At 41.5% G+C, this 131,816-nt stretch overlaps 1 protein-coding gene across 2 annotated transcripts; it reads left to right on the top strand.

Moving 5' to 3' along the window:
• The first annotated feature begins 63,072 nt into the window (after positions 1–63,072).
• On the top strand, positions 63,073–123,777 carry KLHL14 (kelch like family member 14). Of its 2 annotated transcripts, none has more exons than XM_054647196.2 (9): positions 63,073–63,369; positions 64,339–65,321; positions 79,367–79,488; positions 106,475–106,564; positions 111,044–111,122; positions 117,223–117,413; positions 117,575–117,733; positions 120,452–120,609; positions 121,067–123,777. In XM_054647196.2, the coding sequence occupies exons 2-9, from the start codon at positions 64,384–64,386 to the stop codon at positions 121,205–121,207; spliced, it is 1,878 nt and encodes a 625-aa protein (XP_054503171.1). In that variant the 5' UTR covers positions 63,073–63,369; positions 64,339–64,383; the 3' UTR covers positions 121,208–123,777. The 2 variants fall into 2 exon arrangements, with proteins under 2 accessions (XP_054503171.1, XP_077041312.1); XM_077185197.1 differs by lacking the exon at positions 63,073–63,369 and adding an exon at positions 63,400–63,863.
• Positions 123,778–131,816: the final 8,039 nt, after the last annotated feature.

The following is a 131,816-nucleotide window of genomic DNA, read 5'->3' as shown; positions in this document are numbered from 1 at the left end:
CTTTCCGTTTTCATTTACATGCTTTTACCTCCAATGAAAAAATTTATATTATGTCTTACTGAAAACCCATTATATGGGTGTTTTCAACAATTTTAGCAATTAATTTTATGTATGTATATCTATGTATGCTGCAATTTCTAATGAATTATATTGGAACTTTATCAATCAGTGGCTTTTTTTTTTTCCATTTGATATTGTGGTCTCAATTTTGTAAAGGTAATCAATTTTAGAGCATGAAATGACTACTTTGTGCTCTTATATTTATGGATACTCCTTTAACAGTTTTTGGCTCAATGTTTTTTGCAAATATTCTTTATATTTTGTGATATATTGAAACAATATTCTGAAAAAAAGGCTTCCTAACTTCTGAAAATATATGATAGCTGCAATTCTTCGGGGATAAAACATGTGCATTAAGCTACTTTTTCGCTAGATATGGAAATAATTAACTAAAATCTTATGAGTTTTATTCAGTATACATCCTTTCTTAGGGCTGTTTACCATATATATGAATTTCTTACAGAATTTATTAAACAGCTAGAAGACTTGGGAACTTTGGCACCAGAGATGTGTGAAAATCAGTGAAGAAGCATTGGGAGAATATAAATACTTTCTGTCATCATGCTGGTTTTCCCTTTCAACCCTCAGGGTGCATTCAACCCTCAGGGTTTCCCACTACAGCGTGCCATGGTATCCATGAACATATTCATGTTTTCTCCTTCTAAAGGAGGTGAGGATATGGTGTGTCCAGCCCTTGGGGTGTGCTCTGACTTGAACATTTTTGGAGCCCTCCTCTGTACATCCTATGTGTCGGTCTGAGAAAACCCAGTGGAATGGCTTTTGAGTAGGGCTTTATACACCTGAGCACCACCTCAGCACTGGTGAGTTAAAAAGTCAAAAAGCTTCACTGCAAGGAATAAAGCCTGGAAAAGCCTGGAGTCAGTGCTTAGAGGAAAGAACCACTGCAGTGACTCACATGGACAGATTTTAGGCACTGTATCTTACCAGGACCTGTGAGATGAACTGCTTCATTGTCCGTCTTCCTCCTCATTCTGGATATGAATACTGCTGATCTGACCTGCCATGTTCATCCTAGCAAACTGCTGGCAAAGACTGAAGAAATAAGCAAGAGCTTTGAAAATGCAGGGAATTTCTTCCTTTGATATGACAGTTCATCAATGCAAGAAAGCTGGTTGTAATTTTGATCAAGTGTTCAGGCTTCATTGGTAAAGACCAAAGAAAAATGGACACAGCTTAATCCTAAAGGTTGATTTTAAATACAAAAAAAGATTGTCTCAATTCTCCATGGATTTCTGAGAAGCCTATGGCAGAATTTTAGATGGAGTAATTTTTTGTTGAAGTTACCAAGATGATAGCTATCCTCCGATAATGATTATTAATTTAAATTAATTTAGATCAGACCCCTCATGTAACTTTAGGAAATACAATTATCTCCCTTTATTTCACTGGGTGATCATTATTTAGGAAAGGACATAGTTATCACAAGATGAAAGAATTACTTACCAGTTTGACTCCCTGTTGCAGTCATGTGGATCTAAACTGTGTTATACAGGGATTTTTGACAGGGAGGAGAAGAAGGTAAGAGAGGACCCAGTGTGATTTATAGAAAATAAAAGGTTCACCCATTTCCTAGTTACGGTCATTAACAGTGGTATAATTGTGCATAAGCATTGGTCCCATTCCTGGTGTACATTGCTAGAGGCTAACTAAACTTTGCATCTGCATAGAAATTTAGATGCAAATATGAATTGTGTTCACTGGTATGACTAGTGTAAAGTAAACAAAGGGTATTTCTATTGTATTTTTAGGGTTGAGAAACCTATTTTGTGAACAGCATGCTATCAGCAAGGACTTCACAGTTATTAAGTAACAGCAAAAGGACATGGTCATGTCAATGATGGGTAAGGAAAAAGCCATATATAAAGAGCACAGCAGCACTGGGATATTGATAGGCACTTGTGGTTGTCCCCATCTGGGAAAACTGCAATAATTCTCTCTCTGTATCATGGTTTCTGTGTTTTAAAACAAAACAGAAAGAGTTGTGGAGAGAAGGAAAAAGGATCTGAATGCCAAGCAGTAATGTGAGGATGAAGAATACAGAAAGTTAGAGCAAAATGGATGGTTTAATTTCTCATAATTTTTCTACCAAAGAATTAAATTTGCGAGGTCATGTTGTGGGCTATTCAGTCAGAGGTATATCAGTGAGTGTAACTGGATTCATATGAGTTCCCATCCAAGAGATATTTAAAGCAGTGAGTTCCCTAAATATATGTACAAAAAAGTGTTGTCTAGACTCGTGTTGCTTATTAAATCTTGAATTCCAGGAGTTAAAGGACCTTATTTTAGGACCTTAACAAAAAATGTGACCTGAGCTCTGAGATCCACCTTCCCAGATTTACTTAATCAGATAACACTGTATTTCATTCCCTATGACTTCCATGTACTTTAATATATTTTTTTTGTTTCTGTTTGAAATTCTCCACCAATACTTGTAATAGCAGAAGTTTGCTTAATAAAACTGCCATGGCTCACTAGTACATAGTCATGGTAGAACAAACACAAAAAGTACTGGTTACCTGAAATCAGGACTGTGCATCTCCTGAACATATTAGATAAGGGCTCACTTTAATTCCTTTACATAAAAAAGCTGTATTTCAGGTGTACGTGAAATCAAATGTGGGAAAAAAAATTCAGAACATGGAAGATGAAGGAGAGTTTAATTACTGTAGAAAAGTCCTTCTAGGAAAATTTCTGAAAAATCTGTACTGTAAATTTTTTCAGTAATAAATTTTCCCTATTACCTGTTACTATTTTTATTTTACTAGTTCTTTTGACCCCTTCACTGCATGGCAGAGAAAACTATCATTTTAGATCTTTTAAACTGCTTTAGAAATGTCTGTCAGATGGTTTTGATTGAATTTGTTGTTAACAGCTCACAGCCTTAGCTTTAGGAATCCAACTGTGATATGTAAAAGTGGTATCTCAGAATCTTTCTCTTAGCCAAATGCCCAGTTTGCAAAGTCCTAAATGATTCAGTTCTTCTTTTTTATTTTCCCCAAAAACCTATCTAGAACTGTTGGTATAAGTGCAGCCCTGGACATGAGCAATGTGTATACAACACCCAGATTTTTATCTTTCAAATTCATATTAACCTCGGAATGGCAAGCAGAATTTATGTTACATTAAAGTGTTAGGTAGGAGGGGAAATATCCATCAGATTTATTACTCTGTAACAGCTCTTAATATGCCCTTGTATGGTTGAAACAATGTACAACTTCATCATAGTTCATGGAAAATAATGCACAAATAGACATGGCAGGGAAAATGTTATTATTTCTGCTAGGGGACAGAAAAGATCCCAGCTTTTCTTACCTAACACACCTGTGATTGAGCTATACAAATATTCATAACCTGAGTATTGATTGTTTGGGAGGCATCTGGGAAAAAAACTGCAGTCTTGAGCACAAACTTTCCCACCCCATAAGCTTCAAGATCTGAAATTTTTCTTTAGAATGGATAAAATTCTGCCCTACATAAATGTCTTCCCCCCAAACCTGTGCCACTATATCAACATATACAAATAGTTTGCTCCTTCTAGAGGAGGCCATTTGATCAAACAAATAATATGAAATATATACAGGAAACACCTTGGTTGATGCATCCAGCTTTTCAAATCTCCTTTTGTGAAACCAAGAGTTCCTCTCCTTTTTATTTAAAGCCGCTTCTTAAATCCCATGGGCCTTAATTCTGAGGATCCTTTGTGGCTCAGCTGGTCCATGTGTGTAGCATATTTCATCTACTGCATGTCTACACACTGATCTCTTTAGGACAGGGCCTCACTCATTTGTCATAGGCTCCCTTTGTACATTCTAGCACATGTGAAGGACATATTGTGAATAAAAATGTAAAAGGCACACTGGACAAAATTAAGACCCTCTGAAAGCCATAAACCATTTGGGTAGCTTATTATAAGCCAGTTCACTACCTAAAATGCAATTTTAATACAAAACCTTAAATGCCATCCTGGTGCTCCTTGTATCAATTGGATCCTTTTATTCTAAAAATATCACTTTTAGAAAATCAAGAGAAAACAGCTGGGGAAGATAAGTTCTCCTTTGGTGCATAGGCTGAATCCTGAGCATTGGAGCTCCTAGAAGAGGAGCAAAAATCTTTTTGTGTGTGAGGAAAGGCTGTCTGACAGCAGTATACCAGCTTCTAAAGGTTCAGAGCTTTGCCTTGTCAAGGTCAGACAAACATTTAGCAAATAGCTTTGAAAAATAAGCAGTTGTGAAGGACAAAAGAAACAGAATCATTACACTTCTTTAGACACCACGTGTGTTGTGAAATTTAGCTTGCAAATGATGAGGAGTCAATTTTATAGGACCACTTTGTGTAAAAATTTTAATCTTAAAAATGCTGTACCCATTTGGTCTTGTATATACAGCAATCCAGTTTTCCATTTCTTTTAAAGAAAAATGAAAACATTGAAGTAGGGTTATAACAGCTTCTTTAATTTTTTTCTTTATTTTAAATTATGCTTATTCACCCATACATTCTCTCTCTGAGTATTCATTTAGAAGGAAGATTTTGCAATAGTCACATTTAATTTATCAGGGTGCAATAATTTGTGTTTCCCAATCATCTTGCAGACTTTGGTTCATTATACTATTGTTTCACATGAGTAAGTTAGCAAAGTTTGGATTGATTGACTCTAATTAACTAAAACTGGTTCCAGGCTGTGCATCTATTGTCATGGTAGCTAGCCACAAAGCCCCAAACTGTTCAGTAATGGCAATATAACGTACTATCGATATGAAAACTCCAGCAAGTGTTTAATGTCGGGCTTGTCAGCAAATGAAAATAGCAATAGCGGAGGAGGGAGAAAAGGGACATTAGGACATGCATGTCTCAGAAGGTTTGGAGAAAATGCAGACTTTAAGAGATGCTGGTGCTCTGATCTTTTCACTTGTTGTCATATTGGCCTCCAATGTGGAAAGGAATGCAAACCAAACTTACACACTTTTCTGTAAAAGAAAACTCCACATATTTTTTCATTAAAAAATCCCCAAAATGAACTCGAAACTCTAGACTGAAATAGGACCTATTGAATAATGTATGTGAACTTCTCCCTTTGATTTTTTTATATGCAAATTTTCCCTTGCTTCTGTTAGTCCACTCGCATAAAGTCTGAATCTATTCTCTGCTTATTACCACCAAGGAGAATCTAAGCAATATTAATGGTTAATGCATTCTCTTACACATGACATGGTTGCATTGAAAGCTTAGGATAATAAGTAAATATTTTTTCTTTGCTTGGTCTTAAGAATCCATCTGAAATTTAGCAAAATTAATCAGGACCTCAAAGGATGACCTGCCACTGCTGGCAGAGGTGTACAGCACCTTGACATGTCCAGAAAGTGCAAGTCTGAAGTGTAGAACCTTTATTCCATCTTTGTAACATAGGCTGCCTGCTCTCCAGAGATCCTTCACCTGGAATACCAACCTCTGTATACTGCTACATGGAAAATGATACTGAGAAAAATGGTCTTGAAGAGCCAATGTCAAACACAGAAGCTTGGGAATTGCAGGACTGCTTTCCTTTTCCTCACCTACCTGCATGACTGCATTGCTGCAGCATCCACTGTCTTGCTTGGGAGCTATTTCTAAAAGGAGACCTGTGGCAGTCAGTGTTTACTACTCCCAAGGAGCAATTCCTCAGTGTGATATTAAGTCCTTACTGTGCTACATGGGCCTGTCTTCCCTATTTCCAAAGCATGTGATTCAAACCGTGATTCAGGAACAGATCAGCCATTAGTTTCTCATTATTCTATGTACAGTAATGGTAGAATGTGTCAGAACCTGTCTCTTTATCATAGGGGGTGCAATCTTCCTTTTACAGACTTCTTTGTCCCAGCCTTGCACATTTGCAGCAGCTGCCCCCTGTGCCCAGGTGGAGATGGCTCCCCCTGAGGTACCTGGGGGCTGGGCAGGAGGGTCATCACCTGCAGGTGCCAGCCCAGAGCCCCATCCCCAGCTGCTCTGAGGCTGAGCCCCCCTGAGCAGCCTGGCTGCCTCCCCTCTTCAATCCTTTCCCAGGCAAAAACCCTCTGCTTCTCCATTCGCCAAAACAAGGGCCTGCTTTTTATGGCATGACTAATTTTAACCTTTAACACACCAGGGTGAGAGGCACCTCCAATTTTTCCTAAGTGGCACAGCTCATCACAGGCTGTTTCCAAGAAGCTCTTTGCAGTTTAGTTTCATTTCTTCCCCAGCCTGGACTGAGGGGTTGAGAGCCAGGCTCGCAGGTGGGAGCTGTGAGAGGCCCTTTGGTCCCGTTGGGTGCGGGCACAGAGCTCCAATCAGCTCTGGCTGGATTTACAATCTGGGAGTGATGGAATTGGGTCCCGGAGCCTGGTGCTGCCCCGCTCTGACTCACTGAGCGCCTCCAGGCAATGCATTTAACACCAGGCTGTGATTCCTCTCATTGCACTGCACATTACACCAAAAAGGGTCTCGAGGAAGTCAATGGAGCTACTTGTGGAGCACTTGTACTTAGTAAGTGTGTCACAATCTGGCCTTCGCTTAAGTTTCCCCTTTTATAGGAAATTACAGACTCATTTCCAAGGTTGTGGGGCTTAATTAGTTTATGTTTGCAAAACACATCTTATTGCTGGTGAAAAGAAATAACCATTATGATGATGATGATGTGTGCAGTGCATGGCAAGGTCTTGGGTCTGTCTAGGTTTTGCTTCATTTATTCTGTATTAAAAAAAAAAAAAAAAAAACAACAAAAAAAAGTCCTTCCTTTGCAATTATTTGAAAACCTATTTCTAGCAATAGTGCACTCATTCTTCTGTCAAAACTGTTTGGGAAAAACACCCATTCCCCCAGCCCCCCAAACTTCTTATGCAAGGCTCCCCAGAGCCTGAGCCTATGGCACAAAGCCAGTTGCCACTGCAGGGTGATGGAGACTGACTAGCCACAGCAAAGCTGTGATGTGAGTGGGGTTCAGATGGACTTGTTGTCTGGCACTTGCCCAAACATAAATGCCTTTCCCTTTCCTGCACTCAGAATATATGCTTTTTTAACCCTAAGATGTATCATATCTTTAAAACTTGACATTAGCAAACAGGGGTTTTTTCATCTGCTGTAATAATTTTTTTTTAATTCTTTTTTTTGTTGGGGTTTTTTGTTTTTTTAATCCAAGTATGGTTCTCATGGTGTAGTAAATGACATTAGGCTTTTGTAAATTCTTGCAGAATATAACAGATCATTGATTTTATAACACAGTCACTGCTTTTGCATTCTGATGAGATTATTAGTAGCAGCCTAGAATACAACATCCCTGCATACTGTTAGTTAAAAAAAATAAAAGTTTACTAAATGGTCTCTTGTCAACTGTATCTGAAAATCATTATAGTTTCTCTGGTTTCCTTTACATGGAGGGTTTCTTCTGTGAGCTGTTGGGTTATATCAGTATGAAGTTATAGAATTATTGCAGGGATGCTGTTTATTTCTCTTTAGCTATTTGTTTTTCTTCAGAAAAACAGTTTTTTAAGTATTTATAAATCGGTTTAAAAAATTGTTCACACTCTCAAGACATGCAATATTGTATCTGAGCTCAGTAAACATATTTTTCCTTTCATACTTTAGCTGAAATTACATTCGACATTTTTATCTCATGTCAAAGTGAACATAAATCAAGCCATTTTCTAATCTTTTCACACATCCTGTGTTGTAGCCTTCATTTGCCAATGAAGACATGAACCACCTGATCTTTCCAGGCCAAATTCCCTCTCTTCCACCCTGCATTGCAGCTCCCTGTTGCACACCCAGTGTGTACCTGCCCCCAGCTGTGTGTGCTGGTGACCCACACGTAACACCAGCACAGGACTGAGCCTCAGACCCTGCTCACTGGCCACAGAGGAGGGAGGGTTTAAGCTTGGATATATTTTTAACAGACTAAAATGCTGGAATTAAAATCCAGCTACTGGCATGCAGCATTTCCTCTGCCTCCATACTGTTATTAACATACATCTGTATTAACACTATGACAGTCCACCCTACAAATTGATACAATACCAAATAAAGAGCCTGCACTGTGCACTGTAATGACTCTACAGGAGCCATTACATCTGATGTAGTCAATATTATACATTTTTTAAAAATGTATGAATGCATATTTAACTGAGAGATCTGATCTGCTCCAGCAGTTCTGGTCTATCAGAAACATAATATGCATTTTAAAAAACTGCTCGCATACATTTTAGGTTTTTACCTGAGAAGCTGAATGCAGGGAAATCTTTTCTGTGTCCACCCATGACATGATTGTTTCAAAACAAAACGAAAACAAGTAGAAAAGCTGATGAAGACCGGGCTCTGTTGCCTCATAGTGCCACCTCCAGTGTCCCATTCCCTTTGCATCTCTCTCCAGCAGCTTTTGCTCCATGTCCCTGTGGGTACATTTGCTGTTTGAACAGGTGTGAGGAGTGAGCATCTCAGCAGAGCATCACTGAGCCTCTGCTGTTTTGCACCACTGCAGCTGCTGGCTGCGGTATAAAATGTGCACATACATGTGCACTGAAAGCAGAGGGGGTTGAGATGCCACCAGCACTCACAGGCCACCTGAGCTGCACAGGGAGAAGGTCCTGGTGGATACATCTCTCTCTCTTGAATGAGATCATACCCATGGTTTTGCAAACAGAGCAAATGTTGCTGTGGCCCTGCATTCATGGGGTAGGAGCAAACTGACCTGGGGAGCTGATTTTAGGATGCCACAAGCATCAGCCCAGGCTGGGGTCTGGGTTTTAGCACAGGGCCACTGGAGGTTTCCCCTCAGTTTTGCAGACACGGCTTGTGGGAGGCACTGAACAGCCCCAGCTCTTCTGAACCTGCTGCAGTTCCCCCTGCAGCTGCTGGCCTGCCTGACCTGTTTTGTGTGCTGTGAGCAGAGGACACACAAGTTCAGCCCTCCTCACCACAAGACACAGACTGGAAAGAAGGCACACGGAGAAAAGACACCTACGCATTTCTATTTTTGAAAAGTGACCTTTGCTTTTATCACTATCATGCAAATATTTATGTTTTAAAAATACAAGCAAGCAGCCTTATTCCATTTCTACCTGTGTCTTCATGCATAGGTGTCCACATACTCTCACCAAGCTAATGCAGAACAGGACTTAAGTCTGAGAATTCCTGGGGACTTGCAGGCACTCTGTCCCCAGGAAGCATTCTCCCCTCTCACCCTTGCAGCCCTCTTTGGCTCCTTTACACCTTTACAGAGCTCTGACATTCACACACATGTACATGAAAGAACTAAAGAGTGCAATCTATAGAGGAGAATACCTTATTAATTACCCCTATTCATCCATGGTGGTGGATGAAGTTTTGAGGCTAAGTGCAGCTTACCCACATAGTGAGGATTTGGACTGCAATGTCACCAACCTTCCCAGCTCTGTGGCAAATCTTGCTTGTTGATCTTCCCTGAAAGCATTCATTTCTGGATTTGGGTGATGATGTGAGCAGTTTGGGCTTCTAAACATAAGCTGGTTTCTGTCACATGCATCTGTGGTTTGAAAACATGTAACTGAAAGGCTCTGGCATTGCAGTATTTAGAGTCAGATCTGCTTAGTTGTGTTTGTAGTTGTGGTTCTTTCATCTGGAGTCATGTGGAGGGGTGCAAGTGCACACTTTAAGGGGCACATGGAAGCCAAGTGTATGCAGTGAACAAAGCTAGCTGGTAAAGGCAGCTCTTCAAACACATACAAAGGTGTATTTCAGAACAGCCTGGAGAGCAATGGCAGCTCTAAGTGTTTCAGAGACTGTGGGTAAATGTGGATTTCAGAGAATCAATGAGTGACAGTAGGGGATTCAGGGCAGTCTTAAGTGGAAAGGCAGTTTCTTGTACCCTGCATTTCATTGCTTCTTGGGTGAGAGGATCTGGGTGTAGGATACTGTTAATAATGTCCTATGTTAATAATAAAATTAAAAAGGGCTGAGTGTTTGCTCAGTGCTGTTTAAGACCAAAATATGACTGCCCTTCACTGAGAGAGCTTCAACACAGAGATGGACACTAGATTAAACAAGCAAAAACTCAGGACAGCACAGAAGAAAATGTGTTTTACAAACAGTCCCTGACCTTAGAGTTATCTTCCTTTCTCTTATCAGAAGGGAAATTCAGTGTGCAAATATTATTAAAGAAGAAATGTATGAAATAATGAGGAATCATTTCTGTCAAATGGATATAAGATGCTAATTGGTGATATGCTGAATCCCAGAGATGCTTGACATTCAAAAAGTGAGTGAAGTACAGCAGAGCATTTGTATAGGCCATCTGGAGACGTACACCATACTCTACACTTGATGAGAAAGTGGCATCAAACTGAAATTGCTGATTCCAAAACCTAAATATGCATCAATCCAGGCTTCAAATTTCATAGATTGCTGGGAAGATCACAGATAAACAGCAATCTGGCACATTTCCGACTGGAGTGAGAAAAATGCTTTCTGCTTCCTTCCTTACAAAATTATTAAAGATTTGAAGACCATCCATAAACTTTTAGTTGCAAAAAGTTTGGAGATCACATTCCCATTTACACATATTTCTGTCTCCTGGGGTAATTTGACCATGAAATCTCCATGCAGACAGGGATATCCAAAATTCCATGTCAGCACACAGTGGCACTGTTACAGAAGAAATATCTTGCACAGCACAGTCAGAAACATCATACGAACCTGCATGGTGATGTCCTCAGCTCTTCCATGACTTCAGGATTTCTCTGGCAAGAGAACAAAACCAATGTAAAAGAAGGTAGTAGCAGTAGCTGTTGAACACCCCCTTCTCTGGTTTTGGTCCCTAACACAGGGCACTAAAGGCATTTTTGTTCTTGCTACAAGTAGATGTTACAAGGCACTTACAGAGCTTGTTAAACCTGAACAGGATCCAGATGGTAGTGTTGGAGACACAACTTTGCAGAAGCAGGCATTGCTACTTACTTCATACATTTCCACCAGATCTCAGCAGTGCTGGCAGCCCTACAGGCTAGATGTGTCCTGAACCCAGGGTGTTAGGTGCTGCCCCAACACAGAGCTACGAGTGCATCACAGCCCAAAGAGCCTGCAAGCCGAGAAGAGAGAGGCAGCACATGGCTGGAGGATGCCAAGAGGGGGTCTTTCAGATAGAGGCATGGCAGAGTGCTCAGCACAGCAGCTGTAGAACTGGTGCCAATTTTTATAGATACCTGAGAGGGAAAAAAAACCCCAGAACTAAAAGAAAACAAAGAAGCAAATCTGTTGATGTTGGTATAGCGTTTTTCCCACTTTTGAAAAATAGCAATGGAGAAAACGAGGTAGTGCTTGCTTGGATGTGGCAGCTGGGTGGGTGGAAGCTCCTTGAATGGGCCAGGGAACAGTCAACACCTCACAGGGCCAAGGACATATAGGACATCATGGCATTGTTTGGAAGGCAAAAATTTTGAGAAAATTACATGAACATGGCTTTAGATATGGCATTGTCACATATAAAAAGAGCTATGCCGGAGCTGACCCAGGCCACAGTGACCAACATCTGGGTGATGGTGTAGATAAAAAGCAGAGCAAGTTGGGAGACATTTGAAGGAAAAAACAAGATCTCTGTTTTTGTCATCTGAGCCTTGAACTGGTGGCTAGTTTTCCTTAAGAAGACATCTGAAAAGCAGACAGTATGAAGGATCTGGCATAGACGTGTGAAGGACTGAAAGACAAATTTGTTTGGCCAAGAAAGAGGAACAAGAGATCATCTAAGGGGGACAAGGAACTTCTAGATGATATCTGAAAGAAGAAGAAAGAGAGCAAAGGCAAAAAGGAGGCTGCAATGAAAGCAGAGGAGCTGCAGGAGATTTCGGGATAGTGCAGTTAAAACTGCTGCCTGAAAATGGGCTCCAAATCTCCTTACTTATTTATTATTTTGGTTGCACCTTAGCCAAAATACTCTTCTCTCCCTATCTCCAGAAGACTGTCATGCTGGCTGAGAAACAGTGTGGGCTTTCACCCTTTGTGCACTCTTGCTGCCCTCACCGTGGCACCCAGGTCAGGCCAGCTCACAAGGGTGAGGTGTGGGGCTAGAGAATAAAGGAGGGGGGAAAGAACAGACCTTAAGCAGCTTGATCAAGTTACTTCTTTCATCTATAAATAATAACTATAAGTAATATAGTATAAAGCATATATACTTTAATAGAGTAATAGACCACAGCTGTCAGCAAAACTAGATTGCACAAGGAAAGAGTAAACAATATAAACACACAGCAGACTGAATGTGCTACTTTCAGATTTATCTGAAGTTGCTCCACTGTGTTCCTGCTTAGCCAGCCACCCTTTCACTGTCCCCTCTCATTGTCTTGCAAGCTTCCTCAACAAGGTCCACCTCTTACATGCATTCTGCCTTATAGAATGCCTTTGCAAGGGATGAAGATACAGACAAAAAATAATTTGCACCATCTGCACTCATTCCCAGGGACAGAAATACAACAGCCCAGCAAAGTCTTATATAAATATATTAAAAACATGGCATGAGACTTTTGTTACTCCATGGAGATCTCTAGAAGCAATGTGTATTAAGGACAGTGTGTTTCTTTTCTAGCATAGTTGAAGGCCCAGGACAAAGTGCTCAGATCTTTTCACTTGTTCTGGATTTAGGCTTGTTGGGGATCTTTGCCTCACAGGCTAGAGGCACTTTTACTAGTATGTATTGAATAAATATATATCCTGGATATTTACTGGGCAAATACTGGATGATTGCTACATCAGCAGCAGAAGGCTGCCCATCCCCCTGAGGCTCCAGTGCTATCCATGTGTTGATGATGTCCAGCTCCCTCCCAATTTCCTAGATCAAGGTCCTTTTCTATATGCAGACCAGGTCTATAGGAGCACAGCTGCAGAGATCACCTTGTCTGCTTCTCTGTCACAAGACACAGGAGTAAAACCAGGAAAAAAAAAAAGGAAAATTTTCCCAACCTCTCCTTTAAAATTTCTCAGTGGTGGCAACTCCATAATTACTTGAAAAATGTGTGAGCACATTTCACTCCTCTTGGTTCCAGAAAGATTTTCCCCAACATTTAAATATAATTTTCACTAATACCTTTTGAATTTAGCACTTCCTGTCCTACCAATTAGGCTATATCCTTAGCATTAGGCTTTGATCATTTATTGTTAACAGAGATTTCAATGGATTTATAGAGTTGTCAGACATGGTATTCGTGAACAGCTTTCAATTGGGTAATTAATCATAGCCTCTGTTTTCTGTTATTGTGATTCCAATTCTGCATGTGTATACATGATTGATTTTTAGACACACAAATGGTGCCATTAAAGACAATGACACTTGTGGATTTACAGCTGAGCACGTACTTATAGTTTTGCAGAGTCAGGATATGGTAGTAACCATGTTGTTCCATAAAAATCCTCTAATTTCAGTCCTGGAAGTCAGTTATCTCAGGTCATAGGAAGTCCTTAAAACTAGAAGTGCTGAAAAGTCATTATTGACATTCACTGCCTTTAAAAGTCAGGAACTGGCTTATGGCTATGCCAAAATTATTATAGTGCTACTATTGTCATGACAGACCATATTGTTATATCCAGGATAGCATGTGCAAAAATAACTTACAAAGTATTTGCACCCCTAAAATATTTTTATAAATATTATCTAGTAGAGGTTTTAAATATTGTTTCATAGTAATTGAAAATTATAGTAAAAATTTTTTAAATAAATTAATAAATACTGGTTTGACTGAGACACACATAATAATAGGTTATAACCTCAAATTAGCACTTCAAAGTGTTTGAATTAGAAATATGCATAATTTTGCCTGTTCCATGTTTTTAATTAAGAAATATTCAGACTATTTAGGGCTGTTGCTGAGAGAAGTTATTATAAATCACTTCTATTGCTATTTGAGTGAAAACTACTCTTCTATAATGAAATTGCACTCACTGAATGATTTATTTATTGTCTTTTGTTAAAATCTGATCAGAAATTTTAAATTTCCTGAGAATCCTAGGTTCTTAATGCTGGTGAAATTTGTTCAATTTATAATTTTGTGACAGATGCTATGAATAGTTACAAGATTAGATGAGGGGCAGATCCCTTGCTCCTAACATGAGGATATAAGTGTTAAACTCTGCAGGGGAAAATAAAATCCTGGAGAACAGCAGGGATGTACCTGAAAAGAGCCCTGATTATCCTTGGAGTGGGCCCAATGACTCCTCAGAAAATGCAGGAGGAGGAGAGGAAAATTGCTGGAATGGTCAAAGAATTGTTGATCTAAAGGCTGGCTTATGCAGGGCTTGGGATGTAACTCAGAGGTTCTGCCCAGTGAAGGTGTTTGCCAGCACAGACAAGAAGCTGCAAGTGTTTGTGTTCCTGCTGCTTTTCACTTTTCTGGTTTCAAATGCCAACAAGGAGGGGCAACACCAACAGCATGCAGCAAAGTGCCAGATCTGTCCCAAACTCCTCAGGTTTGTGAGGTGAGAACACATAGTCAGTGCTGTTTTCTCCACTTTAAGGATGGGCAGCTGCAGCAGCTCTTGTGCTGAGGAGCTGCTCTGTTCTGCTCAGCCTCAGCTCCCAGACAGCCAAGGGCACCAGGCAAAAGGCAGTGTGCCTTTCCCTGAGTTTCAGGGTGTGTTTCTGGTGGTGCACTGAGATGTGTGTGCAGGTGTGCCTGTGCTGAGCTTGAGAAAGCTCATGAACAGATATGCTATTTGTCTCTCAGAGTCCCAGGGCACAGCAGCATCATGGCACAAATGCACCTTGCTACTCTCCTGCAGCTCCAGGGTGTTCCCATCAAGCAAAAATACTGCAGCCTTTATCAATGAATGGGGTTAAATGTATCACTGAGGCCAAGGAATTAGAAGGACTGACTACTGCCCTCCTCTTTGTGCAGCACTGATGGTGGCTGCAGGACACGCTGAATCCATTGCAGTGGAGCTTGGGCTGAGCTCTTCACTTTCCTGACAATTAGACTGGAAACCATACTGATCATCTGCTCTCCTGATTACCTCACTGCAGGAAAGAGCTGAGGTGTGAGGGAGAAAATGCCTTTTTTTGCAGCCCTTCTCTGCCCCAGAGGTACTCTGACTTTTCACCACTGTCAGGCAGGAGGGGATACTGCCCTGCCAAGTTGATCTACCCATGTAAAATACCAAACAAAGCCCATGTTTGCCTCTGCACCACCTCAGCAGTAAATGCCCTTGTTCTGGCCACAAATTACCTCACTCTTGTAAATCTCTCTTGCTGCTTGGAGATTGCAACATCTCAGGTTTCCCTCTGGGCTCTGTAGAACTACAGGCAAAGATCCTCCATGCACATACAAGGCTAAAAGAGTGAAATAACACAATGTGTTGTACAGGATTTGGTAGCCCCACGTCCTTCCACGGGCTGTGTTCCATGGGCCAGTGGGGAGTGGGTCTGCCAGCACCTCCCAGCTCACCAGCCTCTCTGCAGGACTCTGCCCTTCACCACAATCACGGCACAAAATCGCACGGAATGCACAAATGCCATGGGGGCCTCCAAGTACAGCAGAAGCCCCACCACTGTCCCCCCTGCAAGAAAGCACTGGAAGTACCTGCCTGTCCTGTCTGCTCTGCAACAATGCCAACCCCATGGGAATCTCCCTTGCTAGAGAGATGTCCCATCCCACTCTGACATTCACTGTCTCGCTTTTATCCATGGCTTTCAATGATGAGATGGCCATGACTGCTGCCTCCATCTCTCTCAGCAATATGACATCTTCGATTTACAGAGTCTGATGCTAAGCTAATGTCTCCTTGTGAAAAAGGGGTAAGGTTTGGGCAAAAAAAGCAGGCATGAAATGGAGAAGGATGACTGGTATGGCCTATTAAGAAGGATCACATGCAAAACTGCATGAATGTGACGCTGAAGGTGTGAATGCAAAAGGGCAGGTAATGCGGAAGTTAGACCCCTCACTTTTAAACAAGCAAAAATAATGAATTAAGTTGCAAAGTTGTGATACAAAATACTCTGTGTGACATGACCTCTGTTCATGGATTACTTTGGTATGCATAGTTGAGGCCAGAAAGAAAATCACTTGGAGATCTCTGTTAAAATTTCTTCTTCTTTCACCATTGCTTTATCTGCTTTTATTCTGATGTCATTTATCCTTGTTTTTTTCTGGGCAATAGTGATACATCATCCATACAAGGTGCAAAAGCAAAACATTCTCCCAACTTTAGACACCAATTCTCACTAATATACAACTGAGATTTTTCAATTGAGTTGCGCAGTGCTATGTGCTTCATTTGGGTATGTTGGATCCAACCTTGCTTTGGTTAAGGAGGTGTTTAATTAAAAGGACAAAATGTTAGCAATTCAGTAAATATCACATTAATTTAAAATCATGTCATAACTAAATGTGCATTAATGAAAGATTCATAAACTGCACTCATAGTTGTTACTTTAAAGATTGCCTAGCTCTTTTGAATGATTATGCAGTGGTTTCAGTTGGTCTTGTTTTGCAGAGGCTGTCCTGCTCATCAGCAGCCATCACATTGCAGCATCTGGGGTTCAGCAGCCCCTCTACTCTGGCTGCCATTTACACCTTGGCACTGCAATGCTGCCGTGTTGCCTGCAGCAATCCCCAGGCTGCCCGCAGGACCCTGCCGAGCGCTCCCGGTGCTCCCTGCAGTGCTGGGAGCAGTGGAAATGGCTGCTGGTGAGGAGAGGATCCTGAAGGTGCTAACAGTGGCATCATAATGAGTGTGAGGCACTTATGTATGGGTTTCTTAATGCCGCTCTCCTGGAAAAATCTGACACAGTGGTGCCTCTTTCCACAGGGAGTTTGCACCACCCAATGACATCCTAGAAGAAGTGTGAGCTATAAATGCTGCTTGGTTCAATAGGTTAGCTCTTCAGTTCTCCAAAATTTAAATAATTCTCTAGTAAATCCCATCTGTTATTCAGAGCAATTTCTTTGAATCCCATCGGTTTCACCCCTATTATTTCTCCAAGTTTCACTGCTCATGGTGAGTCAGCATGGTCTAAAAGGCTGAGTGCGAAGAGCCAGAAATGAGACATTTTTCCAGGAGGAAAAGTACATAAGCAGGATGTCCTTTCCAGATGCTGAGTTAGGGAATTTCATCTCGCTTAGCTAAATTCCCCTTGCAGTTTCTGGTAGGTGCAAAATTTTTCTTTATGTTCTGTCATAAACTCCTCTTCTGTTCTGCACTGCTGAGTACTTACCTCCAGCTCCAGGTTGCATTTCAGTGGTAAGAAGAGTCCTATTGGTTTGTGTTTCTTTGTGTTTGTAAATGCTTGGAGGTCCCTCTCTATAAAAGGTGCTGCATAAAGTGTAAACTATATTTTAGTATTATGAGCACCATCACTTGCATGGGAAGCTCTAAATATATTTTACACTCATTGTAGCCTATCAAATTAATGTAATGATGAACATTAAGGACTTTCAGCTGAAGGATGTAATTTTTTTTTTTCTCAAATTCTTAGAGAATGGAATAAATCCATATGTAGAGATAGTCCAAAAAGCCCCATTTTAGTCTCCCTAAGATCTCTCCCTCTAAGATATTTTTTGCTCTTGTTCTTTTTCTTAAAAAGTATGAAAAGACAGGTAGTGTATTAGATTTACACTGTGGCCAGGTTATGGCAGAAAAAGTCACCTCTGGAATTCCTCAGTACAATTTTCAAAGGTGGAGATGTGATGCTGGCCTTGGGGGAGGAGGGAGGTGTTTGTAAACTGGATATGTTCAAGTCTATATGATTTGGATAAAAAAAGACCTCATCATTCATTCATGAAGAAGATGGAGCTGGTCTCTTCTATCAGGGCATGGTGAGAGGCCAAGAGACAACAGGGACAAGTTGAAAATATGACATTTTCATATTGATACAAGGAGGAGAATTTCCCCACACTGAGGCAGTGCCACAGGCTGCCCAGGGAGCTTGTGCAGCACCCATCCTTGGAGCTTTGCAAGGCTTGACAAGAGAAATCCCCAAGCAGCTGATCTGACCTCATGGCTGAGCCTGCTTGAAGGTAGTTGGGTGAGGATCATGCTGAGGTCTCTTCTAACCTGAATTATGCTGTGACTCTGTAGAAAATCTCTGTAGAAATTTTCCAGGCAGAAGCAGTAACAACTGCATCAATAGTTATGGCTAAACAGACTGCCACATCATGTTTACAAAAAATATTTCCTGGGATTGGGAAGATTTCCGAATAATTTTCTTTCTAAAATCCCTTTTTGCAACTTGTCCAAACTTGCTAAGGAAAGAAAAGTTTTCCTATGGGCTGAAAAAGAAACTGTTAGGAAATTGGTTTGCATGGAAAGAGGGGGACAGCTAGAAGAAAATCAAACATCGGGTGCTCAGCAGGTACTAATTGGGTGGTTAGTTGTGAAGAAACTGTTTCCCTCAGGTACTGAGATAAGGCAGCACACAAATGACTTGAAATATGGATGTGACCCAATACCTCCCTTTTAATTCAATCTTTTTCCAGCCCATCGCTGGAATTTACACAACGTTTTATTGACTATGGTATCAGAAGCTATCAATTTGCTGCAGCCTCATAAAAATAAAATAGTGATACAGAAGAGAAACTGCTGTGTCAGACACACTTCAGCTATTCCCAGCTTTCCTCGCCCCTTCATCTACCCTCTCATCATAAACATCGCTATTCTGTTTGCCTCTTGCTTCTCCTAACCATTAAAACAGGGAACCAAAACCACAGCCCATAGGCTGTTAACATAAGATCCAGAAATGTGTCAAATATTTGGTGTTTGAAATATTTCTTGGCTCCAACTAGTAGAAAGGAACAAACAAGAAAGCAAATAGCATAAAATCAGGTGTGTCTGTGGGCAAGAGAGAGATAAAAGCAGGGCTATATATTTAAAATGGAGCAAGAGTGTTTTCTCACACCATGATTGCTATGGTAATCACCCATTTTAACGCATATTAGTGCAAACAGCTGTGCAAAATTCATATAAGTGGTGGAACATAAGCAATACTCTTTAATTAAAAAAAATTACAAGGGGTTGGGGTTTTTTTCAATGAGTTAAATGTATTTTGCTTATCATGCTTGATCCCTTTCGACATTTGTATCTCCCAGGGACCAGTAGCAGGATGCACAGCAATAATTTACCTCTTGGTTTAATTCCATGTGTATTAAAAACACCTTTTTTTGGTGAATTCAACAGTAATTTTTGGAATAATACATTTGATTTGGCCCTGAAAATCATATATTTTCAGCAGCACTGATGCTGTTTACTGCAAATCATGCATAGTCACACGTCAAAGACAGAGTATTTAACACAAAAAGTAAGATAGTTTGGGGTAGTTATAGTGCTTCTGTTGTGACTGTGCAAAGTGGTTCTAGTAAAATATATTTAGTAGTGGAAGCTGCAGGTATTTGGACAAAAATTGCCCTGTGTTGCTTGATGCCATGAGGAACCACAACATTTTTTTTTCATAAAGAGACAAAATGTTTAGGACAAAACACAAGATGAGATCCTAAAACTGCAACGTTCCCCAGGAAGTTTCAAGTCATTCACTATGGCATTTGCTGACAAGAATTGTTCCCATAAGTATATACCCAGAGATAAACTTTATGCTGTATGCCAACTTTATGATGTGATAAAAGTTTGTGTTTGAGGTACCTTACTGATTATCTATTAGGTGGAAGAAAAAGAATAAAACAACCAATTAAACAGTAGCTCTTGTATCTGTAACTTAGCTAACCTGGTAATTGAAAAATGGCCCCAATTTTTCCCTCCCCCACCCATTTCCATGTAGCATTTCAAGAACTCTGTCCAAGAATATCACTATATGAAAAAAACCCCATCATCTCAAAATTATTAAAATCTCTGTGGGAATTCATGATTAATTTTAAGGCCTGGCAGATTAAAATACATTATTATGTACACTCTAGTGCATCCTTTCAGATATTTTCAGAATCTGATTTTGCTCTCTTGATACACACCAATGATTCTACATGTATCTAGTAGATTGCAAGGAATAGATTAGCATTAAAGAGGCAGTATTGTGTTGTTAGGTTGTTATGTGTAACTTGTGCTCATACATTAAGAAAAATGTAGCTGGCATTCCCTTGGACATGACCAGACCCCTTAAAAAAGGAGAGAATTATTAGCAGTTGGTTGTAATGAATTTGTAGAGCACTTCTGAAATTCTGACCTTTAGTACATTAACTGGCTGTTTTTACCCAGCTCCCAGGTAGAGTAAGATCTACAGTACCCCGTTTAGGGAATGGAAATAATGAATTTATTAGTAGCATTTGTTAAACATTTGATTCCTGAACACTCTGCCTTTAGCTCTGGACCTAGCTTTCCAATGATTCTATTGCTCTAATCAGCAAAATCAACAGCATTCAACATCAAGAAGACCAAAAAAGGTGGGTTTTATTTGGGACAGACTGACCATTTGCTCGTTAGTGCAAAGTCTTTCATTCACAGTTCATGAATGGTAAGGTTCCCACTTCTGCCCCTGCAGCTGTTGTATTTCTGACTAGAAATCTGAAGACCCACTTAGCATCAAAGAAATACCTTTATCCTCCATCCTGACCGAGTGAGTAGAAGTTTTCTCATGTAATTGTAATGTAATTATGTTTGATGCTCTTCCATATTCCACCTACAGCTTGGCCTCAGCCTGTGTGAGTTGTGGGCACATAGGCAGGGCAAAGGACTCTGACAGCCCTATGGCTGACACTGCAGTCTCCTGTTTGTGTGCTCAGAAGTTACACAGGGTTCAGGATCAGATCCAGCTGACTTGTCATCACAAGTCCCATCTTTTTCCCTGGCTCTGTTAGGAAGATATTCCCTCCCTTTCAAGTATTTCCCCCCTAGGTACCGCATATATGGCTTTGTTGAAATTGCTGGTGTTTTGCACCCATTGTCCCATCAATCAGACCCTCCTGCAGCAGAGATCTCTGCAGGTCATTATTTAATATGGCCACAAATGTCATGCCATCTGCAAACTCTTTCGTAATGATTTTATCTTTTCTTCCATGTCACTGATAATGTTAAATGATAGACAGCCAAGAACCAATACCTGCAGAACCCCAGCAGCAACCACAAACACAGGCAGTGGTGATTGCTCCTTATAACTACACCTTGAGGCTTATCTTTTAACTAACTTTAATGCATTTAACATGAGCCACTCTGGTTTTCTGTTGCTGTACTATGTTAATCAAAATACTTTGAATAAACAAGTAGAATACTTTACAGAACTTCATCTATACTACCTCAATGTAATTATCAATTAAATTAGCAATCTCATAAACATCTTAGGAAGTTAGTTTTACAAGAACAGTTTTCTATAAAACCATGTTAATTGTCACTAGTTAAACTACATTATCTATCAATCAAATTCTCTGTCAATAGTCCCATTTCAGAGCTCAGGACTAACACCAGACTGAGGGGCCAGGAGCTAATGAGGCCATAGTATTTTCTCTTCTTTAAACACTGGCAAAATGCTGTCTTTCTGTTTCTCCTCTGCAACATCTGACTTGTTTCAAAAATTACTGAAAATCAACCTAAAGGAACTAATCTAAATAAAACATCTCTACATCTGATGATTTAAAATATTTAGCATTCAGAATGTCTGTCTATCTTCAGCATTACACATTGCTGGGAATGCTGAAAAACAGTTCAGCAACAGTTTCTTATTGCTTGGATATAGATCTATTTTTTTACCCTAAATGAAAAAGACACAATTTTTGAATGTTTGCACCATCTTGTATTATAAATGTTTATTCTAATAGCTTCATCTTCTTCATTATAAACCCCCTTCAAGTAAAATTTTTTATTCTTTTAAGTCTAAAAATATTCTTCTTTTATTTTTCTTTTAATTTTTTATCTGTAAATTTCCTCTTGCTCACTAACTTGGATTCTAGGGTTTTTCTCATTTTCTACTTAATGTGTATTCATTAATATTGGCATCTCATTTTATAACTTTTTTCCTTTTTGTTTCAGTGTTTATAGTGCCTTTATTTCCATGCTTTCTTAACTCATATAGCCTTTCTTTCTGGACTTATGTGAATTTGGTGAGATAATGATTTCTCAAATAGTTTGCAGCTACCATTCATATTTTCTGCTTAAATTACGCAGCTCAGATATTTTAGGCTGTGTAAAATACACCTTTCCTAAAGCAACAAACAGATGTACTGGGGGGTTAGGCTGTATTCTGTTTTCACATAACAAACACAGCCAATTTACAGTCCTGAGCAGTTGTCAGATTTTATTTCAGACATAAATTTCTCTTCTTCTATTAGATGAATTCCTGTATAGCTCTCACCATGTTGGATACAACCAACATGGGGTTTTTTGTTGTTCTGTAAGTTACAAAGCTGTCATCCATGCTTTTAAAAAATTCCAAGGACATTTTAGTTCTACCAGCCAGACACTTCCTACACATGTCAATCACACTGAAGTCTGTTCATGTAATATAGATTTTTTCCTCCTACATCTTAATATAAAGAAAGATGTATAAAGGAATGGCCATCCTGTTCTCTTGTGTGATTTGGAAACCCAGAGAAGTTGTCAATTGTGACTTCATCTTACTCTGTATCTGCTGTACTTTTGATCACAGCATTTGAGACCATTTCCTTCAGAGCTTCCCATGACTCAGAAGCAAGCAGTAGTGTAGTTGATGCAGAGTGCTTTTCTTCCTCTTCCTTTGCTCATCTGGCTCTTCCTAAAAAACAAACAAACCAAGAAAAAAACCCAACCAACCAACTGAAAACCCCACAAAAAACACCCCCAAAAATTTGAACAAAAAATCCAAAAACAAATGACCAAAAAAACCCCCCACGCAAACAAAAAAACAACGACAAGAAAAAACAATAAAACCTAAAAAAACCCTTATCAAACCAGGCATGAAATTATTTTTATTTCATAATAACCACCCAGTCAAATAAAGGAGTTATTTGGGTTTGAAAAATCACAGTTGCTTTATTGATTCACAGAAACATTTTCTACATAGCATTGCTTATAGACTCAGGACATTCCCAAGCCAGGGGGACTGTCCAACATGTGCTTCCATTTCATTGCAGAAATACATAAGCAATAGCAAAATACAACAGGCTAAAATGAGGGTAAATTTCACACCCTGTTGTTTTCAAAGGTGGTTCCCTCTCCAAGTGCCTCAGTCCCTGGCATCTGAGCAGCATGAGAACATCTGCACTATCAGAGGCACCACACTTCCCATTCCCATTGTAATTTACTAAGATCTCTTACTCTGGAGTTCATTCCCTCCTCTCTCAACCTTAGGTGCCTCTGAGGTAGAAGTCAAGCACTGGCCATGTGGGCTGCTCCTTCAATTCCTACTCATGAGCTCCAGACATTGTTTTTGCTGGTGTGGCTGTTTTCTTCCCTACACTTCAAGGCACCTGCTTCTATGAAGCAGAAATGGTGAGAATAGTGGGTGTGGAGAGAGAATTCTTTGAGGGACCTGACACCCTAAGGGATGTGAGCTGTAAAAATGTGATTATGGAACATGCTTCTGCAGGTCCAGTGGTACCTTCTGAAAAATGTATCATGTTGCCTTCTGTGAAAGTCAGGAGCACTGATGAAACTTTGCATCTTATAGGCACTGATCTATTGTCAAATATTACCTTTTGTTTCTTTTGCTCTTTGTTTGCTTCCCCTTACCTTGCAGAGGAGTTATATTTGTTTCTTAGTGCAGCTCTGAAGAAAACCTCTCTTTCCTCTGCCACAACTAGAAAGTTGCCTGAATCTTGGAGTTTGGTTGGGCAGCCTCAGGATTTCCAACCATCCCCACAGCTAAGCAGGTACAGCAGCTTTATGTCCTGTCACCCCCCTAATGACTGGGTTGGCTGCATGGGCAGACAGAAATAACATGATGCACCTCTTCAATCAGAGAAATAATGCATGTATCTTAAAATAAGGGTTGGAGAAACTACTCTGCAAGGCATCAGATATTGGGGTAGAACAAATTTGTGACTCTTGCTCACTGCCCAGATCTGAGACTTGCATCCCTACTACAGTTGTTACATGCAAAACCAACGAGTAGGTTGATGGGCTGGTGCAGTATCCTGCACCAGAGGCCTCACCTCACCAGCAACCATGGGAGAAATAGAGAATAATGATAGAGAATAAGGAAATAAGGAAATAATAGAGAGTAAGAAAAAGCAATGAAATTGCAGGGCAGTTGTATAAGATCAGTCTAGACACAGGAGAGAGAAAAAAATCAACAAACTGAGGTAGTGGTCACTTTTTGAGATGTATCTGAAGGTTTGTTTTGAAGGTACTTCAAACTAACTGAAAAGCTCTTCCATATATTTTTATTTTCTTGGTTATGTGGGTCAGAAACTGAAGAAATGTATGCAAGAAAGTAAGTCAAAACTGAATGCAATTAGTCACAAAATGGAAATGAAGATTTAGAAGAGAATCACATGAGAATCAACCAATAATATTTAAAATCACTTTCATTTCCTAGAAAAATAACTGGCATTGGTGCATATTTTACTGCCCTTGACACTCTTTTTAATTAAAAAACCCCAAACCTGCAAGAACTCAAGCAGTTTGCAGCGTGTGTTCTTTCCTTAACAATACAAATAGCAAACTTTTTTCCTATGTAGAAAAACCTAAACCATCTCACTGCATCATTTGTCCACTGGACCTCAACAGCAGGACTATCTCAACTTCAGAGAGACCTCCTCTTCCTGCCAAACATGTGAGACCACAGCTTCTCCACCAAGCTGTCCACACCTGGGTGGGAGGTACCATTATTTTGTGCTGCTGCTTTGCACCAAAACTGAACCCTTTTTGTCTGCCAGGTGGGAAGAAGATTAAATATACAGCATCTGCAGTGACTCAATAGGTACATTTAGTGCTTAGCAGCTTAAATATCTCCACAAGGAGTTTCAACCTGGCTACTTATCTGCTGGTGACCCAAATGGACTAAAGAGGAGGGACTTGGGCATGGAGGAGGTCAGGGTGTGGAAGTTACAGTACTCATGTCAGGAGGTGATCAGAAAGCTGATGCTGTGCACTTTCCTGCTCCTCAGTGAACTGATTCACTCTGAATGGTTCATTTATTTATGTGACCATCTAGGGGGAAAAAGTCTTTAATTGCAGGCTCCATAATGTGCTCTTCACATTAAATTCCAAAGTGCTGATTTCAGTGGATTCTGTTTAGAGGTCCATATAGTTTTGTTGGTGAACTGTGCTCATTCTTTAACTCTCTTGGTTTTGTTGACATTATATTTTTTATAACACTATAAATCACCTTTGGAAGGCAGCTAACTGTTACTAGCCCCTTTGTACAAAGGAAAAACAAATTATGACACTAAAAATAGTAATATACATTTGTCCCAGTGAAATCTATGTAGGGATAAAGTATAACTCAATATAGAAAAGAGAAGTGAATTCCATACTTTGAAGTGAAGATCATCTTCTTAAACCCTAGTGTTCATATTTTGGCAAAGGTAGATACATTTCTTTCTCTCATCTCTCTTTACACCTTTGAGCAAGTTGAGGTTTTTTGCCCCCAAAGACACTATCTTTCCATGTCTTCCAACTGCTTTTGTAGCTGTTCTTACAATAAACAGGAACAGTCAGAAAAGGCCACACAGAACTTCACTGTCTTTCAATGCACCCAGATCAGTCTCAAGAGTGCAGAAACCTTCATGAGGTCTAAAACAAAAAGACCAGTCTTGGAAGTCAGCTTTTCCAAATGTTAGAGATTAGTTCTTCAGGAAATGAAGTCCTGCCAAGCATTTCTCTGACACAAGCGTGTTTATTATGTGAGTAAATTTGCTCACATCTCTTTTCCAGAAACCCAGGTGTTGTGTATGACACACAACTCATCTTCTAGGTTTTGAACTACATTTTACCCCTCTTTCAGAGATGCTAAACCCATGGATGATGGTGAAAAGCAGTAAGGTGAACTTGCCTTGCAGCCCAGATTTTTAAAAGCATAATAACTCTACTTTTTAGATAGTCAGAACTTAGTGAACCATTGAAAATGACCCAGTTCATTGAGCACAGCCAAACAGATGGAATTCCAGCCTTGCCATGCTTGGGTAACTCTCCGAACAATACAAAATCTTCCTTCAAATCTGTGTCCACCGAACTTCCTGCCTCATGCACATAATATTTGGGTACATTTTGGTCACTTGTCAGTTCAGATCACCATGTCTTGGGATAGAGTAGGTGGCAAATTATTGGTCTATTGTTAGGGGTTTTTTTTTCCCTACAGCTTCTAAAACTTTGGTTGTTTTGCTTCAGGCTTAAAAAAAAAGAAAAAAAAAAAGAATCCTATAGTATGGTCTTTGTTGGAAAAAACTCTGGTCCCTCCCTGAAATTTAGTGGCTATTTTTCGTTTTTTTCATTTGACTTTCCTGCCACTGAATGCTGACAAAACATATTTACTGCACTTTTGTGATTTACAGCAAGCTCCCTGTTCAGCAGCTCTAAAGGACATGGTGGCCCTGTGGCCACCAAAGATAAACCTTCAGTAGCACTTGTGAGGTGCCTGCTGCAGCTGGGAAATGAGGAGAAGATAGAATAATTACGGCAAAAGTGAGCATAAATACAGTCAGAAGGCTGCAGCCACTTCCTGTGGGGCAAGAGCAGAGAAAGATGAAGGACAGAAGGCTTAGAGTAAGGCATTGTTTGCTAAATCAGTGCTGAGCATGGCAGAGACCTTCTCTTGGAGCCTGAGTACTGTATGTTTGCCTAAGAGCAAATTGTCCAGGGCTCTGGTGCTCATGGACTGGCAGCAGTGAGCAAGCCTGGTTGAGGTGGGCTTCAAGCTAAGTGCAGGAATCTGTGCTCAGAAGTACTGTAGGGTATAAATCTTCCACCATGCCTGAACACCTTGGAAAAAGATCTCCATTCCAAATTCATTTTTAAGTACCTTTAGCAAGCTCCCTATTCATCTTGCTCAAAAAAAGTAGTAGAATCTAAAAACTAGTAGAATCTCAGTGTTTTTTTCTGTTTTAGTGAACTGGGAGTTGATTGAATAGATACTGCTTGGTGTCCTGGTTTTTTCTGGGATAGAGTTTGTTTTTTCTCAGTAGCTGGTACAGTGCTCTGTTTTGAATTCAGTATGAGAATAATGCTGATAACACACTGATATTTTAGTTTTTGCTAAGTACTGCTTACCTTGAGCACTTATTTGCCAGCTGGGGTTAAAGAGTGACACTTGGGAAAAGAAGGACCCATACTAGTACATCAAAGGGTAACTCAGGAAAAACAACCTGCTGAAGCCATTCAGCCTGGGCAGTGTCAGATCACATAGCTGTGGCACGAAGAGGGAAATGCTCATCCACTGTGCAAGGACAAGGCATCATCTGAAATAGAGAGGTGACTGAAACACAAGAAAAGGAGCATGGTCTGGGCAGGCACAGACAAGGGCTGGAAGGCACAGGGGAATGAAGATCTTTTTGTATGTGAGACCATAGGGCATTTATTTGGTGTAAAAAACAAAGGCTCTGAAGAGATATTTCCCCTCTGGCTGTGTGCATCCATAAGGCAAGTAAAAGATAAACACAGGGATGGAGAAGAGTGTACAGGACAGTGTAGGCAGAGTGGGTATAGTCTGATTAGGAGGGCTTCTACTCAACTAGAAGGTGGCTCTGAAACACTTGAAGAAAGCTCACTGGCATCCTGCTAAACTGGGATAAGTAAGACCAAGCAGAGCTCAGTGGGTATATCTGGCATGGCCTCACGTTAAGGAGGGGTTCCCTGGCCCAGGGGTCATTTCTCAAGTAAAGATGCCTGCACCTGTAACTAATACTTGGTATTTGTCCTAGGAGAGACCTCTATCAGGTGTAAAGGCAAAATCTTTCCTCTTTTCCAGGTTGGTGTGATGACCTTCTCCCAGGGCAATGTAGCCAGGTTTGTCATCTACCTTTGCTATACCCATTTAACAAATGAAAGGCTGTTATTCAAATGCTTTCCACCTGCACTGTCTTTTCTTTAGGAACGCATTCCTGAAGCCTGTGTGGCAATGAGGGACAGTAGAAGTACCTGTAATCCATTAACCCCAGCACCAATAACAGTGATAACTGTGTCCTTGGCATGTGGGCAAGTCTCTATCTTCCTGGAAAGGTTTTAACCAATTTGTACAAGTGCCTCCCTCTTGTGTTCCTCTGTGTATGTACACCAGCTAGGTCACAGACAGCTCTGCTGCATGCAGACAGCTGCAGCCACACCTGTCATGGCCCTGTTCATCACAGCCTTGGTCAGCAGCCCCTCCTCAGACAGGCATCCAGTGCTGAGTCATGAGCACATCTGCTCCTTTCCAGGGAGCTGGCACAGATACCTGCTGCATTACCTCCTGGGTGAACCAAGAGGGGAAATAAAACGCAAAGAACTTACTGATCATCAAAAATAGTAACTCACATGAGAGGAGCTCTCCTCTGGTAGCTGTCAGCTCACACTATAAAACACCTGGGGATGCTCCAGTGGCTGGGTGAGGTTTATATCCATCCCCTGAATTCTCCAAGTACTCCTTTTTGGGGTACTCTGGGATTCACTAACACTAGGTAAGCCACACCATAGCCCTGTGGTAGGCAAAGTTCACACAGGTTTGTAACCATACACTGGCCAGATGGGAGGCTGGGGTAGCCTGACTACTGCCTCACAAAACCATTTTCTGTCCTGTCTCCACCAGGGCAATTGCCAGCAAGCTCTCCCAGCTCCATGCAGCCCCTGAACCTTGCAGCAGGCACCCTGGAGTCCAGGGCTGCCATCCCCTGGCCCCCACTATCAGCACAGATGGGGTTTGACTCGCTAGCTCCGAACCCCTTTGATGGGCTGCCCTCACTGGGCAGAGGGCAGGGCAGGCACTGCCAACCACCCTGGTCTGGAGCACCTTCCTCTCTTGGAAGGTTGCATATTCTCTGCTGAAGGCAAATAATCTTTGTTAAGCCTCTGCCCTAGCCACAGTGGCACCCATTTAACCAATAGAGAGAGGCAAAAAGCAATCATCTTGTGTGATCCAGCGGGAAGCTGGACAGGGAGAAACTATTCACAATATATTAATGCCTGGCTTGAGCCTAGTAAGTGTTATAATTAGGTGGCATTAATTAGTGCTGAAAAAGACTGTCATGTTTTATACCAAACCTTCAGCTAAAAGATAGGAGCAGAATACTTTTCTTGAAAAAAATGCCATGTATATTTTCTTGTTTTACTAGTAGGGATTTTTAATCAGTTGAATGAACTTGTATGTACTAGTTAACTTTGCTGGAGTTTAGTGGTTGTATTTAAAGCAGATTTTATCCTAGAATGATATTAATTTGATAGGATCCCTGATCTGTAAAACCATTGGTTATCTTGGTCTCTCCTGATAAGAAAAAAAAAGTGCCGAGGGTTTCCAGTTGGTGAGCACATTTGGGCAGAATCTTTCACACGTCACAAATTGCAGATGGGAGGCAGTGATCTCGAACATGCAGTCACATTGCGTGACCATCTGACACCTTCCATTTAGAAAAATAATACTTTCCTCACAGCATACGCTCCCTGCTGCAACCAGCACCAAAAATTATGCCTGGGAGAGCTGTTCCTCCTAGACTACGGTCTTAAATATTTCTTAGGCTGCTTTTAAAAGATTCATGCAGCAGCACCACCTCGCTCACATCCTGCTAAACCAGAGAAAATACTGAAATTCTTCCCCAGACGGTGTTAATCACAAAATAGCTGAAAAGAACAAAAGGGGGGAAAAGACAGCGGGAAAATTATATACTCACACTAGCAGAGTGAACAATGGAAGGCTCTTGTTGTATGTGTAATTCAAACATGTCCATGTAAAACACTGCATGGAGTTATTTCCTATTGCTATCAGTTTCTCAGCTGCATAAAATCCCATAACTATGTGGAAGTTCAGCTTTCAAATGCCTTGGTTTTGTGGATAATTCCTTTTGACAATGTGGTGTACTGATGTTCATTCATTTGAAATAGCAATGACCATTTCAGGGTGTCCTTTGCTATATATTGAGGTGTCAGTAGTGATAAAAAGAACCTTTACTGTTTAAGGACAAAGCCATGTGAATTTATAGGGTGACATCTCACACTAGCCTATTGTGTCCTCTTTGTTACCGGCTCCCAGAAAAAAAACAAGAATAAAAATTAACCAACACTCATTCTTTCTACCCAAATTACAAGGCTGACTAGGAACATACATATTAACCCATGTTATTATCAGCTGTAGCTTGGTGTGACCTGAACCAGGAGGCAGCTCCTTCTGTTCTGCCTGAAGAGTGTAATCTTAAAGACTTGACCATGCTTTCCTATTCATCTGCCTAGTTGATGTGCCCCACAGGCACACCAGCCAAGTATTAAATTTCTGCAGTGTCTTCCTTCCCTCATCACACCATCACCATTTCAGCCTCTGAGTGCCACTGAGATCTGTGAAGAGGAGGTGCCTGTTTACTGTTAAAATGTTGGTGTTTTCCTAGAGGGTGGGGTGCTGGCTGATTTTTGTACAGGTGACATTTACCAAATTGATGGGAGGGCAAACAGCTCACCTCATTTTGGACTCAGGCATATGCTGCTCTGGCTGCTGTGCATGTCACATGAGCCACAGAAAATCCCTGCAAGGACCTCTCACATATACCTAGCAGGCTGAGTCAGGACCTAGGACATCTCTCCTCCCAACACTCTAGCAGGGGCTCCTCCAGCCCCCAGCAGTTTTATTGGCAGCTTTATGTCACTGCAGATTTCCAACCATTTTGGCCATCCTGAACCCCCATGCAGAAATAGGGGTGTTGCAAACACCCATCATGCAGAAATAGCAATCAGTGTCTGCCACCATGGGCCAAGTGTGAGCTCATGGACCAGAGAAGAAAGGCTCTATCTTCTTTCCTGTCTTCCACATCCAGATGTGCCAGTAGCTCTGGTGAGGCCACACCTCAGCACTGGCGAGGCTGCACCACCAGTCCAGATCTGGGTGCTTACTACAGGAAAGACAGCATTGTGCATGTCCAGGGAAGGGCAGTGAAGCTGGTGAAGGGTCTAGAGAGCTTCATGTGAGAGAGATGGGGTTGTTTATCCTGGAGAAAAGGACTCTCAGGGGAGGCCTTATCACTCTCTAGCACTGCCTGAAAGGAGGTTGTGGCCAGGTGGAGGTCAGTCTCTTCCCACTGCAAGCAACAGGATGAGAGGATATAGCCTCACACTGGACCAGGGTGGGTACAGGTTCAACATCAGAAAAGGGTGGTTAAGCACTGGAATGGGCAGGGTAGAAGGTTGGACTCACCATCCCTGGAAACTGTCTAGAAATGACTGAATGTGGTGCTTAGCACTGTGGTTTAGTTGGCATGGTCATGTTCAATCAAAGGTTGGACTCAGCCTTGGAGATCTTTTCCAGCATTAATGGTTCTATGATTCTATGTTCTCAATGCCCCAAGCCCCAAACTGACCCTTTGAGACCCAGTTTGAGAGATTAAATTCTCCAAGCTCCTGTTTTGTACTTTCCAGCTCAGGCCTCTACATACTTCTTCCTTCCCACACCATCCTCTCCTTCAAGGTCTCCCTTGCTATGCTGCAGCTGCACCACTTTCACAAGGCACACATGACTTTTGTGCATGGTGTTACCCACTGCCTCTCTCCTGGTAGAAGAAGGTGAGCTCCCTCCCTGGCAGAGAGGTGTGTGCTGCACCTCTAGTGCTGGTGCTGCATGCAGTGTGCAGTTCATGGGTCTACACCAGGATCTACAGGCAGGGAAAGCACTGTGCATGGAAGCTGGGAGGATAAGGAAGCACTGGTTCATGGCAAAGAGCCAAGATGGGCATGAGGGAGATGTGCAGCTGCCTAATTCCTCCTCTAGCCCCCACTGTGGATTGCACACCATCGTGGTCAGCATCTCTGCTTCCTTCCAGGTGGGTGTCCCCTGTGTGGTGTTTGGCTACACAGAGGCCCTTCCTGCCCCTTCCACCAACAGCCTTGCTGGATTGTGCTGGTGCCTCCTGACCCCACAATCAGCTGCTCCATCTACCCGTGTGGTCACGGGCTGCCTTGCACAGCATTGTGGAGAGCAGGGGTTGCAGTTTTAGGGTGTTGCAGGACTGGTTCACTTTGGGCACTGAGACAAAATTTTTCCCCTTGGAGCTAAAATTATCTGATTCTGAAGTGTCTCCCTCCTGGGATTATTTAATCAGAATATGGACTCAAACCTTTCATTTTAACAGTTTATAGGCACCTATATAAATCACCACAGACTATGACTGTTGCCTTGTAAGGAACACAGGCCTCAGGTTTTCTTCCCAAAAGCAAAGACCAAATGGTGGTCCTAATGTACATCACAGAAATGAAAAAACTAATGATTTTCCAGAATAAGCTCTCCTCCCCAGTGGTGGTACTGCCTGCAGGATGAAGCATGGGGGTACTCAGAATGGGAGCCAAGTCCTCCCTGTGGCTCAGGACAGGCTACGTTATTTTGGGGCAGATGGTTGGACACCCAAACCCCAGATTTTCCCATCTTGAATCCCACTCTTCTGACCTATTATATTAAAAGTTGTGACCTGCTTCTTATATCTCATCCCTGTGCCTGCCAGGAGTCATCACTGTGTCTGGATCAGTAAGGCTGAGCCAACTGGTGAACTTGTCTCATTATCTCCTTGCCGAAAACTTACAAGCGTTACTTATTCTTGGATACTTGTAATTTTTATGCTTTTCCTACCCAGAAGATTAGCTCAGGCATAGCAGAGCTCAGAGCACAAACCCATCTTTTGGCATTAACTTATCCTGGGCTGGCTGTCATTTTACAGTACTTGCACAAAAAGAGTAACTAGCAACAGCACTTGCAAATCATAGATTATATTGTATTGGTTTAGCTCATATTGTTTGCCTTAAATTTATATTGTGCTTTAAATGTCAGCCATTAAAATTATTAGGGCAAGATTTGCCCTCAGTTTACAGCCCCTCTCCCCAGCATCTCATAAGAGAAGCTGCTGCACAGTTGTCCTCACCTCATTTTAGTTGTGCCGTAGAAGTCAGAGAGAGTGTCCAGAGAGTTGTAACACAGCCTTGAGCTGTTTCAATTCCAGAGATTTCTGTTTGTAAACCCAGGTACCAAACCAGGCAAAGTGCCTTAGAAAGAAGCATTTCCTTTCATTCACCCCCACCCTAAATTCTTGTCTTCTGTTTGGGTGCAATTATTCAAAAGTGAATAAGGGACCAAAAAGCCCCACCCTGCTTTTGGCAATAGGTTTTTCTGAGTTCCCATCTAAGCCTAAGGAAGGCCATTCCTTTTTTTAGGAGAGTACTTTAATTAATGTATTCCTTCTGACTGTTGTTATTCTGTCTCATGTGTTTCTCTGCATTTTTCTGTCTGTCCTCACATTTCCTCTACAACTCAGTTCTTAAATAGCTTCAGCCATGCATACAGAACTTTCCGTGGATGTTCTTAATCTGTGAAAACAAGATCTGCAGCAGAGACAGTAATGCAGCCTTAAGCACAGAGATGGCAGTGACACTTCTTTGGGGCCTTTAAACTGGTGAATGTGATCTTATTTTGGCTAGTGACAAATCCTGGTGATGAAATGTCAGCAGTCTTTACACAGAAGTCAGACAGTGAGAAATTAACCCTTTCCAGCCCTGCTCTCAGGGCAGAACAAAGCTGTTGTTTCCTTCTGTGAGGATGAGGATGGCAGAAAAGAAAGAAACTGGTATGGAAGAATTGCCAAAGGCCCATCTGGAGGGTCAGCAGAGACCACGTGAAGCTGGCCATGCTCTGTGTGACAAACTGAACAAGCCATGAGTTTCTTCTAAGTTGTCCTGAGCAGAGTTTTCCAGACACACCCGATGAGGGCAACATCACAATTTGAGCAGATTTCCTTGATGTGAGTTTGAACCAAAATCACAGCTATCTTCCAATGTCATCTTTGCCATAATATACATGACACCCTGGTCTCTCAGCTTCTGTAGAACAGTTTAGGTGTGATACAAAACTAGGCAAAGTTTAAGTGAGAAACTGGAAATATATTTTGCCACATAACCCTCTGACTGCTCATTAGCAGTGTGGGTAGAGCCTTGTGCAAACCTGATGTTTTATTTCTACTAACCAAAACAGCTGTAAACTGAACTGAAAGAATAGGTCAGCTTTGAGTTTATGTGCACAGCAATACACGAAGGATTATAGACTTTCTTGCTCTCTTGTTGGCTTTGTCTGGAGCAAAGAGAAGTGCTAGCTGTGTCTGAGAATCTGTAGGGTTCCCTGCACTGGTAAGGGAGGAAAGTGTAATGAGGAAAAATTTACTTAGTCAGAGCTATTAACCTGTCTCTTTCAGAGATTTTATTACAGCAGCAATACCTTTTTTTCTTCCAGATGTGCTGAGCAATTCTAGTTCCCCTGGAAGTTTAAGGTAGGTGTAGACATTTAGTTGCTTTGAAAATTGTGTTGTATCATACTCACCATGTGAGCTCAATCCTTAAAATGCTGCTTGGAAGCAACTGCCCTATAGCTCTTGATTCTGAAATGCAAGCTGAATTAAACATAACCACCAAAGACAGACTTAGTGTGGCCTGTGTCTCAGCTCATGCTTTGGCAAAATGCAGGTACCTTTTACACGCAGACAAGTAAGATAAGGCATAAAGCTCCACACCTGATGCAATACACACTGAAAAGCTAAAAAACAGTGATAAGAAAGAAAACTACGAGGAGAGGTCTGAATGTTTGCTTCCTGGTACAGTTTCTTTCAGGAATTCCTTTTAGGAATTTGATTTTAGGAATTTGATTTAGATTTCAAATGCCCCTTATAGAGAAAGAAATGGCAGCCTTGTTGCTGAGGCTTTAGAGTAGCCAAACTCCTCTCTCCTTGCTTTTTGGTCATTGGTTGTGCTCTTCAGAGGCCATTTCATCATGTTGTAAGGTAAGACAAGACTGTGACCCAGATTCTTTTCTCTTGGGTGCTGTGGCTCAGCTGTATATACTAATGTTGCTTGGGGTTTCACTGTTTCCACCCTTCCTACTGTTCAGTTAAATTTGATTTCCCAGTGCAACACATAAAGAGCAACAATACATGCTCCAAGGCATCATCTCACACTTCTTTGTCCTCAGCCATGAGAAAAAGTCCCTTTAAAAGGCACTTTGCTTGCATTCATCTGGCTTCTGCTCTTCTTTATATTATGTAATATTTTCATTGTGTTTTCCTGTGATTCTTTCCCCATGATCTTAGATAAACCACAGAACACTAAACAGACTTGCAGTTACTTCCCAGGGCAATAAAAGCTAAGGGTCAAATGAAGGAGAAAACATGACTTCAAGGTGGATGTATAAAACCTTGTTCATTTCAGGGGCAGCACGGGAGTGTGCAGTAGAAATGTCTGCCTAACAGCTGGTTGCCATGTCCTACAAACACTTTTCCTGCTGGAAGCATGTTGGAAGGCATTTTAAGGGCAGTGCCAGTTAAGGAGAGTCAGCCCAAAACTCAGCATGGAAAGACCATTGGAGTCCTGAATGCAGACTAATTCCCAAAGGATCCTTTTATATTTCACGTGACACAGTATTCTTCAGGGTTTCATAGTTCTTTAATCAAATATCTCATGTGCATGTGGTGGTGTACATTTTTCACTGGTCCCTCAGGGGTTCCTCTGTGTCCCTCTTGACTTGGCAAACTGGAATTACATATCCCTTACACTTGTCAGTTGAGAGAACACATTATTGACTGCACCTCTTGCTGGTTACTTATGGATTGGAGAGAGCAAAACAAGCATAGGGCCAGGCATGGCTTGAGAGGAAAATCCTCCTCTTTGGAGCCATGGCCAACTTACTTATTGTGATGAAAGACAATAATAATGCTAAAAATGAAACAGACAACATAGTGCTGACAATGTTCCTGAGAAAGGGATAAAGGATTTGAAAAGATTCTGAAGTATTTTTCAAAGAGGCCACTTTGCCTATGACAGAAAAGACAGAAATGTGGCAGCAGCGGTGGTAGCACGCTAGAGCTGGGGAATAACATCTCACTGCTTAATTCCAGGGTCTGAAAGGGTCATATCACCATCGATTCCATTTCAGCAAATCATCTTCTATGCAAAGCTTGTGCCTGTTTGTTGTTCCTTTCTTAGCAGCAGAAGAGATGCTTCTGAATGTGCACGTCTGCCCTACACTAATATTTTTTAAAGGCTTTAAGTTTTATGCTCGACATCTTCTCTGCGTGAAGTCCCTTTCTTCAGACAACTCAAGAATACTTTGCAAATATTTTTGTATTGTAATTCTGGTGGCCACAGCATAGGGAGCATTCAGAAGGATGCAGCTCACTGGACTGGAGCGACAGGGAGGGTGGAATTCAGCCCCCAGCATGCTTCACCAGGCTGTGCCCTGCCAAGCTCTCTCCTGCCTTGCCTCTTCGGAATTGCCCTGTGCTGGTGAGCTGAAAGAAAACTGCAGCCCTATCATGGGGGCCAACAACGTGGAGGGACAGTGTGAGAAGCACTTGTCACCATGAATAAACATTGAAATGTATTTTTTTTTAAAGTTGCTAATTCCACTTTGGCATTTCTGAGCCCGGCACTGGAAGCATCCATCTTGTTAAAAAGTGATGTCATTTGTGACAGTAGTAGTATTAGAAGAGACTGCAAACGAGTTTTCAACCTGCTTTAATAATGATTTAACAATGAGGAAAGTAATCAATATTTTAGGGAAAAATTTTCTACCATGCCTTCAGTAGAGTCCATTTTTGCCCACCCAGAACCGTGTCTACAGATCTGCTGGTGAAAATATCTCAGTGCATGTGTCAAAAATGTACATGGGCAATAATAAACTTGCAACACTTACAGCCCAGCACTGAGTTTATACTATGAATTCATGAAGTGAATGAAAAATCCCTTTGTCTTTATCCAGTGTTTGATAAAACCAATCCTATCTATCTCTCTGATGAATCAAGAAAATAAATATTATACCTCTTTTCTCTTACATATTCTTGTGTTTAAAAACAGCCCAAAAAAAGCTGAACAATTTTTGATATAGTGCAATATCTAGTACAAGGCACCAAAATGTCATTTACTGATAGAATTGGATGACATTTGAATTTCACATCCTGGTCACAAAATGAGATTATGGCATTCTAAAGTGCTTGGGTAATTGATGTGCAGATGCTTTTTTAAAAAAAAGTGGATTATCCAAACTGAATGGTTTACAAAGGAAAAAAAAAAGGAAAGCTCAGTTTTCTTTGTTTTTAATACTGCTTCATTCCATTGCTATGCCACTAAAACCAGAAGCATTTCAAATGGCTTTGGGGTCTTGTTTGTTTGCTTGTTTTGGCTGAGTGAATTGTTTTTACACCATTTCACTCCTACATAAGAAATATTCTTATAAGATTATTTAATCAGAGAGAAAGTTCCTGAAAAGGTAGGTGTGGAATCTATGTCCTCCCTTCTTGTGAGAAATAGACTAATATTTTCTGGACCGGGTAATAATTAGATTAGTCTTAAATTAGTCGATATTTTAACTGAAAAGTGCTCTGAAGTTTTTAAACCTGAGTCTCTCAAAATCATTATTCCCCTAAAAAATATTGGTCCTGCAGCAAAATTCTCTGTCTGGCCTCATTTTCCTGAGGTTCTTTTAATATATCCCCGAGATAGATAAATATTCACATTATTATTAAGCAAGTCATACTAATGCTAATAGTAGCATAATGAACTTCGGTTGGTTTATAAGAAGCTTAAAAAGAAGCTTAGATGATCTTTTAGATAATTAGAAAATAATTAGGCACAGAATATCCAAAGGGTTGATTTCTAAGGGCCTTGTTTCATGTATGTTCAATTCATTAAGTAACATTCCCACTTTGAAGTTAATGGGAGTCACTTTCCCTACAGCACCACAGGATTTGACCCAAGGTCGTGGATGCCACAATACCGATGAATAATTTTGCCATCTTTTTTTTTCACAAATAAAATCCTTGTGGATATTTGGCTAGTGAATGATTCATGGTGATAGTCTTAAAATCTTGTTTATGTTTAACAAGAATAATAGCTGCATTTTCATTTTAGAGCATATGTGATAAACACACCTTTGGAAACCGATGCTCAACTCACCTGGAGCTGGATTAGGGTCTATTTTTAGTGGCAAGGCAATTGGATTATTCCATGCAGGAGATGCTCTGAACTTGACATCATCATTAAAACTTAAAACTTGACATCATACACAATTTTACAAGTGTAAAAGAACCAAATGACTTCTCCCTTTTTCTTTTAATGAAGACATTTTCAATCTGGAGGTGGCCCAGCTGTCATAAAACACAGCGAGGGAAGTCAAGATGGCATGGATGGGTTTATGTTGTGGAGGCTGGGAGGGCAGGGACAGGGTGGGACAGGTGCTAGGGAGCTGCTGGAGTCCCCACCTGAGCAGAAAGGCTGGTCCAGAGACCAAGCTGCAGGTGTGCAGTCCTGAGTCAGGCGTGATGGAAAGTGCCACGTGTGACAGGAAAGGGATGAGGCTGTGGGTGGTGCTGTGCACCTCTGTCACTGTGCCCTGCTCAGCTCTGTGAGGGGATAAGGGGATCCCTCACCTGCAGGGCAGATGTCAGGTGGAGCAGCATTTCCTAGCAAGTGGCAGGAATTATTAGGCAGGTGGTGAACAGCTGTGGATGGAACACAGCATGAAATGGAGTCACATTGCAAGGGGCAAAAAGTGAAAATTGAGAAATCCCGACACTGGGACATTTTGCTTAAATGATATGCTACAGTAAAATCTTTCTCTGTTGGGGGATCTGAGATAGAAGTTGACAGTAAGGGTCCCAAAAAGATAAACATTTCCTTTCCTCTGGTCTTTACTTTAAATTTATCTCAGATTTGATTAGAAACCAGAGCTGCATTTTCTGACTACCATTCACCAATCCTCATACAATAGTGGCTGTGACCCTACCAGTCATTCCAGATGTTACTGACTTGGAATATCTGTGTCTCCACAAAAGCATGTGCACCTGTGTGGCAAGATATGTGAGAATCTGTACTCCCATGCCTAGCACAAAGCACCAGCCCAAGATTTCTTTGCTTACCAAATCTGAAATCTGTGAAGTAGAGGAAATATTTATTTTTAGAGTGCAGAGTGACCTTTCCGGGAAGTAGAGAGGTTTAGGCAGGATGTCACAGGTACGAAGGCAAATGTCTCAGTTCTCTTTATGAGCATGTTTCCAGTAACTTAAGTGAGTGTCTACATGTATTCTTGCAAAGTAAAGCCTTCACAGAAGCAGGCAATGCACCTTTCAGAGAGGATGATGCAACTGCTGGGAGGTGCAAATAATCCATGCAAGCTTCAGCGTGGTGTCTTTTTCTCCTGCCAATCAATCAGGCTCAGCAGCCAGGCAGGGTGTGCCACTGCATACCAGGGCATACAGGCTGGGAAGTGAGAAGATTTGGGAAGCTTTGGTCCTCTGTGATCCTGAGGAAGCTCCAGCTTCCCATTCAGCAGGAAAGCAATGCCAGGTATAAGGTGTTGCACTGGTGAGCTATTCAATACACACACAAAAAGAGAATGAAAATAAATCTTGGTTCTCCACATTGGGCCAGTGCAGATATCCAGCCAACTTAACACTGGAGAACAAGGTTCCAGTCAGCTGGAGTCTTATTCTTCCCCTGAAGAGCCCTGAAAAAAAGTTATATTGAAATAAACCTGACCAGAACATATGCCAGAAAGGTTTCCACTGGAATATATTACTTCCATGACTTGATATCTTCCTGCAAAAAATATCCCAGAGGTCTTCACTAGCTTTCCTACTTTATTTTCTGAATGTGTGAACCCAGATCCTCCCAAAGCTACCCATTTGCCCATGTTCTCTCAGTCTACCAAGCAAAACATTTGCAAAGCACTTTACTAAACCAGAATTTTTAACAAATTTCTCTTCCCTGTGGAATTAAACAACACAACCGTACACCCCAGCAAGCACCCTAGTTTGGAAATTTTCATTTTGAATAAGAAATATTTTAAATATGTAAGCAGGCAAACCATGATGTTTCTATTCTTAATATTTCTATAATGTATGTGTTCTTAGAAAGGAAGAGGAGTGGGTATGAGGAGGAGTATCATCACACAGATCTCGGGGTTCACTGAAAGGCAGAGAGCAGGGCAGGGAAGAGAGAGCCACAAGACTGTACAAGTATACACCATTAGTTACAGGCTGCAACATTCATGATGGGTTCCTGTTGTCTGATTTTGTTGAAGGTGTGCTCAGCCCTTGAAAGCCTGAAAAGTACAGGAGCAAGGCGTGACAAGTGGTTTAACGATTACAGGATGGTATAACCAGGTCACATGTTCTTGGTCCTTGGTCTGACCCATCTCCTGACCTGTTACACAACTGCAAGCAAATTCTTTAACTGTTCCAGTCCAAATCCTGCAGTCTGCATCCAGGTGAAACAGTTCTTGCAATAAAAGCCTGTCCTGCTGAATGTTTTATGGGTAACCACAACAACACTCTTTCCTTCCTCTTGCCCACGGCAAGATCTTCTGGTACCACAGTCCCCTGAGGGACAAGGCTAAATGTGCCACGATTTGGCAACAGGCTGTGATCAAAATCAAATCTAACACCAGTGTATAGCAGTGGTGACCCACTTTCACTCTTTATTTTCTCCTCTCCTCTGTGGTTCTCAAAAATCACTTGCCTCTAGCATTGTCACTTCTTTAACTCCCAGCCTAGGAGATCTGCTGTGCCAGAGCACCCCATGACTCAGAGAGATTCAAAAAGCCTGAGCTTAGCAGCATGCCTACTGAACTGAGACAAATAAGATGAGCAGGTCAGTCTGACGAGCTAATCAGAACTCTCCTCTAGGAAAGATTATGCTTCCAGGACATACTCCACATATTGCAGAAAGCATGTGGAATGGTGCCAAGGCAGAGATACCAACTCCAGCATAACCCACGTTCCCTCAGTCTTGCACATCCTCAAGGACAGTTTGTCTTTTGACCTAAAACTACAAACCTTTAGAAATATTAAATATCTTCTCTTCCTTCTCGGTGAGGGAGTGTTTCTCATCCCACCATTTTCTCTGGTCCAAACACTGGGGATTCTGCAGCTGCAAAAAAAAAAAAAAATATCTCCAAGTGCCCAAAACAGAGTAGGTACAAGACAGGCCCTCTGATATTCCTCAGTTCTCCATGTGAGCCCACAAGGCCTGCATTTGTGACCCCAGTGAGTCTTGGAAGGTTGCTTAGCTATGGCAATAGAACTGAAGTTATTACTTCCCTGTCTCAGGCAGGAAGAGCACATGCTGTGACAGAAGAGCTGCAGACGGCACCTATTGAGTCTATACAGCCTCATGAACATCATTCCAACTTCAATTCCAGTAACATTACCTAGACAAACATTCTGAAGCCTGAAACTCATCGTTCCTCTCTCTATTTTTTTCCTTAATCACCCTATGGTGCATTTCTCAGTCTTGAAAGCACAACAGATCTCTGTTGAAAGAGCAAATAAACTGCTGATTTACACTCCCATGTTTTTGAATCTGAGCTTGTCTTACCTAGACAACGATCCAATGCTTACTGTTTATCAGTAGTCCTGTTCAAATATAAAAACCACATCATATGGGCCAGATGGTGCTGTGGGACTGACCCACAGTTCAGATCTAGCTGTGGTCATATCCGTTCTGTGCATGGTCTGGCCTTGGGTGGCTTTGGGAAAATGGCACAGAACTGATGAAAAGCAGCCCCCCTCTGCTATGGTGCTTGGTGATCCACATACTACTGGCTAACACATGTGTGAACCCCTTTGGAAAAAATAAATTACACAGCAGCCCTTCTAAGAAGAGCGATTAAATGACATAGCAAGATTTTGTTTTTCTTTGCTTCCCTTATGTTTTGCTTAGGAGGACTAGTGCTAAGTCTCCATTTCAGAATTTTGGAGATTGCTATTTTGCTTTGGGCCACAAGTGAAACAGCCATTTTCAGTTCCACTCTTTATAATTTCTGCACTGGACAGAGCCAGTAAGACTTTGCATACTGATACCCACATGCTGAGGAGAGATCTGTAAGAATAATGCTGCTTTTATTTGTGATATGGCTTTTTAAAAAGACTCACCTACCACTGTTCTTTTGTTGTTGTTGCACCAAATTTACATGCAGGTCTAACACTGAAAATAAATAAGCTCGTGTGGCTTGTGTGTGCGTGTGGTGTGTGTAGTGTAGCAGATACTGGGGCAGATCGTCAGCTGGTGTAAATCAGCCTAGGTCCATTGACTTTAATGGAAACTTGCCAACTTACCCCAGCTGAGAATCTGATTATTGTTTTGCAAGTTCTTGCATTAAAGATAAGCATTCACACTCTGCTCTGTTACACTGGTGTAAATGGGAGTGACTTCACTGAAGACTGTGGAGTTTTGTTACGTGTACCTTACCTGAAAAGCAGAATTCGGTTCAAAATTTTAATGACAGTTAAAACAGTCTTTAGCTCTACTACATTTAATGTTTCCCCCTTTCCTTAAAAAAAAAAATAGAAACAAGGTAAGAAGGAAAAAATATCAGTCTGTCATGGAAAATCTCAACTAAATCTTATTTTTCTCTGACTCTCATTTCCGGGCTTTGTGCAAATAGTTTCTTTGATTTGACACCTACTGCACAAAAGGTTGCCCCTTCTGTTCTATCAAAGCTGGTATCAAGAAAAGAGAGAGAAAAATCGCACAGCTGGTAATACAGAGAACCCAAAAATATACAAAGACGTACCAGAGGGAATAGTCATCAACATAAAGTGAACAAGCACCCAGACTATTGATTACATGCTGCTCACAGAACACTAGGCATTTCTGCCAACTTCTTTCCACTCTTACGCTGAGCTGCAGACAGCATGTTGTACTTTGCATCATCAGTTTTGATGAATAATGCACTGATAAACACTGCAGCCAATATTCTGGAGGAGCTGAGAAGCCAGATGTCATCTGGACCTCCAATAGTTTTAACCCTGGGTCTCTGACAGATACTGAAATAAACACTAGACATGCACTGCAGAATGGGCGATGCCCAAATGTGAGGTTAGGCACAATATTACACTGGCAGGCGTAAGAAAAACGAAGGGACCTTGTAATCCTTTCAACTAACAACTTCCCGAGGCACTGAGATGGTGAGAAGGCAGCACCCTGGTGTGAGCTGCTCACTGGAAACACCTGCCAGGTGCAGCATCCCTGTGTGAGCAGGGGTGCCTGGACAAAAGGAATGCCATTATCTGTGTCAGCCTGGCCCTGCAAGACACTGCTGGCTCCCCATGGGAGGGACTGAGCAAGGGGCTCAGCAGATTTAGCCCCTTGAGGAAGCAGGATCCTTGTTTGAAACACGGATGAGCTCCTCCCGTGGCCGCGGGCTGGGTGTGTTTGGATGTCAGCACGGCAGTCAGTCGGGCACCTTAGTGATACACCGCAGTCTTTCTGCTCACAGGCAGCAACACCTAGCAAGGGCTCTCAGGCCCTTAAGCTTTATTTGGTATTTATTTTACCTGCATCCTTAACTGTTTTAAGCAACAGGCCCCTTAGCCCCCCCAGTAAAGCCAATGCTCAGGGGACCTTGAGACCTGTGAAGGTTTCGTTTCACTGAGTCTCAGCAGCACCAGGCTCCATTTAAAATCGCACACAGTTTAGCAATATCAGCAGTGAGATTATGCAGTTTTGGAAGTAAACTATTCTACCCACCCACCTCAATAATCCAAGATCTCAGCATGCCATGTAAGAGTAAAACTTTCTCTTTTTTAATAAATGAGGGGAAAGGCTCTCTCTTGCTCAGAATTACAGTGTAAAGGACTGATTGCTACCTTGAAATTCTGTTTAAGGAAGATCTGCTTATACAAAAAGCCAAATTAGGCTCTCAAAGGCTGAGTGTATGCCTAAGCAATGGAAGAGTGGTTTCTCTCTGCTGGCACTGCAGCACTGCTAGGGTCAGGAAGCCCCCTCATGGTTTGCTCACCAGGAGGAGGGTTGTATTATTTGAAGCATCCTAAATGTTCTGCTTTATTTTACCACCAGAATTTTCCAATAAAAATTGCCTGTCGAAAAGAATATATGTGGTTTAAATATGGAGGTGTTTTCCCTCTATTTACGTTCACCACTTTCTTTTGCACCTGAGTAACCATCATTGGCAAATTCTCTGAGACATGCCCACATTGAGGGGAAATCCAAAAATAGGTAAAGTGCTCCTTATAATGCTATTTCTTTTCCATTCAGCTTGTCAAATAATTGAAAAATGTGAAGCATGAATAAGGACCTCTTCAAGGTATGAAATAATCCAAAAAGGAAACTGACATGCATGTGAGAAGTGGTTAAAACAAAGTAGTAGATCAGGAAACACTTACATAGATAAGGGGTAAGCTGCAAAAAGGCAGAGGCAGTGACTACAGTGGAATTTCAATTATACTGACATTGATGGGCATAGCAGTAGTGGAGTCATTAAGGATGGATGCGTGCTTCTGAGTGCAGTACCAAAGAGGTTTTTTTTCGGTTTGAGGAGCAATCAACAAGACCAGGGGCTATTTTGGACTTAGTCCAAGGAAATGAGACTAGGTGAAATGAATAATGTGGAAGATAATAAACCCTTAGGGCTAGGTTATAATATCATCACATTGGAAGCACTTCTGAAAATATTTGTGAATGGTTATAAAAGTACAATAATTCTGAGGACAGAATGAGTTGTAGAAAGTTGATTGGAATCAACTGTTTGTGGACAATAATGGAAAAGCATGCAGTATTTAAGAAATGGAGAGACTGCTATTTCTATTCAGTTTATTAAAATCAAAGTCAAAATGATAGCAAAAACAAGCTAATGTGGCCTCAAAAAATGTAATAAAGGTATCAAAATGCTTTCCTTATTTAAAAGGCCAGGCATCCTTGAAAAATGGGAAGGTTTGGCAGTTTTAAAATGAATGAGAACAACATCAGGAGAATACCAACAATGAATAATATCCATTAAATATTTCAATCAAGACTGAAGCCAAGTTGTTCAACTGAATGCATGCAATGTAAATGGCAAAGAAGAAGAAGAAAAATAAGAAATAGGATAGTGAAACATGGAGCACTCATTTGTATCTATTTCCACAAATAAAACGACCAGGTCTCAGCCTTCCATTCTGAGAGTAACTGCCATGGCTGTGGCAGAGAGAGGACATGAGTTGGGGCTATTCAGGGAGTATATCCTTAATGAAGCTGCTGGCAGTGGGAAACCAGGTTTACTACTTCCATACAAAAGGGTCTGATCCCACTCTTGTGGTGCTCAAGACCACTTAAAAGTGGATGCATAAGAGTTGGCACAGGGTCTACCCTGGTGATAGGGTGGCTATTCTCACTTGCCGTGACAACGTGGAAGAGTCAAGAGGAAGAGGTGCATCTTGATCCATGAAAATTACTCCAAATGGTTAAATGGTCAGAGATGTGGTTCAAGCACACACATTTCATTTCACAGAGGTGCAGCCAGGTACTGTGCCTCTCCTCAGATGGCTGCTGCATCCAGGCGATGGGTGCTGTAACCTTTCCCAGTAAGCCAACTCAGCCCTTCCCAGTTTACCTAAGCTTTCAGCTGCCTTTTCTGAGCAAACTGAATCTTCTCCTGAACACCACAGTTTCTCACACCAGAGAGGTCCCTTTTCCTTCTGCTCAGCTAGTGGTAGGAGGGTCAGAGTCATATGAATAAGTGTTACTCTGGGAAGGAACAGGAAGATGTTGCCTTATAAGAGACCCAGCAAAGAAATGGACAGACAGCAGACGGATGTGAAAACAGGAGGCTGTGTGGTGGGTAAAGGGGAATGTGCTGAGGGGAATGTGCTGACTCTTCCTGAGCAGAAACAGGGTGCCCTTGGTGAGAGCATGCTGCAGTCAGCAGAGAGCGTGGCCAGGCAGAGCCCAGGCTGGTCGTGCCTGGCTAAGCAGCACTTTGTGCCCCTGTAGGGATGTGATGTTCAGCTGGCAGCATCTCCTGCTTCTGCACACAGCCTGTGACAGGGGCTGCTGCTTCTCCCTGGGAAGGAGGTACCAGAGCCTTCTGTCTTCCTTCCCCACAGTCATGTATTTCTCAGCCCACACCACCAGCCAGCCACACCCTGAAGTTAAACTCCAACCTTCTCCAGTATCCAGAAAGGCTGGAATTACTTCTTTCAGCTCAAACTTGCAAAGTGGAGAGCTCAAGACACCAAGGTGCATATTATATCCCAGATTTCAAAGCAGGCCTCATAGCTGGCACTCAAGCTCCAAGACAACTTTTCTGATTTTACAACATGCTTAAGCTGAGGACAAAATGGTGACTTTTCCTCTGCTGCACTTGTACCTATCAAATCAGAATCCAAAAAAACCAATTTAATTGTAGGGTTTTTCCATCACTTACAAATTCTGGCCTCCATGCTCTCCAAGTGACTTCAGAACAAAAGACTGCCATGTTGTTTCAAATATAAATATGAAAAGTAGTTGATTTTGTCCAGTTATACATTGTAGTAATGAACCAAGCACAAATTAAGCTTGCCAAGTCCCCAAGTAGATGGGGACCTTTTAGTTTTGTGTTGGGGTGTGAAATGTGTCCAGATATGAGCAAAGATCATTCCTTTGTGTGGTATCCTTCACCCATCTCCTTGGAGACAGAGGATGGCACAGTGTGGAACAAGAGTTTATTGCATGAATCCTCTCCCCCTAAGCCCTTTGGCACCTATCAAGCACTGAGCATCCCCCACCTTTCCCCACAGCCTCCTCTCCCTGCAGCTGCTGCACCACTGATTCAAATGCCTCACTGGAGCTTGCAGGACCCCTACTAGCCTCTACTGTAAGCTGGCCTGAGGAGATGGTTCACACTGTGCTCACAAAACCCACAAAACTCAGTGGAAATTTCAGCCCTGAGATAATGATCCAAATTTCCATGAGCCCATAAAGCAATCTAAAAAATTAGCAGGGAGAGTGCAAGATCATGCATACCTGTGCAGAATTACTTGTCACCTAGGCAGGGAAGCAGAGAGGAGGATGTAAAAGGAGGAGGTTAGTGCAACAGCAGGGCTACATTTCTCTCTCTAGAAAATTCAGAACCGTGGAGGTACAAACTACTGTTCCCAAAGAAAATGGATATCTTTGTTTATAAATCTGGAGAAAACAAGAAAGGCAGTGATCCACGAGACCCTGGAAAGCCCAAATCATGATGTCCTCCTTTTATCAAAGCATCCATATAAATTGAGAACAAAGAAAGGATTGCATAAGTGCAGAAACCAGACTGAATTATTATTTTAATTTTTGAAAAATTCTACCATACAGGCTGGCCATGAAGAAGAGCAAGCCCCAGCCTTTGTGGCAGTAGAACCTGCCACATATTTGCCCTGGGTAATGAGCTCAGAGGAGGAGATTTGAAAGAAGACTTTGCATTGTTCGAGGAGGCTCTGGAGCAGAGGGAGGGTGGAATTCCATCTGTTCACTTCCGTGCGGTTCAGTGAGCTGCTTCACTTTTAATGGTTCACTAGGCTGTGACACTTAGCAGAAATTACGGTAAATGTTTTTTAAAACCTTTACATTATCATTTAAGAAGCCGCATGACAAGATCACTGAAAAGCTAACCCTTTGATCTCTGTCTCTTGTGAGGTTTTTTTGTCTGATAATGGAGACAATGTACCATGTGCTATTGAGGCTGGATAATGTGTTGATGTGCATACGTTCACTTTGTCCCTTGTCCTAATGACATTCTCTATGGGGTTTTTTTTTATGCCATTGCAAAAATAAAAGCAGATTTTTTGCCCTTATAATCTATAGTCACCTCGGCAGTTCCCATATAGCTCTTGGCACGTTAGGAGAGCTGACAAAGAGCTCAACTTGCACTTATATGCACTCCAGCTCAGATGGGAAGTACCCCATGTTACTGATCAGGTGGAATTCCACTTTGCCTGCTTGAGTGACTCTGTGAACAATGTAAATCATTAAGTAAGTCTTTGAAACAGTGCAGAAAGGTGATGGGGGAAGGGAGCTCTGTATCTGGTGCTCGTTCAATGTAATTTCACAGGAGGACTGTTTATTTTTCATAAACCTTAGAAAAAGACCAAGTGGTAGCCAACAAACTCAGTTTGACTTGAACACTGGGACAGGAAATCATGGGAAATGCTTCTACTTTTCTGTGTTTAATCAGCATTTAGGACTTTTTTTTCTCTTTACATTTTATCCTCTCCATCAGAGTTTTCAGCACTTTATTGGTCTTTTCCATCTGGAGAAAAGTCTATGGAGTGCCTGGAAGACTTGGAACAGCCATTTGGATATCTTCACTGCTGTAGAAATTGGCTAGAAGTACCAACAGAAAATCTTTATCTTTTTGCAAAGAAGGGAAACAAGTAAAAAGGAAGTCAGGCTCCCCACAGATCCATGGCTCTCAAAGCTCTCTGCTGCCTTTGCCCTAGTCACAGGAAAAGGTTTGCAGCTTCTTTAGACAGACAACACTTCCCCATCAACTGCACTGCACAGGCAGCATGTCTCAGGCAGCCCAAAAAACAAATATAAGCTACAAATTCCAGACCTTAGAGATCATTCTTATGTTTTCAGACCTTTAAGCATTAAATTTTGACTGCTGTTTTGGTGTTGGGGACAGCTATGTGCAGATTCAGAAACACTTTTTTGCTTTTGTCAGTTTTGTCTGATCCAAGTCATGGGCACGAGTTCACAGCACAAGTTCAAGCCCTCCACTATGTGAAGATATTCCATAGGAAATAGATATCTCTGAGATATGGATTCTGAACTGGAATGGTGTCCACAACACTGGCTTCATTCTGTTCATTTTACCAAGGATCATGGTTGTCAACACACTTTGCAAGTAGGAATTTGGCCATCACAAGGGACAATTCTGCAGCAAAATATAGTTAAATGAACCCAGTGAACTCTTGCTATATCTCTGCTACTTTGTTGACCCTCTGGATTAAAAACAACCATTTTCCTCCTACAAGGGGAAATAGGCCAGAAAAGCAAAGGCTTCTCAGATCATTATTGAAAGGCCTGATAACTACTTGCTGAGAATAGACAAAGAGAGGTCACCAGAGAGGGAGAAGGAGAAAGAAGGAAGGACTGCAGCTGAATTTCAGGTGGAAGAGTATGACACTTTGGATAAGCCAGTAATAATGGAAGGGAAGGACGGAGACTGGCTGGTTGGGATTCCAGCTATGAGTATCTTAACATTGTCCCCTCTAGCTGTTGACTTGAGTAAGGTACTAGTGATCCTGAGAATTTGCCTAACATCTAAAAGAGCACAAACAGATTAAACAGAAGCAAGCAGCTAAATGTTGGCTGTTTTGTATTGCTCCCTGCATCACCTCCATGCTGTTCTCTGCCCCTGATCTGAGATCAAGCACACAGCTCAGGAGAATCCAGGCTGGGGAAGCCCCCACACAGCTCTGCTCATAACATGGTTGCTTCTGGCTGTCTCTGATTTGTCCCAAGAGGGCACAGAGGCAGCAAGACACCCCCATCTACTCTCCCTCAACTGTGCTGAAATGTAATTTCAAATATTTCTTTCCAAGAAGTTGCCAAATCTTTTTTTTTTCTTCCCCTCTTGGGGATTTGTAAAAGCTTATTTGAACTCCAGTGTCCCTGTGTTGGTGTAGTGGCCAGTGAATGCTTTTACAGAGGGACATGCTGCCTCAAACTAAACGTGGAATCCTTCCTGCAGAAATATCCCTGTCTCATGAAATTGGAAAAGCATGGCCAATATAGAGCAAATAAATCTATCTGCATGTGGACTTTGACTGGTATCAAACTGGCTCATTTATTGCCACAACTCTTTGCTGGGAGATTTTTGTTCTGCTGTAGAGCTGCTAAATTCCCCTTGAGTACTATTAGTGTTGCTGCTTTTTATGTCTCTCTCCATGACACTACTCAGTGCAAGTTATAATTAACTCAGAGAAAGTAGAAGGGGATGGACTCTGTCTGTTTAGGGGAAGATGGGTACAGATTGGGAAAAGATAATGCCAAATAACCTTTGAGCTTTCTAGTACCCCCTGAACCTCAATTATTTTTAGACCTCACCTTTCTACTGAAAGACAGCCAAAAAAAGCCTGTTGTCTGCTGCAAACTACAGCAATCAGCAACGATTTTCAGGGCTGAGGGAGGACTCGAATAACTTGACTTGTAAGACCTTTGTACTGGCCTTTTGCACAAGACTAGCTTTTAGCATTGGAGAAACACAGAAGCCACCCCTGGCTGGGATCTTAGTATCAAAGGTGAAAATGTTCCCATTTTCCAGCAATGCTGGACAGTCTGGAGAACAATTTACTGCTTAACTATTAAAGATATAAACACCAAATGCAGGAGCTACACTAGGCACACTCAAGCTGAAGGGCTTGTATGCAGCCCAGGGGTGCAAAAGCAGGCTGAGAGAGGGTAGCACAAGATTTCTGAAGGTGTATGCACATATAGAGGAGCCTAGCAAAGTTTCTTGCATTTCTTAAAGTAACGAATTGTGGAAGAAGAAAAGCACAGAAAAAATAGCATACTAGTGATCATATATGCTTTGGACACAGAAATATTTCACCGGGCAGCAAACAGTGAGTGCTAACATGGTCTTTGTGCTCAGCTCACAGAATCTTTGGAAGTTGACAAGGAAAAATAAAGTCTCCTTGCTGACTTTGATGTCTCTCCTGCAGGTAAATTCAGCCATAAGCAACATTATATAGCTGAGGAAACCTACTGAGTTCAGCAGGACCACTTTCATGTGCACATGACTCACATGGGCCCCAGGAATGCACACTCACAGTCGAAATAGCTGATACTTTTGAACTATTCAAAAAAGTGAATTTCTGAACCAAGAAGCAATTTGAATAACTAGTGTGCTATTTTGATCTGCATTCTAATTTGAAAGCTCATCATTATTTACATGATAAATATAAATGGTGCATTTGGAGTTGTTATAGTCCATCATGTAAATCCGTATTTAAGCATTATGAAAAAGAGGATTTGTGACTCAGTAGATCATATTAGCTCTAGGGCAGTTATTCCTGTTGATCAAATCTATTTTCTTACTGCCCAATGTGCATCAAGTCCATGTGATAAAAAATCCTTATGACATATTTACTGCTGTGTGAAATGATGTGGTCATTTTTAATTCCTTTGATTTTTTCCTATAACATTCTAAGCAGCCTGGCATTCCCAGAGGAGAACAGCAGTCTTACTCTAGGTGGCTCTACTTTAATCTCAGCTAGATGACCACGAATGATGAGATGCCATAGGTTTAACAAAGATTCCTAGAAATATTTTACACCTCACCTGATGATGCCTGTGATGCCTTCTTCACAGAAAAAAACCCATGCCCATTCCATATATTCCTTTCCCAGCCAGAAAACATCAAGTGTCTACTCTCATTTCCCTTGCTTTGTGCCATCATCCAGACTTGCTCACCCCAATAGCCTGGTAGCACTTAGAGCTGGTCTCCTTGCCCTGCCACTGTTTCACTAAACCGATTCAGAAAAAATGAGCTTGGTGGTCTCCTGTCACCACTGCTCCCTGGGGCACTGCGCTCTCCTGCCAACAATGACTCTACAGCAGTGGCTCTCACAACCACTGGGTCTGCACTACCAGAGGAATAGATAGTCAAAAGGCACACCCATTTTCCTTCTGTTCCTCCCAGGCAGGCAGATGAAGGTATTTCCCACATGCTGGAAAATCTCTACAGCTGGTGCTGAAGGGAGGGACAATCTCTTCTAGCTGATGCACAGCACTGCATGCTTTTCTTGCTTCATGCTGGGCCAAAAAGACCAATTTCATTCTTCTTGCTGCTGCTGTCTATATGGCATCAAATACATGTGAATTCAGAGGAGGCTTTCAATGTAAACCAGAGAGATCAGCTTTAGCATTTGACCATTCCTTCTTGTTTCCACCCCAAGGGCAATCAGAAAATACCTGCAATTACTGTGACTTTATTTATATGGCACAAAGCTTTTAGGCACTGTTAATGAGCTAATGTTTTTAGGATAATCTTAACTGCCATCATTTTGTGTACACTGTCCTTGCACGTTTGAAGGGGGAACAGGGATGGATTTTTTTCCCCTCAGTCTCCTGCAGCAGAAGGACCCTCTGCTCTTTCCATTGTCTCCGGTTTAAAGTTTAAAGTTTAAGCCTTGTTTTGCCAACTAAGGGATAACAAACTTCAGTCCAGATCATCAAAGATTTCTAGTAACCTACACACTTCAGAAAGCCAATGCTTTGTTATTAAAATTGAGATTATCTTCACAAAGCCCCAGTGGTTGTTGCTGATAGCCAAAGCTTGTACAAGACCCCCCAGAAATCCTGTTTCCATCTGATATGAGGACAGCAAGCAGTGGGGCCACACCCCATGCACCCCTGGGCATTTTGACCTTCTTGAGTAAAATCTGAAGCAATCTGAAGCTGGGAAATGGGTCAGAGAACACTGAAGGAAGATGGGAAAGGTAAACAAATGAAATGTTAGAATAAGGGCAACATTTTTATTAGCAGATGTCTGGTATTCCCATGGTGTTGTTACCTTTGTTTAAATATTTGAGTAATCACTCTTAGTTTAATAAACAAAACAGATGCAAAATCTGCAGCTAAGTGTTAGGAGTGCATGTCAAGGCACAACAGGCAACCTCCATCTCCACTGGGACTGTGTTTTTTGGTCCAGGATGGGAAAACTGTTGTTAAAACTGTTCCCAGATTATATCCCACTGGCCCTGATTACCTTGATGTTGGGAAAATGTCTCAAGGGACGTAAATTGCCTGGAATCATTTGCAACAGCTGCCAGCAACTGCAATTCTATGTTATTACAAAAGCTATCTCCCTTCCTAGGAATTTGATTTGCAAAAGTAGAAGAATTAATAGAAATAGAAAGAAAGGTTTTTAAATCAGTTTCCAAAACCAGGCACCCTTTTTTGACACAAGTATCCCTTATACTTGTAAATGGGAATAATTATAGAAATGACTGTCACAAGATGGTACCTGCTTATGAAAAATAAATCTCTCCCTTAAATTTAGGCAGGCTCGAGTCAGTATTTCTTGCAGAAGAAATCTCTCTTTTAAGCTCAGTATATTTTCTGGAACAATGGATATTGAATTGTGTCTGTTAATATAATCACTTGACATCTACCATTTTGTATATTTCGTGTTCCAATGAAACCTTCTCTGTATTGCTAATGAAATAATTTTTTTATGTTCTCAATAATCATTATTCTCTTTAATGAAAAGTTAGGGCAGATCTTTCAGTCCTTACATGTGGGAATAATTTCTACCCTCACATTGCTTTCTTGAGTTGCTTAAACTGACTTGAGTGAATTAAAGTTTTGTAGGGATGGCTTGTTCATAACTTAAGTGCTAATTGACATCTATTTCAGAACATGACATTCTGGAATAAACCCTACTGCAAGACATTATTGCAATTACGGTTTTTATAACAATTAGTGTAATTATGTTTGGGATAGTAACTAGTAAGTCACTGCAGTGGAATGTAAGGCAATGTCTCCTACTAGCTGCCTTTGAAAATCTCACTGTCAGAGACAGTGAGAAAGATGTGTCCTGAGTCACATAGAACATCTCCCACAAATATGGTGAAATGAAAGGAGACACAAGACTTCTGTCCATTAATTTTGAGGAACAACTAATTCTAGTGCTTGGAAATTTCAGAGTTCTGTTACCACAGATGAAACAAATTGTTTCACTTCCATGCCTTTGCATCAGGATACAGTGGTCAATATGATGAGTGATTGGAGAGATAAAGTGAGCCACTGGTACTTTAATTCCTGTGCCCTGCTCTGCCTCCTCTTTAACACCCAGGTAACTGTCAGAAGGGGACCCAGCTATTACAGATGACAAGGGGTAAATGCCTTCCTGTTGTCCTCCAAAGGTTAAGGTTTACCAACCCCAGTTGGAAGCCACAATCTCCAATAACCATTAATCCACTAAACTCCAGTATGAGTGAACATATTTATGGCTGCAGTCACTAAAGGGTGAAATAAAGATTAGTTTTTAGTTAGGAACGCAAAGCTTTTTAGATCAATATAGACCCACTGCTGAAATCAATCTAAAGTTTGGAATTTTTAAGTAAAGATTTACTGGGCTTCCTTGTACAGTTAATTTTCCAAAGGGAGAATAGTCTCAGCAATGTTACATAGTAATCAAATTGAGTAAACACTAGTCAGTTCGTAAACTGACCTCAGTTATGCGCATAGCAAATGAGTGTACAGCAATAAAAATACCCATAATGTGGATAGTAAACTTGCCAATAAACAGGTAAAGCCAAAATGCACATATAGACTAACATGATAAAATATTAGTAGCTACATTTGCCTATTTGAAAACATAAATAATCAATAGACATTAATAATGAAGTTGTTCATGCATTTCTTTATTACTGTGCATATTAAGTGTTTCAATTATTTCTACTTGGTTTGATAGATAAATGTATATGTACATTTTGTGCCTTGAAAAGAACATAGGATTACTCTTCAAAACAACAGCTACTGTTTAGATGAAAGAACAAGTGGACTGGAAATACACAGCTTGTTATACCCCTCTGCTGTTCATGTTTGATGCATGTATACAATTTATTATGCAATTTCTTGAGATTTGACAAAGTAATTGTCTGGCAAACCATAGCTTTAATGATGGTTTTTCTGCTTCAGACAAAAGGTCTGAAGGTAGTGTAGGAAAATGACTTAATAGATCAGTGTCTATAAATGCTGTTAATGTGTAATATATATATATATATATTTATATATATGTATATATATAAATATATATATATATTTGCAATGGTAACCCAAGTTATTTTCTGAGTTACCGCACAATATGTTGTGAGATTCCATGTGGTAAATTCATTTTTGTCATCAGAGCTACTGCATGAAATCTTGTATGTTGAGCTGTAACTCCAAAATAACTCAGGTCACTGCCCTAGTTTTAGTCTGGGTGTCTGTCACTAGTCAGTGTCTGTCTTGACAGTGGACCTGAGGCTGTGAAAAAGCCTGGATGTTACAGTAGTGCCACGGTGGCTTAAAAAAGACAAAAGTTCCATTGTTAACCCAATTTTAAAGGGTTTGTCACTTGGCACTTAAAATCCATTCAGGTCTGAAACCAAAGCCAAGGAGCAATAAATAAATTTCCTTTTAATCTTGTTCTTTTTTAATCATCATCATAGCTATTCTTGAGACAAGCAGCACAGAAATCCCAAGTTTTTATTATTTTGAACAGTTTTGCAATCTTTTGTAACTAAAATATGTCTAATTTGGAAAAAAAATTAATTTCTCAGCAAAAGGATGCTATTAATTCTGCTTGTCCCCTGGTTTTATCATAGGAAAAATAGTAGTGGGCCAGATTCACAGCTTGTGTGAGCAGTTACTGGGTCCACCAGGACTGTCCCTTTATATCAGCAATGAACTGTCTGCTGAAGAGCTGTATCCAAATGAAGTTAAAATGGAAGCCTTTTCTTTTTTTTCTCTGGTGTTAATTCTCAGCCCTAGAATTTTTGGGATGCTTATTTATATCTTGGTGTAAATGAATAGGAGGCATTGGGCAGACAGGAAAATGTTATCTTGTGGGCAATAGGTACCTGAAAATCACCCAGGCAACTTGAGCCTAAGGGAAAAGAAAAGATTCAAATCTCATGACTGGGCTCCAACATCACATATTGCTTTGTTTTATTTCATCACCATTCTTTAGGATTAATGATATCTCTCTTCACACCCACTTTTTTAACCTTCAATACGGGGCTCATGAATGAGCTTGTTGATATCTGAGAAAACTACAGTCTCCTCTTCATCCTCTGGTACAACAGAAATAGAGCTGCTGTTGATTTCCTCACTTTTCCCATTTGACACCATGGAAATCTTTGAAAAGGTGGAGGGGAACAATTTCCAGCTGTGAATGGCTGGCATATCCTTCCTGACAAAGAAGAAAGCAGATGATCTGCTTGTATTCCAAGGCAATGTCACTCAGAGCCAAATAAAAGGATATTTTTATTATGTGAACTAAATGCTGGGCTGAACGAGCTGGCTGGTGACACACAGAGCCATGCCAGCCTTTCAGTGATGACTTCTTTTTGGTTTCTACTGCTTGGGCCAGATTTGAACCACAGAGAGCTGGACACAACTTCCCACTTTGCTGAGAAGCAGAGGAACACCTGAACAAAGGAAAGGGATTCTTTTCCTTCTCGTAATTCCCCCCGCCCCCCGATTATCTGATACCAAATTTATATAATCCTAGATTAAAAAAAAAAAAAGAAGTGGTGTTTTTACAATGCTACATCAGCCTCAGACAGCTATTCTGCAGTTGGACCTGGTGGAAACAAGACAGAGGACTTGTTTATCTGGGTAGCTAGTTGGGTTAAGTTGGAGCCACTGCAGGATTTCACCAAAATCACCCTCACCAGCTAGTGAGGGTCAACACCCAGTTAGGGGAATAATGCTTGACCTTCACTGACTACATAAAGTTAAAGATTACCTGGTTTTAAGCTCATGGAGCCCTGTCTCTCTGTTTTGTGTTTGTGTTTTTTTCTCTCAGCAAACTAATTTGAATGATGAAGTCTTGAGTTTAAGAATACAATTTGGGGAAGGGGAGAAGCAGCACATTCACTGTTTCCCAGTGGTGCTAAGTCTGGTTACTGAGAAAGCAATGGCACATGATCTCCAGAGAGATACCAAGAGACATCACCTTCTTCCCCTCTGCAGCAGAACAGGACTGCACTATTTAAGCACAGCCCTAGTCTACAAGCAGCCAGGTCACAAGGTGCTCTGTGTTGTCTTAGAAAGGTGGAGAAAACCAAGTGGAAGCCATAAGTCTTAACTCACCTTTCCTCTTATTTTTTACACCTGTGCCCCCAAAATTGTTAATGAACAAGCATTTTGGTGGTCAAAGCTAATGCCACAATTTATTTCATGTCATTATTCCACATGAAGGACTGGACATCCAGTGAGTCCTCTCTGCCATATCCAAAGGGACAAGACAATCCTGGGTCAGTTAAAATGGAGCACTACAGGAAAGATTTCTGTCCCCAGAGCACTTAGACTGATAGAGAACAGAACTCTTTGTCAGCAGATTTTGCTTTAAAGGGATTTTAAAAAATTTTTTGCAACTCCTCTCTCCCTTAAAAACTGATAGTGCTCTCTTGGGGCTTATGAGAGTCACAATAAACCTATGTATTATATATTTCTTCAGTAGAAAAATGTACTCTAGCTACTGCAATCCAGTTGGCTCCTGTTGCTCTGAAGCTTGCCCTTTCCCCCATGTATCTCAAAATGCTGCCTCGAGAAACCAAGCAACTGGGAGGTAACACTTACAAAGCCTGACTGTGACTTTTGAGAAATGAGCAGTGTCACTTGCTCCAGTGTATCCTCCTCTTAGTTTTGCAATGAGTCCTGTGGTGCACCAAGCTGGGAAAACTCAGCCAAACTGACTGGCAAATGCAGACACATATCCCACAACAGGAAGGCATTCCCTTTCAAGAGAGTACTTAAGAATATGGTTTAAGAAATGCTTAAATGCTTTCCTGAACAGAAATGGACTTAAGCACGAGAGAGTATCCCTTAATTGGGAGTACAGTGCAGACACAATCACTAAAGCTCGTATTATATGCCTGAAAATCGAGTCCCAGAGCGTAAGCTTTTCCAAGTGATGGTTAGAGGGTTCCTAGTTGTAGCATGGTTCTGTACAGAAGGATTTGCTTAATCCACCTTGCTTTTAGATTGCAATTTCCCCAAGCTTAGCTGCTTCTTTTAACAGTTCTGAGTTCTGCCTCCCCCCCAAGTTATTTTAATAACTCTTTCAGAGGGAATACCTTATATTTTGATATCTCAGAAGCTGGTTTTCTACAAACTTTATTCATGTCATCTTGATTGCACAGCATTGCATTAAATGACTTTTTTTTTAATGTAATTTACTCTATTGCCTTTTTGTGGACTGTGAGAGAAGGAACAACTTGCCTTTCAGTCCTCTTAGGAGCACTCATTTAGGGTACTATGTAGCAGCACTCAGTCCACCCCCATTAGAATTTTGGGTAAATAGGGCAAAAGTCTGAATACTTAATGGTGTTATGACTCTTTGTTACAGTAAAATTTCTGGGTTTTATACACTCAGGCACAGAAACAATACTTCATAATGTATCTGTGAGTATAAATAGAACCAGACAGTAGTCCTGGAGGAATCTCAAAGCACTAGGCAAGCATGGATTAATCAGGGCACCTCACAGGCAAGGAGGATGCCTGTGACACCTCAGGACCCAGTTGTGCCAGTCTCTACAGTCACACAGTGCCAGTAGCCACTGGCATCACAATTGCGATAGTAAACATTCAGAAATACCCAGCTGGGTGTGAAGCTGGGCAGATGTGCTCAGCAGGGCTGAGGAACCACAAGCTGGGAGAGGCTTGGACTGCACTAATGAAAACCCTTTTTAGCATTTATTAACTGAAGCACAGAGATATTAAAGAATGCACCTGGGTCAAGGTTGTTAACATCTGTATTATTAGACTCAAGACAACTTTTCATTCTCTTGCCCTCCCAGCTCCTTGCAGTGCCTCAGATCTCCTTGGTTTCAGGGCAAGGGTTTCCTCAGAGAGCCACAAGGCACTCAGGAGCTTTGGATAGTTCCCAGGTGCTAAACTAAAGTGTGCAAGCCAGCATAAGTACAGTCAACTGTGTGCCAGTGGTGGGAATCCAGCTGTCCAGACTCGTGGGTCTAACAACCACCACCACAGCCTCCTGAAATCCTCCACTCCTGCCCTACTCCTACACTGACACTGCCAGGGATGAAGTGAGTAGTTAATCTGTACTCCAGGAGCAGTGCACTGGGATCCCAGGTCTGCCCTCAGAAGTGTGAGCTTACAGACTGCCACGTCAGAAGCCCCAGGGTGATTATACAACAAGGTTCAGCAAGAGTAGCAATGCCATTGGGAACTGCCACTACTGCTCTTGTTCATCTCTTCGTGCAGCACTTGTACCTCAAAATGTGCTCATCTCAAAAGGGACCTGTGTGCTCAGATCTGTCCAAACAGCACAGCTTGCTGTCCAACAAAAACAACCCAGCCCACCTGTAGCCTTTACCTTTCTGGAAGGCCCTTGGAAAGAACTTTCTTTCCCTGTGGTGGTAGATCCCATCCACATCCAGGTGGCTCTGGTGAGTGCCAGAATCACTGTTCTACCATTTGAAATGCAACACTGGCAGAAATGCAGGCTGTTGAGAGAGTTCAGCAAGCCAGATGACTTGCACAAAAGACAAATTCTGTGCCCCAGAGAGGGGAGGCAGCTGAAGCTCTGTTTCTGACAGCAATCTCAATGACAAAAGGGCAGGTGTTCAGAATTGACACTTACTTTAGTTCTTAACAATAAAGATACTGTGCATGTAACTTGATTTTGACATATATCAGGATACCAGTATATATCACAACAAAACATGCAAAAAAATCCTCCATAAAACATCAGTTGTGCAGAGATATATTTTTTATTACAAGCAGAGAATATAAAAGCATTCAAAATTTCATTTTTTTATAAAATTAATCTTACTGCAATGTATTTCACTTGTATATTTACTGAGTTTGTTCTCTAGGATTTCAATGACTTTTATCCTGTCTCGATAAAAGCTTCTTCTGCACCAGGACCTCTTCCTTAAATGGCAAGATGTGATTTGGATCTTTTAGCATTGACCTCCCCATCACGAGCCTCTGCAATCAAACTTTGGTAAACTGAGGAATCTGCAGGGATGGAAAGAGCTGAGGAAGAGGATGATGACTAAAAACACAACATCCCCAAACCTCTGGCTTTGAAAAGATGAAAGCATGGGCCACTGCCCACTGTTCTTTGGAAATCCAGTTTAGGAACAGATCCCTATAGCTATGATAGAGAAGGCTTCAGGGTTCTTACATATTTAGTGCCTCAGGGGAGAGGGTCTTTGCTCCCAGTGGTTGCCCTGAAGTCTGTGACTGTTTTAGATAGATATATAAATTAGAGATATGAAGTCCCTGCTTAAACCAAGTGTTAAGTACACCTACTTTTGCTCCAAAGAGAAAAAATGGATAATTTTTACATGATGCAGGTCTGGGAGTAACAGATGAAGAAAGCAAGCACATTCTGTCAACAGCTGCCATCTGTAAGAGATGAAACTTTAATTTTCTACTTTGAAATCAAGCACCCAACTTAGAAACTTTGTAAGTTTCCCTTCAAAATATTTAAGATTGTTTAGAAAATACCATACCATACAGGATTTTGGAAATATTTCTCCAATGTATTTCATAAGTCACCACAAATCATACACGTAAGTTAAGACTGAACTTTATTTCAACCCGAGTTAGTGTAGCGAAGTTAAATAAAAATTAACCAGGTCTTTTCACTAAAGAGCAAAACATACCAGAATGCTAGTCCAAGAAACTTGCTACCAGGATGTATTTTGGCAGCTTACAGTGGTGTGTGTGACACATCAGTCAGTGCAAACTGATAAAAAACCACATGGGGTTTATTTACAGCAATTATGGCAGCAAAGTTCAGCATAAAAAGCGTGATATAAAAATCATTCTTCCCATCTACTACAGTTGGGAGACAACTCACATCACTGAAGACACCAGCTACTATCAAAATGGAGGCATCTTGTGATTCACATTTCTCTTCATCTCAACAGGGTCAAAATCTGTGTGGCCAACAGGATACAGCAGGGAAGGAAGCCACAATTAGAGCAAATCAAAGAACATGGTTTTAGAAACAGCAGAGGATGGTGTCATTGTGGGAAGAATACCATTCCCCACAACACCAGCTGCCTTACCTCTCTTGGAAATTTCTTGCAGAAATAATTGACATCCAAGGGAGGGGGAAGAGATCTATCTGGCAAGGAAAAAGAGAGGGATATGGCAGAACTTCTTTATTAAGGTCACCAGAAAATAAATAAAAGTAAAAACTGCCTTGATGCCTTTCAGTTCCAGTCCTTTGCATTCCTGAGCAATCTGACTCCAGCTCTGTAAATGCATTGGCATCCTTGGCCAAGTCAAAGACCATGAGACCTGGCATTCGAAGTCCCACTCCTGGTGTGTGTTTTAATTAACGGGAGCCTGAGCATCATCTGTGAAAGGGGATGGGGCTCAAGGCTTTCACACCAGGTAAAACTTTCTGTGAGTGCTTGTTCCAGTCTCCTTTCATGTGCATTTCATTCAAGGGCACACATTCCACTTTTTTTTTTTTTTTTTTTTTTTTTTTGACAATTGGAGGTTTGACAACAGAAGAACAGAGCCATAAATGTGAGGGTACAATATATCATGAGATAAAGTGTGGAGAACATGTCCTCGACCAAAATGTCCTTTGGTGGAAAGAAAAAGGCCAAAATGCCTAGAATAAGAATTCCCTCTGCTTCTTACAACTATAAAGGAGCAAAAACCAAAACAAAGCCCTAGCCCATGGGCTGTGCTATGCACGTTTCTAGGGTATCAGCTCTGGCAGAAAGTTGAAAGGTTATGTTTGTGAAATAGCAGCTGCTTTCCTGCCATTTGGTTCAGGCTTCTGCTTTGCAAAGTCTTGAAACCGAAAGACAAATCTGACAATATGCTAATCTTCCAATAAAAAAATGTGACTTCTGAACCCTTATCTGTTGAAGAGCTGACAGTGAAGTTCAGAGACAGTTGTCTAACCAGAAAAAACGATAGAGAAAATATGCCTTCAAACAAGATCATAAATCTTGAACAGTGCAGGGGAACAAATGTAAAAGGAACGTTTTACCACTAACACCATTTAGTAGCCTCACTTTCTCTCCCTTCCACCCCTCCAGCCTCATCAGACTTGCAAGGAAGGAGGATGTATCCTGTCAAAGCAATAATACGAATACAAGGGGATGGGGGGTGACAATGTATTGGCTACTGAAACCAGACATTATTTTCATCACTCCTGGGGTGTGGGGGGAGAGCAGAAATACAAAGCAAATACTGTGCAACCTGAATACAAGACTTACTCCCCCCTCCCCATCCATCCCCCCCCCCAGCAACACATACACACAAAAGTTTGCATATTGCACAGGGCCCTTGAAGATCATAAATCTATGCATGAGAAAGATGTAGTGGAAATTTTTGGGGGGATTAGAGTTTATTTTTGTCATCTCTGTGAGACAGCTACTCATTCATCCAGATCACAGCTAAGAAAAAAGCTGGTCACAGAAATTAGCAGTTTCAGCTCAGCAGCAAAGTCGCCAGCCTGTGAAGGCAGAGAGAAATTGACTAATTAGCAATGCGCACTAAAACTTGACGGTTCTTTATAGAGAGAGAGAAGAGAGAGGGAGAGCGAGAGGGAGGGAGGCGGGGGGGGGGGGGGGGGGGGGGCTCGCTTTTTCCCCTTCTTTCTTCCAAAGATGTTTGAAATCGCAGTCATTTACGCTCGACAATTTTTACAATAGCCTTGAGCCATAATTTTGCGAGTCTCTCCAGCATCCATCCCCCTGTATGGTCTCTCTCCACTGGCCATGCACGACCGTTTCTCTCCCCAACCGTGGATTTCCTATTACTCTCGTTACGACTCACTGAGCCCCAGGCCCAAGGATAATGATGTGTTGTTTCTTGGTAGCATAATTTGTCACACGTACATTTTTTCTTCTTCTTCTCTTGCAGAAAGCTCTGCGCTCTCTCTCTCTCTTTCTCTCTCTCTCCTTCTCTCTCTCTCGTACATTTTCTTGCTGTTGCTAATTCATGGTGATCAAATGATGTACGACAAAATAAATTGTAAAGAGTGACTGCTCCGAGTTGGGAACCAGAAGGTTTTTTTTTTTTCTTTCTTTCTTTCTTTCTCTTCTCTCCTTTTTTTTTTTTTTTTTTTTTTTTTGGAAGGAGCGAGCAAACCTTTAAAAAGGAAGGACAATTGATTTTTTTGGGGGGGAGCTTAAGTGAACCTTTACTTTGGCAGCTGGTTGTGGAGCAGGTAAGTTTCTGGCCTTGTGTCTAACCGTCTCCGTGCATTTGCTAGTGCCTCCTGATTTGTTTGTTGCTGGGGGAGAGGAAAGGGGTGTCTGTGTGTGCGGGGTGGGGGGGCAGTTGTGTAACGAACGCGTTTGCGGAATAAACTCCGATTGCAAGAAATGGGCAAAACGAGAAAGAAAGAAGGGGAGGGAGAAGAGGAGGAGTGTGTGTGTCTGTGTATGTGTGTGCATGTATGTATGCGTGTGTGTGTGCGTGTGTGTGCGGTGGGGAGGGGGGGATTGACCGGGTCCACTTAAAGGGAGAGCCTCCGGGAGGTTTCTGTAGCCGGCGGCGGGGCGCGGAGCGGGGCTGAGCGGCGCCGGGGCAGGGGAAGCGGCTGGAGGGAGCCCCTCGCTGTGCCGATAAATGGGGCGAGGCGGGGGTGAAGGGAGGCAGAGGAAGCCCAGTATTGGCGAGAAGCGACTGAGCGCGCTGCAATGGCAGGAGCAGGTCTCGGCGGGATCCCGCTGAGGAGGAGGAGGAGGAAGAGCGGCGGCGGCGCTCCGCGGGGCGGGATGCGGTCAGCGCGGGTCGGTGGCTGCGCAGCCTCCGCAGGTGCGGCCGCGGCTCGGGGCAGCCTCGCCCACCCCTCTCCCCGGGCCGGGAACGGGGCCGGGGCTGGGGGGGCGGCGGGTCCGGCCGGACCGGGGGCCGCCGGGCACGGCCCCGCTCCCCGCCGCCCGCTCCCGCCTCCCCCGTCCTTCCCCCAACTTGAACTTCACGTAGTTACCGGAGTTACGGCCGCGGCGCCGTCGCTGCGAGGAGAAGCAAGCCGGGCAGGACAGCGCCGGGCGGCCCCTCGCCGGGCCCAGGGCTGCCGCTTCCATCCCCCCGTGCCCGTTCCGGGGTGCCAAGTATTGCAGCCCCGCGCTGGGCCGAGCAGTGCGGCCCAACTTCGGTGCCGGAGGCCCCGCTCCGGGCACGCCGCCCCCGGGGGGAAGCGGGTCCTGGCGCCGCCGAGTTGCCAAAGCGGCCGGAGGGGACCGGGGGCTGGCGGCGAGCGGGGCGGGCAGGGCTGCTCGCCTGCCCGGCAGAGTTTCACTCACTTGGTAGTTTCTCTGGGCGTCGCGGAGTTGGGGGGCGGGGGGGTGGTGGTGTTGGTGTTATTTGGGGTGTGTTTGATTGCTTAGGTGTTTGGGAGGGGGGAACCTGGCGGGGGGTGGCTCAGCCTTGAAAATGTCCCCGGCTTCCTTGCTCCTCCCCTGGAGAACTGCCCGGTTTGCACCGAGGAGGGAGGAAAACGGGGGCGGGGGTGAAGAGGGGAGAGGCAAAAAAACCCCAGATCTCCTCTCGCCCTCCCAAGTTGCGGCCCCTCCGAGCGAGCCCGTCCGTGTCCCGGGCGGGGGGGTGGCTCGGCTCGGCTCGGCTCGGCGGGCAGAGGGGAGCCCGTCCCCCGGCTGCGCCCCTCGCCACCCTTGCGCACACAGCCCGGATGCGCCCTCCGGGCCTCTAAAGCTCTGTGTTTATTGTTGTGTCGTCCCGTGTGTCCCCCCACCCCGCTCTCCTCCCCACCCCTCTGCCCAGGTTGGAGGAGGGTTTAAAAGGCAGGTGTGCCGGAGGCCGCTCGCCATGTCCAGATCCGGGGACAGGACCTCCACCTTCGACCCCAGCCACAGCGACAACCTGCTGCACGGCCTCAACCTGCTGTGGAGGAAGCAGCTCTTCTGCGACGTGACCCTGACGGCCCAGGGCCAGCAGTTCCACTGCCACAAGGCCGTGCTGGCCTCCTGCTCCCAGTACTTCCGATCCCTGTTCTCCAGCGGCGGCGGGAGCGGCGGGCACCCGCACGCCCTGGGGCTGGGGCCCGGCGCCCAGGACGGGCTGGGAGGTCCGCCGAAGGAGCCGCCGCCGCCGCAGACGCAGGAGGAGCCCGGCACCCCATCCTCCTCCCCGGAGGACAAGCTGCTGGCCAGCCCGCGGGCCATCAACAACCTGGTGCTGCAGGGCTGCTCGTCCATCGGGCTGCGGCTGGTGCTGGAGTACCTGTACACGGCCAACGTGACCCTCTCGCTGGACACGGTGGAGGAGGTGCTGTCGGTCAGCAAGATCCTGCACATCCCGCAGGTCACCAAGCTGTGCGTGCAGTTCCTCAACGACCAGATCTCGGTGCAGAACTACAAGCAGGTGTGCAAGATTGCCGCCCTGCACGGCCTGGAGGAGACCAAGAAGCTGGCCAACAAGTACCTGGTGGAGGACGTGCTGCTGCTCAACTTCGAGGAGATGCGCGCCCTCCTCGACTCGCTGCCCCCCCCCGTCGAGTCGGAGCTGGCGCTCTTCCAGATGTCCGTGCTCTGGCTGGAGCACGACCGGGAGACCCGCATGCAGTACGCCCCGGACCTGATGAAGCGCCTCCGCTTCGCCCTCATCCCGGCGCCGGAGCTGGTGGAGCGGGTCCAGTCGGTGGATTTCATGCGCACCGACCCCGTCTGCCAGAAGCTGCTGCTGGACGCCATGAACTACCACCTGATGCCCTTCAGGCAGCACTGCCGGCAGAGCCTGGCCAGCAGGTGAGCGGGGCGGGCAGGGGGCTCGCACCCCGCGGGGGCTGCGGGAGCGGGGAGTCCCGGCGGGCTCGGACCCCGCGGGGCCGGGGCCGGGGCCGGGGGCGGCGCGGGGGCCGCAGCGGCTGGAGGGGGGCGGCGGCGGGGCCGAGCCGCCCGCCCCCTGCACCACCAAACTTTTCGTCCCCTCCCCTCGGCCCTCTGGCCACCCGCGCGTTGGGAATCTGGGTTTAGGATTGTTGGGGTTTTTTTGACAATAATTAATAATTCTTTTCTCCCACAATGTTATTCTTTAACAAGGAGTTAGGTCTTTAAACTGTAATAGCCAAGTCCTACATCTCTTATTTTCATAAATAACTGCATCATCTATGCACACCCTGATGTTGCTGATGGTGGGGTGATGTCCCGGTTTGTGCGTGGAAACTTGTGACTTCATAGTCCTTACATCTACAACATGTCAGTTATTTTCATTTAATAAGGTAATGAATCATGATGTCAAAGATTGACCATATGAGGTTGGTGTTAGGAAGTAAACACACAGCACGTAGTTTAACCAGGACTAAACATATTCAAAATTTGTTTATCTTCTTTTAAAATATGTTTGTACTTCATTCACAGATGGAAAGATAATACCATCTTCTAGTGCTGGTATAATACAGTGGTGTGGTAGCACAGAAATCAAACCACACTTTGTATAATTCAGCTTATTTCAAGCTTTTCAACTAATGGGTGCATATTACTAATGATTTGACAGCAGCAAGAAAGAAACTAGTACATTAATAAATATTTTAAATAATACACTCTATTAGCATTAATGCACGGGATTCTTTATGTAATGGGCACTACTCAGATGGTTTAACTTGGGAGATGGTGTGCCCTCTTATTCTGGCTAGCTCACTGTGTTAGTGTTCTGTCATGCTTATCACCTTGTTGTCTAACTGATTCTCACTCTGAAATCAAAAACATCAAATACAACTATTTTGCAGCATAAAGTATTTCTGAGATGCCGCTGCTGTAAGTTGGTGCCTACCCTTTGCATTTCAACACTCAAAAGTGATGACTTTCAAAAATGCAAACCCCATGAACTCCTCAGGCAAGATTCTGCACGCCACCGGGGGCAAGCTGATGCTCGTGTCCTGCTGGATTGCTGAGATACCAGCTGGCTTGGTTCAGTGGAGATACCTTTCCAGCTTCAGTGGTCCATGTCATTTGAAGGATATGTAGTGGTGTTCTGACCACTGAATGCTTACAAATGTCATGGATGCTGTAAGAATCTGATACTGCTGGTACTGGGAGCTGCTTTCCCTGTAAACGGGAGCATACACTCCCGTTTAAAAGGAGTGCACTTTAGGTAGTCCTAGATGAGAGTTTAAGTTGCACTTAATGACTTACAGGAGACTCCAAATACCACAAATGCTGCTCTTTTTATTTGTTATAGGTCTGCATGTCTGTGCAGACAGTGGTATTTCAGAGACCCTTAAACCACAGTGGGTGAAAACATGCTGTCACCTTCCCAACTTTACTGTGTGTCTAGTAACAGTCTTGTAACTAGCTTCTCTTGATTGGGTTCTTTAGTGGCAGTGAAATGGGAGGAAAACTGTTCTGGTTTATTTATAAGCAGGCATTAGAACTTACTCCAAATGTTAAAGTGTTGGAGATGTTGAAATGCTTAGTAATGCAGAATGAAATTGTTATATTTTCATTTTCGGTCTTGGACGATATTCCTGGAAATTCATAAAGGTCACAAAGGCCCATCTTTGAATCTTAATCACTTTAGGATTTTGCCAGGCTGCCTAAGTACAAATGCCTTCTTAAACACTTAAACATGAAGGAGTAAAAAAAAGAAACATTCAAGACTACAGAGATTTCCAGATTTGTCTTCTCTGTTACTCATAATTTTTCTAAAGTAGCAATTTTAACAGGTTGACATTCATTCAGTAAAATTTTAAGGAAGAATATCTGCAAAGAGTTCCTTAAGTTACTAATTTCCAGAAGGAAATCTTTAAAGTACCTAACAGTGAAGTACATGTGCAAATACATAAAAATTATTACGCAGAAAAAGACTTCAAAACTCGGATTACTTTTTTCTGTGAGTAATGGTGACTTTGGTAATTTGGAATTTAATGAAAGGTCATTCACCAAAGATGCACATGTCTTTAGAAAGAGATTAACTGTTCCTCTTGTGCTGTGTAATAGCTCCTGCACAGTACAGTAAGGGTTGGTGAGAAATGCAAGCAGCCCAGTGCTGTAGCCACCTGCTTCCTCCCTGTTCAAGAAATGGGAATTGCACTCAGTGTTAGAATTTGCCAATAACTTTTATGCATTTTTAAAAACAACCTTTTTCTTTTTTAAAACAACCTACTATAAAAAAACCACCTATGTTATATATCTATTTGCACTCTTTGGAGTACATTGATATCAGGGCTACTTCTATTTCTTAATGGAAATGAATGTAATGGGAAGCTCAAAATATGCTGATTTTCCTCTGAAATGTAACTATAAAGTTAGTCCTGTGGTCAGGGCTGGAGGAAAAAGAGATTTGGGCTAACAAGAGCCAGTGTGTGCTCTGTGAGTAAAGGTATTTATAATGTTTGTGCCACAAATGCAGATCCTGCAGTGCAAGTGATGCTGGGTTTAAGAAGTACCTGAGTTGTCTTTTGTGCTGCAGTGAAAAACAGTGTTTACCTACAGAGAGGCTAGGGCTTTTTCATGAAATTTCCTACGAGAAATGCTTCAATGTCCTGATGTCTTTTTGTAAAATTAACTTTCAAGGTGCAACAATTAAATGATCAGAATTTAAAAAGTTGAGGAATTATGTTCCTGACTTGTGAGCCTTGCTGTGCACTCTGAGTTTTAGGACTTCACCATAGGGCATGGGTGTTTTGGCTTTGATTTGACATTTCATCAGGTGCTCAACTCTAAGCAAAGTTAGTAATACTGCTGGCTCAGTGATCCTCACCTCACCAGGGCCTCAGCATACAAGCTGGAGACACAGTCAGTTCTGATGTCACTAGGAAAAATCATAGTTGATTTCAGCTTGGAGTGGGATGAGTGATCCTGAACATTAGGCTTAAATTATGTTTTTCTGTCCCTGAAAGAGACATGTAGCTCTGTGCTGTATCATCTTCTGTAGTTCTGGGAAGAAAATGCATTTAGATCGAGAAAAGTTCGTATTCCAGACATTTATTTGATTGTCGGATCTTCACCAGAGTATTGAGTTTATTAAAATGTCTCTGTGCTTTATTGTGTAATATAATGTACTTTATAAAATATATGGTATGTATTTTCAATTTTTTAAAAGTTTGGAGATAGAGCATTACCACCTGCAGCTCCTCTCACCAGTGTTTGGGCTGGTCTGTCCCTCCCAGGATCTGCGGGCAGAGCAGCTGCAAATACAGCTGCATATCTGAAGGCAGAGGGCACTGAGGGAAGTAAAACTGGGAGAGAGGGGGAAATGCAGAAAAAGAAAGGAGTTGAGATACCCCAGGGGGGTAAGTAGTGGAAGCAGGAAAGTACAAATCAGGAAAGACATGAGAGAAGAATAGTTTTGAAGGGAGAAAAATGTAAAAATACATACCAGACAGGATAACAGACAGGAAAGGAAACTAGCAAAAGAAGAAAGACCCTGGCAGATAAAAAGAAGATAGGGAATGAAACAAAAGGGGGAACACTAATTCTTAAAACAGCAGAAACAGCATCTGTTGTCAATGGCAGCTGAGTATTGCAGTTTCTGGAAAAGCTTTTTCAGATTTGGGGGAGGAAAAATGGATGGAGATCAACCAGCTGACATAAGATAGGAATAGTCCTAGGCAGAAAATACAGAATTAAAGAGCACAAGAGAAAAGAGGGGAAATAAGGAGACAAAGAGATAAGAAGGCTAAGCCTACCCGTGCTGTTTTATGGTTTCAGCAAAGTCCCAGCATGTACAGACCCAGCTGTTTTTTTATACTTTTGTTCCCTGGACTACTAGACCTTAGGGAGATTAGAAGTGCAAATTCTGATCCTGCTAAAGCTAGTTGTAGAGGTGATTTGGTTTACTGTTTGTTTGATTTCTTAAGTTTCATTTCAGTGGAGAGAGGGTGTCATCCAGACTGTTTGATGGTAGGAAATATTAGTGAAAGTGATAGCAAATTAAACAGTGACAGGTGATGAAGATGATATGAACAGTTTTCATTCAGTAGGAAGATGATAACTGTTGATGAAGAAGGAAAATGTAAGGTGCTGAACAACGTGAGACAGTGGCATTTATGTGGAAGGCATATATGCCTGGTCTGTTTTACTTTCTACAGAGGAGATTAAAAATTTGAAGAAACCAGCTACATCCCTTGGCAATTAAATAATTTCCTTCTTGCATACACTATTTGTCTCCAAATCTCACAGACCGTAGTTCAATTTGACTTCTTTTTCTACTGAGATTTTTGTAGAATCTCAGCAGGACATGTTTGGTGGTTGTAAGAAAAGTGTGTGTTTTTTTCATTGAAATGCACTCTGTCTTCTGGTTACAACCACCTACCTGTCCCTTTGGGATCATAACAGCAGTATTTGGATTTTTAACTAATATTCTTATTCATGATTAATTGCAAGTGAGAAATACTACAGATCCTGAATTTACATCCTGATAAGAAAAACATATCTTAAAATGTATATGAATTATTAAGTTTTGCGTTGCAGTATGGATGAAGTGGATGTGAGGCTCTGGTTTATTTTAGTGAGCTTTGGATCAGTTTTTATGTGCCTGAATTAATATCAGGAAATTGTACATGTGCCGGTACTCTCTCAGCTGAGCTGCAGAAGGGAGACTGACACATTAGAGGCTGTGGGGTAGTGAACCACAGACCTGTAGTCAGTTTAATCCTAGTTAGTGTCACCTACTTTCCTTACCTGCCTCATGTGCATTCATTTTCCATTGGAGACAAGCTCATGCTGAAGTGTAAGTGGAGAGATGTGGAGTTTCCAAAAGGGTGGGAGCCCTGGAGCTCACATTATGGACAGAGGAAGAACCACTGTCCTGAAAGGACTGCTGTGTGTCAGGAAAGTCCTTGGGAGCCTTTTTAGAGACAGATGTGTCCTGGCTGATAAAATCCTTGAGAGCTGCAAGGTGATATCATCCTTGAGGTGATAGCCATTTTTTTGGCTCAGTTGTAGTATTTGTTAGGAGAAACATAATTTATGAAGAACATTTAACAGCTTTTTTTATGGACAGCCATCTTGCCAACAGCTGCAGGTGAAGAAGGGTTGCCAGGCACGTTGTGCAGGTACTTGCCCTGCCAGCCAGTTTCCCAGTCAGAGGCACTACCTGGAATAGTGTCCTCTGTGAACTGGCAGTCCCTCCTGATTCATGTCCTTAGATGGGAGGGCTCTTCCCCAGATCCCATCTACTGAACTTTATCTGTCCCCTCTCCGGAATCCTCTGTTACCCCAACTCCTGAGTGTCCCTCCCACCAGGCTCCCAACCTCACACAGACCAATCCCCACTGCTCCAGACCTCTGTGCTGGGATCTGTTCAGGCCGTTGCAGTTCGCTGAACTGTGCTCCTCCTTGGCTTTGTCACCCTGCCTTTTTAGCACTTGAAGCAGCTTTAAATACCTGCATCTGCGTCTCCAAACTCTTTTTATGAGGAGAAATCTTTCACTGATTTCATAACAGCTTGTTCTAGAGGGGATATTAAACTAAGTTTAAAAACAAGTAATCTTAGTAAGCCACTCAAACTGATGAGAAAGTGCCTTTGAAAATGAGAACTTCCTCCTCAAGTGCTGGGGCAAAAATGCCCCTCTCCACCACTCATGCCAGTCTATATAGCAGCTTTACAAGTCACGCAGGTTGCTAAAAGCAGTGTTGCCTGCCATGAGTTCCTGTGCTGTTCTTGCCCATCCTTTGGCAACACAATCCATCTCTGTCCTGTTGGGAAGTATGTAGGTCACGAGTGGTGCAGAGCCTTCTAGACAAGGAAGTCCCATTTCAGACAAAATCCTCCTGGAATGATTTCTGCTAAAGTGTACCTTTTACAACTGGAGTGCTGTAGGATCATGGTGAGCATCAGACATACATGTCTTTGCTACTGATTTCTGACTTTTCTGTTCACTCTTTGCCTGATGTGCATCCCCTACATGTGGAGAGAAGAGATAGAAAGGAGAGGGTCTTAGAGGGCATGTTGTGGCCTGGGGTCATCATAGTTTTTTCTTTATAGCAGAAGAATATGGAGGTTCTGAGTCTGTAACTGCTGAGCAGTAAATGGAACAGAGCTGTGATGGTGTATTTGTTTGGATTTGTACTTGAAGAGAAAGCACAGGGAGCCTTGGGGGCAAGGGGAGTGAGGAGAGGTAATGTAGAACATAAAATCAACAGAAAAAAGTTTGCCAGGAAAAAGCTTTGGTTCTGATAAACTCATGTTATGAAAAAAATCATACAATCTGTAAAAAACACTGTTTCATCTTTTCAAACAACTCCCGTGTTTTAAAAATCCAAAATGTCTTCTAATCAGAGCAAGGTTTCTTATTATCCTTTGCTCAGCATGGCCTGGAAAGATTGAGCAGGGAATAGGAATCCTAAAAGAAGGGTTTGAGCTGTCTCCCCTGCTCTGTAAACATCTCTTATGTTGGTTTTGTTGAAACAGATTCTGTCTGGTATTACACTTTTACCAAAGGATCACCTAAAGAAACTGAGGACTATGGAAAGTTGAAAACTATTGGTAGATACTTCCTGGCATAATTTTTCATATTTGCTGCTTCCCTGAAATTTTCTTTAAAGACTGTCATGCCTAGTACTTAGTAGTCAACACTTGCTGTATTCTTGGAAAGCAGACAATAAACTGAGCAAATATTGTCAGCTGCCAAGTTCAATGGAAGCAGACGGTTTGCAGTGAAGCTGGAAGTAAATAGAAGTTAGTGCCACAGTTGGTTCTTCCTGTGTTCCCCAACTGATGCCTTCTTTCAGTAAAAAAAAAAAAAAAACCAAACCCAAACAAACCAGTGGAAAAGGTAACAAGTCATACCTTGAGTGAGCTGGCAACAAGGTGCGTTTCTTTCCTTCGGCTTCCTAAGGAAAAGGAGCCTCAGAGCTGGAGAGAGCACAGCCTCTGATGCTGTGTCTACCTTCTGTTGACATGGACATCCGACACAGAATCAAATAAAAAAGGACTTTCTGGACTTTACACAGTCTGAACATCAAAAAATAACAGTTGAAATTTCCTAGGGGACAAAATTTAAAAAGATGATTTGATGACTTTGAAATATTCTATAAAGCATTTCCATTTTACAACCTCTGTCAGAAAAATTAAAAAAAAAATTCCCAAACAAACAAAACAAAAAATCAAAATTCCCCAAAATAACCAAAAAAAGGGAACCAGCCAACAAACCAAACCCAAAAAAAGGCCAAGCAAAATGATGTGAGGAAGGGAAGCAATTTGCAAAAGCATTTAGCTTTGACATTTTCCTTTTTCTTTTTTTAAATTCAGGATAAAGATAATTACTTAAAGGTTTTTTAGAATTTCCATCAGTGAGGAAAAATCTTTGAGTAGTTCTACCAAGAAGATTCATGAAACAGGAGATTTTGTGTCTCATTCACCAATTTGCTTTGCTACTAACATTCCTTTGGATTCACCTCCCTTGCAATGCTCCAGATGCTCAGTGTGCGGCTAGTGAGGAAACCTCCAGCCTTCAGATCTGGTAGTGCAAGGAGGCAAAGATGAGAAGGACCCTTCTCTGTGTTCTTCCCAAAGGAGCACTGGATAGGTGTCACTCTTCCAGGATGGTTGTCACTGCTAAGCTACCTGTTACATCAGAGGCCTTTACCCCAAAAAGGAAGGGACAATGACTTTAAAAAATCTTCCAGCTAAAAGCTGGAAGCTAACTCTTAAATATTAACTTAGAGATCAACAGTAGTGGGATTGGTTTCATAAAGAAAAATGGGGTTTTCAGAGCTTTAAACAGCTTCTAAGTTATTTCAATACAGGAGATGGAAAATTACCTGACAACTTTAGAAATAAAGGAACCTTTAACTTGTAAGGTAACTCTGTAACAGTTAAGTGTGGCCTTCCAGGTAAAATATTCACTTACCCTTAGACTTCTGCTTTTAGAAGGAAAAGGAATGATTATTGTTAAAGCAAACATTAACTAATTCTTTTCTATGCTTTTTTTTTAAGTATTGGACAAAATTAAAAAAAATTCAAGTAGATTCAGAGGAGGAAACCAACAATCAAAGTCTGTAGCAAATCATTCTCAGCTTAGTATTTGTCTTCCTAAACTTCATTCTGTCAGTGGTCAGCAACATGTATTAAATGAGCATCCTCTTGAGTGAACATTACTGTGAGCTCTGCTGCAATGAAAACTAGGGTCTTCTGCCAAGCCTGCCTACATGGAGAATAAAAAGATGAAAACCAAAACCTTCATGATAAGACTGGTTTCCAGGTTTTTCGTATTTCTAGAAAGCTTTTTCACATTCATTCTAGTGTGCCTGGGGCAATAGGTGCAAATTAGAAGAGGCAAAAAAATCCATTCATAAAGCAACTTCCATACATTCAGGAAATTTTTGAAAATTCTTTGAACTGAAGAACTAAAAAATCATTTGCAAGAGACTTTATCGTGCTTAACATTTTGACAAAATCAGGATGTTTTTAATGTCTGTACTTTATCCATAAGGGGAAAGGCATTATGCAGGATTTGGTCTGTTGATTGTGAGAACTCAGGTCCTTCCCCTAGCACTGATGTAGGGTTAGGAAGAGATTCTGGATGCCTATTCACCTATAGGTTATGATGTTTGTTAATTCATTTTATGTGATGACAAAACCTCATAAAATTCCTTTGTCCAAAATAAATTTTACATTGTACCTTATGGCTTTCATTGAGTTCATAGTTAAACTCCCGGATAATTAGATTTCCTCTCTATTAAACATGTGTTACTAATCATGGCTATCTTTGCAGTCAGCTATGGAAGCCAAAATCCATTGAAATAAGCAGTTTTCATATGACACTTTTGTTGCACTGAAATGCCCATCCAGGAGCTGGGAAGGTAATTGTTGAAGATCACATCCCATGTTCTCGATAGCAAGACATTTTTTTCAGTCATGGGCAAATGGATGCTTGCAACATTTGTTCAGTTTTGCAGCCTGAAACTAGGTTGTCAACTACATTTTTTGTTGAACACAGCATCCCTTCAGATGCCTTTTGAGAAGAAAAGAGTTGCTAAAGACCATCCTGGTTTCTGAAGATGAAATTAAGTTATTGGCGCTTACAAACAAAAGGTCTGCAACTGAAATGTTGATTGGGATAGTATGTATCTCTTCTATTACCAAGAGGTTGGTATCTAAACCACTCTGAAATAATTTGTTTCTGCTGCAGGTTAACACAGCCCCCTCTTCTGAGATTCTTGCTACTTATTTTGACAGTATCACTGTCAGACTCCGGTTTCTCAAATCCTTTGATGTAATGAGATATGAGGATGTAAATAAAACTCATCATGCATTCACCTGCCCTTGCTGAGGCTGTGCTGCTCTTATGGCTGATTTTGTCTGTGCTTGAGTTCAGTGGGCAAACACTCAGGAGTTCCATTTGGTTCTGCTGTGTTTAAGGTCAGCACTGAAGCAGGAGCAAGGATGCCATCATATCTGTCAAGTCCCTGCTCTGAAGAGCTACCCCTACTCAAAGCCATAGTGATAGCCTATATGAAAAGATAATTAATGATCCAGGCTTCTGGGTTTACTATAGCCCTGAGTTAAGAGAAAAGTATACTTGAATACTCTTTTTTTTTTTCATTGATGACTATGATCACTTGTGTGTCTTAGGATGCATTTCTCTTTCTGCTGTGTAACACTACACTGGATGCATTAAGAACCACAGGACTGCCACTTCATGATTGTATTCTTTCCATTTATTTGCATTCCCTAATACAGAGGGCAGAGCATTGTTTAAAAACTGGAAGAGTCTGGAGCAAACCTGTTGTTGAGGCTTGTTTTCTTGCCAGCTTTTGTAGAATAAACTTGTACTAATTGCCCAGATAAGGAAAACCCACCAGTGCAAGATTGATGGATATGTTAATAAAGAAAAACAATGTACAAGAAGAGTATTTCCCATTCATGCTTGTTTTCCATTAACATGAGGCCATCAAGGTTGCAAAAGAGTAGGAGCGGTTTCAGGAGTGTTGAGGTCCCTTACAGCCTTTTCTAGTGATTTCTTGTGAGTATATAAACTCTCTTGGGCTCAGCCTCTTGCCATGAATACTCATGGTTAATTTAGACCATGGACTGGTGATCTGAGTTTTAGAGCTGACGGGCATCTGCTGCTACCTTTGAAGTGAGGAGGATTTACTTATGTTGATGGGTATCTCTGTAAATTAAGCCACTTCTGTGAGTACTCAAATTCCTGGGTTTGTGTGCCCGAGGGAAACTACACAAGTTTGAAAATGTTGACTTTGAAATATACTTTGGTTTCCAGTCTTGTAAGTAGACAAAATAAATTTCACACCACATGAGGTACCCAGGAACTTAATTAAGGTGAATTAAGTGTTTTAAAATCTTAGCCGAACAGAAACTGCAAAGTGTGTGCAGAATAATAACAACACATGCATGTTCATCAGTGAGAACTAGAGTGTTGGAGTCTAAATCTAAGTAATGCTTTCAAGATAACATGTGGATAAATTTATCTCAACTTTTTTGCCATGGCATCAGCCTGCCTGTCCACGGTTTAGCCTTCCCTGACCAAGACCCATTACTGTTAATGGAATACAAGGTGATCATAAAATCCTTGCTGGGGACACTGTGAACCATAGCATTAACTGAATAGAATATTAGACTGTAAAATAAGGACTGTGAAAAAAAGAAAAAAGAGTGTGTCATATATAATGAAGAACCTTTCACATTGTAATCTTGAGTTATCCAAATAGCAAACATGTAATAACACATGAGAGGGGGAAGCTTTATCTTGCTCAATGTATTACACATATTTTTGAATCCTGTCTTCATCACAGTGTTTCACTGAATAACATTTTTATTAATATTTGGAAAAGTCTTCTGCATATAAGCAGTGGCCATTTACATGTGCTTCATATTTCAGAATGCATTGTAAGATTCTAACAGTACTGCTTAGTGCGATATGAAGCATAAATATTATATAATAAAGAAAATCTTTTTCAAAACCTAAATTGCAGCATTTCACATTAAAACTTAAATCTGGATTTGGCTCCAAGGAGACATATCAGTTTAAAACCTGCATGTCTTTAGCCACTGTATTATCTTTACTTGGTTCATTGGAAGAGCTCTCAATGCAGATGAATTAGATATTTTGAGTATAAGTACCCATCTCTTCTTTGCCACGTGAAATTTCTCTGTGCTTTTGGTAGAGACTTTGCTGACTATTAACTTCTTACTAAACTTTTACTTAAAGTCTCTGTTTTTGCTACTTCCTATTTTAAACATATTTTAAAAATTAGTATTTTTAAGCATACCAATATAGCAGCACTGCTCCTTCTCAGGAAACAGTAGCTTCTCAGGCTGTTTGGCTGAAAAAGTAATGTTAAGGATAGTTGCAACTGCCAAAGTCTGGAAACTCAGAGTTATATCTGACATTTCATTCTTCACCTTAACTATTGAGCCTTGGCCATTCATTGGATTTTCACAGTGCTTTGGAGTTAGAAGGGAGTTTTACAGATGAAAGATGAAAATCAAAATAAACTCCTTTATCAAGTAAACCTTGCAAGGGCATTCTGAATTTTACAATGCACAGGGAGTTGATTGTGATATAACATACAACACAGGAGGGTTGGAATAAACAATTTATTCTCTATTGTTAGGGATGGTCATGCATAACTGACTTATGGCTCTGGTTTGCTCTGCCACTTGTTACGTGTGCAGTCATCCCTAACTCATACCAAAAACAGTTTATCATACTCCCATGTTGCATAGAACATATCAAATGTTCTCTCATTAAAAACTTTGCTGGGGAGACTGAGTGTTATAAGATGCTGGCAGTGCTTTAGTAAGCTTTCCCTGGAGCTTGCTCTCACTATGGAATCTGTGCTGACAGTGATCATGGGATGGTTCCTGATATCCTACAGAGCCACAGTCGGCTGGGCAGGTAACAGTGCTCATTGACAGCACATAGCAGGTGCGGTGCAGGCATCAAAGGCTGTCTTGTCAGAATGACTGAGGGACTGCAGGGGCTCTCCCCAAGCTGGGAGAGAATCAAGGGGTAGGACAGTGTGGGACAGTGCCACTGTCCCCATGGTTTAACCCTCCTGCTCCTGCATTGAGGGTTTTATTTCATCCACTGTCAATTCATGACCTTCTCTGAGCCCTAAATTTGTTTAAAAACAGATAAGGCCATATGCTAGATAGTTCCCTGGCCATCCTTGTCATAGATGTATCTGTAGTCTATAGTTGTCTTTGGGACAGCCATTTGACAGATTTTATTCTGGAGCATTGTGTGGATCAAGCCCTGAGCTGTGTGTTCCCTTCCTGAAGGATGTTCCTTGTGGTTGGTGCATGTCTACAGCACAATCTAGTTTGGTTTTACCCATTCTTCTCAAAAGAAGATGCAGTTCTGCTACAAATGTGAATCATTGGGTTCATCACCAGCACACATTCTAGGCAGCAGCTGGAGTGAAGCCATGAGTGTGCCTCAGTTGTAAAGCTCCCACTGCTGGAGTGCACTACTGAGCTTGGAGCTCCTGGGTGGTGCTTTGACCCCACCATGAGCATCTCTGATGGTAGGCTTTGGTTCCTGGTGTTCTGTGCCTTTATTGGCCGGGGTGTTTGCTGCAGGCTGACACACGGAGTGCTACACAGGTGTTGTCATGCCTGGAAAAATGGTGTTTGACAAGGGTGCTTTCCATCAAATGCATGGTCCCACTGCACAGTCATTCACATGGATGGCTGTTTTCCAGGCTACATCACCTTCCTACCTTACAGGAACACTTTGAGCCTAGACCTTTATTTCAGTGTTATCTCACCCAAGCTGAGTATAACCGGTGAAAGTTCAATTATATGCAAAGTGACTATTAAAGCATCAGGGCTCATCTGGGGGTCTGTGCCTCCCCTCCAGTTTTCACTTACAATTGTGCTAAATCCCTCCATGCTGCAGAGAAATCGTACGTTCATCAGGTGGGGCATTGGAGGCCAGGGTGCAGATAACCACTTTTACTGCAGATGAGACATTGCAGTCCTGTTCTTAAGAACTGCCAGGCAGATTGGGAATCACGGTCACGGTTAATAGCAGCGAATTGCCAGCTCTTGATGGGTGGGTAGTCACTCCTTTCAGTGGTTGCCCCCTGGGGGAGAAGGTAGAAAAACAGAGGGAGGGAATTAGAGTGACTTTGCACAGTTGAGCAGGTTCATGCCGCTGGATCAGTGGCAAGCATTGGCAGGGCTCCACTCTGGGGAGGCTCACAACAACATCACAGTCTCATTTTTACCAATTGGTGTTGCTATAGCCAGTGGTGCACAGGGGGAGAGCAAAGACGAGGGGGGGAGCCGGGGGGGAGAATGAAAGCAAGAGTCTGGACTAAATTAAACAAACAAAAGTGCTTGTAAGTAGCATTTAACCCATAACCATTAGCCCAGTGCTGCTAATTGTACTAAACTATATATCTGAAGTTCAGTGTGTGATTAAAGAGTTGGCTCACAAACTCTCTGCATAACCTTAATTTTTTCAAGGTTCTTTGAGTGTAGAATGGCTTATAATAATGATTTTGACTAATACAATTTTTGACATGCAACTTTAATGCTTAACCTTAGTACAACTCCAGAGCATTTCATGTGTATTCAGCTGTAAAGAGTGATGATTTAAAGGGATAATATAAGAAAAAGGTCGTTCTAGAATGAACCTCTAACAAATTGCATAAAGGAAGCTTATTATTCCATGAGTAGAGAGATACGCAGCTTTTCTGATCATTTTTCTGCTTGGTTCAAGAAATTGTTGAGACATGATTGGGAAAAGAAACACAAAAAAATGAAATAGAAAACTGCAAGCAGTGAATATTCTTTTGATGGTTATGATTTTGTTTCCACTAAAAATACTCCTCAGTAATGTGGTTGTTCATCTTTCCTCTTGTTTTGGGTGAAGAATTCGTTCCAATAAGAAAATGCTGTTATTGGTTGGAGGATTGCCTCCCGGACCTGACCGGCTACCCAGCAATTTGGTTCAGTATTATGATGATGAAAAGAAGACGTGGAAAATACTGACAAGTAAGTGGTTTATTTTTGTACAGTTGTCTTGATGAATTTAAAAACATGGTTAATCAAATTAGACACTTTATTGATTTGTTTCTCTTCAGAGATTTGTTTATGTATCACAAGGGGCTTCACAATGGAGCAATAAATTGAGATTGCAGAAGATGCTAATTCTATAATAGGATAGGCCTAAATTAACATTGGCTTAAAATCATTCCAGTAAGTTTTTTTTTAAGTAAACTTGTAAGTCTTTCAAGCTGCAACATGAACCCATGCATATTTATGTATATATGAATAAAATCTGGTTTAGGAAAAAAAAAAAAGGCATTTTTTTCAAGACATTTTTCTCAAGAGTCAGATCCCTGGTAAGCCGTAGTACTAGAGCACACCTTTGATTCTGTTTTGCATTTTCATTTCCTTCTTCCAGCTTTATCTGTTGTCCACAATCATTAAAGAAAGGTTTCCTCTGTACTACCCTGCGTCCATTGCTGACAGAAGCATTGGTGGAATATATCAGCTACAAAAAACAGTGCATGGAGGCTGCTATCACAAAATTCTTTCCCACCTTCTTTTAATAGTGGATTGGTTTTAGAGTAAGTATTTTGCCTCGAGCATCGAGATTTGGAACTTATTGTTATGTTGGTTGTGATTCCCAGTCTGACTTGGTCATGGAATCAAATCATAGCTTCTTGAGTGCAGCAGGCTGTGTGTGCATTAGTCCCCTTGTGGCTAAACTGGCTGCATTGGTCAATAAAACTAAATTTTAACTGTCAAAATTGCCCAAAGCAGTATAGATAAAATAATAAATGAGCAATTTTGATCCATAAATCAAAACCATACTTCTAAAACTGGACAACTGGTAAAACCTGGATTTCCTATTAGACCTGCTTTTTTTTTTTTCTCCCAGTAAAATACATTTTACAGAATTTTTTTCTTCTCCCTTATCCAAAGCCATATAATGGCATACATCCACATTAATATTACATGCACAGATTAGGATGATTTTTTTTTTTTAATTGCTATGATGCAGGACTTGAAATAATGCCCTTGTAGACTGATTTTCTCCCATGGTATATTTAGGAGCCTTTTACAAAGTGGTGCCACATAAAGACTGTTTACATATAGACGACCTGGACTAATAGTTGAGGGTGTTGTAAAAGAATGACAATTAAAAAAGGTTATATGAAGTGTACATTATAAAAGTTTATCGCATCTGTGCTAGGGAATATATTATGCTTCACATTTTTCAGAATAATGAGTTACAATACCCACCTCTGTAAACTACTTCTAAGAAAATCCTGAAGATGGTAAGTCAGTGAAAAATCAATGATACTGCCTAAGGCAGGTGTTTTTTTCATTTGCTGTGTCTAATCCAGTGGCTCAACAGGAGAGGCAGAAGGAATGGATCTCTTGCTTCAAGATCTAAACTCTCTACTGAATTAAAGTAGGAAGCTTTTTTCCTGAGTCTTAACTAGCTGTAGATTGTCAGATTTTGTAAGAATGGAATTTATTCAGCTCTTGGTTATTTACATTGTGTTGCAGTTTCCAAGAATGTGGGAAACTACCAAGAGGCGGGATACCTTAATGCACTGGTTAAATGTCCAGCATCTCTAGTGTTGGACCAACTGTCTGTGGGGGTGTTGAGAGATGTTTCAGGATAATTTTATGTAGAGAATTTAGTCTTTTCTGTGCTACCTTTAGAAATAGGGAAGAAAAGTTCTCTTTCCACTATGGAAGTGCACATAACATTCTGCGCTGTGGTTAAAACCACGGCATTTGTTACAGTCCTGGCCAGCTTGGGCTCAAGCATTTGCTGACCAGCACTGGAAGCCCTGGAGGTCCCAGGATCTGTCCCAGTGCTGGCTGAGGCAACAGCTGCCAAATACAGAGCCATCTCTTGACATGAGTAACTCTGTTCTTACAAATCCTGCCAGAAAAGGATGCCCTCTTGGCCTGGGCTAAAGTTTGAAGAACACAGAGGAGAATGCCTGTCTTTTCACACTGAAAGACAAAATGTTAACAAGCATAATTTCTTAGAAAATATTTTACTACTTACAAAATGGCAACAATAGCTATTTTTTAAAATAGCTGGTTGAAATAAGAGTTTCAAGTATCCCTTTTTTTTTCTGACTTATGAGAGAATGGGAGATAAGTCCAAGCAGATCTTCTGTCCTTTCTGTGAAATATTGAAGAACTACAGCATAGGAGTGTAGGGACTTGAAGAAGTGTGACTGAAAAGTCTTAGGGAACACAACAAACTGTACAAGCTGAAAACAATAGTGGTAGTTCAGTGCAGCCGTGGTGTGCTGTCAACATACTGTGACATTTATTGGGGGTGTAAATTTAAGGACATAGTTCTGTCTTTATTTATCATGTATTTTCTTTTTTGCAATTTAGCAAAGAGTTTTCTTTCTTTACCTTTTTACCTCTCTCTCAATCTACTGTTGTCTTATCAGAGATATACAATCAGCAGCAAAGGCAGAAGATTTTTTTCTGTTTGGTTTTTTTTTTCTTATTTAGATAATACTTTCAGTCCCAATGTTGCAGTTCATTCTCAACTTGTCAGTGCAAATGATGGGTTTGCTCCTTAGTGAATAGGGAGAGAGCAAAAGCTATGTCCTGCTCATGAGGCTCTGTGATGGGAAGAATTTCAGTTCCTGTACTCTGGTATTTCAACATGTTCTATTTTATTATCACCTTAGGTGTATTTGATTTTCTCCTGTTACAAAGTTTTTTCTTTAACCTTCTGGCTGCCAATAGGCTCCCCCACACACCAACAAAATGCCACATTTTGCACTTAGAGGCTTACTGATCCAAAGTAAGTGTGCACAGAAAGTCCCTCTCCCTTCCTCCAAACCCATTTGCATTCCTCATTTTCTGCTCTCTGTGCCAGTGGCATCTGGGGGTAGGGATGGTGGGAAAGGAGCAAACTCTCAGTCCTGGGTGCAGTGGCAGGGCCATTAAGGAGGAGGTGGATGTGAGGAGCCTGAATCTCCTCTTGTCACTGTCCGCTGAGAGGAGCCCCAGCAGTTACTCTCAGGGCTTGCAGACCCATTTGAGAGGGAGCTGCTTGCCTGTTTCCTTTTGCCTTCTCAGCAGGGAGAGTGGCTCACTCTCAGCACTCAGTTGCTTAGGGCTCTGTGTCCTGCCTTGTGTGATGCATAAGGAGCAGGAGCAGATCAGCCATCAGGAACTACTGGCTCCATGGCACTGCAGCTGGAGCTGCGGGGACGGGTGCGGGTGGAACAGCACGAGCTATCGAGTATGACAGCTCAGCACAGGAGCAATCTCATTTTGTTCCCTAGACAAGACTAGATCTATTGGCAGGGGATCCTGCCCACCTCTCTCTGCCTGGGTAGCCAAAGCACCAAATGCATCAGTACTAATGGGAGTAATTCGAAAGGTATCAGGAAAACAACTTGCCTTGTTCATAGACCCAGGAGAGGAGGGGAAGCATGCACCCATTTCCAATTTTTTAATGTCATCATCTATAGGCAAGAATGCTATGGCTCAGGGGATCGGTAGATTTTTCACAGTCTAGTATTACTGTGTATTTTTCCTATCTGGTATTTCTCAGAGAGTTATTGTTTATATGTTGACAACATAGAGGCAGAATAAAGAGTAAAAGAAAGGAGTAAGTTAGTGGCATTCTACAAACATTTTTTGCCACCTAATTTTGCTTGATATGGGCACAATCCTAATCTGAGATTATAAATAATATTATGCACATCATAATGTGTACATTGGTGTTTAATTTGAAACACTTATTGCACAGTTGTGCCTGAGCAAAGTTGAGGCTTTTATAGACTTTATCATAAAGTACAGCAAATATCTTCACTGAATGGTTTCTTTTCAGGCTTGCCTACATGTGCACAAACACTGTTCACTTTTTAGCTGGGTACTGCATAGGTCACGTAGCAGCAACAGGCTACCATTGCCCGGTGACACAAATGGAACAGCTGAAGGGGGTGTGACAGACCTCAGTAACAGCAAAAGTCGTGCTCTGTTTATGGGTTTTCATTATTTTGTGATATTTTGTAGTCTTCATAACTACTTTCTGGATGTGGGGCTTTGGGGGGGGGTCTCAGTGTCACCACCTCATACCTCACTGCTCAGAACCAGGAACTGCTGCTTGGGTTTTAATTACCAGTTATGGTCCTGCCAGGAGTCTAATTGTGTTTAATTCTAGAACTCCTTTGGTTGTTTGTTTTAACTGAAACGTTTAAGATTAATTAAACTTTAAGGAAGTGAAACAATGTTTTGTTTGTTAGACCTATTCTATAATAATTGCAAAATCCAGAGCCTATAAAGATTTTTTGTGTTCAGAATTGCATAGCTTTCCCAAAAACCCTACTGCTAAGGCAATGATGTATTACTTTCACTTTCATTATATGTTTTTAATCAGAGCGTGACTTCACACTAGACAAAGCGATGCTTTATGCATGGTCTCCCTTGTTTTTTGCTAAAATCTTTTGACATGATTAATTTTACTTTAATGCTTTTGTCTTGTTGTAATGGTAAGGATGATGGGTATAAACCAGGGCAAAAAAATGCATGCTTTTCTGTCATAATGCTTCTAAGCATTTAAAAATATATTAAATGAAAGAAAAAAGTATCACAAGAGAATGATCTAACTGGAATTAAATTCCTTGCTATGTGAACAGAGAATGCAAGAAATAAATAAAAATGATGCAGTCATTGTTTTAGGTGAGGTTCTTTTTTGTTTTTTTCTATAGCAATTTATCCATCTGTCTGATCGGAAGTGATGACTAGAAGAGAAATTGGGTCTTATAGGTTTCTAGATATACAGCAATTCCTTGCTTCAATCTAAAAATTCCTTTTTCTCTGAAGCACAAAAGGTAAAATGTTGGAAGCATTACTGAACTCTTACATGGCATGTTCCATCCATGTGAAGCTGCAGCTGCAGCAGATACTGTTTTCATATCAATACTTTCTTTTTCAATAAGATGTTAATTGTAAAATTGCTTAACTTCCCTAGTTCACCACATCATGTGGGTGAACCACGGAGAGAATTCAGTGAACTTCACAATAATGGCAAATATATGGATGGGCCATAATGCATTTATGCTTAGGGATTGCACTAGGTTTGGATTTTAATCCAGCATAAAGGCCAACATCATTGTCCAATGAGAACTGTCTCATATTTTTTTGGGAAAGACAGGGAAATGTCCAGAAATTTGACAGATTGGAGAATTTAGTCAGGATGATCAGCATCTCTTTTCAGGTTTCTTCTTCTCCTAGTTATCCCTTAGTCTTTTTTTCTGTTTGTCTTGGCCTTCCTGCCCTTTGCTAGGTATGTTTAAGTCAGCTGTGTTTGGTCCATGTGTAAAGACAAACAATGAAGCAGGCACCTTGATTTCCTTCCCAAGCCCTCTCCTTCCTGCCAGCAGCAATCACACAATGTTAAAGAGTTGTCATCTTCATCTGATTCCCTGACCATAATGAGCAGTCAGAAACCTTTCCACCCTTGATGCTCTGATAAAGGCAGTCCATCTTTTCTTTCCTTCCCCAGGCTGGATGTGCTTTCATTTTTACATGAAGCAGGTAGTCTTTTACCCCTGCAGGTAGTCTGCTCTAAATACAACATATGTTATTTCTGTCATTTTGACTTTTTAAATTTGCCTTGAATGTGTTCTGTGACAGTGCAGCAGTCCTCTGTCTTCAGTAACAACATTTTTGCACGTCAGCCAGCATTTAGGCATACTGATGGTTCTCAAAACCCTTTGAACATCATTATTTATGTACTTCATCCAAAGAAGTCAAGTGAAAGGAATTAGAATGGTTTACTTCAAAGTCAGCAATAGAGAACCCAGGTCACTCCAGTCCCCAGCCTGCATTGTTTCTGCTGGAATAGGTCATATTTCTTCCTTCCATGTTTTCTTTGGCAGTTCTGTGGTTCTCAGTTGTATCGGCCTTTCCTATACTGAATGATACTTTGTCTTTCCTGAGGAAATTAATAACAAAACTCATGTTCCTCCTTTTCTGAAGTGTCTTTGCAGTCTCTGAGAACTTCTCAATCCTTCATGTGTTGGAGTGTTTTATCCAGTTTTCTATTTTCCAGGTTGGCTACTTATAAGACAAACAGTATGATTATAGCTCACATCAGAGGTTCTTGGAAGAAATTTTCAAAGGCTTAAGTGTCAGCTTGAGTACTACTAGATGCCTAGCACACACTGTGCCTTTGGAAATGTGATGTCTTTCAAGTAAATACATTCAATCACTGTAAAGCTTTCACTTTTTTGAAGAATGATATTAGAAGTGAAGGTTTTCTCCTTCAGTTTACCCCAAAACAGTTGGTAACTGAATAAAAGAAGTGATGTTTGCAAAAAATGTGTGAAATCATATGGACAGGTTGTCTTGATAAATGCTTGTTCTAATTTCTTTCTTCCCCCTCCTTTTTTTTTTTTTGTAGTTGTGAGAATAGTGCACACTTATGTTAGTCAAAAGATGTGTCTTGATGAGCACTTCTTGGCAGCCCTGATAAATTTCATCTCTCTTACTCCATTTATCCAGCAGTTGGGGATGCTGCAGCTTCTGCTTCAGTGCTGTGTCAAGGATGGTTTCAGCACTGCATTGAAAAGCTTGAGCAAGCATTAGCATATTGCTAAGCCAGAAGTCTTTATATTACCCACTAGACAGGTTTAGTAAATGTGGTAGATGTATGTAGAAGTTGTGCATGTGCACATATGCACATGCTTCTATGTATCTTCCTTATAGAAACACATGGATTGCACTGAAAGCTAATTTTAAAACATAAATTCTATCTATGTTTTTCATACTTAGACCTTTTTAAAAGGTTCAGAAGCAGGAAAATACAGTCACAAAGGAAGGAAGATTCACACACAGAAAACTTGGCTGGTTGGTACGACTATCCAGCTTTAAGCCTGAATTTAGATTAATTCAAGGTGGTCATACACGCTGCCAATAAACCACATGTTTTACACCTACAGGGAAGTAAGAATATAGAAGTGAGGAACAGAAATACAGTGAAGAGTATTTTTCTACATGTGACATAGCAGAGGTTAACCACAGCTCCCGTTCTGAGGATGATGCGTGGGAGTTCAGCTGTGCAAGTGCCATTAATGGCGCACGCCTGCGTGTCTAAGAGCAAGGCAGAAGTCTGAGAATGAGTAAAACCTAGCGGCTGAAAACATAGCAGGTTCTCACAATGATTGCTTTATTGATGTGTTAAATATTATTTTCTTCTGCACTGCCATTTGAGATAACTTCCAAGAAATGTCAGCCCTCTTTCAGCGCGTTTTTGTTTTTGATTACAATGTTGTCAGCTTCTCCATTTACACAAGTGTTACTTGATTGTTTCTTCTATTCCCTGTGCCTTACTTGTAAAAAACGTGGCGTGTTGTAAATTCTGGATAGTGTTCTATTCCTGTGTTCCCAGTGCCTACACATCTTGCTGTGGTGTATCTTTGAAACAACTCTTTTCACTGCATTCAGTCTGTTTGTGCTAAAGCTCTCAACAGCCTTTCAGCTTCTCTTGGCTGCTCTCTGTCTTTTGTTATGAACTTGTGAACACCCACCTGTGTGGAAACCAGGCTGTTCATTTCCTCTTGCATATACAAAGATGCCTGAAGATACCTACTCGTCTTCATCCTCAAAAATGCCATTGGCAAACAGTTACTTCCAGGGAGAGTCCATAAGTGTTACCTGAATGTCCTGTTCCCTGCCTGTGCTCAGCCAGGACCCTTTATGGTTGAAAACCTGAGGGGGATGAGAGAACAGGGCACAACTCGCTTCCAAAACACTGAGGAGTGCCCCTTCCTCAGGCAGGCACTCAGGCAGTGGAGAGCTGAGTGAGAAGGCAGCAGGGGTAAGAGAGGTGAGTTCCCCCATGGTTGGTGCCATTTTCACAGCAGATGCTGATGTCAGGCTGCTGTGGGGACATCTTACAAAGAAAGGTGCTGGCTCCTGGAGATGCCACTCCTTGTTACATCCTTGCAAGGCCATCAGAACCTTTGACTCAAAGCCTTCCTCCTGTATCACAGAGCTTACCTTTTTCCAAGTCATCTTTCAACGTGAGTTACATATCTTTACAGATGGCTTGAGGATGACAGTTCCATTTTGCAGCAACTTCTACTGCTTAGTTCCAAGGCAAAATGAACAAAAATATTTCAGATGTTTTGGCAAAACTATAGTCACATCAGAACATCCCTTCTCTTCTCAACATCTCTTGTGAAAGAGGGTCGCAGGTAGAGCACAGTTTTTTAGCTTGTGAATTCTTCATGTATGTCCCAAGGGGTATTTCACAGCTCCACCAAAGAAAGTTTTGTCAAGCTTTGCAAGGCTAACTGCAAACCAGAAACTGTCTAGCTACAAGTGACAAGTTGCTTTGACTTCACCAGGTGATCTACAGAATGTAGATACGTGGGCTTAGCGCCACCCTAGAGGCTCTGCAACATTTTGAGTCCATCTCAGCCTATGGGCACTGTCTGTCTGCTATGTAGAAACATCAGGTCCAGAAGGAACTGGGAGCTGCCTTGTCATGTCTTGTGTCCAAAGCAAGTGTCCCACCTGGCTAGATACAGATTTCAATAAAGTCACATCATTTCTACCTCGCCACAATGTTCTCAGCAGACCTGTTTGTGTAGGTCCCTCAATAGTATATGGCCACTGTCTCTAAGAAATAAACCATTTGGAATAACTTTAACACAAAATTGTATGCCACTGTGCAAATTCAGTGCTCCTTGCAAACACATTGCTTTCTGGTTTTTAGTTAATTCCAGGTAAAATTTGTGTGTTTATTCTACCTACTTGCTCTGGGATTTAGGTAGCATTAATGGGAGCTAGGCATGTATGGAGATGAAAATGAACTCAGATGTGTTTCTAGATTCTTACTTTGAAAAGCATTCCCTTTTCCAGTGGCTAATGTAGCATTTATGTAAAATGGGTTGAAAACAGGATGGCAGAACTCTTCTAGCTGGGTAAAATGTAACAATAAAAAACTCTCATTGAAATCCTCTGATTTCTTTGAGAGATTGGTACATTTTATGAATTTTCTCCTCTCAAATGTTATTAAAAGGCAGTTTCCTTCTCAGAAGTGTACACAATTATTTGCAATACAGATTTTTGAAGCCTGCCTTAGCTTTCTCCATTTTTCTAAGTGCTTTAGTGGTAAGAAGTGAAAATTTTGCATCCTTGACTTTATTTGCTGTTGTATGTTCTTACGGTGTTGTACAGGCTCATTGTTTATAGGAAGTCATTCTCTTTTCAATTTTCCTCTATTTTCTCACAGCTTAAGTTCCTTTCTCCCTTCCCTTCCCATCATTTTCCCCTTCCCTACTTCCTCCCCCCATTCCCCTACCTTCCCCCTTTTTAAGACAGAAATAAAATTTATTACATACTTGAGAAAGGTTTTCTCTGAGCTTTCTGTCTCATACCAGGTGTTGTATGAGCTACTGCTTTGATTTAACTGAATGCTGGAGTATCTGGAGGAACAGACTAATATGTCTTTACAGGGATGGGTTTTGGTATGTTGTTTTGTCATATTTATATATTGTGATTCTGCTCCCAAATGGGGATTGTGCTACTATACAGGGTATGCAACTGCAGAATGACTGTTCACACCGAGAAAAAAAGTGTTAACAAATTGAATAGTAATGAATTAACCTGCAGAAAAAGCATTTTGCCCTAGTACACAGAAACCCTGCATAACTAGAGCATATAATTTTAAATGAAGCAGGCTCTAGGAATGCCTCAATGGATGTGATGTCGACAGTAGCTCATAATTCATGGATATGAATTATGGCTGAATATCAGGAAAAAACTTCCTGACATTGAGATCTATTAGGTTGTGGAATAATCTCCCATGGGAAATGGTGGAAGTCCCATTGCTTGCAATCAGACTGAACACTGGGAAAGGGACAAATCCTGGCCTGGCCTCAATCTTTTAGGGCAAATTAATTAATTGCTTTAACATATGCCTTCCCATCAGTCTAGACAAGTGGTCTCTTCTGGTATTTGCCAGGCAAGAGCAACAAAGGCAGCCCCACAGCTGTGCTGCCTCTGCTTGTGAATAGATCACCCCAGGCTGATAAAAAGGGGTGCCTTTCAGCCCCTCCAGAGCTGTTCTGGAGAATTGCTCTGATGGCTTCTTGGGGGCTGAGTGTGAAATAAATGGGGCTGTGTTTTTGGCAGGGAATGGTGGCTGGTTTCCTGCTGCAGTGCCCTGGACTAACCTGCATGTAAGGGCTCTGGTGGGTGAGCAACCCAGCAGCCCAGCTGTTTGGCATGAGAGATCCCACCCAGGATCCTTAGGGCCACAAAAGGGAATAGTAATCTTTTCCACAGTGCAAACATCTGTTTTCCATGGAGTGGGTAAGCTACCCGAGCGTTCCCTGGGCTCAGCAAACGCTCAGAGCGGCCAGTGGCTGATGCAAGCCTGCCATTTGCAGCAAGAAATTATCTGTGACTGAATCATCTTAAAAATTCCCATTTTATTACAAGTAGATAATGTATTTAATGCACACTATTTAGCTTTAATTTGGAGGGGGGGGGAAGTCTTCAACTCTTGAGATGGCTGTGGCTCAAACTATTAAATCAAGCTTCTTTCCTTGTGAGCAGAAACTGCAAGTAAATGCAAGTGATGGTTCTGCAGTGATGAAATGAATGTATATCAGTTCTGATTATTTTAAATATATATATACACGTACGTATACATATACGTATATGTATATATATATGTATATGTATATCTATATATTATATACATATATATATATATTTGTTAGTCTATAATCAAGAAAAAAACCAAATCTGGTTCTTTCTTTCTGATCCTGCAGCTCTTTGACATTCCTTTCATGTCAATTCACTTCAATCAGATAAGTATCTTTTACATTTCTTACAAAACACATTCACACACACACACACACACACATATATATATATACGTATGTATATTGAAAATGGATTGAAAAAAAGATTTGACTCCAAAACTTACTAGAAGATGGTAAAAGAGTTTATCTATAGACTCTCTCTCTATATATATATTATATATTTTTCAATCCACATATATATATATATATATATATATATATATATATATATGGATCGAAAAAAAGGTTTGACTCCAGAACTTACTAGAAGATGGTAAATGTTCCTCCTGGGCTAAGCAGCAAAGGAAAAATTGAGAGAGAAATGTGCTTGCACCACTTTGAGGTGGGGAGGCTTGGCAAATTATGTTGTTAGAAATCATTAAAATATATTTAAATAGAATTACCATGATGAGTGATGTATGAGCCATGTTTCTTCTCTTCTCCTCCCTCCCCCCCACCCAGTTTTACATGCAGAATAACAAAGTGTGTGGCTCCAATCTGTACTCAGCAGCAGCTGCTTGCTTGTTGGTCAAGAATTGCAGCTGCTGTATGTGCACGGCCTTAACCAACATACACACCATATGTAAAAGATACTTTTCTGATTGAAGTGACATGAAAGGAATGTCAAAGAGCTTCAGGATCAGAAAGAAAGAACGAGATTTGGTTTTTTTCTTGATTATAGACTAACAAAAAATAAGTCCAATTAAAAAGAAGTCTTCTGCCCTCATGCATATGAAAGGCATTGTGCAGGCATAACTAAGGCAGAATTTGACTCCCAAATTAACTCATTTGCTGGATGCAAAACTGAAAGAAAATCCTTATGTCCAGTTTATAAGTGTATATAATGAAAAACTGCAACAGCAGAAAAATGTATTCATATTATATCTCTAATTCAGCAAAGTATTAATCACGCTGATGTTCAGCAGCCTGTTTAAATACATGCTTAAGTACTTTACTAAGTACTGCCTATAAACAGCTCTATATGATGGTGCATTAACACAGGGCAGAGTTTATCTATAGACTCTCTCCAGAGGACTGCAATTATTTGAAGTACCGTGGCAGCCAGTAGCAGAGAGCTGGATGATCTGTGGTGTCCAAATCCCAGCCTTCTGGCTAGTTCCCCTGCAGCCCTTGTCTGCCAGCTGCATTACCACTGATGTCCACACCAGCTCACTTCAACTTTGTTTTATTCAGCAGAATCACCACTGCTGGAATCAGCTGGGCATTTACTGGCTCCCATCAACTTAAGCTCCAGGAAAGAGAGACATGTTCAGGGCAGAGATGTCCCATGTAAGGGTTTATCCAATGCTCAAGCCTCCAGCTTAAGTCCTGTTAATGTGCAGGATGTTTTAGGGGTTTTCTGCACCAGGACATATTTCACCCAGCAAGATTGGAGCCACTGTCCTGTTTTTTGTCATCTCCCATGCTGTCTCTAGCACTGCTCCAAGAAATGATCACTTCAGCACTCAGAAATTTGATTTTTCTTAACTGCAAAGATTTACAACGTCAATAAAGCCCTGACATAGCATCCGTTTTCCTGAAGCCGTGATTTGGCTTCACTCCATCAGCTTTATTTTAGCAGCCTGGCTTTTCCTCAGAGAGGCAAGGCTGCCATGAACAGGGGTTCTCCCCCAGGTAATGCATTGGTGCCCACCTGAAGTAGTTGCAGTCACTGCAGGGCTTTGATTTGAAACTTTCAGTATTGGAAAATAATTCATTGTCATTTGAGAAAATAATGGAGGGAAAAGCGTTCTGGCTTCACGTGGCACAAAGCAGTGTTGTTCAGTGGGAATGAAGCTACATCTTGACACCATGTTTTTTTACCTCTTCTTCTGAAGTCCCTAATTACCTTTTAGCAGTATGCAAAAATGTTCTTGAGGGCTCTGTGTTTCCCCTGAGGTTCAGAGGTTTTGCAGGGTGCTGCAGGGTTAGGCTTCTGTGGCTGCTGGAGTGGCCCAGGGGTGTAAAGCCAGGGATGGGAATCCTCTTCCTCTTCACAAAAGCAAGGCTGAAAAAGTAGCACCAAAGTGGGGAATGAATGATTACACACCAGTTTTGGGTGTCAGGAGCCCTGCAGAGGGTGCAGCTAGGGTTGAGGAGTGACTGGTTTTGGTTGGTTGGGTTGGACAATGAGGGCAGACACCAGAGCTGGAATCCTTCTTGGGTGGCCTCCAGAGACTGGTGCAAAAATGTCAGGCAAGTGTAGCAGGAAAAAAAAAAAAACCCCACACAGGAAAAGGAGAGTCTGGGCTACTAGAGGTAAGCAAAGAGAATGGTGTGCACCAAATTCATATCACTCTGTGAAAACTATTCGTGAAACGTATTAATAATTTAATGTCTGTTCCACTTGTAAATGATTTGTGGTTATCCAGTAGAGCAACCCACAGACAGATACTAAAAACTGGGAAGAAATATTCAATTTACCCATTTTTGGTAATTTATAGATGCCTTTTTAATGCACTTTTTCCTGTCACTGGTGGATACAGCACCTACTGAACTCAGGCCCTTGACCAACTGGGACCTTTAAAACAAAGGAGAACTCGAGAGCACACCAGTTGGGGCTGGGTCAGTAACATGAAGTTAGTTCAGTTATCACTACACCACACCATAACAATTTTGGTACTCACAGTTCTCCCCTGGGACTGTCCCCTGAGAGCACAACAATAATGCTGCCCTTTGTCATGGGCCCAAATAAAGCGTAACTGAGTACCTAATTCTGATTACTTCAGGGAACTTGCTGCAGAGTTACATTAGCTGTGTTGCCAACAACTTTATCTCTGATCTTGCACATTTAGTATATTAAGACAAAGCTGTGTGATTCAACTGATTGTTTTCAAATGGGAGGTTTTGATCTCATGGTTGAAAATTAAAAGACAATTGAAAGCAAATTGAGGAAAGTAAATTGAAGGGGCATCAAGCATATGTAGTGTCTTGGATATAGTGGTGTGGCTTGTAATTTTTGAAAATGTTTTGGGTTATCAGCACTTGTGCTGTAGAGTAGAGAACAAATAACTAAGCCTTCATGGTAATATGATTTGAAGGCAAAAATTTTGTAAACGTGCTTAGTATTCATTTTTATCAAAACTATGTTTATGCACCCTGGTGCTGCAATAGGAATGAATTTATTTGTGAAGATCCAGTGAAATGGATCTCAGCACGTGTCCCAAACAGGTTTTTGCAGTTGTTCAGATGTTCCACGTATTGCAGAACACCAAAAAGTACTTTATATCAGAAAACAAAATAAATCAGAGGAGTTACCATTTGAAAGCTTACATGCAGCTGATCATGTGGAGCTGTCATCTCAGACTTAATGGCTAAAGTATGACTTTAAGGACTCTACAGAATTTTAACAAAGTTATCTCTGCAATAAATATTCCATGCTGCTTCTTGGGATGGGTACAGTCAGTGCAAAATTTCAGAGTTTTAGTAGTGTATAAATAGGGTACACTGGCACAAAGAGTAGGTTGCTTTCATCATCTCATTCTGCAGGTGGTTGCTGTTCTTATCACCTGTGGAAGTTTATTGAGTCAGGATCTTGTTTAATTCTGTTGTGGCCAAAGGGTTGCAAGAGATCCAGTCGATCTGCTTTTCCCCGAGGTAGCATCCAGTCTCTGAGCCACAATGCCTGCTAGTGCTCTGCTCCTAAGTGGTTACAAATGTAAGGTAAAATGTGCTCATTTAAACAATGTAATCAGTGCTTAAGGTAGTTTAAGCTAGTGGCTTCTTCTAATTGTAAAAGGCTAGGAGCAATTACCACAGCCTAGCTGATAAGTGGTGACTTCCTCAAGCACAGTGCTGCACCAAAGCAATAGTGTTGATCATCTGTTTGTGCTCTGTAGTATGAGCCAAAAGTGTTTGTATCAGTGGTAACCTAATTTGTGTAAAAACACATTTATTTTAGCCAGATGTGGATCAGCAGTCTCCATATTAATATATATGATCAAATGCACTGCACTTGGGATTGTATTCTGTCTATTAATTTATATAAAGACTGCAAAGTCCTTAGGCAGGATCGTTTTGCGTTAATGTCCAGGAGTGATGCACTGCACATTTTATCAGCATTTTTGCAATGAATTAAAAAAACAACAGCTCAAATGCACTTTCTTATTTTATTTCCTTTGTGTTTCTTTCTCTGCCACATTTTTTACATCTGCTTCTCTTTGTGAAAGTCCAAATTCATTGGGAACGAAAGTTAAATTGAGTTTTCACCTGCAGGGTATGTGACAGGACTCACTGTTGGGCAGGCACACATCTGTCTGCCTGTGCTCCTCTCCCAGTTCACAACTCAAGTGCAATCCTGCCAAATCCAAGTGCTGCACAGCCACTTGGGTATACCCCTGCATATGGCTCTTTCAAGGTAGTTTTTCACTTGCAGGGAAATCAGTCTGTGCAGTATTGTCTGTGACAGACTGCAAAATTCAAGTTGTTCCATTGCTGGGGTAAAGAGGAGAACAGAGGGTGTGGTTACCTGTAAAAGCAGTTCCCAGCACTGTGAATTTTTCCTTATATAGTCCTTGTCTTGTATTTTTGTCAAGGTTTAATAAACCTTTTTAAATTTTCAAAGTAAGCAGTTGTTTCTCAGACCCCTGGCTGTGCTGCTGCCCTGTGTTAGGAGCATCCCCAGCAGCTGCTCTCAGGCAGTCTTCCTCTGCTGAGCGGGGGGACTTTCCCCATTTGTACCATACAAAGAAAAGACTGACTTCAAAATCATCCTGGCTTTTTGCTCTCCTTCTCTTGGCCCTGGAGAAGGAGTCTGTATGAGCTTCCAAGGCCGGGCCAGGTCATGAGAGGGTACCGTGCAGGGGATCTCGGGGGCTGGTATTTTTGTGGGAAGCTGGAAGAAGCTGGATGTTGGGAAGGAGGGTTTGGTTGTATTTTATATAGAGGTTTAATATAAGTATTGTTATTGGGATGGATGGTGCCTTCAGAGGGACAATCCTTCTTGTAAGCTGTTGGGGAAGAGTGAGAGAAGGAGTAATTCAGCAGTGGTGGAAATGCAGGTAAATACAAGTCCCTTCACTCCTTCCTGGATGGACTAGACATGCTTCAGCTTCATCACACCTTCTCCAAAAGATCATTCTTCAGGAAGATAAGAGGGCTGTAATCTGGCCACCATTATGCAGTTCACTTGGGGACTAACTGAGTAAAGCACTATATTCCCATTGGAAAGGACTGACTCTTTTAGAAAGGATTTTTTTCCTTCAGTTCTGTAGGTTTTTTTTGTGTCACAGTTTCCTCACATCCTCTTTCCTCTTCCTTACCCCTGTAATGAGGAAGCACGCTCTCTGCTAAAAGCGAGCACGTTGTTTTTGCCCAGCTTCCAGATCATTACTGAGAGCGAGAGGGAGAGAGATTTGGCGGTGTATTGGTGGGGACGGGAAGCGTGCCTGCTGTGTTTCGCTGGGACTGGCGCGTGGAGTAGAAAAGCAGATGTGTGTGGACTGCCAGGGAAATCGCTGAGTGATCCTTGCGCAGTCTGGGTTCGAGGAGCTGAGACAAGACGAGGCAAAGCAGGTATGACTGATACCCGTGCCAAAGCCTGAGCACCTGCCGTGCCCATTGCAGGCGGCGGCGGCTCCGCATCCGCCAGCATCGACGCACCGAGCATTCCCGGGGGTTCGCCTACTCCGTTTGATTTCTTCCCTTTCACGCCGAACACGAGGAACAAGCAGAAGTGAACTGCTTGGGAGGAAGCTGGCTATGCGTTTTTTTTGTGCTGCGTTTCACCTCTTTTGTTTTTTGGTTGGCTGCAGAACCTGAAGCCAAAAGATGACTGAAACGCCTCTCCCCGGGGCGGGGGGAGCCGGGCACACCGCACCCCATCTAGCGGCTTAGCCTCGCACTGCCGGCGGGAGGGAAATGCGGCAGCTCAGGGAGGGAGAGCAGGAGCAGGAGGAAGAGGAGGAGGAGGAGGGCTCCTGCAACTCCGGCCATGGGCTTCGTAGGCCTCGGACTCCGCGACACCTGCCTGGGTGATGCGGAGATGCTGAAGCAGCAGGAAGGTGTTCGTGTCTGTCACACCGGGGCTGAAGCACACACCGAGGGACTCGCACCCAGCTCGGAAAGAGTGTTAGACAGACAGCGATACTAAGCCCTCTGGAGTTCAGAAATGTGAGAATTAAGCTGCCTCTGCAACCTTAATTCGGCCTCTGTTTGCATAAGCACTAAGATAAAATCTCCAATGATATCACACACTATTCTTTGTCACACATCGGTGCACAGAAGGGACTGTGCTGAATTTCTGCTCACAGCGTTTCTCCTCTGGTGTTCAGCAAGTAGATCCTGTCTGTCACAAGCTTCTGAAATACTCTTCAGAAGATGGAATCTTTTCACAAGGTTTTCTTCACAGACTTCAGAACAACAGAGGCCAACTGCTTCATGGACATTCATTCTGGTATTTTTGTACCATCCTCTTTGTGAGGAGCATGGTCTATCATTGTTCCCATTTTGCAGATGAGGAACAGAGGTGCAATGTGATTAAAGTAAAAGGTATCCTTTATTTTGGGGTGCCTATTTTAAGACCCCCTCAGACCATGCTTTCCAGACGGCCTCTCCCACCTACTTCTGTCACAGCAGTGAGCACAGAGTGCTCCTGCGTATCAGGCACAGGCATCAAATCAGGCTCTGAAAATGAAGCACAGATAATCAGTGTTCTCAGAACAGGAGAAATGGGTAGCTGTAGAAAACAAACAGCTTAAACTGAAATGAAAATACACTTTCTTCTTTTCAGGATCATTTTTCTGCCAGGTTCTTGCTTTGAAAGGACTCACTGGGGGATTCTGGATTGCCTGGGCTGTAAGAGGGACAAGGCCACAGCAACCCTGGGTTAAACCCATTTCAATGGCTTGGTATTATGTGCTGAGGTTCTAGTTTCACAACCATTCCAAGCTGATCCAAACTGGTGCTGCTGTTAATACATCAGTCCTTCACTTCTTCTTGTGGCCTTGCACTCCTGCTCACTCCAATTTGTGTGGCCTGGCAGGGAAGCCTAGTGGGGAACAGATCAGGGTTAAATTCAAAGCACCTTAAAAAAATAATGTGTTTTCTCAATTGTTTATTTCTTGGCTTCATGTGTGCACAGGCCATCACAAAGAATGATGGATCATGAGACAAGAAGAGGCTGAAGTGTTTTTTGCAGTGGCAGTTTCCACAGACCTCTGGTGTGCATGGCACTGGACCTTCAGGAAGGTTCTCCTGGGGGGTGTAAACAGGACTGGGTTCCACCCAGATATGCTGACAGCTGAGGAATTTGAAGATGGCAGGACTCAGAGTTCTGGATCAGTATGTGCTGCTGAGTTTGCAGATTTTGCTGTCTCTTCCTTCCGACCCAGTACTTTTGCTGTGTCCCCTCTGACCTGTGCTGATCCATCCATGCCCTTTTCAGTTTCATTCCCTCTTCAGTTCAGTCTCCACCAGAACCTGTTCCAAGCCATGTTTACTAGCACAACAAGTCCCAGTTTAGTTCATGCAGACTCTGAGTCTCAATCCTCGCTTTTCCTTCACCTAACTAACTGAAAATTACACCTTCCTGAACAATTCTCTTTGCAAAATAAATGTCTTCAACAAAAGATGCAAGTTGTTTGTTATTTATATTAAATATAGTATTATATTATAAAATACACAGGTATATTTTAAGTCTCAGGGATTAATCACAACAGCTTTACTTTAGTCTGCTGTCTGTGTTGAATCTGGCAGTGCCAGCATGGCCAGTGATTTGAATTAACATGACCTTTCATCCTGTTTGTCAGCAGCCCACAGCCATGCAGTAGTATGTGATTTGTGAATTATTTGTGATTCTGTGTGAATGTGGTTCAGCCCATGAATTTTGACACCTCTTGATTTAAATAGCAGCCACTTGTGCTATGATACTCAGCTTGGTATTCAGTTTTGAGAAGCATGGTTTTCGGTCTGTTTCCTGACTGGATGCTTTATAAATCCACAAAAGATTTTTGAGAACACAGGGGTATGAGTACTTACATGGAGTGGAGTTTTGGGATTGTTATGAGTAGGCATCACAATACATTTTTCAAAACTGTTTTTTTATGAAAATATTAAACAGTACCATTTTGATACAAAGCAGAAGAAAATTAACATAAATTTAGTCCACATCTATTAACGGATTTTTTTTTCAGCTATACATTCTGATTTTGTCTTCTGTGTATAGATTTGCAAAGTAAATCTGTGCAAATTTTACCTTAGTGTGTGGTTTTGCTGCCTAGGTCATTTCTTGCCCTGAATTTGAAAATTTTCCGTGGGTCTGTCTCTCCCTTCCTTAGGAGGTCAACTGTGGAGAGAGGTCTAGGGGAGAAACATTTCTGCCTTGTTTCTGTTGGCGAAAGCAGTCTTTGGTGTTTCTTAACGTATGTGGTTCAACTCTTGTGCTTCCTTCTGTATTTGTATTTGTCTAGCTACTATGTGGACAGTCCTGCTTCTGCATGCTGTGATTGGGCATGCTGGAAGTTAGACATGTTGGAGTTTTAGACTTTTCTTCAGATACCCATATGAAGTAGATGTCTTCTGGGAAAGGAAGATTTTTTTCCAGGTGGTAGGCATTGGACAGTTCCTTCCACCATCTTCTGCTTTAGGTCTAGTGCTTTAGGTATAGGCTGGACTTTCTTGTAAAAAAAACCTTTCATTTGCAAATATTGAAGTATTTAAAATGAAAACTTGAAAAATATGTAGCAGTGAATTTTAGCAGTGAATTCCATTTCATCTGTTGTGAATGAACTTAGGTGTATCAAAACTGCTTTTTTAATAGGGTGAAATACGGGTATATCCTTCCTCCATGTAGAGTTTTCCAAATGGAAAATCACATTTTTATTTCCCTGGGATGACTTCGAGAGTTAGTGGGAAGAAACAAAACCCTAAATAACTCTAAAATTATATGTCAGTCAAGAGCTGAGAGCAGAATAGTGAGACTGAGAGAGAAGATTGTGGAAGACTTGGGGTGGTAGGGGCCAAGTAAGATATTGCTGCATGTGATGAATGCCTTTAAAGACATGGGTCCCCAAGGAGCATCAACAGGATCCAGCCAGGGAAACACAGAGAGGGCTGTGATTGTTCTGAGCTTGGAAGGTTGCCTTCAGAGGCAATGTGAATGCGTGCATCTCAAGGAGAATGTGTGCATCTCAAGGTCAGGTAGAAATTGGGCCATAAATGAATACAACTGGTCACAAGCAGTTGGGCATTAACACACCACTCCTGGTTACAGTGTTCTGCCCCGTGGCACTGTTGGAGAAGGGAATGCATGTCCTTGAGCTGACATCTTGGAGAATCTGAAAGCCCCCGCTGGGACAAAATAGTATTTCTTTCCAGAGCTTTCTGGGAACTCTGCAGTGGTTTTCTCCCATCAGGGACTGCTCATCATTTCGTCCATGAGAAGCTTTTGTTGTGCAAAATGTCACATCATGAGACTGTTATGATGTGACGAGATGTCATTTCCCAGGAATACATGTTGGGCTCCACTTCAGCGACTGCAAACCCAGGCCTGAGTAGGTACACAAGATATTCTACTGGGGGGCAGCCATCACTGAGGTAGCATTGCATAACTCATGGTGGTGGACAAGTGTCCCTTGATAAATGCTCTCTGGAAATCCGTGGGGCATCTGGATGGTGAGGGGCAACCTTCAGCAGGTAGGTGGGTAAGCAGGGAGTAATAAAACAAGAAAAATTGTCACTTTGAACCTTTCTGCAGGACCATGCATTGCATCCTCTGCTCCAAGTTGTGCCAAGATTTTTGGTGTATTTACTTATATGAGCTTCTGAGACCTATATCAGCAGCTCAGCTGCACAGAGTCATTCCCATGGGGGAGGCAGCAGGAGAGCACAGCAGGGTGTGCATAGGTTTTCTGTGCACTTCATGGGGAAGATTTTGTCAGGTTTTTGATATAGGAATATCAGTTTTTAAGGTGGGAGTGCAGTATTTATCTACCTTATTTAAACACTGTTGATCCAAGTAGACAGCTTTATTCAAATGAAATCCAAATGGATGCTTGCAGCTTTGAAAATGTATGGATAAAATTGGTCCATGCAAGCAGTCAAATGTATATGTTGCTGAAAACCCAATAGAACATTCTCCCACATAGGATGAGTTTCACCTACAGAAACAGACAGGACTGTACTCAGAATTTGTGTCCAAGTAACTTTAAACAATTTATCTCAGGAGGGAGCTGAGCATGCCAGCTATTCCTGATGTTATGTTTGCCTGATCTGTTGTGTCAGCATGAATTTAAGTGTCTTATTTTAGATGCTCACATACGAAAATTTTAGCTCACTAAAACAACTAAACCAAGGAACTCCCTGACCTCTGGAAAAACATGGCTGGTGTTAAAAAACCTGGCTGAATGTATAAAAGAATAACTCTTGACAGTTGAGTGAAAAAAAAAAATTGTTAAGAAATATCTTTACAATGAGAAATACCGTAATTGACGTGAAGTATCATTCACTGTGTTGTGAATGGACTTTGATCTGCTCAGATAACTCTTTCTTGGTGCTTATGTTATCCTGTAGCCTCAGGAGAAATATGGACTCTATCCTAGATGAACTCAGCAGCTCTGCACCCATCCTGCTTGTGATGGCTTGCATGAAGTTGCCACAAAGCTGGCATGGGAAGGAAGAGGTGGTGAGGTTTCCAGCTGAGCTGATGATGTTCTCAGTGGTGCAGCTGGGCCAGAGCTGTATCAGTTATAATCCCTCAAAGGTGACTTTGAGACACAGTGCTTCATCATAAAAGTTTCTGCTTATGGTAACTGCTGTTGGGTGGTCCCAGCCTTCCCCCAATGAGTTGAGCTCAGACTCAAGGCTGGCATTGGTATGTTACTAGAAAAAACATTTTGCATGTATTTCCGTGAATTTGAGGTGACAATGCAGTTCAGCCAAGAATATTAACAGGGGTATTTTCCATCTATGTTGATCATTCTCTTAACTTTCTTTCATTATCTTTTGAGCAGAAAATAGCAGTGGATGAATATCTGATGCCTTTAAAGCCAGTGCAAAACTACCACCACATTCACTGAGGCTAGAATTTCATACTTGTTGTGGTCAGTCTTTCCCCACAGTTATTAAATAACAAACAATTGAAGAGAACAATTCACAGAGGAATTGTAGTGTTTATTTATATAACCTCCTTGGTGAGAAATAACAAGTAGCATTCTGTAATAAATGCATAGTCTTTCTGCAAATGATGTATGAAACACAGAAAGGTGAACAGTATCTGATATTTTGTTCTCAGGAAATAATTGGACCAGCTGTGGTCTGCCCAGCATTTTGCTGATAGCATTGGTAATGAAATGAATATTGTGTCTCTGCATGAATATTGTGTCTCTGCCATGATCAAATCACAGTCTCCTAAAGTGAGTCTGTGGGTGCCTTCTGTGCTGGAAAGAGACATCTCTCATTGCACTGCCCTCTTCAGAGCTGTGGAAATAACCAGTTTTCAAGAAGCTGTAGTTGAATATTATGTAGTCAATAGGATAGGCTGTTAATATTGTGGAAGGTCATTATTGAATCCATATGTCCTCTTATAATGACATCTTTGTTCTGGAAACACTCTCTTGCGTCATCTGCACAGGTCATTAGAGATGCTGAGCATGACTTCTTGGTGTGTACTGAGTCTTGAAGGGGCTATGCTCAAGCTGTGCAGCAGTTGAGGAAGAGATTAAGAGATTTCTTGGCTTTCCTTACAGTACCTCCTGTATCTCAAGCAGCTGACTGCTTCAGGGCAGTGAAAAATCTATGGTGTTGGGGTTTTTTGTTATTGTGGTTTGATTTTGGGGGGTTTTTTGGTTGTTTTTTTTTTTTTTTTTGTTTGGGTTTTGGGTTTTTTTTTTTTTGAGTAGAGGAATCAAGTAGAATTTCTGGAAGGAGTTTTTAGCAGAGCAGGGGAATCAGTATAGCCTGTATCACAGATTTCAGATCTCCTGGGACCTGAGCTCATTCTCCTTCTGTCTCGAGAAGTGCTATTCTAGTTTTCCCTTTTTCCCTGGTAGTTAGTCTTGAAGCGACAGTAGATGGGGAAAAGTGTAAGGAGGAGGAGGAACTGATGACCCTTTGATTAATTTGTGGAGAACAACCAGATGCTGTTTCCTAAATGTGCAATAATTGGCAGAAACTAAGCAAAACTGGGTAAGACAAAGAGCACACATCGTTGCTTGTTAGGTGCATGAGGTGTATCATGGAGGTGCCTTTGAAGCATCATTGCATCTGGTTGACCTCACAGGCTCCATAGTTGAGAGTGTTTAATTTCATGAGCATTTGGCTATAACCTGTAGTCTCTGATTTTGACAGTAGGTCCCAGAACACTGTCTGGTACTTTTTATTAGCTGAGCTTTGGCATATATGAGGAATTTCTTCTTGGGATATCTATCCTAATATGCAGTGCTGCTATGTCTTCCTCCTCATCTGCATCTGAAGCACAACTGAGTGTCACCTCCTGCACAATGTCACTGATGTTTGTGAAGTATTTCTTAGCAAACACCACTGCAGTCTTGGACTACACTGCCTTCTCAAATATAAATCTTCCATTTGGTTTTGACCTAGACAGCTTTGCATGTTACATATCTGTACCTGAGAAATTTCCTCCCACCTTACCAAGAGTCTCCTACCAATCATACATCAGTGCATGGGAAGGAGGCTGGAGGGAGTGCTGTCTTGAGCAGGGCTGTTTGCACTTGTTTGTGCTCTTGGTGCAGGAAAGCATGGGCATCCTGAGCTTTGGGAAATGTGTGTGAGGGGCAGGGACTTAGGAGAGGTGGTTTCTGCCCACTGCAACTACTCTATATCTGTCTCTCTCACATATTTCCCTGGCACCTCTCACCTTGGAATGTTTCTCAGATGACCATGGCTTTTTTTTTTCTTCTCCTCCTTTTAACAGTGTTTTCACCTTCTTTTTAAATCGGTCTTTAATAAAGTTAAGAATTTTTGCCCAGGGTTTTATAAACATGTGTTATTAAATTTTAAATCTGTTTTGAAAGTGCCTCTATCCTACTCCCTCCTAGTAAAGTGACCTTTTTAAATGGAGGGAAGTGGGTTTAGATGACAGTCATGATAAATGCGGTCATGTTCACTCAATAAAATAAGGCCCAGTGCATTTGAGGATAAATCAGTGAAATGTACAGCCCCACCTGTCTGTCTCCATCATTCATTTCCACTGTCACTTTCACAGTGGCTGATGGATCACAGTTGCTGTAAAATTAGACAGCCTTTAATCTCATTTCATCCTGATTAGCTTCTCCTTACCCTTTCCCTCTAACTCACTGACTGACACGCTAAAAACTCATGCAGGGCTGTGTTTGAGCGTGGCGTACAAACTTCTCTTCAAATACCCTTTTTGTGGGGCAGGCAGGTGTTCCAATGAGTTGAGATAAAAAAATGAGAAGATGGGATTTTCACACTATTAAAGCCAAACAGCAGACAAAGACTCATATAAAATTAATGAAAGCAGCAGTTTGGCCAGACTGTGTGATGGGCCAAATTCTTCCTGTTACACCCTGGCAAGCCCAGTGAGTTTGAGAAGATTGCTACTACCAGATACTGAATTTAGCATGCCCACTGCCATGTAAATTTGACTGTTGTCTATGAAAGTTAGGTTCTATCTGGGTGTATGTCCATAAGAATCATAGTTTTTAGTGCAAGTTTTCTGTGCTCTTAAGGGATATTTTATAACTAAAAAAAGGAAATTGTTCTTTTGATTTCTGTGTATAACTGCCAGTTCTGAAGGGTCAAGGAGAATGTGAGGTGGTTGATTTCTCAGTAAGAGTCCCTTCCCTCTTAGATGTCCACAGTGCTGCTCCATTCTCCCGGTTTTGTCCAGCTCCCTTCAGTCCCATGGGTAGATTCACGAGACTAAGAACAGTTTTCCCTAAAGCTCTGAGAGAAACAAAGGTCACAGTAAAGGTCTGCAGTGTTTTATTGCAGTCACCTTTCTTTCTGAAGGCCAAATACTACCCTTCTTTCTAAGGCAAGCCTCCTTTTAGCTTTCCTGTGAGTTATGGATGGTAGTTTGGGTTGTTTGGGCCCAATCCTATATCATTGGGAATGTTGCCATCAATTTCAGTAGGAGCCAGGATTAAGCCATTAGTTTTCAAGGTTTAATTATCATAATAATTATGGGAGTCTTATTGCATACCTTATATGCATGGTAACAGCAGAAAAGCTTAAAGCGGAATTTCTTCGTCTGCTGATTCTGTTTGTGTCAATATGGTGGATAAATAAGCACAAATTTTTGCAAAAGTGAAAATACAATGGAAAAAATATGCATGTGTGCTGCCTGCAGACAGTTTTTCCTATAAATGCTGGAGCTCTCCGGACTGACCAATAGAAGAGGTTGAGGGTGCAACCAGCAGGTTGGACCTAATCGGAAACCATAAAATAGAGCACTGTATTACTTAAAACTTGAAGCCCTTACAGACTGATCCTGGGGAGTCTCTTCTTGAGAGGAAGGGTCCCTAAAAACGTCTAAGAAAGGCAGCAAATTTCTCATGAGGGACAAAATTCTTTATTTACCACAAGCATCCACAAAATCAAGAAAAGTTCTGTGGTTTTGAGAGAGAAGATTTTAAAAGAGGAAAATTTCTAAGACTAAAGAGTGAGATAATTATCATATGGTGTCTCAAAAGATAGCAAAAATGGACTTCATTCTTTCATCCTACTGTAGGAATCTCTAGGTAGTATAAAATCTTTGCAGTGAGATTAGTTCCCAGTTAATATAATTGAATCAGTAACAAATAACCTTAATTAATGAACTTTCACTGTACCTGGCTGCCTAATTTAAGAACTGCTTCACTTACATGACTTGTAAGAGCACAGACTATGAAAAAGATATTCGACCTTCACTAGAAACTAAAAACATACCTTATTTATTCATCATTGCCTAGGCAAAAACTTCAGTAAGAAGCTTAAATGAGCCCACTTGATCTTTAAGAAAATGTGTCCTAAATAGCAAAGCTGTGCGTATTTCTTCTTATTATTATTTGCATATGCTATACTGCACAACTGCATTCTGAGAAAAATAAAAGATAATAAAACAAATGAAATGAGAGATATATCACCCAAAATAATCCAAGTGTGAGATAGGCTGCCTCTCTTTTTTTTTTTTTTTTGGCATTGGCAAAAGAGCACAAAGTAAGAGCTGGCCCTGAGTCATATTGATTTCCCACTGCACTGGTTTCCTAAGTGCTCTGTTGATCCGTGTCAAGCAATAAGTTCCCTGCCTGTACATGCACATCACCTCCCCATTTGTCCTCACCTAGATTTAAGGTGCCCATATGATGAGCTGAACAAGGACATCATTTTTCCTACTGGTGCCACTGGGCCAAAACTACTCTATGTGGTATAGTAATAATGCTGTATAAGTTTGCATTTTCCATATAATATCATTAAAGTGGGTATGGCACACTGCAGTAATATCTGTGCCATGTACACGTAATCCTTTTTTTTGCATTTTACCATTTGCAGTGGAAAAAGTAAATATTAAGAAATAGATGTTTGCATCTGTAGCTGGTCCATAGTAATCATGATACCTCCCCCCACCAAAAAAGGGATGTTGCAAACCTAATGCCACAGTTTTGATCTTTGTTAACAAAGGGCTTCCTGATTAGATGAATAGAAGATGTGTGATCGTGCTGCTAATGACATTGTACAGGGAATTAAGCGTATACATTTGTAAAAGGCATTAAATCAGCAGGACCTTAATTTAAAAACTTAAAACTGTATGGAAATGCAGCTTGTTCATTGCTGTGTAATAGAAAGCTACTGAACATACTGACTCTTCTTGTGGAAACATTACCAGCAGAACAAAGCATGGTTGAGGTTTTTTTAATGTTTTCCAGCATACCAGGATTCCTAGCATCTGCTTATTTTCAGGGAAATATCATGCAACTTCACCCCCTTTTACAAGTTATTTTTAGATCAGCATGTATGGTACTTGGGCAGGTGAGGGGGCACTGAGGGACCAGAATTCCTGATTTTTTCCTTAATTATTTGCAACATTGAATTGCGTAAGTTTACTAATAAGTGGCTTTGTCTGCTGCTAAAGTCAGTTTTCATACATGCCTGGGGTGACATTCTCATATTATTTCGTACAGATGGTAAAGAGGAAATATTTGATAAAATCAGTGTCCTGAGCTGACAAGTAATTCTTGCTTTGTTTGCAGTTATGCCATACAACAGTGCCCATCACTGCGTCGTGGAAGTGGAAAACTTCTTGTTTGTGCTGGGAGGAGAAGACCAGTGGAACCCTAATGGTATGTACAGAATACTAAAAGGCAAAGGGAACATCTGCCTTCCTGTGCCTCCCTGGCTGTCAGGTCAGCTGATGTAGTGATTAGCAAGGGATTTTGAGGACCTTCAGCCTAATTGTTGAACCTAGTAAAGGCTACTCTTTGATATTGATGTTATAAATATCTGGTACTTTAGCATTAGCATCTCTGTCATTCATCAGCTCCCACATCCCTTGAGAAATGCCACAGGCAGCAGAACAGACTCTTTCAAGTGCATGCACCAGGCAGCAGCTGTTAAGAATTTTAACCTTCATTTCCAGGCTCCTTCCAGTCATAATATAATAATGCAATTGCAGTAGATGAATGCTTCTTTTCTATTGTCAAACAAGATACTTGCAGCTCAAGTTGTTAATGTGTTAATTATCTATACTTTGAGATTCTTAAACTGATCCTTTTTTCAGTCTTGTGCAAGAGCTTCTCATATAGATTATCTGCTGCTACCTTCTTTCATTTGATTACTTCATAAATTTACCGCAAAGAGAAATTAAACAATTTAACAGGCTTCTGAGCAAAGCAAAAGGAGAATACCATGCCTTGCAAAATTCACAGAATTGTCAAGACACTGTTAAAAAGCTTGCACATGAGGAAAGAGTTGTAGTTGTAGCAGTCTGTGTAACAGAGATAATTATGACTGAGAAACCATAAAACAGCTTGCAGGTACACATTTTTACTTTAAAACACCAGAGGATCCAGCTGAAATTACATATACTGCATATATTTTATTGTGAATGCCCCATTTCAGCATCTGCACCAAACCAAATTATAGAAAATAGTTACATCTGTTCACTCCCTAAAACCTGAGACAAACAATCCAGGCCACCCTATAAGCATGTTTCTGGTGTAGTTAAGAATATCACTATATGTCTTAAGAGAGGGCCCTTTAGTTCTATTGTTGAATATTGCTGAATGTCTTTAATTTGAAGCAGGAGACAGTGCAGTATGACAAGAAATGACAATTTCTTTTAGGACCATTGGCCACATCCATCCAGTGAGGAGCCCTGTTGCATTTGGTGGTAGGCATATGGACAGGCAGACCTTATTCCAGACAGTTTATAAATAAATGGCCATGTCACATGAAGGGTAAAAGAAAAGAAGTGTAATTACCCACATTTTGAAGACGTGGAAACTGACTTGCAAGGTGATGGAGAGATGGTAGAAGGGGTAAATATCTTGCATCGGCGATAGGAGTCAAACACAGTTGAGATGAATAGTACCCAAGGCCTGAGATTGCCTAGATCTGGGTCAACTCCTGGGCTGAAGATGTTGATGAAAACATCTTCCAATTTCCCTGACCTGTGAATACCAGTGCTGGGATTTTTTCCGTAAAGAAGATAGCAATAAAAAAGATATGAGCATTGCTGTACTGATCTCTTTATCAAATGGATCTTACTTGTCACTGAAAGTGAACCTGAAATCATAAACTACATCCTGTGCTGGGCATATTCTCTCTTGTAACCATTTTGCTCTAAATGTGCAGCTACATGGGGGCAGCTCACACATGCCCACTTGAATTTGTGTAAAGGCCCTTGTCTACAATCCTCAGAGCACAGGAGGGACTTCAGATGGACCTACTTGGATTCATCTTGCCAAGGCTTTACAAAGCTTCTGCTTCAAATTAGACTGTTCCAGGTGTATTTTCCAATGTAAAGAATTATATTAGAGATGGTGGTAATGGTAAGATGTTGCTTTAGCCATCACACCATCTGGTTGTTGAGAAAATGTGTGGACCCCAAGGAGTGCTCACACCTCCTTCATGCTCCACTGACTTCCTGACAACCCACAAAGTATGGGAGACATTTTTTCTCACTTTTTTGCATCCTCCAGTAGCTATGCCTTTCCAGTCACAAGGGGTTCTTGCATGAGTAAACACTGATGAAAGCAGGGTGCACAACATAGGCACAGATTTAAAACCAACCTTCATAACCTTCAGAGCCCGTCACCTTCTAGCATGGCTGCAGAGCAGAGAACAGTATCTGCCTTCTTTTGTGCCATCATCCTGATTTGCTAATCCTGATTTTTGTTCACTTGTCCCAAGTTCTGTGTTCTGACAGAACAGATGCATCCTAATATGTGCAATCTCCTGGCTGATAAGCAAAGCAAAACATAGATAGAGTTCTCTTTCAAACAGAACTCCAGACTTATACTGCAGTCAAACCAGTTACATCAGGCAGATTAAGTAGATCACCAAGTCCTTTTCCTGCAGTCACAGGCATCATATAATCCCATTTTGTAAATTTTTAATGCTGCATGTGAAAAGCAGTTGCATTTCCAGCCCCCACTACTCCTCTTGGAAAGCTGTTACAGAATCCAATTGCTCTAAATGACTAGGAGCCTTATTCTGATATCCAATAAAATGTATTCTTTGACTGTCTAAATCACCTTGTTCTTATGCCAAGGCTGGCCTTAAGGTTAACAGTTTTTCCCCTCCCGGAGATTTGTTCCTCTAAAGTATTACAGGCAGCACTCCTATCCCCTTTCAGCTTTTGTATTTCTAGGTGCAACAGGCCAAGTTCTTTGTCTCCTGCCATAAAGTAAACTTTCTGTTCTTCCTGTTGCCATAGTAGCTCTTCTCTGTGACTGTTTTAGTTTGATTTCATCTCCCTTCCTGTGAAGGACCCAGATTTGTATCCTGCACTCCCAGTCTAGGCTTACTAAACCCTTCTTCTACCCTGCACTTTACAATCTTCTACATACATGGTGTTTGTAGTGAGTATGTGTATGACACATTAGGCAGCCAAATTATAGATCTGTATGACAACAGTGAACAAACTGCTGTATAACTAATGAGCACTGAAGTCCCAGTAACTCTGAAGGAAGCAGTTTAATACAGCAGCCTTAAAACCTAGGAAAAAAAAATAGAAGTTTGAACTTAGGATCGATATTTATATTATTTTGAATTCCTGCTTTTTGAAATACAAAGAGATTAGTAAACGTCTTAGACAGTGAAACCTAGAACCTGTTCAAGCTTGCTGTTACTGTTTTGCTGCTTATTGAATCTATAGCTCTCAATGCCTCTTTTTCTAAATTGTCTGTGTAGACTAAAGGAATCCAGATTAGGACCAAAAGCAAGGCCTCACTTCACTAAGCCCAGTGGCAGAAGGATCAGTTGCCCTTACAGTAGGGGAATCTCGCCCTGTGTCTTGAGGTGGTGCTGAGATGGTCTTATCTTTGAGTGGCACTCAGCAAGGTCCTCATTAGGCACCATGCTGGATTTGAAGGGTAATGCTCCATTATTCATCAGTCTTCTGCTTTACCCTCCTCATATAGAACATGCTTATAACATGGCTGGGAAATCAGTTTACTTCCAAAGCGGTCAGTGTGGTTTCTTTCTCTGTTTTCTTGTAGAACATGAACTTAAATTATTATGACTATAAGTTCTAGCTGTATTGTTATTCTTCTCTACTGTCTTGATGGTGTATTTACACATGCTGAAGTAAGTGTGGAATGAAGCAGGCAAAGCGAGCCAATCCTGCAGAGGCTTGTCTGATGCAAAAATATTCACCTTGTAGAATGCCCAGTGACCATTTATAGAACTGTGACATACGCAGTTAGGTTATTCTGCTGGCCTGTGAAGCCTCTAATTCAATTTTTTAGTCACACATACATAAACAAAGGTTTCTGTTTTCAAAATGCTCATCTATTGAAGTCTCAGGTGTTACAGGAAATTGCCATGCACTCTCTTGCTTCAGTTTTCTTGCTTTGGTGTCAATCTGCATGTAAAATAAGGTGAAATCTTAATATCGTGAAGACATGAACACAGTTCTTGGTCTTGACAGCAGGGAGAAGCTAGTTAGCTGGTGTATGTTGCTCATGCTTCATATTTTAGCTAACAGAGTTGGAATAAAACTCTTAAGAGTGTATTCCCCCTTCGATGCACATCTGTAATTCCTTCTAACTTACACTGAAAGTACATGGTAGAATAAACTATCTAGTGCAAATACTGCATACCCCATGCTGATGGCTTATGCAGCTCCTGGTTATTTGCACAATGGGTTTTTGCCATGTTCCACACAGAGAGAATATAAGGAGAAAGAAAAGAACATGTTCTCCCTTTAATTTTTTTTACCTGAAAAAATTCTAGTCATAAAAATACTGTGGGGATGCCCTCTTTGGGCAGTAATTTTGTTTAGTGCTGTGATTTATTGTGGCTGTGAAAATACCACAGCTTGTGTAAGTAAATTTAAATACACATTTTCAAGATCTTATTACAAAGACCAAGAATAATCACTATCTGCTTTTACTGCTAGTGACTGCTAATTCAAGCCTTGCAGTGCCCCATTTGTTGAATTATTACTGTACACACAGTGTAATCATACATTGTTGTAAAAGGGGGAACCCTTCATAAAAGGTGTCAACTTGTGAAGTATATGTAATATATATTACAATCATGATGTTAAATACATGAAACAAACAGCTGAGTGTCAAAATAATCTATCTTTACAGGGAAACACAGTACAAACTTTGTTAGCCGATACGATCCCAGGTTTAACAGCTGGATACAACTTCCACCCATGCAAGAGAGGTAAAAACCTGCTATGTGTTTTTCAATTTCTGTTTTCTCATCCTAGGGGCAGCTGAGGTTTGTCTTAGTTCTGGGAATAAGGAGGCCTATAGAAGCATTGAAAACACAGACAAAACTGCAGCATGCAGTTGTGTCCCATTTGCTTCCTAATTTTTAAAACTTTCCAAATTTGGAACTCCAGTTGCCAAGTCCTGCAGTGCTAACTCATGCAAAAGCCATGGACTTTATGCAATTACTGGTTGCCTGAGTACGGTCTGAAAGATTTTTCTGAAGTCTCCATAGTGTCCTGTCATGTTCCCTGACTGAAGTGTCATGATGAGTTTGGCAGTAAACAAGCAGTAATTATAGTCAGATATCTTAGAGGGAACTGAAACCTTCACATGTTGACTCCATCCTGTTTCACCACACCAGCTATGAAAAGCTCTCCTGAACATGTCTCCACTTGTCAGAGGACTCTTAATCCTAGGTGGTCTTTGAGTGAAGTTGCTGTCAGTAAATGCATATTAGAGTAGCTCATATTTTAATCTTGCTGTGTACCAAAGAGCAAAGGTGGATGTGGACTTGAGCAATGACTTGTAAAGATGATGTAAACTGAACTGTGGATCCCAAATGCCACCCTCACAGGAAAAAAAATCCATAAACCTGAACAGAATTGTGCATGTTTTGTAAGAAGAATCTCAAAGGCAGAAGATCCAAAGTTACAATGTTATTGGAAGAAAATATTCAGTGACCTTCCTTCACTTAAACACCCATCTTCTCATCGATCCCATATACAAAAGATCTCACAGTGTCTCCCTCAAATGCTTTCTTTATTCCGTGCCACTATTACAGTTCTTTTTTTTTTGTTGACTGTCTACACTATTCAGGTGTCTGGCAGTCAGAAATATATTGAATTCAGTGCAGTGTTGTGATTCAAGGTGTGTCTTATGAGATGCTTGGAAATATGGCTGTTTTTTCAAATTTGTCTGCAGAAGTTTTGAAGGACCTTTGTTCAAGATTCAGTTTGTTTGACCTAAGTCCCTGCTTTGGCAGCACCTAGCCTTCTCCCTCATTCCCACCAACACTGTGGGATAACCTTCACAGCTGTGATTGTTTACTTTAAAACAGAGGGACACCTTCCCCTCTGGTTCAGCTTCCTAGAGTGAGTCACCACCAGTTTATGTGTTGCCATGGGGCAGACAGGAGGTGAGCTTCAGAGTGGGCATCACTGTGCAAGTCATCCTTGCTGAGCTTGGAGACTGAATAGAAGACCAACTGGTGATGTATGGAGCCTGGAGCTCCTCTGTGGAGCCTAATCTGAGTTCTGATCAGGCCCTCTGGGTATCTCTGAGCCAAATTCCTGAGGGGTGTTGGCAGCTGGCTGAGCAGTTGGGTTTATTTGGCTGACAAACTTCAGAAAGCAGAAGTAGGCAGCTGAGGGTTGGAGAAAGGAGGCAGTAGGAATTTTCTCACCTCCACATTGGCCAGTTGTGTTTCCCTGGAAAACCATGAGGCAATTGACTGGCCCTGTGCTCTGGTGGAAGCTGCTGCCTTCAGCCAAGAGGCCAAAACTCATCTGTGCCCCACAGCCCTGCCCGTAATAAACTGTAATGTGTGAACACCACAGCTCCCTACAGAGGGACTGAAATACAATGGTCCACTCATACATAGTTCCTTCTGCAAGGGGCTTTGCTATGACAACCTTAATTGTCACCTCTTTTGTTCAGGATAGATAGCTCATGGGCTTGCATGTTGTTTTTTTTTTTAAAGGCTCCTAAGCATTAGGGCTATTGTTGGAAAAAAGAGATTTTACACTCACTTTCTAAAATGGTTTTGATGGTTTGTTTGCTCAGTCCTAATGACTTCCTCAGAGTTATAGCAGCTTTCAGAGGTATGGACTGGCCCAGTTTGTAGAAGATCATGCAAATAAGAGAGAGCTTTTATGCAGTTTTCTTTCCCAGCTCCTTTAGTGAGATAAAGTTCCCATTAAAGTCAACGGGCTATTTTCCCCCTGCTAGGAATACGGGGTCATGCCCTGTCTCTGCTGGCATAATGCAGGCACCATTGACAAGACAGACTGTTAAATGGGTTTTTCTGAGTCATTATGGTCCATCAAGTCAAAACCTATTTAGGAATTTTAGTCTGAGAATAATTGGCTGCATAGACTATAATAGCTCCTTTGAAATGACTGCCAGGTAAATGTGGGACTTGTTCACAGGCAGTATATTCTCAAGTCAAAAATCTGTATGAAATATTTGATAAGTAAACTTTTATCTCACATGCCAAAATCCATATCTGATTGATTTTACTGTGTGAGCTATAAAGAAAAGTCTAATCCCATTATAGATTCAATGTTGCCAGTGTATTTTCTTCAAAGCTAAGTTTGGTTCCTTTTCCCTTGAAGAACATCCCAAATATAAACGCTTTTGAAAAATAGATGCTATTTTCAGGAGTTTGTTGTTTAGAGAACCAGCAAGTGACTCACAAGCTTTGGAAATACACATCTGCCGGATGATGCCATAACAACAGGAAGGTTTTTGGAGACGAGTTCAGTTAGACTATGATGGCTGCTGAAGGAGCAGTCTTGAGAGCAGTTGTATCTGAACTTGAGATGGGAGCCCCAGCTAGGCACCTCAGGCAGAACTGCTGCACCTTGCCAGCTCAACACAGAGCTTTTCAAGGTGTGTGGAGCAAACCAGCATTTTAAACCAACTTGCTTTTTCTTATATTCTGAGTTCAAAATTTTTGTTTGAAGACCAGCTAAAATCATGGCATTGTATCAAGTTCTGAAGAAGCACAAGTGGAAGTGGGAAGTAAGCAGGTCAATGTACTCTCTGAGGCTGAGTTGAGAAAAGGCACAGAAAAAGAAATACAAAAATTTCACATTTTATTTTTGTCTTTGACTTTAATAATAGTAATGTCAACCCCTATTAAGATTATTTCATTTTTAAAACCAAAGCATGCACTCTATAAATTACTCTGAAATCAGGTCCAGATATTGTGACAATCAGTAGCAGCACTGGTAAATTTAAATCTCAGACTGGTAGATCTATTTGGTATTTCAGGGCATAAATTCATCATGTATGAAAATCATGAGGAAAATCTTCCCTTTTATATGTGTATACTTGAAAGAAGTTGGTTGGGTTAGTGGTTGGGTGAAGAGGTGTGAAGGAAAAGCATTTAGGAGACCAGTGAACCTCGAGTACTTTCAAGTTCTGAGGAAAATCACAAAATAATTGTCTTACTGTCCATATTTAGATCTTGAGGTACATTCTAGTTACCTGATTAGAATGGATAGTGTCTTCTCAGTAGCGAGGGGAACGTTGTCATGCAAAGATTGCTGTATTATAGTTTAATCTGAATCATATTTTACAGCAGTTTAAAAGTCATCACTTGACAGCATGCCTTTACATGCTGTAACAGCATGCCCTTACACACTGTATCATTAAAAACTAAAAAAACCCAAAAAGCTTAAAATATTTGTGACAGAAGCTACTGAGTGACTGTTCACATCCAAGCAGAAGAGTGAAGTATGCTGATGCTTTCATTTTTGCTCCTTATAGTGACACTGTGTGGATGAAACCAGGAGTACACGTACAGAATATCGTCAGTGAAATATCGTCAGTGAAACCCTAGTTAAGAGAATAATGCATGCAACTCTGGTTATTAAACCTGACCAAAAAAAAAAAAAAAAAAAGGCAAAACATGCTGAGAGTAGTTTGGTAATGGGTTCAGCAGAGAAGGTCAGAGGAGTGGATGTGGGAGCGCTGACAACAGGCACCCTCTGGTTTTGTGCCTTGTGGTTGCTGGACACAGGAGGGTTGAAAAATGGGCACCTGACTATGCAGGCTCTCTCATATCTAATAGGAGGTGACCTCTGCAGCTTTTCCTACTTTTGGGGCAACTGTGGGCTGTGTTGCCTCTGGCCCATCACATATTCTCAGAAAGCTTATATACATTTGATTGCCTGTAACACCTATAGCCTCTGTCAAATTAGAGTGAAATCAGTCAGCAGAGTTTTTTTTAAGAGACAACAGTAGGCAGACATGGGTACATGTACAGTGTAATCAAATTAGCTTTGTTTCCATAGAATATCAGGCTAAAAACATAAATGCACAATTTGCTGCCCGACCATGCAGAGCAGAATATGCCATCAGCTTCTATCTGCCCACTGACAGATAAATTAAATAGTCCTTTTTAATTCATCAGTTGATCTGAAGACACTTGCCAGTATTCCTGTCCTGCTACTTCCACAGGGTTTTTTTCAGAAGTCTTCCCTATGGTGGAGCTCCCAGCCCCACTCAGAACGGGGTTCTGCCCCACACTGTCCAAGTTGCCCATGTGCAGGCAGGGTGAAAGCAAAGAAGTGAACAGGAGATGTCCAGTGACCCTGGCTGGTGAGGAGCCCTGTCAGGTGTGCACCAAATCCAAAAAGTAAGGTCAGAAACTGGCAGTGATGCATCAAATCTGTTCCCTGGATGCCCAGCCAGCCCTGCTGTTTCCATGGCTGTATCCCTTGGTGTCTGCCTGACTTCTCTTCCAACTTATAAACCACCAGCCAGTCTCAGACTTTTAACTAAGAGGAAAATTTCTCCAAAAGGTTAAAGGATGCTACAAATTTTGTGAAAATAGGTAGCTGTGCAAAAGAGCAAGGTCTTATTCCTGCATTCACTGAAGAAAATGCTCCTGAACATGCCTGACTAGATGCCTGGTTAGGGACAGGGCACACCAGACTTTGCCAGCTCACCTGGTCACAGGATGGCTCTCAGGAAGCCCAGGAAGGAGTTGGACATGGAAGCTGTTCACTGATGATGCTGTGTGTGCCACTGCTCATCCAAATGCTTTGCAGTGGTCTGCAGGTTCAAGTCTTTGATGGTGCAGCTGACCATCAAGGCCCCAAGATTTATTGCATGATTCAGGAGTGAAATATGCAGCTGCTCCCAGATTCAAATTAAGGCATCTGGGCAGGAACCAGAGTGCATTGAATCAGCCACGGAGCAGGGTTTGGCAAGCTACAGCCACACTCCAGAGTGCTTTGCAGGAGCTGTCAGAGCTACACTTTGCTGTGCCTGGCCTGCCTGCTCATTTCTGGGCTCCCATGTCATTCTGATTTCACCCAGGAGAAAACTTTATGTTGGGGACTGACGACTCTTCTCATTCAATGTTTTGTTCAGCTCTTCATCCTAGCCCAGCTGTGCTCTTTTGCAATTTTCTTCCTCATGTTATTGCTGCTTGAAATTAAAGGTCTCTACTCTAGCAAACCTTCCTGTTGCTGAATGATCCAGGGAGCTTTCCCCGGAGTGGATTACACCAACCAAGGTCTCTCAAAATCATCTACTGCTCAATTTTTACTTCAGCAAGAAACACTCACCATTGATTTTGGAGGCACAAGGAAGACAAACTAATATATGCCTGACAGTCCTGACCAGAAAACTTAATTGTTTTCCTACACACCTGAGTTGCATGTAAAAGCAGACAGGTGGCTAAAACTTTTCTCAGGGTTAGTTGGATGGAGACAGACCTCATTTGAGTTAAAGGGTGGAAATGTAGTGTTGTGGCTAGCATAAGGAAAGTTGTTTGCAGTACTGCAGAGGGAAGAAAAAAATGATAATTGAAGAAAAATTTTGATGATGTGGTTCTCTTAGTAAATTGGGAACAATGACCCTTGAAGGACCATAAAGAAAGTGAATGTCAAGATAATTTATTATTGTTACATTATCTACCTCATTTTTCACTTTGTCTTACTGAGTTGTTATATCCCTTACAAGGTAATGCCCCATACATTAATGAGCACCTTTTTATCTTTCACGGGTGTGAAAAAGAAACAAACAGCTTTGAAAAGGGGTATTTTCTGGCAGCTTTATGTGTGCCTAATTGTTTTGACACAAAAAATGAAGTATTTTTTGATGTGGAGTATTGTGTATTTGATTAGCACAGCAGCCACAGTCTCTAGGATAGCTGTAAGCACGTGAAGCTTCCTGGAAGCTACTTCTCCCTGATGTAGCATTTGAAGGAGCAGCTCTCTTAGTTCAGGGAGTCAGCTGGAGAGGGGAAAGAAATGTTTGACATGGCTAATTGGTTTGTTGTTGGCTTGTTTGTTTTGCTCTGCCCTGTCCTCCAGGAGAGCCAGTTTCTACGCCTGCCGCCTTGACAAGAACTTGTATGTCATCGGTGGAAGAAACGAAACTGGCTACTTGTCCAGCGTGGAGTGCTACAACCTGGAGACAAACGAGTGGCGCTACGTGTCTTCACTACCCCAGCCCCTGGCAGCCCACGCAGGAGCCGTCCACAATGGCAAGATATATATTTCAGGCCAGTGTCTTGAGTAATTCCTGCTGTATGACCAGAAAACTAACCCAAAACCACCATAAAAAATAAATAAACCACAGAATCCCAAAACCAGGGAGCTAAATTGCTGCTGCAGCTCAATGTCTTTATTTATATTAACGAGCTGATGTGTATTTACTTTGCAGGAGGTGTTCACAATGGAGAATACGTCCCCTGGCTGTACTGCTATGACCCTGTGATGGACGTCTGGGCCCGAAAACAGGACATGAACACAAAACGAGCAATTCACACTCTGGCTGTAATGAATGATCGACTGTATGCAATTGGAGGGAACCATTTGAAAGGTCACATTTTTAATAGCAAAAAAGTATCTCAGTGTCCCACATCTCTGATAAGGAATATTTTTGTTAGACAGTCACTGTTAAATACATTGAAAGCCAAGCAACACAATTTAACAGGACACTTGAGCCAGCAATTTTAAAAACATTTTATGCAAATTATTTTAAAATTATAACAGTACATTAAATATATGAGTAATGAATGCTTTAGATAATAAAAATGGGAGCTTCCATTACTCAAAGGCATGGACAATTTGTCATTACCAAGAATTCAATGAAACAAACAGATTATTCTTTGACCCGAAAGTACCAGCAATATTTTCCTCTGTAAATCATTTTCCAAAATGTGCAGTTAAAGAGAGCTTTATTCAGAGCAACACACAAAACCCAAGCTCCTGATTTAATGAAGAGAAAAAAAAGCAAACTTCCAGCCATTAAATAATAGGACTAGGCTCTTTAAATCCCCTTTTAGTATTAAATGCAGCTTGTTTATTATAATTCTTTTTAGAGGTCTCTTGTTTTCATCTTTTGAAAAGGTCTCATATTAAAATAACTATTGCTTGGGCATTTGGTAATTTTATCTTAATACCTGGATGTCATTGATGTTAAAGATGTTTTTTAATCCAGCCACTTAGACAAAAAGCACACCTCCTGCTCCTTTCTCCCATGATAATATTTGATAGTTAATATTCAGGGTTTTTTTCTTCTTTCTCCTTTAATGTTGAAAACCAAAAAATAAAAGACTCTCAACAGCAAAAGATAAAATCATGATATAGAAGAAAAAGTAAAAAAATGTGTTAACTGCCAGTAAGACCAGGTCATGTCTGACTCCAGTCCCTGGGTCCCCATGACACTGTAAAGCCACATGCTGCTTTTGGAGATCTGAGTGTCTGTGGAGCATGCAAGGGACAAAGTCCCAGATGTAAATTTTCCCTGATAAATAGTACTGGTGCATAAACCCCTGCAGGCAGGTTCAGTGCTGCTGTGCCTCCGCTCCCCACCCCCAGCTGGGATGGGTGGTTATGGACTGGACCTTATAAGGTGAAGAGGGCTTGCACATGAACAATTGCCAGGTTTCAGTGCTTCCCAGTGTTGGCTTTTCCTCCTACAAAAGTAAAACCTGTCACAGCTCTCCTCAAGCTAAAGCACATGCTTTGGTTTGCAGAGGCTCGAATTGCTTCTATTCTGCCACCTTCTTTTTTTTTTCCACATAGTTTCACCTACTTCTAATAAGCCTTGCATTTTTGCCTCTACGGCTGTTGTCCTGGGTGCCTTTGTTATGCTTGAACTGCTCACTGTTGTGAGGAGTATTTAGCATCCAGGCTTCTGGAAAGATGTGGCTTTCTGGTAAAAGAACTTTTTGGAAAAAATTGGTTTCTCCTATACAGTGAAAAAAAAGGAAGAGCTGCAAGGACAGGGAGGGGACTGAAGTGTGGATGAAATGTTACAAATTCTCCACTGGCAGGGAATAGCAGGGCTCCATGGCAAAGCCCTCCTTTGTGAAGCTGAACTGTGTAGTAGTGTTAGCTGTGTATTTACCACATCACAGCAGTCATGTGCATACTGCAGTTTGTTACAGAGCTTTTGACAGCTTCTGGGTGCACGGCAGTGGCCTTTTTATGGTGCCTTGAAAACCTTAAAGCAGCAAGTAATTATTTCATATGATTATGAATTATTTCATATTATTTCATACTCATTCCAGACATAAATAATATTCAAGCAAGCAGCTCCCTTGTGAAGTGTCAATATCACCAAATACCCTGTTTTACAGAAAATCTTACTTCTCTTTGCTGCCATACTTTGAAGAGAAGACAGATGGGTTAAGAAAAGCACTTCAGCATATTAAGAAAGCCATTCTTTTACTGCAGTTCTCTGATAAAGAAGGTAGTTTGAAATAGGGAATTGCCTAAAATTAGAGCAGGAACCAGGACTCTTGTGTTCAATGTCTGTGTTTAGCTCACTTGATTCATATTAACTGATACAGTTTGAGAATCTTGAGCTGAGACCCCTCTGCCCTTTGGTGATCAAACAGCAGCAGTTGCTTGGAGCATTTTTTGGCCTACCAGGGAAAGATGGGACCACCATTTTTGTGGTTATATTTTTTGTCACCTTAAAGACTTTACTCCAGCTGTGTACTTTAGAGTATACCTTAAGTCAGCTGGAAAATTGAAACTGGTCCTGCACATCATGTCCATCATGCTAAGCACTTTGTCCCTCTAGAACCAATTGGCTTCAGCTGTCTAAGCTCTCCCTGGACTTGTTAGACATTGATTTCTGAGCAAAATTCAATCTGTTCAATTTTGAATAGATTGGATCTGCTGAATTTTGAGAAAGACTGCCAGGACAATCTTTTCCTACATGGTCAAACTTGTATTAGCACTCATAGACAAGGAGGAATTTTGTTTGAATCTGCTTGTGTCACTGATAAGTTATTACTGAGTGTTTTCTGATGTAGTCAGATTTTATATGGACTCATGATTTGTAGAAGACTGTAGAACTAATGGTAAAAACTTTCAACAGATTTATTTGAACTGAAATTACAAAGCATTAATATTACAGAAATTGGCTTAAATGTATATGAAAATATTTTCTTTAAAATGTTTACAATTATGTTATAATTGTAATAGTGTAATTGTAACTATAATTTAATAAGTTTAACAGTAAAATAAGCAATAAAACAGTATGTCATAACACATGTTCTCTTTCCTGAATGCCCTCATCCAGGTTTCTCCCATCTCGACGTAATGCTTGTGGAATGCTATGATCCAAAAGGTGACCAGTGGAACATCCTGCAGACTCCTATTCTGGAGGGTCGCAGTGGCCCTGGCTGTGCAGTCCTTGATGACAGTATTTACCTTGTAGGAGGCTACAGCTGGAGTATGGTGTGTACCTGCTTTCTACAATCACCTTTCTATTCCTTCTGAGTTCTTGTGGCCAGTCCATATAGTATGCAGATGGGATGGAGAGAAGAGGGGAATTAGCTACAGGGGCAGGTTCACTTGGTTTTCAGCTTATAGAGAACATGGAGTGTTTTTTCACCTTTGTGCATCTCTATTTAGATAAGTTATTATTATACTCTATTCACTGATATGGAGTAATTTAAAAATCAGAAGGAATTTTGAAAAAATGATTGATGGGACTGTATGGTTACAGCTCTGCTTATGAGGTGCTTGTAAAGGAGACTGATTTTCAGAGGCTGGGTGCTGAAAAAACCAAAAACCTCTTGAAGAGCTTCTAAGTTTGAGTGACCCCGAGTCACTTTCAAACATCATTAGAGCTGACATGTGACTTGGATTTTACCAAAGCCACATTTAATATGACATTTTCTTCTACTACCAGGGAGCCTACAAATCTTCTACTATTTGCTACAGTCCTGAGAAGGGGACTTGGACAGAGCTGGAAGGTGACGTTGCGGAGCCCCTAGCAGGACCTGCGTGTTCGACTGTGGTATTGCCGGCCTGCGTCCCGTACAACAAGTGATGGGCCGGGAGCACTGACACGAACACTGAGTGCATTTGGGAAAACAATGACGGGTGACGTAAATATTTTATTAGAACAGAGTTCCTGTTAAAACAAAGCTACCATAATTGACCCCTCATTCCATGTTTATGCTTTAGGAGCAAACTAAAAGAAAAGAAAAACCAAGTGTTGTCCCATCTCAGATAGGTGCCCGGTGTCTTATGAAGCGAGAAGCTAAAACACACCGAACATTACATGCTGACAGACTGCCATTTCAGACTGATTTAAACTTTTCCTGCTGCAGAGACACTCCTCACATCAGATTTAACTTAAAAAAAAATGATGGCTAACTGTTCAAATAGAGCCTGAAGAGACAAGATCAGTATTGTGCATTGTATCTACCTGCATGTGATCTGTGTTGAAGTCATGAGGATGTTGTTTTCATGAATGTTTCAGAATTCAGATAGTGAAAAGCTCACACTGCATTGCAGAATTGTCTCCTCCTCTGTAATCCTAACCTACAACTACTTCATATGCTCTGCAAGCAACACAGCATCAGAAGATTATAAAAGGTAAAGAAATATCATTCAGTTTTTGCGCAGCTTGGCAACTAATACACTCTGCCTTCAAAGTCCCCATGTGCAAGTGCAGCAGAAAGCAGACTACAATGAAAGCTATGCTTTACAGAGCACTTCTTGCAATAGCAGCTTAGGGATTAGGATCAAATTCTGCTAATCACACTTGTGTAAAGTCAGAACCATTTCACTAAAATCACATGGAATGACTGGTTCTACATTAGTATAACAGAATTTGGATCCTACAGCTTAAAATCTGGCTTTGAAAAGTAAGTTATTTCTATGACCACTTAACGAAGCACCAGAAACCTTACTTCCTTTTCACTAACCTGTTAGATATCAGCATCTGTGCAAGTTCTTTCCAAAGACAAGAAGACTGCATTTAATCATAAATTTATTGCTTTGGACTCTGAAATGCTTATGCTCATTTTTGGAGAGACACTGGTAAGTAGTTAAAGTAGTCCTGTGTGGTTGATCTTAAGATGCACTCTGAGAGAGTTTTACTATTGATCCAAAGTAATATAAGGCTAGACTTTCCACTGCCTTATAGCCTGTGTAATTATTTACACACTGCAAAGCGAGTTCAGAATGCTCCCACATGGGACCAGTAGCATTTAGGACTTGCTTCATGAAGTCATAGCTGCTTGCACAAATCAGATTGTCTGTGTGTTAAGCTTATGTCTTTCTGTCCTGGCTTTGCAAAAGCAGTGACAAAATCTGAGCCTGATTCTTCACCACCTTGCAGCTAACAGACATAATCATCTTCACCTCATTAAAGTATGTGCATAATTCTTCCACTGTGGTTTACTAGTGCTGCATCCATTACTCTCAGGACCATCCTCTTTGCTGGTGTAAACTGACATTGCTCCATCGAAGCCAATGGATGTTCTTTATGTCAGATAAATATCTGGCCTTTAATTTGCCTAGTTGTAGCTGGCTGCACCAGATAAAGGCAAAGGACACTCTGCATTTTCAGCCCTGCACATATCTTTCACGACAGGACTTAATGCTAGTGCATTAAGCAAGGAGTAGGCAGCTACTGGAGGTTGGTTTCAGCTGCAGAAGCAATAGATGGGAAATAGACTTCATTATTTGCTTTGCAAAATAGAAAAAGGGTGAATGTACACAGAAATTACACTATATATTGATGCTTGAGAGCAATATAAATAACAGAGAGCAAATATCATGGGACTGTTTCTCTCTGGCGTCAGTCCAATTTTATTGCAACTCCCTTGCTTGCAGCAGAATTACACAACTTGTAAAATTGGAGTCATGCAGTAAAGACTGGTACCACACAAATGCAATAATCCAATTGATGAGGTAGCTGCACGCCTGGAAAAAAATGTTTAAACAAAATAATTATCTGAAGATGCTAATATTTGAATGTGCCCTCGGGGAGTTCTCCAGTGAGCATCACTAAGGAACTCATAAAGGTGGAGTGTATATCCTGAAATCTCAATCCATTTCTCCTACATAGTGCAATCTTAGTTGGTTTTGTATTTATTTATATTGTTCAGATCCAAGGGATCCCTTGTAAAATATATTTGGTGCAATCATGACTTTTTTCCTTTCCTGTTGAAAGTATATAAATATAAATATATATAAAAAGGAAACTGTTAAGATACTAAATGAGGAAACCTTGTATGACATTTAAAAGGTCTGCCACTGAACATTGTCTGTCACTTGTCTCTACTAAAATGTACCATTTTTAAAGGATACTTCTTGTCCTTTTAAATGGTTCCTTTTTTTACCAAGATAATTTAAAGATTTATGAGGACTGTATCTAAATCTTTCTATCTATCAGGAAGGCATGACCAAGGAAACAATGCTAACTAAATAAGTCACACAAAGAATGTAAATTTTGTACAGTACTAGACTGTGTAAATGAAGCTTGCTTGTAGGGGGGAAACTTTAAATAAAACTTTATGTACTAATTCAACTGTCTGCCATATTCCTACTTATAAAGTGTATGTATAAATAATATCTACATTAAATTCTTTGGAACTTTTTTTATCATGTAGATGTGTGAACTTCCTTTATTTTCTGGTGTTACATAACATCCTCATTGTTTTCCAAGTGTCATTACTCAGTGCTTGTCAGTGCAGTGGCCACAGTAAAAGGCAGGCTGTATGAGTTGGTCTCCCCCAGAGCACAGTGCCTGGCCTGGGAAAGCAGCACCTTTTTCCAGCAGGGAAAGCTCCACCCCTGTGCCTGCTCTCCCTGGAGAAGCCACTACATGCCTGTGAAGTGCCTCTGCCTTGTGCTGCTCCCTCTGTTCCTCTGTCCCACAGTAAGTGAAAAGGACCCTGCTTTGTTAAGCCCAGTCTTGCTTTGGGGAATTTAGTGCTTGTGGCAACTTCATACCTCTTCAAAATGTTCCTCCTGTGGCAACTGACCCTTCTAACTGTGGGTATTTCAGTTCTTGGAGGGAAAGTGCTGGCTTGGGTGTGCTGTAGAGGAGTTGGGACAAGAGGTATCGTGAGGCTAAGACAAGGTAAAAGCAGGAGGTTCTACCAGGAAGCAGAAGCATCATCAATGCCAATTATTATTCATGAATTGTTTATTCATGCCTACACACCTTAGTCAGGGACCAGAATCTGCCTATGCAAACCAGAGGGGTGCACTGAGCAAAGTGGCCCCTGTATTTCAAGCAGGTGTGGGCTGTACTGGATAGCACTAAGATAGCACAATGAATAGAATTGTTTCATTAATGAGTTTATTGCAGCAGAGGAAGGAAGGGAGATTTATGCTTTTTTTTAAGTAATGTGGGAGAAGTATGAAGAGGAGAAACTGTAAACAATGGGCAGAGATATGATTTAGACAGGAAGGGAACAAAGTAAACAAAAGGAAAAATCGAAAATGAGACTGTGAAAGGAGAAGGTGGGATGTTTTTGAGAATCAAGGGCACAGAAAAAAATCAGCATTAATGAGGAAAGCAAAAATGGTTTTTGAGAAGCACATATCAGAACAAGGCTGAAAAAAAAAACTAGGGGAAAGGCAATACAAAGGGCAGAAGAAAAACATAAGAAAATTCAATAGAAGACAATATGAGATAAACATGAAACTAACTAAAAAAGCCCTTGGGTGATGGTATTCAGCTAATAATTTTCAGTGTTATGTATCCTTCTGTTAAGCAGAAGGATAAATCAGCAGAGTACTTAGGTGTTGCAGTGTTCAAGTTCTAATGCACAGACTTCAGCACAACAAAACCTATCAAAGAGCTGCCCAGTGACACCTCTCTGCAGGGCCTGGGCTGTGGCAAACACCCAACCACAGCCAGCCCCTGTGACAAGGGAGGAGAGCTGATGCTGGTGGTGGGAAGCACAGGAAGAGCAGATGAGCCACAATTCCTGGTCCCAGCTGCATTGAGAGCCCTTTTCATTTCTGATTCTCAGATGAGAGTCATCTTTGGGAGCTGGACACATGGACTGTTCCATAGTTGTCTTGGCTGCCTTTCCTGCCAAACCTTAATCTTCTCCATTTCATCCTCAGCGTGACAAATTTGCCTAAGTACTTTTGCAGAGTGGGACCTGAAAAGCTGGATTGGTGACTGAAGGTGTTTTCCTGATCTTGAGCTATGGTCCCATCCACTGGGTGACAAGTGTGAGAAGTATGTTTTGCTGGTGACTTGTAACCTGTAGCCATGGCCTTAAGAATGACCAAAAGGGCATTTGAAAAATATGCTTTTCAATAATTACAGTGCTGTCTTTGAAGGTACTCTGTACCCACCTCGCAAAAGCTGGCATTGCTTTCCCTCATGTGTTTATCCCCCTTTCTGCTTTTAATACAATGATTTCCTCTGCTAGCTGCATCTGTGAGTCAATTTCTGAGAAAAATCCATGCCAAACCTCATTATATATACTGGTTTCTATTGTATTATAATCACTCATCAATAAAGTACTCTATTTCCCTTGCTTTTAAGAGAGAGGCCATATTTCAATTTAAATAGAGCTTTCTGGTACAGACAAAGGAGAAGGAAATCCCAAGCAGTGCTAAAAGACCCAAGGTAAGTGCCAATGCACACACTCCAGGGCAGTTTTAAGAAACACATTTAATTTCTGTTATTAGTGCAGCAGTGTAGAGGAGTCAGTGTTTCAGCCTCTCGGGTCCAGTCGAAGGAAGCGGTGATGGCAGCACTGGAGGTCAGGGGGGTTTGCAGGAAGGGAAAGCACACTAATGTATTCTGGAGGGCTTGTAATGCCATAAAAGATTCAGTTAATCTGCAGCATAGATGTTGATCAGCAAAACTGAACCTAACTCTCTGGACCTTGTCAGATGTATTCTGTGCATGTCAGTGTTCCACACCAATTACAGATTTTAGAAGATGCTCTCATGCAAAACTATGCGCCCTAATATATAAGCCAGCTCAGATGTAACTAAAATTAAAATCTGACTGTGGCAAATCTCTGTGATCCTGATATATGAAAATCCAAATAAATGATTTGTTCCCAGAAATGAAAAATAACTTCAGCAGGAAATTTCAAAATTACTTATGCAGGATTAATCCAGTTCAATGAATGCATCTTGCGTTGATTAATAAAGCAATCCTGAATTGCAAACTAAAACGAGAGGAGACTTCTGGTGCTGATATATTTGTGTATTTCTGAAGCTGGAGAGAAATGTGCACTTGTGAGAGATGTGGTCAACCGGTGTAAACAGAGATTGAATACAAATAGTGATTTTCTAATTGTCTGTCTTCTCCCTGCAGCAGAAAACTACCTTTTTGTCATTGATCTTTTCTTGAAGAACATAGGTGCTATGTTACCTGCCACATACTGAATGAGAACAGGGCATCTAACATGATTGTACGATGACTCCAATTAGTATCCAAATGACATCTGCAGTTTTATATGGCAAAGAAAAAAAGAACTTGAGCTACTTTCTGCTGATTTTCTTGCCATACAGAGTAGAAATTTTGTCTAGTAGCATTAGTTTTTGTGATCTACTGCCCTTGAATTTAATTGGGCTTAGAGGTGAACAGATACAGGGGACCTATTTGGAAAGTAGAAGGAGATTTAAATGAATGTAACATTTTCCCAAAATTTTCATCAGCATCTACACAGACAAAAAAAATGGCTTTATTTATTTAAAGGGCCCCATCATTAAATCCAAGAACCTGTTCTTCAGTTTGGAGGATTACCTTCAATCATTGCAGTGTTTTAAAAAGGAGTAGTTATGAATGGTTGAGGTATTTTGCAAAATATCATGAAAATCCTTATGGTTTTATCTTTAAAAAATGGTTTCTCATGTCACCCTTAAACATATTTCAGAAAATCACACCTGCAAGATTGGATTTGTAAAGCTTCCTTAATATCTTGGTATGTTGTGTGGTATTCAGTTCCTGATCTTTGAAAAAAACCTGATTTCCATTTTTGTTTCCATTTGTGCAAAATAATTCAGTTTTCAAAAAACTTTGACTGACCAAGACAGTTTTATATGAATGGTGAGTGAACTTAAAAGGTTCTTCACTGTGAATTAGTGAATACCAAGGCTGATGATCCTTTTCATAAACCTTAACAGGAAAAAAAGTTGTTGCTTCCTATGTAGGGGTTTTGCAAAAAGTATACAAATTTACATGTACACATTTGCACCCAAAAAATGACAAGTTCATTGGCCATAGCAAGGACTGCTGTGACATTGTTTTTGCTAAAACTGTTAACTCGGTAACAGCACTGAAACTTGGATGTTTTTCTTTAAAAACCACCTCTTTAACTGCAAAGATGCCATTAGTCACAGCAGGGAGCATAACCAGAAGGAGGATGTCTGTAACTATAGCAAGAGAGCACATTAAACTGTAGGTCAAAATCACGACTGACTGATTACCTTCAGGGTGAAAGTAAATCTTCAGACTTGCCGGAGTGAGAGGGAACAGCACTGGCTGGGGCTTGCCAAGGTCATCGCTGCCTCCCCCCAGCACGGCGGGGCCGGCGGTGTCCGGCGCGCTCCCAGCAGACATTTGCTGACTCGCCTAACCTTCGTAGCCATGTGTGACGGGATGGAGTCACCGTCATCATCAGAAAATGCCTCCTAATGGCTAGCTTCAATGTCTCATTAGTTTAAAGAGGTGATTCCTGGAAAAAACCTAAAACAGAAAACAAATATTTTCCAAAAGTCTAAGTCCGTAATTGAATAATCTAAAACTTTCACAGCAGACAGAATCTTTAAAGCTGCTTTTTCTTCTCCTGCTTTCAGTGGAATAACATGAGAACTGTTTATTCTCGCTCTGCAACAGCTTTTTTTTGCAAACCCAAAGACTACCAATCTTCACTATTCTCTAAGCCTGTGACTCAATCTCTCCCTGACTATGGAATTTATATCCACCAGCGGTTCTGGTTTTCCCTTTTTAGCTGATCTCCACCTGGCCCACATCTTCACCAGGAGGTTTCTGTCTAACTTACAGTAATGCAGCCCAGCATTGCAATGGACTGAAGCTGTGGAATGAGGTCTTTCCATCCCTTGGAAACTTCCTATAACTTGCCCAGGTCACATCTGATCAGACTGATATTTTGGCACAAGACAAAACATCTCCCTCTTACCAGCGCTTCCACTGAAGATAAGGATGAAAGCTGTCATCTGGCTGTGCAAGGTTCAGGTAGGGAATCCAGTAAACTTCAGTGAAAGGAGTTCACATACAGGACTGTGATTAATTAACCTGCTGTATGAAAGTGTGGCACTTTAATCAGTGGGCACTCAGAACAAAATTACTGATGTCTTTTAAGTGCTTTTGCTTCTTCTAGTGGAATAATATGAAAGATCTTGGTGAAGAAGTATGTCTGGCACATCATCACCTCTTGTGAATTATTCTCCAAGCATTCACTTTTGCCATGATATATTCCAGTGTTTTCAAGAGCTGCTGAGCACTTCTGGTACCTGAACTGAAAAGATATATTTCTCCAACAATGGTCTGTTTTGACTAGCACAAGGGTTTCATGCTCTGGACTGCCTGCTGTTGTTTTTAGGCAGTTGCTCAGGGCAATTATTTTCATAGACTGATGTATTCATGCTTCTGAAAAACACCAGGTCTCCTGCTTGCCCTGTAAAAAATGTCATTGGACATCAACTTCAGTTGATTCCAATGTGGATACTTACTCCATCCCTGGCCCTGTAGTTCAGAGTTTAATCAGAAAACCTTTTGTTGCAATCCTTAGTGATACTGGATCTAGTAACTAAGTCTTTGCATTCAGGGTTGCAGTAACACTGGCCGCTCCTCTTAAAGTGGAGGAAAAAACCCCAAAGAGCTGTAGCTTTGGTCTGCAAAGTGAACTGTGTATTAGACTCCATGCCTAGTCCAACCCAAAACATAACTGAATGAAGCCTTGGAGTAGCCCACACCCCAGTCACTACAAACAACAAATTTCCATGCCAGCCTATCGGGCTGTGTGGCTTCATTCCCTCCTCTCTCCTCCATTCCCTGGAGATAAGCGACAGCTCTTCCAAATGCCCCCTCCCTGCTGTCACTCCTGGTATTCCCCAGGCTGTGCCCAGCCCTGGCCTTCCCCAGGGCCCACTGTCACTTACAGATGGGCAGCAGGGCTGGCACTGGCCATGTGTCAGTGTCTGCCACTGTACCCTGACCACGTTCCTGTTTCAGATGAAGTAATTAAACTAGTTTGCTTTGGGGAATTAACTGTGAAAACATTTTAGGACCCAGCTCCAGAAGAGAATTGACATCCTCATACTTTACCAGAGGGCACTTATTGGTAGCTGTGGAGATAACTCAAAAAATAATTTTTAAGACCTGAACAACATTTAACAGATGAGAAAAAGAGTAGTCATTCTGTACTTATTGGTTCCAATTAGAGGATGAACTGTCCTCTATTTTCTAAAGCATGTTTAATTTTGAATGGGTTTCTCACGAGCAGTGGGCTACCATAGGCAAATCTCATTTTGACAAGTACTAATTATGGACAACGCAGTGGCAGACTGTAATCTCTGTCATGAGAGCCATCAACAGGGATGCAGCGAAGGCTTTAACAGTGGGTGGCAGTACTCTGGGTCAAATTAATCACCACCATAATGACAATGAAATCAGTAGAGCTTTGGGATGTTAAGTTTGATAAAAGAAGCCATTCTGTTCTCTGTCTGGCTATTTACATTAAAGCCTGGCCTCAGCTTGAGCTAATCCTTTGTCACGGTGTTCAGGGCTGGATTTTTTTGGCATGGGGGAGAGAGAACAAAGAGCAGTCCTCCTTGCAGAAGAAATGTTTTCATGTCCAGGTCTGAGTGGCTGAAAATGGATTACCTAAGTGTGAAGGAGACAGCCCCACAGGCTGCTGTTCTGAGGCACGTGAAAAGACTGAAAAATACAAGTGGGATTTTTGGGGGCACAGCATTGGAAGTGCTGATGTGCTTGAAGCCAGCACTGTTTGGCTTTGGATTCTTGTGAAAGAGCTTTAGGAAGGTCTGTTTTCCTCCTTTGCCTCCCTTTGCCATGGCCACAGGTTGAGGTCTGAACAAGGACCCATCCCCCCTGGAGCACAATGTAGGCAAATGCCAGACAAAGAGAGACACAGTGAGTGCAGATACAGCTGGAAAAAAAAAAAAGAAGAATCTAGGAATAACCAGGTGAGACAATTCTGCATGTAATGATGCTACACTAAACTGTGTCAAATCTGAACCCAAGTCAGCTCTGCCCTACAGCTATGGACTTGCTCACCATGAGTGCTTCATAGCACTTAATTCTGCTTTAGATACATGTTTCATGCTCTGCTGCTAATGGCAGTTTCTATAATGCTGAGCCTTGGAACATTCCCTAGCAGTGTTCTTGGATGAGGCATGGAACACCTCCTTGTTTAGCCACACAGGGCTCCCCAATCCCCTCTCCTGCTCCCCTCAGGGTTATTGTCCCATGTTCTCTGCATCTTCTGGCAACTTAACAAATACTGCTTTGATGATGGTGGTGTAGCCCAGCGTTTTGTCTGGGGCTACAATAGAAAATTTTAATTCCAACATCCACAGTCTCATATAAATGGAAGAATCAAATGTAAAACAGTGTCTTTCCATTCATTTATTTAGTACCAGACTGGTTACAAAAATATATAAGTACCCTAAAACCCAAATAAACTGCCAACCATCCGTTTTGGATCCATTTTGTAACTGTGCAGAATAATCTATTCTTTTATTAGTATTTATTAAAGGAGATTTAGAGGGAGGAAAGAGCATGGTGACTTCCAAGGGAAGAGTGAGTGATTCAGTGCAAAAAGGGTAAATTTCATCTGCACATTCTTAACTGCGAGGACATTCTGCACATCTCAGGAGTGCACTAAGTGGTGCAGTAAACCAGTAAATTAGAAGAATGTAAATTCTTTAGTAGGAATTGCACGCAAGGGAAAAATGCTTCCTCATGCTCATATTTGTTTTCATGAAAATAATGTACACTCTTCCTAAAATCATACTGGTACAGAGCTGAGTAAGACATCAAAACCAGTAATAGATATTACACTGGACCAAGAAATGGCAATGACACAATTATCTTCGGTGTTTCTGATGATCACTGTGATAAAGCCAGGAGCTGGAGTACTTAGAGCCAGCTTGTAGCACTGTAGCTCCCTTTCCCTCTCACTCTGTCTGTCTTATTTATCTCTCATTAAACTAAATTGTATTCTTATTGGCTGACTGACCTCTGATACTGTTATTAATTGATTTATATAGTGCCTTTTGCAAGCCTCAAGGCACTTCAGAGAATTGAAAATATATATAAGGATCACTTCACCAATCACCTCAGTGCAGCCACCTCTGGGCTGGAAACTGGTGGCCGCTGCAGTGGCACTGGGAAAAGTTTGGGTTAGAAAAGGAGGCAGGGTTGTGGAACCAACATTTCCAGCAGTTCTACTGCCAAGCTGCTGCCCTTGCTATCAGACTAAAGGATCAAAAAACTTTAAGAAAAAAGACTATTTCTGGCAAATAATAGTCAACAGAATATGTTCAAAGGCAAGCTTGAGGCAAAATATTTTCATGGTGAATTCAGTGCCCAAGTGGAAAGAAGACCACAGGAACCCCCTGGGTGTTGCAGAATCTTTTGTGAAAATCCTTTTCTTTTGGATTTTTTCCCTTCT

Source organism: Agelaius phoeniceus, chromosome 1 (genome assembly GCF_051311805.1).
Source record: "Agelaius phoeniceus isolate bAgePho1 chromosome 1, bAgePho1.hap1, whole genome shotgun sequence".
Lineage (NCBI taxonomy): Eukaryota > Metazoa > Chordata > Aves > Passeriformes > Icteridae > Agelaius > Agelaius phoeniceus.
The sequence above is the reverse complement of the archived record's forward strand: the minus strand, read 5'-3'. Positions and strand labels throughout refer to the sequence as shown.

Bases quoted from the DNA above. Each gene is read 5' to 3' on its own strand.
- KLHL14 (XM_054647196.2), top strand. From the start codon at position 64,384: ATGTCCAGATCCGGGGACAGGACCTCCACCTTCGACCCCAGCCACAGC. The intron at 111,123-117,222 runs GTAAAAACCTGC...CCTGTCCTCCAG, and splicing joins CTTCCACCCATGCAAGAGAG to GAGAGCCAGTTTCTACGCCT. The intron at 117,734-120,451 runs GTCACATTTTTA...GCCCTCATCCAG, and splicing joins TGGAGGGAACCATTTGAAAG to GTTTCTCCCATCTCGACGTA.